At 35.5% G+C, this 121,708-nt stretch overlaps 8 protein-coding genes, 3 long non-coding RNA genes and 3 pseudogenes across 13 annotated transcripts; 5 read left to right on the top strand and 9 right to left on the bottom strand.

The window, feature by feature from the left end:
* Nucleotides 1-9,100: 9,100 nt before the first annotated feature.
* LOC133862087 (5S ribosomal RNA) lies at nt 9,101-9,217 on the top strand (annotated as a pseudogene).
* A 4,931-nt stretch (nt 9,218-14,148) lies between these two features.
* On the bottom strand, nt 14,149-15,920 carry LOC133860803 (transcription factor MYB4-like). Its single transcript, XM_062296426.1, has 3 exons — nt 15,739-15,920; nt 15,168-15,297; nt 14,149-14,928 (listed from the first exon to the last, which is right to left on the bottom strand). Exons 1-3 carry the CDS (start codon nt 15,869-15,871, stop codon nt 14,247-14,249), a joined length of 945 nt encoding a protein of 314 aa, XP_062152410.1. The 5' UTR covers nt 15,872-15,920; the 3' UTR covers nt 14,149-14,246.
* Nucleotides 15,921-35,892: 19,972 nt separating this feature from the next.
* LOC133861303 (uncharacterized protein At5g23160-like) lies at nt 35,893-37,365 on the top strand. The gene is made up of 2 exons (XM_062297055.1): nt 35,893-36,434; nt 36,544-37,365. Exons 1-2 carry the CDS (start codon nt 36,210-36,212, stop codon nt 37,051-37,053), a joined length of 735 nt encoding a protein of 244 aa, XP_062153039.1. The 5' UTR covers nt 35,893-36,209; the 3' UTR covers nt 37,054-37,365.
* A 7,640-nt stretch (nt 37,366-45,005) lies between these two features.
* LOC133860136 (uncharacterized) lies at nt 45,006-55,288 on the top strand. 3 transcript variants are annotated; one of them, XM_062295807.1, is made up of 5 exons: nt 45,006-47,458; nt 47,555-47,583; nt 47,794-47,895; nt 47,994-48,171; nt 54,764-55,288. In XM_062295807.1, the coding sequence occupies exons 1-5, from the start codon at nt 45,071-45,073 to the stop codon at nt 54,968-54,970; spliced, it is 2,904 nt and encodes a 967-aa protein (XP_062151791.1). In that variant the 5' UTR covers nt 45,006-45,070; the 3' UTR covers nt 54,971-55,288. The 3 variants fall into 3 exon arrangements, 2 of the variants coding, with proteins under 2 accessions (XP_062151791.1, XP_062151790.1); XR_009898870.1 differs by lacking the exon at nt 54,764-55,288 and having other exon boundaries at nt 45,006-47,468; nt 47,994-48,032; XM_062295806.1 differs by having other exon boundaries at nt 45,006-47,583.
* Nucleotides 55,289-55,968: 680 nt separating this feature from the next.
* Nucleotides 55,969-58,739, bottom strand: LOC133860911 (G-type lectin S-receptor-like serine/threonine-protein kinase At2g19130). Its single transcript, XM_062296576.1, has one exon. The coding sequence runs from the start codon at nt 58,672-58,674 to the stop codon at nt 56,197-56,199; it is 2,478 nt and encodes an 825-aa protein (XP_062152560.1). The 5' UTR covers nt 58,675-58,739; the 3' UTR covers nt 55,969-56,196.
* Nucleotides 58,740-60,385: 1,646 nt separating this feature from the next.
* LOC133859868 (uncharacterized) lies at nt 60,386-61,892 on the top strand. Its single transcript, XR_009898820.1, has 3 exons — nt 60,386-60,778; nt 61,493-61,696; nt 61,867-61,892. It is a non-coding gene; the product is annotated as an uncharacterized LOC133859868 (long non-coding RNA).
* A 449-nt stretch (nt 61,893-62,341) lies between these two features.
* Nucleotides 62,342-65,110, bottom strand: LOC133859867 (G-type lectin S-receptor-like serine/threonine-protein kinase At2g19130). Its single transcript, XM_062295424.1, has one exon. The coding sequence runs from the start codon at nt 65,031-65,033 to the stop codon at nt 62,625-62,627; it is 2,409 nt and encodes an 802-aa protein (XP_062151408.1). The 5' UTR covers nt 65,034-65,110; the 3' UTR covers nt 62,342-62,624.
* A 5,674-nt stretch (nt 65,111-70,784) lies between these two features.
* Nucleotides 70,785-73,537, bottom strand: LOC133860029 (G-type lectin S-receptor-like serine/threonine-protein kinase At2g19130). The gene has a single exon (XM_062295658.1). It carries the CDS (start codon nt 73,453-73,455, stop codon nt 71,074-71,076), a length of 2,382 nt encoding a protein of 793 aa, XP_062151642.1. The 5' UTR covers nt 73,456-73,537; the 3' UTR covers nt 70,785-71,073.
* Nucleotides 73,538-79,811: 6,274 nt separating this feature from the next.
* LOC133861043 (G-type lectin S-receptor-like serine/threonine-protein kinase At2g19130) lies at nt 79,812-82,468 on the bottom strand (annotated as a pseudogene).
* A 2,200-nt stretch (nt 82,469-84,668) lies between these two features.
* LOC133859253 (uncharacterized) lies at nt 84,669-86,465 on the bottom strand. Its single transcript, XR_009898725.1, has 2 exons — nt 86,278-86,465; nt 84,669-84,954 (listed from the first exon to the last, which is right to left on the bottom strand). It is a non-coding gene; the product is annotated as an uncharacterized LOC133859253 (long non-coding RNA).
* A 3,640-nt stretch (nt 86,466-90,105) lies between these two features.
* Nucleotides 90,106-92,902, bottom strand: LOC133860150 (G-type lectin S-receptor-like serine/threonine-protein kinase At2g19130). Its single transcript, XM_062295815.1, has one exon. The coding sequence runs from the start codon at nt 92,854-92,856 to the stop codon at nt 90,472-90,474; it is 2,385 nt and encodes a 794-aa protein (XP_062151799.1). The 5' UTR covers nt 92,857-92,902; the 3' UTR covers nt 90,106-90,471.
* Nucleotides 92,903-100,612: 7,710 nt separating this feature from the next.
* On the bottom strand, nt 100,613-103,489 carry LOC133860078 (G-type lectin S-receptor-like serine/threonine-protein kinase At2g19130). Its single transcript, XM_062295725.1, has one exon. It carries the CDS (start codon nt 103,412-103,414, stop codon nt 101,027-101,029), a length of 2,388 nt encoding a protein of 795 aa, XP_062151709.1. The 5' UTR covers nt 103,415-103,489; the 3' UTR covers nt 100,613-101,026.
* Nucleotides 103,490-117,254: 13,765 nt separating this feature from the next.
* Nucleotides 117,255-119,779, bottom strand: LOC133860141 (G-type lectin S-receptor-like serine/threonine-protein kinase At2g19130; annotated as a pseudogene).
* Nucleotides 119,780-120,960: 1,181 nt separating this feature from the next.
* LOC133860142 (uncharacterized) lies at nt 120,961-121,513 on the top strand. The gene is made up of 3 exons (XR_009898872.1): nt 120,961-121,005; nt 121,190-121,231; nt 121,337-121,513. It is a non-coding gene; the product is annotated as an uncharacterized LOC133860142 (long non-coding RNA).
* Nucleotides 121,514-121,708: the final 195 nt, after the last annotated feature.

Genomic DNA, 121,708 nt, shown 5'->3' with positions numbered 1-121,708 from the left:
TCCTTAAAAACTAATGTAACTTTTGAAATTATTATTGGATAAAAATTCAATAGATTCAATGGTGATTTTAAAAGTAACATCAATTTTTACTTGACACAAGGGGGGCATGCATAGGGTGATATTTAGAATTACTTGTTTGAATACGTACATTTTAAACTTTAAGGTTTTATTTGTTAATGTCTTTTAGTGTGTGCTTTTTTTCTTTTTCTTTTTCTTTTATTCTGGTTTGAAATAGTATTTTAATGTGACATAAACGTAAAAATTGTTTTTTTTATTTATTTTTAGGAGTGTTTTGTGTTTGGGTTATTTACTAATATTTTTGTTTTAAGAAGTGAAAACAAAAGACAATAAACAAAAACATATAATTTTCACATGCATTTTTAATATGTAAATTAATTTAATAAACTGAATAGAAAATTTTCTTCTAACCCAACTTAAATGAAACTTCGTCATGAGCAACATATATAAGCATTACAATAAATTTAGATTATTGGCAATTAAGGAAGTTAGGTGTTTTGAACTATTTTTTTGTCTCTCTTACAAAAAAAACTAAGACATACTAAAATATAGTTGACTTTGGTGATGACTACAGGTTCAAGTCTATTATTGATTAAGCATACTGCATACACAAACGCGCATAGAGGATCATGTTCCCTGCCATATCGTTATCAATACTTACAGTAATATGATTGAGATTGGCATGAGTGATGGATGAGTTACATAGATGGATCCCATGTGAGATCCATACACACATGGTTGCAATTATGCAATCTCTACATTCAATAAAAACTAAAAGAGACTTTTACTACTGTCCACACTAGGACGATGACTTTGGATTTCCACGTGATCACACATAATGTACAAATTAATCTCTTGGAATTAATGGAACGTTGTCATCATGTGCATGTTCTTCACCATGTTCGGTCATGCTACATTGGACGTATTATATCTTCATCTTACTAATATTTTATTAAATTAAATGTGATAATGTTTATGAAAATTAAATTGATGTGATAGTATTTGTGGGTCTTAAAAAATTAATTCAATAAAATATGATAAATGTGGATATAATACTTAGCCTTACTCATTGGGGGAATACATCATTTGCTCTGTGCTTTTGCCGCGTCAGTTAAGATAGAGGAACATGGTTAATCGTGAATTGGAGAACTTTCAGTCATGATTCCTAGATTTATTTATTTATTTAGTCTGCAACTATTTAGTAAAGTTAGTGAAGCTGACGTATCTTGATGACATGGGCTTTGCATGACGTCCAGGGACGGATGTAATCATTAATTATATCAAGGAACTGAAAGATTCTTTTAATATATATATATATAGATGCTTTAAATAAATTAATCAATTATGACAGTGTCTTACGGAAAGATCATGTGGAAGATTGACAAAACCAACGCGAATTCACACGCAGGTTGAATAGGTCAAATCCCGCGAGGCTGCCGTCAAGAACTTTTTTTCTGCACCGGGACGAAATTAGGAATTCAAATTTAGTGTTGGACTCGATCCATTGAGAACTTTTTTAAGGGAGTTGGGCAAAAGGCTTTTTGTTCGTACACGAAACCCTTGTCTGTTTGTTGACAAAATTGAATTAGGATTCTTCTTTATTTTTTTAAAAATAAATTATATTTTATTTAATTTTTTAAAATTTTTTTAAATTTTATCTCATAAAGTCAATCTTCGAAATTCAAGCAATAAATTAGAATTCAATTCTAATTTTAAAAAATTCAATTCCCAAACTCTAATTAGACAAAGAAAAAGGGTTCCGCTATCCCCTTACATCTCCTATCCAATTACAACATGTTAAAAAAAAATTCAAAATTCTTAATTGTAGAGAATTTCGGTCCTTGACATGATCTAAGTATATTTTGGTTCCTTTAATAAATAATAATCAATACTAATAATCTTAGTTGGATCCCTTCTTTTATGATTCAAAATTTCAGAAATTCTTTACAAAAGTTGGCATGGCTAAGTCAGCATTATATAGAGTTCATTTGGCCAGAAATTTACAAACGTGTATTTTTAAACAAAATTGTAAAAAGTATCCCGTTAAGGGCGTAATTTAAAAATTAATAGTATGAAAACGTGAATATATATATATATATCTCCCTCGTTTGATCATTGCTTAATTCAATAATTAGTACAACTGGAGGAATTTTGTCCGGCCACATTGATGCAAACTTACATACCAAACCCAATGCTCAATACTTACATGGGACTGGGCACAAAAATCACGGCAGGAAGGAGAGATGGGTGGAATTCATTTTGTTGAGATTTGTATAAAAATTTAAAATACGGTAATAAAAGTGGAAGCAAGAGAGAGAAAAAAAAAAATTACAAATGATTCGGTGTTAAATACTTACGTCTATTAATCTAAAAGGATACTATGACTACATTGTGCTCATTAACTTATTTGTCTACAATATAAATGTCTGTGTTTATAGGGTATAGAGTAAATGTAATCAAATCCACATGATTTGGTTACAATCCTAATATGTTATTACAATTAACTCGTAAATAAAAAATATGTTAATATTAACTAAATATGAAATATACAAAAAAACATTAATTATACATTTTTAATATATTCTAACATGTTGAGAAGCTCAAGAAAAATATATGAGTGCGGTTTGAAAATCGAAACCCCAAAAAGCGGTTCAAAACATACAAATAACTACATTAAATTTTAGAATTTACATTTCAGATTTGAGTTGTGTCTACTTTAAAACATGGACAACATTTTAAAAAGCATACAGTTCTAATTAAAAGTCGAACTGCAATTTTACCGCTTGCCGGGTTTCCAAACTCTTGATCAAAGTGTGATATATATGTCAAATCATAACTTAAATTATTAATTTGTAGTATAATGACGTTATTCAATGTGACTAAGAGCAGAATTGAAAAGAAGAAACAAGAGACATGACCAATATATATATATATATATATATATATATTAAAAGCATAAACCCTTAACTTAAAAACAATCCAACACATATTAGAGTGGAACCCGTGTATGGATCTCACCCTAATATGTATTGGATTGTGTTCAAGTTGTGTTAAGAGTTGTGCCACAATCACTACCCTATCACATATAGGGTGCGCGTTTCAATTTTTGATTTTCAGCACTATAAATATGATTTGAAATATTTCCTTTTCATAAAAGAGCTTTGGAAACGTGAACAACGTGTCATTAATTTATTCACTAATCTAGCGTTAATCAACTATGGTGGGCGGTGGCTATAAAATATACATAAGGTCGTTTTCTGCCTTTAGATAATGAATAGTAATTAGTACATTGGAAAAATTTGTTGGAATTTAGTTTTAAGGATCCAAACAAAATGATAAAATATGATCTTCGACAACACATTATGGAATATTAGTGAACGCTACTGATTAAGGGGAAAAATAAAAGGGGTGGAGGGAAAATCTAATTTAATTATGAGAATTATAAGGCCTTAAGTAAAGCCAACAATGCAAGCGCAACCAAGGAAAGTAAAAATAAGTAATTGGGAGAGATGTGAAAAGTAATTCAAAAGGAGATTTATTTTTAAGTGACGGGGTGGGAAATTGATGCATAGGCAAGAAGGAAAAGTTCAGTTTCAACAATATGACGATATTTACGCCCACTATTTTGATGGGTATGATAAATGCCATGTTTTTTAAATAATTGGTTTAAGGTAGTATTTGGTAAAGATTGTTGAGTTGAACCTTTTTTTTTTTTTTTTTTGAGTAATTGTAAGAAATGATTGATGTGATATAAAGTAAAAAGAATTTTTATGAAAAAATGAAAAAGTTTTGTATTGTGGTGAATTTTTTTTTATTTAAATAATAATAAAAAATTATTAATGTGATATAAAAAGTAAAAAAAGTTAGAATGTTCTGAAATTGATTGTTTTTTGGAAAAGTGAAAATAAAGGAGGAGAATATGGTGTTTATTACCAAACACTCCCTAAGTGACGAAATTCGGCACTCCAATTTGTTTGAACGAATTTAATTTTTTTCCTTCAAATAATCATTCAACATGCAGTTGGAATCGAACAAAAATATTTTTAACATTAGACTTACTAGCAATAGGGAAAATTGTAACCCACAAAATTAGGTTGTTGTGTTTACTTAATTGTGAGAGTTATTAGCAGTTCCTCTAGATCAATTAACCGGTAACTGCCTGGTGGAATTACCCATATCAATTTATCAGAGTAAAAATAAAGCAGGAAGCGAAAAATCATAATCTGATATTATATATTTTAATCATCCACATACGTATCATCAATTACAGACTCAAATTTCTCCAATATCATTTCTAGAACAAACTCAAAACAATCAAACCTGATACTACAACCCATTCGCTTGACATCTTTATCCCATCGAATTTCTCGTTCTTAAATACTGGTAACCTGCTAAATCGTAAACACCGAGGTCTTTAACCAGGAAAGGTAAATAAAAACGTTAAGTCTACGACTTAGTAAGTAAATCATTACGAAATTGGTTATCTAATAAGCCTTTAAGTGGCATAAATAATTCTGGAACCACAAACAAGGATTTTCACGAATTGAGGTTTATTGCCTCCATTATTATGCCTAACAAAAATAGTTTAGTTTGAAGAGTTTGTTGATGCATAATTCTGATGACAAATCCTAGTATTTTAATACGAAGGATATATATATATATATATATATATATATATATATATATATATATATATATCAGTCATAGTTGTCTTTCGTATGGCTTACCCAATTTATTAACCACTTTCTGGCAAAGTTGGCGTTGTCCTGAGGGACCTATAATACAACACCGATGTCCCGGATATATACGTGTAACGTCATATACTATAGTCCGACTGAGTCCAAACTCGGGTGGCCCACGCTACTTGCAAAGCTGTAACTGTGATGCTCATTCGTAAATGGTGCATCAATCCCAAAAGCAGTCATTCGATCCAAGGCCCATCATATCATAAAAGTAACTTCTATGACCATAGGGTTAAGCCCGTATAGTAAGCTAATGGTCGTTCTACCGCACGTACCAGTGTACCATGTCATACGATACAAGTAATATAGTTCATTTATTAAAAAATAAGTAATACTCGTCTCGAAACAATTAGAGAACTTTAGCAAGCTTATGACATATCATTAAGGAAAATAAAGTATGCTCAATCCGTTGACATATCACATATTAAAGTAAGACCAGCTTTGTAAATATTTACTTATCGCGTCCGCTCAATCATCCACAAGCTCAGCCCTCTTGAATTCCCCCTACTAAGAAATACATTCTAACATAGTAAAAAACCACTCAAAATCTAACCCAAGCACATAATTATAATTAAAACCATAATTCACTGATTCTGGGCATCTTCAAACATTCGGCCTTTAGCATCAAATGTTCATCCAAGGGCTGTGGAACGTTTAATGGTACCATAATGGATGAAAGACTTAGATCTTCTACCCAAAACTTAACTACGATCTTTAAACATTATGTTAACACATTTCAATGTGATTGGTCATAAAATCCAAGAGTAATTTTGCAATTCTTTGAAAATCAATTTCTTTAAAAGGGACAATTTTCTAAACCCATCATGGCATGCTAAGAAGTAAGAACTTGTAAGAACATGACAAATTGTAAGGACATGGTAATGAAAATGAGCTTAGGACCGAGGCTTACCTCAATGAAGTGAAGTAACCTCAAAAGTCCTTATTCTCTCTCTCTTTCAAGAAATGGGGTGGGTAGGTTGCATGGGGAGAAATGGTGCATGAAAAATGTAGGGGGAGGGGCTATATTTATAGGGGAATGGGTGTGGATAAAATTGGGTGAGTAGGATTTTATACTTCAGACACATTCGAACATTCATGACGTATTTCAAACATTCGCACAAATGACACGTTGAATGTTCGTCAGGAAAGTCGAACATTCCCAAAGAGGTTAAGGATAAGGGTTGCATCAGTTTGGCACCCTTCGAACGTTCATGTGAGGATTATCAAACGTTCGTGCTAGGGTTTCTTCGATCGTTTCAATGAGCATGGCGAACATTCGAAGTGGCTAAATTATTAATTAAATTTTTGGAAAGTAATATATATTGAAGAATTTTGAGTGATAGTAATTGGGGTAATTCTCGTTTATTTTAATTTTGCAATTTTTGGTATTTAATTTATGCGAGGCACTACAAAAATCCATGTGAATCTGCTAAAGTCATCAACAAAGAGACACAATATTTATAACCGCATAATGACATAACTAGGGAATGAGAGAAAATAAAGCCAAGGTGGTGCTTAGATCTAAATGAAGAGCCAGAAAATCATAGTTGATGGCTTTTAGCTTGCTGACATGAATGGCAAAATTAAATTGCCTTATTGCGTGAGACTAAAAGATTACTTTTTGAAATAGTACTAAGAATGATTCAAAGAGATGGGTGATGCCAGTGATCTACATAAGCTTTTTCACCAAAGAGAGCTTGAGGAGAATTGGATCCAAATGGTGAAGAGAACCATTGGTAAAGGCCATGTTTAATCGATCTTTGGAGAAGGGTGTTTACGAAAACACTTCTTTCGTAAACAAATATCATTTTACTGAAATCATAAAGAACAATTTGCTAAAAATCATTCATTTTGTACATGATTTAAACTTTACTGAAAACATAAAAAATTATCTCAATAAAAATTTATTTTTAAGCCTCTTTCATAAACATATTTCGTAGAATCTTTTCGTAAACATAACTTTCGTAAATACAATTTTTACAATATATATATATATATATATATATATATATATATATAGCTTTCATATACGTACTTTTGAAAATGTCACCATCATTTATTACTCTATTGTATACATTCATTTCATAAGCTTTTTCATTTCACTGAAAACATTTCTTGTTACTCTGAGTATGCTTTTGTTCTTTTTTTTACTTTCTTTATCACCACTCTAATTAACCCCTGAGTAATGGTTGTGTGTCATGCACATCCCCTTTCGGCAAGGACGAACCCCGTACATCCCCTTTCTTCAAAACCCTATCGGCCTAGCCACGGAGGCCACAACTTTAATGTATTTGCACAACCTCCCATTCATTATTAATTCATTTATTCCAGAAGATACCGGTGTCATCATTCATGAACATTCATACATAACATAATATGTAATATCTCATAGCCATTTCAGTTCATTTACACATATTACATACTAGTCACACATATCATAACTTCTTCTTCTTTTTTTTTGTGAAAACGTAGTAACAAAATCATTAAAAACATATCATGTATTATTTTAAGTATGCAACTATAATCCATTCACGTTGCATGTTTCATGTTAAAAAATTTCATTCATTTTATCATACATAATGCTAAAAAATGACATGGGCTTTTCTTTGAAAAACTTTGCATAAATTTTAAAAGGGGGAGGGGGGAGAGAGAGACTTCTCTTAACACCCTAAACTTCCATTACTTTTGCAATGTCCCTGCAAAGTTTAAAAAAATTTCAATTTAATATATCGAACTTTCATTTTTTTGCAATGTCACCCTCAGTTAGGGTTTGGGGTTAAATGAGAAGGCAGAATGGTGAAATGACCTTTATACGTCTGAAAATTTTATAAAATTTCATACTTACCCTTAATTAAATTTTATTAAAAAAACAAGTGACCCGCGTTGACCCAACGTGGATTGAAGGGTGACCCATGTTGGGTCACGACCAAACCTACGGGTCACAAAGTCAATTCTTTTTTAAAAGAAAAAAAATAGGGTATTTTGGGAATGTCACACCCCTCGGTTATGATTTAACAGAAAATCATAATGCATGGGTGACATTGCAAAAAATTAGAAGTCTAATACATTAAATTGATAGTTTTTGAACTTTGGAGGGACATTGCAAAAGTGATAGAAATTTAGAGGGGTTAAGTGAAGTTTTTCCAAAAAAAAGCCTCACATTGACGTTTATAAAAATGCTAGCACAAACATAAACTTGCTTAACTCAATCACTTAATTTCTTTTTTGTTTTCACTATTGCATATTGTCCTATCGTTGCAATCAACTCTTTGAATAACCTCTTGAAGTCATTACACCAAAAACCTACAATCACATCATGTAATTTCTTTAATTAGAAAGGTCTTACCAAAGGCCCTATATTTCAAGGACATCTTAATCCCTCACTTTCTTTGACTTGCTCTCCCAATCCATAATTTCCATTTTCATCCTCATGTAGCATTTCTCACTTATTTCAAAACTAAATGGACTAGGGAGTTGCTCAATTTGACCAAAAAGCTACTCCAACTCCCTAACATGGTTGCCCGCAAAACACACACGCATGCGGCAAAATTCAAGCAAGTGAAAAAAAAAATGTTTGCAAAAAAACTCATGATTCACTTCACACACCAATCATGCAAATCAACTGTAACGATCCACCCCAAACGATAAAATATTTTTTGCTTTTGGCTCCCCCGAACCAGACTTCCCAAAGGGTCACCCATCCTGGTACTACTCTCACAAAAGCACGCTTAACTACGGAGTTCTGATAGGTTCATATCCATCACGACTTTAAAACGCGTTGTTTCAAGAAGGGTGCGATCATACCAGCACTAATGCACCAGATCCCATAAGAACTTTGCAATTAAACGTGCTTTGGTGAGAGTAGTATCATGATGGGTGACCTCCTGAGAAGTCTGGTTCGAGTGAGCTAAAAGCAGACAATATTGTGTCATTGAGGGTGAGTCGTTATGCATTGTTTCAAGAAATGTACGAATATACATATAAGCACATATCCATTCTCATACCTAGGTGATGTGAGACGTCACAATCATCTCCTCTTGGGACTCAGAATCCTCACTGGTGATATTCATGGGATCACCACATTCTTGGCATCCCAACGAGTACCAGCTAGCAACCCTCATGCACTTGTGTATGCTCTTTCATCTCAAGCTGGACAATGAATCTGATACCATTTATAACGACCCACCCAAAACGACATAGTATTGTCCGCTTTTGGCTTCCTTGAACCAGAATTTCCAATGGCTCACCCATCCTAGTACTACTCTCATAGAAGCACGCTTAACTGCGGAATTCTAATAAGTTCATGGTCATCACAGCTTTAAAACGTGTTGTTTTACAAATGGTGCGATCATACCAAAACTAATGTACTGGATCCCATCAGAACTCCATAGTTAAGCGTGTTTGAGCGAGAGTAGTACTAGGATAGGTGACTTCCTGTGAAGTTTGATTCGGAGGAGCCAAAAGTTGACAATATTATGTCATTGGGGGTGGGTCGTTACATCAACGCATGCAATCCATCAAGATTATCAAACCTCATGTCAAGAATACACACATAAATCGTACGTGTGATGTCCACTCATAAAAGGCAATTAAGATTTGATACATCATTTCTTGTGCCAATGACGCTATAGCATCCCCAAAACAAACAATTTATTTTCTTTTTTCTCATTTTCCTTTTTGCTCGTTTAAAAACACACACACACACACACAATAAAATTAAAATATGCAAAAAAATGAAAAACTATAATGAAAGAAAAGAAATAAATGCAAATCACACAAAAAAAAAAAAAAAAAAAAAAAAAAAGCAATAAAGCAAAAAAAAAATGTATGAAAGCAAATAAACATGCACGGTCTATGATGCAAATGTCCATGCATGATACTACACTCTAGACATGCTAAGAGACACCTAAACTAGATAAATCTCTTATCACTTTCCCTCAAAGGGCGAGTGACAACCCCTCTTCTAAACATGTTCCAATTCCCTTTAGGAACATCTTGTGAAACCTCTAGCTTGTTCAAGCTAGACATAATATCTATCATCATGATGAAAGGCTTATAAAGATCAGTCCTAGGTAGGGGACTTTGTCTTTTAGGTTGACTAGACCAAAATTGGTAACAATAATGTCGAATATGACCCATTTTACCACAATGCAAACACTTAGGGACAAACCTCTGTTAGGGTTGTCTCCTGGGAGGGTTGGTATGCTCAAACTTAGAATTTAAGGGAACCCTAACATCATTCCCTTTGTCTATCACCTTAGGTCTATCAAACTCTAAGACGTTCTTCCTCTTATCCACATCCCTAAGACTAGGATCATTAACACGTACATAGGGGGCACAAAATTAATCTTCCCTTGATGAATAGGTGTGGTTTTAGAAGAATATGCGTTCTTATCAAAATCATTTGACACTTCATATTTAGAAGCAATCATTTCATCTTCTAGACACTCTACTCGATCCATGAGCACAAGTTTTCATTTCTCAAGGAATCACACACATAATCCAATTCAATCATTTTTTTCATTCAAATATTCATTTTCAATTTCCATATCAATCAAATTTTAAGGAGTAATGTATTCCTTTTTCTTTTTCTTTTTTTTTTTTTTTTTTTTCCTGTTTTGCACACTCCTCATCATAAGACTCCACAAGAATGGGATCAACCTCACTAGGATCACTGGCACTCTTCACAGAGGCGGTGAAAACCATAAAACTCACTTGCTTCCCCTTAGGTCCTCAGAATTGTCAGATTCTGACTCATCACCCATCAACGCTTTAAGGGCTTTTACAATTTGTGTGCAAAGTTAGGACAATCGGTCTAACAGGCCCAAAACCCGAGCACTCGTAGCATTGAATACTATGTGCATTCTTGTCCTTCTTGAGCTTTTCTCTCTACCTTGGGTGGTTACTTGGGAATCACTCTTGGAAACATTCAGCATAGGGTTCTTAATAATACCCTTGTTGAACTTCAAGAACTTTCTGAACTTTTTGGCCAATAAGGTCTCTGCCTCTTTATCAAAAGAATCATCATTGCAAGACTCAAGAACCCTTCTTCTTATAAGTTTGAAAAGACCTAATAAGCTCCAGGTAGTCGGTTACCAGTTAGAAATAACCGAGTACCAAACTGGTTACTCGTTACCAGCCTGTTATTACCGGCCAAATTTTCACCCCTAGGTTGGTTGGATGGATGCCCAAAGGATTGATTGAATAAAGACATTGGAATAGAACTAATGGCCTTGTTTGACAAATGCTTGTACATAATAGAGTAGTGAGTTGTTAATTTTGAAAGTAGTAAAAAGTGATGATTTGATATAAAGTAAAAAGAATTTGTATAGAAAAGTGAAAAGGTTTTGTATTGTAGTGAATTTTTTTTTATTTGAATAATTATAAAAAATTATTGATGTGATATAAAAAGTGAAAAAAAAAAAAAAAAAAAAAAAAAAAAAAAAAAGAGTGAGAATATTTTCATGTAGATTGTTATTGGAAAATGTGAAAAAGTGAGAAAAATAATAGAAGTAGTGTGCTCCACTCTCGTGTAATGGTATGTTGTTTGTCAAACATACCCATGTGTCCAACAACTACTTTTGATGGTACACTCATAAATGTGGGGGGCATATGTGTGGTCACATTCGCAAATGAACTATAAAGAATATTGATACTTTTTTTCTTTTCTTTTTTTGTTAATATTAGTACTTGGTTTGGTAGGGTTACTTTAAAAGTCCAGCAAAAAGTGGGTTTTTTTTTTTACATAATTTGCCAAGTACACCTTAACTACCTTTATCTGTAATTTGCTAGTTGTTATCAGCATATATGGATGCAGATAGCAAAAATCACTATCCGCATGAGCGAATATGGACAACGGCTTTAAATTTTGCGGATAATAGCTACATCCTCGTATCCTTTATATTTAATATATATTTTTTATATTTTTATATATATTTTTTACTTATGAATATGTAATATTTAAATCATTTATATTTTTTATGTTATAAATTTGTAATATTGGAAAAAAAACAATTTAGGCCCCCAAATTACCACTATTTCTTCAAATGGCCCTCCAAACTACCAAAGCTTGCACTCTGACCCCAAAACTACCAAAACCTTTGAAAAATGACCATTCTGGCCAAATATCCCCATAATACCCTTGCCACTTGTCATTTTTCAATTAAAAAAAAATGAAAAAAAAATTTTAAAAAAAAACTCAAAAAAATTAAAAAAAATGAACAAATTAAAAATAAAAAAATAAAAAAACAAATAAACTAAAATTTTATTTCTTATTTCTTATTTCTTTTTAAAAAAATATGGGTGTTTGGGGTGGTGTTATTTTCCAACCGAGACTTGATCTTCCCGACACCCCTCCGGTCACCGTCCGTTTGCAACGTCGTGATGACCGATTTTATAACCCGGCTCGGCGAGTTCCAATTCGCAATCATCAGCTCACTGATCTCGGCCGAGCTCAAGCTCGTCCCGCTCTGGAAAATATCATCCACTTGAGAGAAAAACTTGTGATCCTTGAGCCCCAGGTAGCTATTGATCAACGTTTTGAATGCCAAAAAATCACAGAGAGAATAATGGATATGAACATCAACGAACAAGCTCACGGCCGTTGATTTCTCCATCAGAAATCGATCGAGGTCTTTTACAACGATGATACACTTGCTCTTCGTTTGTAACAAAACAAAATTCAGATTGGAATCATTTATAACCTTCGAAAGATCATATTATAGATATCGAAGGATAGGAAATTAGCCATGTCCGCATTCAGAGAGGCGGGGACAAGTTCGCCGAGCTGCAGGTGTGCATCGTGCCCAACGACGATGCTGGAAAGAAGCAGTACGTCCTTCAGTCGATCGCAATATTTTTTTATAAAAAAATATTAAATTTTAGTTTTTTTAGTTTTTTAAATTTTTAAATTTTTTTTTGAATTTTTAATTTTTTTTTGAATTTTTGAATTTTTTTTTTAATTGAAAAATGAAACATGACTGGGGTATTATGGAGATATTTCGCCAAAATTGGTCTTGCTCAAAGGTTTTGGTAGTTTGGGAGCCAGAGTGCAAGTCTTGGTAGTTTGAGGTCCATCCGAAAAAATGGTGGTAGTTTGAGGGATTAAATTATATATATTTTTTATTTATTTATTTATTTTATGCTAAATTTGTAATTTATGTACAAAATAGCCCAAGCCACAGCCTGCCCTTTTGCCCGGACAAGTGCATCACATCAAATTATAAATGTTACCATTTATAGGAGAACCAGAGCAAAAAGGCTATTAAAAAGATGCTACAGTGAGGACCTGCAACTGTTATCAACTGCCTCAATATACAAATAAAACAGAAAAGTATTGGCAATACATTATTAATCACATCAAACCAAGTGTAAACGGGCAAAATATTCTCTGTATTATTTTTTACGTATATTCTCTTTCTTATTTATCTAGTATAGAGTACGTGTTCTTGTTGAAAGCTATTAATTTGTTTATAAATATCACTTACTGTAATATAATCTTAATTATAATTTACTTTAGAGAAAACTTTATTTACGACCTTTTATTTTTTATCATTTTTGTAATCATATTCATAAATTTTAAAAAGTGTCAATTTACTGTATTTATCTTTCAATTTCTTTTAATTTCACCCGTTCGATAGAATTTTTCATTAAATCCTAACATAGGGGTTTCAAAATTTTTAAAATACCCTTCTCATAAATCAAAATTTCTAAAATACCTCTATCATAAATCAAATGATAATTTTAAAAGTCACGTTATTTTTAGAAGGACAAAAAATATACATGAGTATGACGTCTAAAATTACTCAACTTTTATATATCCTATATATTAATTTCTATAAAAATAACAAAGCCACAAGCAAGTGACAAATATATACTTGGTTCCTTTCTCTCTCTTTTTCTCTTCTATATATATTTCTCTAGATCTTGTGTATGGAAAATAATAAATTTACAACACCACAACAACTGCAGAACACCCCCTCACATGGGGGCGGAGTCCAGTATTTAGGGTTCACCTCCATGTGAAGGAGTGTTGTACAGTTGTTGTGGTGCTCCTTGTGTATATATATAAAGACCATACGAGTGTATATGATCAACTCTTGGTGGACCACTCTTTATTGGACCACATTAATTAGCCCAAGGATCAGTCGTTCTCACATTTTCAAGATTAATGGCATTCAATTCAAGATTATGTGATTTTATATTATTTTCCCAACAAATTAAACCAGGAACAACTAAGAAATATATATATTAATCATCAAATTATAACTTTCTCTTGCAATATTAATGTCTACTTCACAACCATACATATCACTTCATACTAAAAATAGGCTGCCGCTACTGTACAAAATAGCCAGAACAAGCAGAAGCAACATATATATATGGGAAGTGCTAGAATTCCCACCCCCATCCCACCCCAATCCCACTAACCCTAAGGGTAGGGAATTGAACAGATCGATCAACTTCTCCATGCATATATTTGTTTAATCAGTTCAAGCCCTCCTCATATGGGCACAAGACTTCATCAAATACGGGAGATAAATATTCAGTGTCCATAAACGGTTCTAGGAAATCATTTGGAATGAAGGAATTATCTGCAGAAAATGGCTGTGTCCAAAAATTACCACTTGAAGAAGAGAATTCACTTGAAGAAGGTTGTGGGGATGATGGTGAGCCATCAATGATGTTTTGGGTAGGGGAGAGATTGTTTGAGGTTATGATATTTTCCTCGTACAAACCATATGGGCAGAAGATTTCATCAAACACGGGAGATATATATTCAGGGTCCACAAATGGCTGCTCTAGGAAATCACTCGACACAAAGGAACAATCTGTCAGAAATGGCTGTGTCCAAAAACTATCACTTGTTTCTTCATATGCTTCTGTGCTAGTTGCAACTGCAGTGTCTTTGGAGATGGAGGAGGATCCAGTTGAGGATGATGGTGAGCTATCAATGATTTGGGAAGTTGTTGGATTTAGAAGAGAATTGTTTTGCTGTTTTACTCTCTTCTGTCTTTTTTCACGCGGGGCAAGATTGTTTGAGCTGTGTTTTTCTTCATGTGGCACTGAGTTCTGCTGTTCTAGTACTCGTTTCTTGAGGTTCGTGTGCCAATGATTTTTAATCTCGTTGTCTGTTCTTCCCGGCAGCCGCGCAGCAATGACAGACCATCTGCAAGAGACGAGATTTGATGAGCGTTTACAACGGTTAAATCATCAATTATCTTAAAAATATAATGGATAGTAAAAGATAAATTTAACCATTTAATTCATATTTTAATAATATATGACCGTCTCATCAAGATTGGTCTTGGCGGAGTGATCATATGTCATGTAATTGAATATGCCTGATATATATATAACTTATCTTTTCATAACTTTGTTGAGAAGTTGAATGCAATTAGAGCATACCTATTCCCCATTGATTCGTGTAACTCGATGATAGTGTCCTCTTCTTCCTTGCTATAGTTCCCTCTTTTGATGTTTGGCCTCAGATAATTCATCCATCGAAGTCTGCAACTCTTCCCACACCTTGATAGACCTGAAAATTTTGAACTTTTCTGAGGCTGTATTCCACATTGGAGTTTCATTCCAAACATGTTTACACATAAAAAACATCGTGGACTTCCAAGTGCAACGAAAAAAAAGAGTGGATTTACTGGAGTGGAAGAACAAATGGGATGATTCATTCTAGAATTTGAAGCAGATTCTGAGAGAGAGGAAGAAGAAGAAAAACAATAAGATAAAAACCAATCTTGAATAATGAAACGATTATATTCGAGCCACCAGCAATGGAGGCAAAAGATTAGCTTTCTGAGACGGATAAAAATTAAGTCAAGCTGTAAGAGATGACGCAGGATAAAGAAGAACTAAACTCGGAGATCGATTATGAAATCCAAAAGGAAGATTCTTTTTCAATCCACCATTTTTATGAAGTATAAAAAGTAGTAAGCCTTTTCCACTGAATAGCTTAATTAATTACCTGCAAACTTGGGAAGCTGCCGCCAATTCCAGCAGCCGTACCTAGTAACATAAGCTGTTAGCTTTCTGTCTTCCTCTGCTGTCCATGTGCCTTTCTTCAATCCATTTTTATCACAGCTTGGAGTTCTCACCATCTCTTCCTCTCTCTCTCTCTCTCTCTCTCTCTCTCTCTCTCCAGTGAATTTGAAACTATTGGTTCCACTTATTTATACCCATTTCTTTCAGACGAAACGTGTTTCATGGTAGATATAATACTGACAATTTGCAATAAAGGACGGGGGATATTACATAAAAAAAAGAAAAAAAGAAAAAAAAGAAGGGTCCCTCCAAGAAGATTGACCAGATGCTCGTTTTTTATGTTATACTATGTGGTACAATTAAAAGGTAGCAACTACCTAGGCATAACGGCCATCTTCGAGGAAACCTGATACCCGGTTCCTAGAACACATCAACGCGTTATGCATGGATGTCCGTGGACTCAAATATACCCATGTGGATCACTTGCAATCAACATGATTTCCACAGTTTCTTTGGCATCATTTGCTTGGAATCAATTGAATATTATTAAAATAACGATTAAATGCTTAAATTTATCTCATTTTATTAGTTTAAATTTTTTTAGACAAGTAGTGACTTAACATGATATCAGAGCAGAAGTCTTGAGTTCGAACTATGTTTCTATCAATCATTTACTTTTCATTTTCAATTAAATGTTTTACATGCTGGGTCTCATTTATTAAAAAAAAAGTTCTGACCCACACATGAAAGAGTGTTCAAATATTAATTAAATGATTAAATCTACTTCATTCTATTAGCTTAAGCTTTTGATACAAGTGGTTGTCGGTGATTTAATAAATATATATTTATTTGTTGGAATTAACTATATATATATATATATAGAGAGAGAGAGAGAGAGAGAGAGAGAGGTCTCCAGTAATTTGGGCAGTTTAAACTACGAAAAAAACCCACATAGAACCAGGGACGGAAGAATGAGGATTGGTACCGGCCATGGCCTCCCTAAATTCTTAAAATCATTAAAAAACAAAAAAAAAAATAAAAAAATAAAGGCAAAAATAAAATAGCCTACTGAATTTTAACAAGAAAACTTTTTAGCTAGCCCCTGCCCATAATAGTTTTGGGCTCCATCCCTACATAAAAGCTGCCTGCCCACCTATATTTTAAACAGTTTTGTCATCTATTCGGACAGATGTCAGTTGCTGAAGATAGAGATCCTTATCGATCTACAGGTTTAGATCAAGCACCGGCCACAAAATTGGAAGTAGAGTCAACATCTTTGGTTCCATCAAGAGAAAGATCATGAGGCCAAGGATGCTGCTTGTGTAAAATCAAAGACAAATTAGGACAAAATAATTCAGATAGGGACATGCAACGTGGGCGAGTTAACGTTGTTTATAAGTTATAGGATCTTATATATTTGATTATATCCGTTTGAAGTCCTTATTATTTGATCGAACTCAGCCAATGGAAATATTGGGGGAAATATTAATGATCCCAATTCAGGCACAATTTTCCCTATAGAGAATTATTGATGGTCACTAACAAACAAATAAAATTAGAAGTATTAACGCTCCGTTTGTTTCGGCGTAAAATGGTTTTTTGAAAAATGATTTCTGCATTTTTTGGTGTTTCGTGGAGGCGAAAATAATAGTTAACCGGAAAATTATTTTCATTTGACAAAAAATGCTTAGTAAATTTCGAAAAATGATTTACGCTTTTTAAAAGCATAAATTATTTTTTCAAGACGGCAGACGCAGTCAACCCTCTTTTAAATGATGCAATTAACCTTCACATTCAAGCAGTCGACCATCGTCGGAATCCGGCAACCATCTCCGACTTCTGACAAACCAGATTCCGGCACAAGTTGGAATCTGATTAGTGCTAGAATTTGAAAATTTCTGTCGAAATCTAGCAACGTCCGGCCACCGTCACCGAATTTCGACAGTACTGTGTCAGATTCCGACCAGACTAGCTGGAATCTGGCAAGAATGGCCAGATACCAGGCCATTTGGCAGGATCCTACCGAATCTGGCCATTCTTGCCAATTTGGCCATTTTCGGCCATTCTGGCCAGATTCAGGCCTTCTTCACTGGAATCTGACACAAATGGGCAGATTTCAGCCACTTTTGCCTGAATCCGGCCGACCTAGATTCCGTACGTTCCAAATATAAAAAATATGTTTATATTATTTTACATTAATATTTTTATGTTGTAAATAAAAATTGATTTTTGTAAATTAATATGATTGAATGAAAATATAAAAAATATTTGTAATTTTCCATACGCGTCAAACGCTAGAAAATGTTTTAAGCGAAAAACATTTTTCAAAAAAACGACTTCCTTGAAAATATTTTACGATGAAAACCATTTTACGCCGAAACAAACAGAGCATAAGTGTTCATTTGTATTCCAACATTAATTTCTCATATTCTATGTACTTAAAAAATCCTCTTACGCAAAGAATTAATAATGTTAAAAAAAAATATATTCAATTATTTAATTTTTTATTTTCACAATATTTGATATGATATATTAAGTTATTACTTATTTCAAAAATTTAATCAGATAGAAATATGTAAATTTAATTATTTAATTAATACTTTAATAAAATAGAAAGCGGATATCACAACTCAAATTGCATTTCCCAAATCTACTAATTAATCTTTATTCTAGTGGTTTCTCCTTTCACCTCTGTCCCCCAATATATATATAAAGAAATAAAGAAATTCCTCTTCCCTCATTGAGAGGCTTCTTTTGAAAACGAATCCTTTTCGGACAGGAGCCAATTAGCCAAATAAAGCATTGTCCTCTATGCTGGACCATTCAAATTACGTGGAATCTGGGCAAAACATTTTAGGATATCTCAATCCGAGTGATGCATGGTGATCTATAATAGTTTATTTTGACCTAAAATATTTTCGGAATTTTTAACGAAATGATTTCTTTGAAAATATTTTTTGGCACTTGGTCTGTACAGAAAATGGCCGTCAAACTCCAGCGGTTTGAGAATGAGATGCTTAAACTCGAAAAATAGTTTACGAAATTTAAAAACGATAAATTTCTTAAACCATTTGAGTATCATTTCTGGTCGCACAAAACATCGAAAAATATAATATAAATTTTACGTCGAAACAAACCGAGTCCTAATTAGATCTTGCGGATAAATTTGTAATTAATATTTTATGTTAGAAAGAGCACATCAATGCTAAAAGGAGTAGGGCATACAATTTTTAACATTATCTGACCAATTCGATACGACATTAAAGGATTAAAGTTTGTCATAAATGGGTCAACCCACTTGATCCGTTTATGAAATTATATATTCTTTTATATAATAAATACATATTGAAATGGGTCAAACAGGCCAATCGGATGGTGTTTGGGTCGAAACAGGCCGACCCGATTGAACCCATTTATTGATCGAGTCATGTCAGAGTTGAAATATTTAACTAAAAGAGTCTTGTTCGAATTAATCTTTACTGGGCTGTCAGGTAAAACGAGTCCACTCAAACCTGACCGGCCTGCCCAGATTACCCGCTTTACGTAGTTTGAATGTGAACGGACCATGTTCCTACGTAGTTTGAATCACGTGTAGCCGTGTAAGTCTTTGGTCAATAAAGAGTCTCCAAAGACCAAAACTTGGAACGCTGGATGGAAACATATCAAACCAATGTCCAATGGTTCTCAGGAATGGTGGGATCCATCCTACGTCATGGGAACCAAAAAAATGTGTTACTGGTGTTGGTTCTTTGACTGCCCTGGTTTGAAGCTTTGACCAACTGGACACCGTGACAGCAGTGTGGAAAGTTGCAGAGGAGATTTCGAAAAGGCAAAGGGAAAAGACTTTGGAAAAGACTTCAGTATTTGTCGTGGAGTCTTCTTCCAAATTAATATAAACCATTTCTTAAAACATTCAAATGCAATTTAATGAATTCCCATTTTTATGACATGGGAAAAAAGGAAAAAGAACAAAATTTGAAAGGGATTCCCGAATCCTACATATGAATGTATGCGTTCACATATGTATGATGTATGACATCAATATGTCATATTATCATGGGAGTGCCTAAATTAAAGCTGAAACCATCATAATCACTACTCAATAATAAGTCATTGTTTTGTTTTTCAAAAAATTAATAGCTTTCACTGCAACCACAATAATCGGTCAAGGAAAATATATATTTAATTGGGTTTAAGTCGTGAAACATTTATGTGACAGATTTTCACCCTTTTTTATTTTTTTATTTTTTTTTTTGAAAGTTCTTAGGAGACAAGGAACTATATATATATTAAGGATTTTTGGGGTTGTCTTAACCAGTAAATGCTGATCGACACACGTTATTAGTTGAGATTGAAATCATCTAATTGACCTAGTGTTTGAGCGTGGGACAGTTTAATTGCTCAGGTTTAATTTATTTTTGCGTTAATTAATTAGTACAATATATATATGCATTCGGAATTTCTTTTTATTATCTTCAAAAAAAAAAAAAAAAAACCTTTGATATGAAAATAGCATTCACTATGTCTGGCCAAACTGCCAAAGAATTCAAAAGTTTAATTGTTTTCTAGAAGACTTTATCAATTTGTCAAACAGCATAAATTGACCCAAGACCCACTTATTATATATGGATTCATTTTTTTGGAAACTGATAAAGGGACGAAATAGCTAGAAACAGTCATTCCACCTACGAAACCTGTCTAATTAATCTAATTACATCATTGAAACCAGAAACCAATTTGAGCCCATTTTCGACTTCAATTAAAGTCCCTTTATTTTATGTTTCTTGTCAAAAAAAAACTTTTGATATCGGTTCAATCCTATTTCTTATCATGAGATAGAGTTAATGTTTTTTTTTTTTTTTTTTTTTTGAAAAAGAAACTGAAGACTTCATTACTGAATATGAGCCCCAAAAGGGAATACAGTTGACCAAAGGCCAATAAAAATACAATAGGAACTCATACATGCCCGAAGGCAAAAACCACTGCCCGTAGGCCCTAGTGTGACTAGAGATATAGAAACTCCACCCACTAAGTCAGGAAAAACCTGACTTAAAGCAACCTATCAAATAAGATAGACTGTGAGAAAGATCAAGAATATACATAACAGCAGCTACCCAAATAATAAATAAACATTACAAGAAGTAATCTTTAAGCCTTTTTTAACAATAAAGCACAACCGATTATAAAGAAAAGAGGCAGATCTAGCAACAAGCCATCAAACAGTCCCATAATGTCTAAAAATTACAAAGGTAAACCAAAACAGAAGACCCAAGCAGGAAACAACAACGCAGTGCCGGCAGAAGATACAGAGGCGGACTCCGCCGGAGACGACGGCTCGTGGGAAACACGCGCCATCACCAGTACCACCCAGCCGAAGATCAGCCGTCGGAGACTCCATCCCCACCGTGCAAGGCCTGAAAATCGCGGAACGTGGCCGTCACGCGCACCAAAGAGCAAAGGACTCTCTGGCGTGTGCAGGCTACGCGCCGAACTCCGACATACGGCGTGACCTGTGCGACCGGCAGCAGGAGTAGACGGCGACAGAGAACTCGGCTGAGGGGCGCGTGTCTAGCAGAAATCAGCGGACGTGCGTAGATCTGGCATCAAAAAAGTGAATAAAAACAAGAAAAGACCGGCCAAAAACACTCCGACTACGACACACAAACCGGCCACTCCCCCAACCGGAACAACTAGCGTTGAGACTTAATGCCTGAGCCAAACAAAGCACAAACCACCATAGTCCAAGGGCTAGGTGAACAGCAACCCCAACCGGATCAAACCGGGGGAACAAAAACCCTACAGCTCTAAAAGCTGAGAGGAAACTAAACACTATCAAGGAGACACACCACCGGGAGAGGGAGACGTAGAGCCTCCCTCTCCCGCAAAACCAACTTCAAACGATTTTTGCCTTCAGAGGAAAAATCGCCAGGGCCTGAGACACCTAAAAGAAAGTTACGGTTTTAGATAGAGTTAATGTTAAATCATTGTTTATCCTAAAAGCTTAGGCTTTTAAAAAATAATTGATTTAATCATTTAATTAATATTTTAACACTCCATTTTAATTGTAAGCTCAAACTCTCTCAATAAGTAATGTCCATTAACGCATAAAATATTTAATTGAAATTGAAAATTCAAATGCACGATCTCGAAGCAGGAGGAAGTGGAAGCATATCGAAGGAGAAATAGAAAATGACAAAAATAAGATTTGAATTCAGAACTTTTATTCTGATACTATATTAAATTATTATTTTTTTAAAAAACTTAAATTAATAAAAAATAATAATTAATTTAATCATTTAATTAACATTCAATTTTGCAAGCCCACCACAAAACCCATCAATCAATTAAAGTTTCAGTCTATGTTACAGATTCAAAGCAGAGTTAAGGGTTTTTTTTTTTTTTTTTTTTTTTTATGTAAGTAAGCAGAGTTAAGGTTTAGTCATGCATTTACATTCCTTTAATTTCCTCCATCGTCACTTTGCTGCCCTAACAGCCCTCCTCCCCATGAAACCACCAATCATGGTAAAAATATTGAATTGCAAGGGTTAATTCTGATAGGAGCCAAAGATGTTACTTGATAGTGTTCAAGCATTGATATTTAGCTCAGCAAATTTTATTTCCATTTTAACTAAAAAACCTCTTTTCTATTTTAGCAACTCACTTTTTCAAAAGACCTATATTTCACTCTTTATTTATTTTTTTATTTTTTATTATAGATTATTTCACTATTTATTTTAGCTATACACTTTCACTGTTATATTTAAATGTATATTCTTTGTGAAGAATTTCTTTTTTCTTTTTCCAACAATCATAATTTTTAAATTTGTCTTTTTCTGACAGTCATATTTTTTAAAAAATTTGTCTTTTCCTAATAGTCGTATTTTTTTGGGAGTAATTACATTTGTCCCCGTGAACTACTGGTGATTGGCAACATACCACCACGAACTAACACCTCGATCAAAAAAGAGCATGCAACTACTATTTTTGCACATTTACCCCCTTCCGTTAGGAAATCTCGTTAAATTGGACGAAATATTCAATTTTTAAATGTTAAATTTTGTTTAAAGACAGAAATACCCTCAAATAGTAATTTAATAAAAAAAATATTTTTTATAAAAAAAAAAAAAGAAAAATAAAATGGGTGGCTGCCAGGGGAGAGGGTGGCCTGTGACCCACCCCTAGAGGTGGCCGGCGCCAGCCCACCCCCCTCCCCTAATTAAGGGGGTGGCTGCCACTCTCTTTTCCTTTATTCCTTTTTCTTTTTCTTTTTAATTGTTTAATTTTAAGATATTATATGTAAATTTGAAACTTGAGTTAGAGTTTTTGAGTCTTTTCACGAATTTGATTGACAAAATGAGGTAAAGGTACAAAAATTGTAATTGTATGCTCTCTTCTGGTAGAGGTGTCTGTTCATGGTGGCATATTGACAATGATCAGTTGTTCATAAGAGAGAAAATATAATTACCCCTATTTAAAAAAAAAATTAAAAAAAAAAATGTAAAATAGGTAGTGATTGCAGATGATTTTTTCACTCAAATTTGCTAACTAACCCGATGTGAATGTTCTGAATAATTAACTAGGTCAACCTGAGAAGCCTTCTTGGCTTTCATTATATATTCAAAAATAATCTCAAGTGGGATTTTATATTTAGAATGACTCGTAGTACATTCATGCAAGAACAAATAATTGTCAAATTCATGGTTTCGTACGTCCTGATCATGTACTGTCTAAATTTTACAAATATTTTCTTTAGTCAAATGATCGATACAGATGTATTGCATAATTAAAGAGCTAGCTAGATAAAATCTTGTCTTTTTCGATCATCCTCCCCCTGCTGAACCGGCCAACAAATTGTTCTTCTAAATTCTTTATAGAAAAAAATATAGATAATTAAGATATAATATGGCAGATTTTACTGGCCGGGACCCAATTAAGCAACTGTGTATATCTTAATATTAGAGCTAGGTCAAGCACGTTGATGACTCTTATATTAACTTAAGTAATTAATTAATTAATGCAACGAATCAAATCAAGTCCGTGGGAGCAAGGGCATGCAGTGGGAACTCAGACTATGAAACTTGACTCCAGCAATTAATGATCAAAACCAAGGTTTTTTCCACAGGTTATTAATGAAGCATTACAATAGTCGGTAGCCAGTAATATAAACAATACAAATTTATTACGCGTTTCATTCAACTCGATATTTTAATTAAATACGTATGAAAAGTCAATGTTAAAAACGAAAATGAAAAAAAAAAATAAAAAATACATGCAAGGTAATAATTAAGAATGTTACGAAGTTAATTGGAAGAAAAAGTCGAAACAAAGGAGGGCCAAGAAGCAGCTGTATATAATATATAGGGGTGCTCATGCGGGGAGGATATTAACTGTCTGCATTCGCTATTTGTGTATGTAGATACATATGCGGTTAGAAAAAATTATGAATGTGATTATTATCCACATCCGCATGCTTTTTATATATAAACTATATATATTTTATATGTTTTTTATGTATTATATATGTTTAATAAATTTACTACAATTATGTCGTTTTGGTTTTTAATTAATACCAAAATGAAGTCGTTTTGGATAGGTATAGGTTATGTTTACAATAGTTTGGTTAGTTGCGTTGTTTTTTTGTGTAACACTTGAAAAAAAAGACAAAAGTAATGTAAAATTAGTGTATTTTCAAAAGATTAAGGCTTAAAAAAATTAAAACAAACCCAAAACACTAAAAGTCAGTCTAAATTATTTTTAAAATCGTATAAAATAGGCCCTAATAGAGACCTAAAGAAGGCCCATTACCTAATATAGGATAGCGGATAATAACCACAATAATCGCGTAAATACGGTTAGTAAAAACACGATGCGGATGCGAATATCTAAAAGTGATATTCGTACTTTGTAAATACAGTTGCAGATATTGCAAACAACCGTATATGTATGTACATTATTCTATATACTTTAATATTCGAGTTAGGCTTAGAGGCCAACCTCAAAGTCCATGTTGTACTTATTATGTAAATGCAAGACTTGGTTTTTTTATTGGTGCACCTGACATTCAAGAGTCTACATTATATTTTTCAACTTTACGCGTAGGGCTGTAAATGAACTAAATTGTTCTTAAACAACTTCACACGCTTTGTATAAAGTTGACTAAAGTTTAGCTCATTTAATAAATTAATTGAGTTTTAACAGAAATTTAGGCTTGTTTATTGAACGAGCCGAATTTTTATAAACTCAGTTCAAGCTGTATAAGTTTTTATAACTTTAATTTTTATTATTTTTATAGCATTGTTTGAACTTTATAATGAGAACATATTAAGTAAAAAGATAAATGATAATTCTCTTCCTAGTTAATATGATAATTATAACTTGAATTCTTGAGAATATAGGTCTTGATATAAGCATATATGTGTTTATATATGTATATATATTGTAAAACATGCATATAGAGTTGAGATTGGATTGTTTAATATTCTAAATTAGGTTATAAGATATAATATAAATAGAAGATTTCTAATTAAAAAAAATATAGGATTTAGTACAAATATGAGGTTGATGATATTAATTTTTATAAGTTTATAAATAAAACCTAATTTATCTAATTAACTTGAATGATATAATCTTAACAACAATTTTACGAAGTTAATCGGAAGAAAACGTCAAAACAAAGGGAGGGCCAAGCAGATGTATATAATATGTAGGGGTGTAAATGCGGGTGAATATTAACCATCTGCATCTGCTATTCACATATGTGGATACGGATGCGATTAGCAAAAATCGCGAATGCTATTATTATCCGCATACGCATATTCTTTATATATATATAATATTTTATATATTTATTATATATTATATATGTTTAATAAATTCACCAAAACGATGTCGGTTTGGTTTTTAATTAATACCAAAACGTAGTCGTTTTAGATTAGCTATAGGTTATATTTACAATGATTTGGTTGGCTGTGTTGCTTTCTTATGTAACACTTGGGCAAAAAGATAAAAGTAATGTAAAATTAATATATTTCCAACAGATTAAGGCTTAAAAAAAATTAAAACAAGTCTAAAACATTGAAAGTCAAGCTAAATTATTTTCAAAATTATTTAAAATAGGCCTAAATAGAGACCCAAAGATGACCCTTTATCTAATATGGGATAGCAGATAATAACCGCAATAATCGCGTAGATGTGATTAGTAAAAACACAACGTGGATGTGGATATCCAAAAGTGATATCCGTACTTTGCAAATGCAGTTGTCGATATTGCAAATAACCGCATCCGCATGTATACCCTTAATATATATATATATATATATATATATATATATATACTTTAATATTAGAGTTAGACTTAGTGGCCAACTACAGAGTCCACGTTGACTTACTATGTAAATGCAAGACTTGGTTTTTTTATTATTGGTGCATCTCACGTTCAAGAGTCACGTTATAGTTTTCAACTTTGCGCGTAAGCTGTGAATCAGCTAAATTGTTCTTAAACAACTTGACTAGCTTTGTATAAACTTAATTGACTCAAGTTTAGTTCATTTAATAAATTAATTGAGGTTTAACAAAAAATTAGGCATATTTAATAAACGAGCTGAATTTGTATAAACTCAGGTCAGCCCATATAAGTTTGTATAACTTTATTTTTTATTATTTTTACAATATTGTTTTGAACTTTATAATGAGAACATATTAAATAAAAAGATAAACGATAATTCTCTTCCTAGTTAATAAGATAATTATAACTTGAATTCTTGAGAATATAAGTCTTGATATAAACATATAGATATTGTAAAACATGCATATAGAGTTGAGATTGGATTCTTTAATATTCTAAATAATTAGGTTATAAGATATAATATAAATAGAAGATTTATAATAAAAAAAAAAAAAAAGGATTTATTACAAATATAAGGTTGATGATATTAATTTTTATAAGTTTATAAATAAAAACTAATTTATCTAATAACTTGAATGATATAATCTTAACAACAATTAAGTGACTAATTATAATTATGATTTATGAAAAAATCAAACAATGTTGGTATTTACTTTATATAAAAAATGAATAAGTTATTTAAGTCGCTCGAAAACAAGTTCCAATTCATTAAAAAATAAATAAATAAATTGAATCTTAACAAATTATTTAACTCGATGATAAACTCGAATTTTACTTATGCTCAAAATAAAATTAAATGAATCAATCATTTATTTCTTCATTCGACTCAATCACGGCTCTACTTGTATATACATATATACACTGGCTTCCTTGTTTTATTGAGGCCCTGATTGGGTCACTAGTTTAAAGTCTATATCGTAGTGGATTGGGCTGGCAAAGGCCATGCTTTTCACAAGGCCCAGAGGATCCATATTTGCCAAGGCCCAACAGCCAGCAGTACGGTGCATGCTTGCTATTTAGCGTGGTCTTTTTTCTTTTTTTTGAAAGCATACTATAAAGTGTAATTGCTAATTGTGAATTTGTTCAGGTAGAAACCTTCTCGGCAAGGACGGAGTTCGAAGCTCTTATGGGCAGGGATTAGGGCTAAAAACCCGCTCTTTCTCTTTTTTTTCACAAATAAATAGTAAAGTTCCATATCTAAGTTGGATAGAAGAAAGCTTACCATATATAACACAAAATTTCTCCACCAATTCTTTCTAGTCGGGCCTCTCGGTCCGTTATTATACCCTGAGAAGTAGAAAGAATTACAATCCCCATCCCGCCTAAAATTTTAGGAATTCGTTACGCTAAATTTTTATTTTTTCATAATTTTTTTTTCCTTTTTTTTTTTTTTTTTTCCTTTTTTGGGAATTAAGGGGTGCAATGGGGCATGGCCATCGGAGATAGGACACGCTATGCGGAAGGCATAACGTTATTGGAGAAGGTATGGGCAACAGATAGAGAATGCGAAAACTATGCTGCACGGGTTTCAGTCATGACACGTGCGGCATGCAAATAGGGAGACTAAGAAAGAGGCATAATGTTTAGCAAAAGCTGCAATTCACCAATTCTTAGAGCAAGTGGACCAATGAATATCATGTTTTATTTGAAAATATAGGTCTTGTTTGATAAAACCCTCTCCCCTCGGATCCCTCCCCTCTCCTTCTCTCTCTTTTTCACTTTTTTCCAAAAAAAAAATCAACATAAAAACATTCTCCATGGTACTTGGAGAGTAAGTTGTACTTTCTTGATTTCAACGAATGTCATCCAATTTTACCTTAAAAAAAAAAAAAAAAAAAAGAGCCTTCTGGCCCTTCTCGATGTGTGGAAACAACAATATTGTTTGAAATCAACATTGAATTGGCTATTAATAACTTCCCTATATCTAACTACTGCACAACAACATTGAATTTGCTCTTGATTTTTCTAAAAGAGTACAGAAACCCATATTTGAAATCAAATCGTCCTGCAAGAAATTTTTATGATTTTTTGTTTTTTTTAAGACTATAAAACAATTAAGTATGGAATTGGCTACAAATTGGTTGACTAAATTGCAACCTACCGGACTCCTACATAAAAGAGAGTCCTATCGAGCACGTGTTCAAGGCGGTATGAGACCTGTTCGCAGGGGCAAACAAAACATTTTTACAAACCCTTTAAAGTAGGGCTGACAATTTTGACACGACCTAGCAACTTGACACGAATACAATGCGAAATTAGAGGGCTTGAATCATAAATGGGTCGACCCGTTTATTTCAGTCTGACGAGTCATGTCACGGTTCACCCGTGGGTGACCCGCCAGACACGATTATTTTTTTTATTATTATTATTTTAAAGGAAATGGGATAGGAACCAAGAACTACAAGAATCGTCTTTCTGCGTACCTTTTTTTGTATAAGAGCACTCACAGTGGATCATGTATTTCTCACTTTTGGCTAGTTTAGATAAGCCAAAAAAAAAAAAAAAAACTCCATCGGCTAATCTATCCTAAATCTAAAATGGTGTTTTCATCCATTTGTGAATAGTGCAACGCCTCATGTGGCATTGCACAGTTCAAAGATGGGTTTTTTTTTTTATTTATTTTTTTTTATCGTTTCTGCACCACAAAAAAGTGGAAAAGGACGGATGGGTCTCTCTCTCATGCTCGTTACTGTTTTCCTCATATTTTCTTTCGGCTCTACATCTTTTTTCACCCATATGTGAATAGCTCTAGCTTCTTCTTCTTCTTTCTCTCATTACTTGCAATTGAAGCATATTCCTTGTTTTTCAGTTTTTCATTTTAGAGAACTGCCATAAAGTCTTCGGCTCTTTGATTAGACGGGGAACCCAACTAAAGGAAGTGTCCTCCCATTTTGTCCTTTGTTCTATTCTTCAAATCCGTCAACTATACTGTAGATTTGTTGATTACCCACTTGGGATCCCCCGATTTTTCCACCTAGCTAGCTTTTGCTATATTTCATTGACCAAAACCTTGATTCATGGTAGCTGATGAATCGAAGCAACAGGAGGCACAAGTTTCGGTTCATGGGTAATGGGTATCAGCTAACACAAGCCCTGCGTGCTTTCAGTCTCAGTTTGAAGGCTGCAATAGAGGTTTTTGATATTATCCTTTTAATTATTCTCTATGTTCTCAAATGAGTTGGTACAGTTTTTTGCTACTTTGAAAAGATGAACGCTCGTTACTGTTTTCCTCATCTGTTCTGATTTTGTCTAATTTTCGTTGAAGATGAAGGTTGTTAATTTGTTCCGGTTCTGGTTTGGTGATGGCAAGAACGATGGGCTCGCTCTCACTTCGGTGTTGTTGGCACCCTTGCTTGAGTTTCGGGTTTTGGTAAAGAAAGATAAAATAATAATAATAATAATAATAATAATAATATTTAAATAATATAAAGTTAAAAATACATAATTTAATAAAGAATATTTTTAAAACTTGTTAGCTAAACTAGATAAAACGAGTTTGGTTACTTATTTTAGATCGAGAAATAGAGAAGCAATGAGACTGCACTAAGTCATTGAAGGATTTATCAGGACATTCTACAATAACGTGCTTTAGCTGTTCCAACTTGATTCAGACTGAACACTGGGAGTGCTTCGAGGCTGACTTCTGTACTTCTTGGAGTCCAGATCGACTCGTTCAGCTTTTTTGTATAGGAGCTTCTTTGCATTGATCATGCTGGCAATTCTTGGATTATCCTCATCCATTAATCCTCCTTTGAAGTACCCTCTACTCCAAAGACTCCAATTTCTTCATCCTCCTTTGAAATACTTCTATGCTCCAAAGACTTCAATTTCTTCATTGTCTTTCTTTTTCCTTTCCGCGTGGCTTGCTGATCTCCATGAGTGGTGGTCATGATGAAGGGCATGAGGTTTCGACTTGAGTCAGCAAGTTTACGAACAAAGGTTTCTAATGTGTCGATCAAATACGCAGAAAAAGAGGCATCGCAGAGGGTGCTGCTGTCATTTTCAAAGGGCAAAGTTCACGACGGGTCGGTGTTAACAGCAGATGCTAAGGTAACCATAGCCATGGGAGTTTTAGAAACACACAAGGAAGCTAGAGATCAAAAAAAATATCATAAAATTACATAAATGAGTCGTGTTTGGATCTAACTTAAACGGATTGCAGGTTTCCACCAGTCATAAACGAGTCGACTCGCAAACCCGTTTTGTCGGCCCTACTTTAAAGTATGTATTTTTATGATCCAACTTTCTAGTTAATTTTTTGTCCCCGCAAAAAGTTTTTTTTTTTTTTTAAACCTTTGCTTCCAACATGAAAGTAGTTTCATTTACATCTGGTCCCATAGCGTGTTTTGAATGTTGAGTGTTTATAGAACCCTCTCTTAATTGACCGATGGAATTAAATGTGATTCGGACAACCAATTATAAAAGATTTCCTCAATCTTCCTTGCCAATTACAGGAGATCTCAATCCAAACAATCAAACCATGAATAATAATATTTGTACTAACCAAACTCAAAGATGGACAGAAATTGTTTTCAAACCGTTTGTAGGAAATTTTATACAAATTATATTTAAAATTGACACGTATTTTAATGTTTAAAAGACACATATTACTCTTTCCATGTAAATTGTAAATAATTTATTACAAATCAATTTATAAAAAATTTCTCTCCCTGGAACACCTTTAGTCAGCTTGCAGCCCTTAGCCCTAGTTTCACAATTCAGAAGTCTCCAAGGGATAGTTCAATCAGTTGGAGACCGCGCCTCATAAAGCGGAGGTCACTGGTTCGAATCCACTCCCCCTCTTGCGTGGACATGTAAAAAAAAAAAAAAAAAAAATAGTTTCACAATTCAGAACACTAGGACAAGTAAAGCATTTAAGGGCTTGTTGTTGTCGTACATACTAGTTTCAATTATAGCAGGTTGCCTACATTACAAGGAAACACACGCAGTACACTCCCAACCAGGCTTTGAAAAACCTCTCTTTGTTACTTGTGGAAAATTCTCCAGGCAGTGGCGTGGCAATAAGATAGGGTTGGAGAAATTTATTTGTGATGTTACCGTTTAGGGCAATGATAGATAAATACAGAATTAAAAAAAAAAAAAAAAAAAAAAAAAAAAAAAAGTATAAATTTATGTGATCTGACAATATGTCTATGTTTACAGGAGTACGGTTATATTTCATACTTATAAAAAAATTCTAATTGTACGGACTACGTTCACTTTGCTCCGCTCCGAAAACTAGCATCTATATTAGCATTTGGTATTATTCTCTATGCCTAAGAGAATAAGAGTCACTTGTTATAACAATTTGTATCTAATTTATAAATTGATATATATTTCTTAGATCGTAAGAAGCACGTGATTTTTTGCAATGAAAAAATAATGACGACTAAAATCATGTGACTAGAAGAAGAGAAACCGGATACAATTGTACATCCATATGCTCGTGTAACACAAGTCTTTTATTATTATTATTATTATTTGATAATTATATACTTAATGGGTTTTGAATTTCCAACACCTTATTGTTATAGGAGGGAGGTAAAATCCACTTTGTTTGTTAATGTATTTTGAATGGTATTTTTTTAAAAAAAAAAAAAAAATGTTTTGATGTGATATAAAAGTAAAATTATTTTTTTATGTTTTTAAAAGTATATTATATTTGGATTGTTTGTTGATGTTTTTGTTTAAGAAGAGAAAAACAAAATAACATAGGCAAATTGGTTTGTTAATGTTTTTTTATGAGTATTATTATTATTATTTTTTTAAAAAAATGTTTTAATGTTAATAAATGTTTTGCACTTTGAGTGTTAATATTTTTACTTTAATAATAATAATAATATATATATAAAAAAAAAAAACAAATATTTAACAATGATAGCCGACTCTAGAGGATTTCAATAACAGTGAGTTTAAACTCCCCAAAAATTTTACTCTTGAAATTTGAAAATTTCAACAATTGAGTCATAATTTCCATTGCTGCAAGGAATTAAGAAATGGCATCATTTTTTTTTAGCAGAATCTAATGCAGTTGGTGCAATTAATATTGAAGGGATTATGAGACGAATTTTTCTCCACAATTTTCAATCGTCTTTCGTTGTCATGGTCGGACACGTTTAAGAGGATATGACCATATGTCCATATTGAATATAATAAATAAATAAATAAAAGAAAAAAATAAAAGAAGAGAGGATCTGACTGTAATAGCCTACATGGGATTTTCTCCTCCTCCTAAAATATATTTATATATTGTAAGTCTTCGATCGATTGGCTCAGTTTGTGTATCAAAAATAAAATAAAAATAGCCTGGATAGTTCTACCTTTTATAGGGCTGTTGAGAATGATGATTAGGAGACAAGTTTGACTGAGAGGTCCTTTCCTAGCCTACCTTTGCAGTGAGATTGCCGTCAGAATCCTTTGGCCGACTGTCAGAAATGTTGCAGGCCCTAAATATGTATAGATGTCTTAAAAGCCTATAGTTTTCCAAATAAAACGGGGCCTTAGTGATAAACTCGTTTCACCTTATCCTTCTTGAGATATCTTTTTTGTCGTTAGTGATAAACAAAATATCATTCTCAATGCAAAATGAATCACAGAAGATAAAAAAAAATAAAGTTATTATATCATAAGGAGCAAAAATATATTTATTTTTAAAAATAAAATAAAAGAGATTTTCTCTAGTTTGATGGCCATAACACAAGCGCAAAAAAAAAAAAAAAAAAAAAAAAAAAAAAAGATTTTTAATTTTTAGAACTGTTTTTTATCTTTCTTACGTTTATTATTTCATACAAATTTTTTTTTAAGGCCAACCATTAGATGTTTAGAAAATTAGGATCTATATAGATGAAGGTGTAGGTTCTATAAATTTAATGATTGGGATTTAAAAAATTGTATGAAAAAAGAACCAAAAAAAAAATGACGTTTAGACTTTCTCAATCTTCACTAATCCTTATAGATTGATTTTTAGACCATATGTGAATTTAATGGGAAGGTCTCCAGGCTTTAAAGCCCAAGTATAAACTTGACATTCCTGAATCTCTGTATTTGATTTTTAAGATTTCTCCAAGATCCAATTATATGGATCATATTTTACAATAAAAATGGTAGCCTTTCCAAAATTTTTAATACTTCTCCTCTATGTTTGGTCAAGATGCAATTGTAGTGACCATATTTTGTAAGAAAAATGTAAGAAATCTCTTATGCATAGGTATTAAACATGCTTCTACAAGATGACAAAAGTAACTGCCTTCCATGATGTGACATCAAGTATGACATACTAAATATTTATCGGGTCGGTCCATGTTAAGAATGCAAGTTCGGGAGTTCATGGCCAGGGTTAGGATACTGGTGCCCAAACCACACCCCCAATTGGGCCATAAGGTAATTGCCTCACGATATCATTTTAACTGTTTCATTGTTCTCGACGAAGAATTTATAATGTCTTTAGTGTGCCAATAAGTGTGTAATCTTGCACGACACCTGATAATCGTTCTAGCTTACTAGCATGTAAGAATTCACCCGAAAAAGTTCGATTCAGGATGTGTTGAAGTAGGGCATATATCATGTATGTGGGATTTATTAGAGATGCACTGAATGCGTGTGGTGATCCCTACATGAGACACGTACATGTCAAGATAATGGTACATCTTGTTCACGAGAAATGATAGGCAGGGGACATTTGACCGTCCCCTGTCCAGCTTTTAATATTAAAAAAATATTTTTAAAAAGAAAAAAATGAAAAAAATAATAAAGGATAAATACAAAAAAAAAATGCATAATACATTTTTTTATTATTAAAAGCTGGACCGGGAACGGCCAAATGTCTCCTGTCTATCATTTCTCCTTGTTCACATTGGAAGAAGAATAATGTCCACCTAATATTGAAAGTTAATGTATGAAGCATGTTACGATCGATCATTTAATTGCCACATGATGACAAAACTTATTTCATGGCTATGTTGCATGATATGGACTTGAAAGCAAAAGATTAGGAGAAAAAGGCATAGCATTTTGGCTATTTATTAACCCTTTAATTTACTTTATAAGCTTATCCACGTTTTTTTTTCTTTATCCATTTTACCCAAATTGAACAAAATAAAAAGAGTATATGTGATGATGGTTTTGAAAAGTATTTTTTTAATTTTGGTTTGAAAATGTTTTTTTTTTACTATTTTTATGTGGAGTTCACGTTTGAAAAAATGTTTTCTATGAAATCCACTTAAGAAAATTGTTTTATATTTTCAAATAAAAAAAAATGTTAAACATGCTTATTTTAACAAAAACACAAACAAGAGTGATTCGCGCAGCCATCTCAAAAGAAAGGGGTGGCTCACTCTGTCAGTGAAAAGGGTGGCTCACATGGCTGCTTCCAACAGAAGTGGTTCGTGCGACCACACCAAAGGAGTGCCTTGAACAACTATTTGAGAGTGGCCACATAGGCTACCCCCACTGTTTGGGGGTGGCTGTGCAAGCCACCCCATTGAAAGGGGTGCCCCCTCCCCCCTTGGCAAAGGTAGGGGTGGTAATATTTTTGGCTTTTTCTTTCAAATTTTAATATTTTTGTAGTAAAACAAAAAATTATTTTTTTAGCATGTGACATGGCAAATTGCTTACATGGCATTAGTCTTGATAGGCAGCCGCGCGGCCACCCTTTCCCTCTATAGGAGGAGGTCGTGTGACCACCTCTCTTAATTCTTTTAATATTTTTAAAGTAGTAAGTTAATCCCAATATTTGAAAAATTAAGCATATGTTTCTCAAAATATTCATATAAAAAAGTATTGTGTTTTGAAAAGAGTTTTATATTTTAAATTGTTTGTTAATAAATGGTTATGAAAAAAAAAAAAAAATTGTGTTTTGTTATTAAAATGGAAAAGTGTTTTCAAAACTGTTACCATATGAAATCAACATTTCTTAGGATTAATAGAATTGTCTCAAACAACGGCTAAGATACGAAGATGGGTTTAGGAGTGGCAATTCAAGTTCATGAGTTTGAATTTTTTTTTTTTTTTTTTCATGTTAAGTCATGGATATATGACTATATACGTTAACATGAACGCAACCCATTTAATTAATTATTTTAAACCTTTCAATCTTTGGCATGACTTGTTTAACTAAATAGGTGACACGAATACGACTAATTTCAACCTCTTTAATATAAATGGGTTGAGTTGACACAAATACTTAATCTGACTTAATTAGCACAATGCGTAAATTACATCAAATATACTCATTCACAACTAGATTGATGACAAAATTACTTTGATAATCAATATCCATAACCGGTCATTCATTCATAAACAGAATTAATAATCAATTTGTAATTTAATTATGAAATATGCGGGTTAAATGGATTAACACGAATTTAATCAATTTATTAATCATGCATACGTAACTAAATCGACCCATTTTGACCCAAACTGTATTACACTAAACTCTAACTCACTAATTCATATTATATTTAAATCGCGTTCACATGTCATCTTAAACATTGCCAGAAATAGCTAAATGGGTTACAGAAAAGCAACAGCAGAAGAAGATTAGATAAAGGGATAAATTGATTCATATTTTATTACAAAAGGCAATGAAAGGATTATTGCATTTTAATTTTTCATATATATATATATATATATTGATGGATTGAACTGGTCAAATTAATTTTTCTTATATGGTCGTTTCACTTCCTACAGGATCTTTACTTATCTCTTCATTGGACCGTGTCCAAAAAAATTCAACGGACGGCCATTTAAGCCCCCCTCAAATCACAACCTCCCCAACAATGCAATAATACTAATCTCCCCCTTTTCACCAACACCTACCTGTCCCTCACGGGCAGCCCCAGAAGCTGCCCATTCTCCCCTCAAACTGAAAATCCCAACCAATCTGTTTCTTTGGTCAAGAGAGAGAAAAACCCCAACACATACATAAAATCTAACTACAATTGAAACACACACAAAATTGCCGAACCAAAACAAAGCGCTACCGTTTCTTTTGCTCTTCAAGACCGTAATAACATCCTTAACAATCAGTCCCCCTGTCGGTTTTTTTATAGATGCCAATGAAGAACGTTTCAAGAAACAGGTTCTTGCTCTGTTTTCGACCAGTTGTCGACATGGAAGTTGTTCTCGAGACTGAAGGCGTCGGTGATGGTGACCGGTCGGCCACCGAAGGTCTGCCGTATATCAGTGCGGAGAACAAGGAGGAAACGAAGCAAATGTTGACTCCAAAGCGAAACCTCTCTCGGGTGATTAAGGCCGTGATGTTTGAAACCTTATTGGTTAGTCTCTAAAACCCCATCTTTCCTATACAGAGAAATGGTAAAAGTTTGGTAGTTTTTTTTTTTTTTTTTTTGATGATCATCGTCAATATAATCTTTTTGTTTACAGACGAAGAGACTTCGTGACAGAAAGCAGAGTCTTTTGGTGAAACCAGAAAGGTCTCATGATTTGTGTGACGAAAAATCAGTGAATCGGGCGTCGGTGGACACTAATATCGATCAAGAAATTACAACCACTTCTGGGTCATCACATTCATCTTCGTTTCGTTCATCATCGGTGAGTTCCTCCAGGTCTTCGACTGACACAACGAAACAAGATTGTAGCATTAATCATCGAGTTCAAGGCGTTGTGGAGAAGCCAAAGAAGGTGGAAATGGGTTGCTCTGGTTTCAACTCCGGCATACTCTTGCTTGTGATTAGCCTTATTATCACAATCTTGTGGGGAAGGGTTTGTGCTATTATTTTCGCGTCAATTTGTGCATACTTTGTGCCTCGCCGGCGGGTGGGTTATGGCAGACAAGAAAGTGTGATCAAGTTGGAAAAGACAGAGTCCAGAGAGCACAAAAAGAAGGTCATAATGGAAGGCTTCCTTGGAAGGAACCACCACAGAAGGCATTAAATCGGAGACGTAAAAATTCGCCGTTTCGTGCTTGATGCGACTTTCTCTGGGGGTCTCTGGTTTAGCAAATTAAAGGCATTCTCAGGGCCAATAGACAAACACGTCTGTCTTGTGACTTGTGATGTGCCTTTTCACAAGTCATGGGGGGAGAAGAACAGAACATTCTGTTCTTCATTTACTTCCCCTGCTCTGATCTCTCTCGTATTTGTTTACAGATGAAAGATATAGAAACAATTGTACAGAGATTTTGGTTATTAAAGTGTAATTCATCGCTAAAATTATAACTATTGCTACAGTTTTGATTGATTTATACATTAATTCATGATTGTGGTAACGATATTTTATTTATCTTTGATTTAAGAGAGTGATTGACTTTGATTTTTTCTGATTTTGTTCGAGATTGTTAGTATGATAAATAAACTAAATTATTCCAATGATCTTGAAAGTTGTTCGGCAGATTGGGCTATATTATTGTGCTTATTTTTCTTTGTATTATACAAAGAAGAAAAGATAAAGAAAAAGAAAAAGTTAGGCATACTACCAAAGGGATGTAACGTTTGTTATCCATTGCCTTTGGTCTCTTATCAATAATTGTTTTCAATGTTGCTTTATTTGCAGTTTATGGGTTTTTCCACCCCTTCAAAATTTGCCATAATTCCCATTTGATTGAATTTGCTGACTATAAGAACCTATGGTGGAATGAAGGAGATCTAGATTATCTAAAAAACCCAAAATTGCAGCCTCTTGTGGCTTTAATGCATGAAGAGAAGTGGTTTCAACTGAATAGGCAATCTGTGTCTATTAGCTGGGACACACATTAGGCATGCCAATTCGCTTAACACCATGCAAAATTTCAGCATTTTTGGCAAGATATTAGGAAAATGATTTCATTGATTTGAGTACTATAGTTGTTATCATAATTTTCTTACGAAGTAATATGATAGTTCATAATTAGTTAAAAGTGTATAGTTGATAAGTTCGATTTTTTGCTTCATCATTTTCTTAATCATAGACTGTCATGTCAATTTGCAAGAAAATATTTATGATAAAAGTTAAAGGTGTGTTTAGCAACACTATCCTCCCATTATTTTCATTTCTCTAAAAAAAGAAGTCAACGGGTGTGTTTGGTAAAGATTGTTGAAATGATTTTTTTTTTTTTTTTTTTTATTTTGAATAGTAATAAGAAGTGAATAATATAATATAAAGTAGAAAGGATTTGTATAGAAAAATGAATTTTTTTTATTTATTTGAATAGTAATAAAAATGATTAATTTGACGTAAAAAGTGAAAAAAAAAAGTTGAATATTTTGATGTTAACTTTTTCGGGAAGAAGTGAAAATAAGGAGATGGTGGCTACCAAACATAGCAATAACCTTTTTTCTTATTACCAAACAACATTTTCATCTTTCTCTCATAAAAATTTAAATATCTTTTTTACCTTTATATTACATCAATAACTTCTTATATATATTCAAACAAAAAAACTTACCAAAAAATAAAATAAAAAATCTATTTACCACACGGGCCCTATAGTATCCCTAGCATACATGATAAAACAATAATAAATATTTCTCCCAAGCTTGAAGTAGATCAGGAAATTAACTATCTCATAGTTCTAGAAAAGAAGATAATATAATTGTGAGTTGTTTCTCTCTTGGTCATTTTTCCTCTTTGTCTTTGCTTCCCCTTTAAAATTGATTCGACCAACTCCTTCATAGTTTATTGCATAAAAATCTTAGTGTATGTAATTTGAGGGCTTTTGTACCAATTTAAATAAAATTATTACAAAAATATCGTGCAATAATTGTAGGATAATATAACATTATTCATGTAGAAACGTTAAATACTTCACTCACGTACATCTCACCCCCATCTCGTCCGATTTTTATTTTACTTTTAACCATGACTGATTCAAAGGCTAATAAACACTCTTACACCGGTCCAATAAAATAATAGTGGAACCGGAACCGGGTATGTATATTATAGCATTGCTAATTTGCTATTATTTATTTTAACAATTTTGACTTTGGAAAGGCTTTGTGCTTTCTCAGTTTATCCCTTTGATTCACATCTTCTCATTTGGACCATAGTGAGTTGTACTTGTATGGTTAATCTGTGGTCAATTGGCCTGAACAAATATAATTGAAATGTGATAACTTGTACGTTAGGAAAGTTGCCGGCCCTGTGAAAAGGTAGTCACTGGTCCAGTCAGTGGCTTTGCCCAGTTGGAAAGAGCAGACCAAAAATAATAGGCCAATCAAAGAGGGGGAAAAAAGGAGGAGCCTAAAGGAGGAAAATTAAATTAAAAAAAAAATAATGAAAAAGGTTAAGAAAGGATTTTTTTTAATTAATCACCAATTTTAAATTCATTAAAGGAGGAAAATAGTGATTTAATTCCGTAGTGAAGATGGTTGGATTTGGGGGGCGTTAATTTCGGCCTGACACGTGGGATTTGGGGGGACGTGGTCCTTGATGCGAACGGTCACCTCGTGAAGCTCTTTAATGCCAAGCAAATATCAAGTCCTTTATGGGATAAGACAACGTCTTCCCGAGGGATTTGGCTTTGGGAGTCCCTTTAGAAAAGATAATTTATTGTTTATTAATGAGATTAAAGTTTTTCTTAATGGATATAGGTTTCGACGACCGTGACGTTTTGACAAATATGTTACCAATATTATTGTTGTTATGATTTTAGTTTTGGAAAAAATCAAATTTGATTTTTAAAGTTTTTGTTCAATTTTAATTTATTCCATGAATTAGTCATTTTCATTTAAATTGAAAGAATCTTATTTTAAATTCGGATAAATCTCTCCATCATCCCGTTGTCTCATTAATTGATTGCATGCTATATCATACCACTAAGTTGATGACACGTGACTCGCGTTTGATATGTCACGTGTCAACTATATGTTTCTTGTAATCAATTTACGTTAAATTAAAATTTTATTTTAAATAATAAATATATAAAAGAAGCGACAATTGAGAGAGAGAAAATATGAGAGGGTGGCTATCACTCGAGAGGGGGGAGGGGGGAACCCCTTTACCATATGAGGAGTTGTTAGTGCCCCTTTTTGAGAACTGAGAAGAGGTTGCTCTTCACAAAAAAGGGGCGGCCTCCCTCACAGATGAGGGGATAAAGGGTGGTGATCACCCTTCATCTGGAAAGGGGCGACTACCATTCACTAGTGAGGGGTGGTCAAATGGACAGCTTAGTGAATTCAAGAGTGTCGTTTGTTGGACTGTTCACTAAGACGTCTGAGCGGGATGCATCATCAAAGAAACCGAGAGTGTCGTTCACTAAGCCATTTGAACGCCCGTATATTGAAGAAGTTCCATAACTATCCGTTTAATGTGTTTGTTCATAGCTCCGTTAGAATAAACAAATTTCAGAGCTGACCGTTCTTAACGTCGTTCGTTGAGCCTTTTGAACGGCACCATCAAGAATTCATTTTAATCAAGTTTATTCAAATGGCGGGTTGGTATTGTTCGAACGCCGCCTCATATTTTCTTCTGGGTCTTCTAATTGCTCTAGTAAACCTAATTTTCAAAGAGACTATAAATAAGCTTCTCTATGCATGATTTTTGTAAGACTATAAGGCTATATTTTAGCGTGCTAAAAGATACTTCTTTGATCCTAAAGCATTCATGCTAATTATCTAATGGAGTTATTTTGGTTAAACCACACAAACTTTTCATTTACAAAATGCCTTCGGCCAATAAAGTTTTGGGATTGCAATAGGAGATTAAGTAGAAGAATTATCTAAAGGTTTCGCAACACAAACTTAAGGGAAAAAATTAATCATCAGCCCATGTGATTATCCTGTTAAAGCATTTTCAAAATTAATATGTATATATATATATATATATATATATATATATATATATATATATATATTTGTATCTTGGGAATGTTTTAAAATGAAGGTGTTAAAGAGCATTAAATGAAAATAATTCAACATGTAAAAAAGAGAAATTGTAGTTGGTATTTATAAGGCCCAACATACTTTAAGCATTTAAAATAATGCTTGGGAGTATACTTGTACGTGTATACTCTAGTATGGTGCGACGCACTAGACGGACATGCACGTGCGTGGGGCATTGGGTTGTAGGGCGCTAGTGGTGCACTTGGCACTTGGCACTTGGCACGAAGCATCGGAACGATCGAATCATGACCTTTCAATTTTGGATGGTCATGATCAATCGATCTGATGGTTTGATCTAAACCATATGATGCTTTTTAGGTAGATTCAATGGTTTGATTTATTGGACTATCACTAAAATAAACTGTAGGGTCAAATCACATTTGATTTAACGGTTGAGAATAATTAATAACGATCTAATGGTTAATATTAAATAATCATTGACAGTTATTTGATCGCAGTTATGGACGGTTGGATTAACAGTTATTAACATAATACAGAAGTAACTGTTGTCTAAGTTATCAACATAATACATAAGTAACTGTTGTCTAAGTTATCAACAAAATACAGAAGTAACTACTAACCTGTTATTAATAAAAAAGATAACAAAATTTCTTTTTTCTTCAATGCTTTTTCTAATACCTTCTATATTTAAAATTACAAGTCTTTGTATGTCTATGTCTCTTGATATAATAGAAAAATCTAAAAGTGTTTTGGTTTAATTTTCGTTTGTGCAAAATACAATTAAACAAACAGAAGATTCTGGGCTTCATTGTATCCTGAAGAAATATTTGCTGTAACTCTTTGCATACTTTTTTGGTGGGGGCAAATGCTTTTTTAAGGAAAGCGACACTGTAACGTGCCTTATGAGCATTTCATTTTTCTGCTTTTGTTTATTTTTTTTTAATAATCTAATTTCAAAGTTAATTTAGAAGTTTATGTGGTTGGCATAATTTACAAATCGCTCTTTTAAGTCAAATTCAATTAAAAAATTTAATAAATTTCATTAAGCGCCACGTCAGCATTAATAAAATAATAATTAGAGTCACTTTTAATAAAAACAATAAAAATATGTAAAAGGAAAGGGGTGGCACAGCCCCATGAAGGTGGCCGCTCGCAATACCATTTAAGTTCGTAACGTGTCGACAACTCCACTTTTCACTTGCTTTTTTCACCGTTACCCGGTCTGGTTCTTTTCCCGAGCAAAAGTTCGCCTCTTCTAGACTTGTAGCATGCCGGCCGGCCGGCCGACGAGAACAATTATGTTGGATTAGACATTCTGATATCATTTAGGAAAAAACAATTAAAAAAGAGAGAGAAAAAAAAAAGGTTATCTCATTTGAGTTCTAGAAAGCGAAGATCATAAAATAAGAAATTAGAAATCAATTATTATAAATATTAAAATAATCTTTCTGCATGGAACACTTATGACACTGAACTCTGGTTGGCTGTTCGAAACCTTCAAAAAAAACCCACGAAATAAGAAATAAGAAATTAGAAATCAATTATTATTGGAAATTTGGAAAGAACGGCATCGAGGGCGCCAACACGTTTCCAAATTCCAAGGCTTGAATTCTCCGTATAATTAAAAATATTTCTTTTATTTTATTTTATTTCTTTTTATAAAAAAAACTACTAATTTGCCGTACAAGTGGTTTTTGTTAACAAACAAAGAAAAGTACTCATAATTCTTTAAATTATCATCTATTTTTTAGTGTTCTTTCAAATTATTAATTGTGTCAATTTTTCATTTAAACTATTGAAAAATATTAATGTTCCTTAATAATAAAAATACATTTCATAAAATTATTTTTTTTTTAAAAATAAAAAAAGATTAGTTAAAATATCTAAATAACAAAAAGTATTCAAAAATAAAAACAAAAAATTAAAAAATAAAATAAAAACTAAAAACGTTTTTTTTTTCTTTTGTTTTTTTTTTTTTTATATAATTTTCAGTTATTTTTTTGTTTGTTTTTTCTTTTTTAATTTTTCGTTCTTTTTCCTTTTTTTTTTTTTTGAAAGTTACTTTTTTAGTTTTAGTTATTTTTTTTTTCTCTAATTTATAAGGACATTTTTGTCTTATTAAAAAAACTGCATGGTCATTTTTGTCTTTTTGTTAGTCTTAGGATAGAATTCACATGCTTTAACAGTTTAAGAGGGAACATTAACATAATTGATAGTTTGAAAGGACATTAACTATTGAATGCTAGTTTAAGGAGATACATGTACTTTTCTTTTAATAAATTAATATGTAAACTCAAATGAAAAAGAAAAAACTATTTATCAATAAAGTAATATAGAAAAAAAATCTCATGGTCATAGCTACACAAATCATGCAATGCATGTTCAGTGAGAATAAATACTTTTTTTTTTTTTTTTTTTTTTTTTTTTTTTTTTTTAAATTTTTAAATTTTTTATTTTATTTTATTTACATGTATTCTCGGTGCTGAAATTGATGAGTAAGACTTCTTTTCATATCTATTTCACACTATGTTTTAAGTGACTCTCATACTAGTTATTAAAAAAAAAATCACTTAAAATACGTAACACTAATCAATATAAAATAAATAAATATAACAAATAGATGTTAAGAAAACCATTATTCGAATTTCAAATAATTCATTTCAAACTTAGTAGTAAACGTCAAACTTCGACCGGTCCTTAATCCTTTGGAGCTTCGGGGGAGTAAAAGATTTGGCTTAGCTGTTGTAGGTTTTTTAGTAATTCAGATCTAATTTCAAATTTTTTATTAAAAGGAGATAGTAAAATTAAATTTAAAACCGTTAAAAAATTACAACAATTTTATTGTATTTTTTATTTTTATTTTTTATTTTTTACATCATCTAGGTGTCAAATCCATAATAAATGGTTGAGATCCACATCTACTATGCACGTGGCGTACACATAGACCAGACCCAAGCAACTACGGTACACCTCATTCGCACCAAATATCATATAATAATTTTCTGAATATTTTGATGAATTTGCAAGAAAAACCGTTAATTTAGCCGTTAAAAGTAACCGACCCTTAAACCCCATCTAAACAGAAAAAAAGCCCATTATTTGCTTTTCATATTCTCTCTGCGCGCGCTCTGTCTCGTTCTCTCTCTCTCTCTCAGGTACTTTCCCTGCAATTTTTTTGCTTTTCACGCACTTTCGCTAATTTTTTCGTTTATCTGATTCAATGCTATGTGTGGTTGATAGTAACCTCTTGTTTCTACTGTTCTTGTTTCTTCGCTCAACATTTTCTCTTTCTCTTTCTCTTCTTTTCTTTTCTTTCCCATTTTATTGTTTTTCGTCACATGTTATTGAAAACTAATGTTTATTTGTGTATATTGGGACTTCTTTGAATGAAAGTGAGATTCTGGTACGATCTTTTTTGCAATGATATTAATTTCTTTAATTTTGGATTCTTCGGTATCACACGAGCACAAATTTGTAAAATTTTTGTATGTGTTTATGGGTTTGTGTATATGTTATTGTGGTATGGTACTCTAGGGTTTGAGCCAAATTAGGTCAGAAGAAATGTTTTGTGGTGATTTTTTTTTTGGGTTTTTGTTATAGAGGAATATGGACTAGTGTATGATCGCTTTATGAGATGTTTGTTGCTGAAATTCTACTTCATTTGTTTCTTTTTAGTATATGGATAGCATGTTATGTGATTCATAATCAAGCAATTATGCACATCCTTTAGGTTCATCTTAAGTTAGATTTTTGTAGAGCCTAGTAGTCTAATATAGTAATCATGTTGTACCTAACAATCTCTTTTATGCTGATGCTCAAAAGATATAAAATTTAACCATATAAAGTTTTTATTATGGAAATATATGCAGCCCATTTTACATGACTGGAACTTTTTCTTAGTTTTCACACATGTTACATCAAATTTTAAATGGAAAATTTGTCTACATGATATTACGGTAGAATAGAAACACTTTGCTTATTCTGTTTGCTTTACCCTGAACCAATTTGGTGCTTCTTGTTAGAGTTGATGTTCTTTTTTGATGTGAACTTGACGCTGCTTTCCAGTACAAGTTTTCTTGCAGGTTTCTTGTTCTGGAATTAATTATCAATGCCTAATGAAATTTTTTGCATAAATGATTGTCCCAGAAATGGCACTTTCAGGGGAGTTGGTTCAACATATTAAGCAGAAAAAAATCATGGGAGACGGTGGTTCTGGTTCTTCATTTTCTCTAAATCGTTCTGTTCTGGGTGAAATATATTTGTCAGAGGTTTTGGAGCAGCCAGGACATATGGCTTTACCTCATGTCAAGCATACAGAGAACTCCGCGAACTGTGAGGTGATTCTTGCTGATTCTCCAAGGACAGAGATGCTTGCTGTAAAGATTTCCAAGAAGAAGAAGAGGAAGAAGAAGAAGAAAGATAAGTCAACTAAAAGTTTGAATGATAAGACTGTTGATGGCACAGGACTAAGAAAATGTGGTTTAGACAGCGCAATGCCATCTTGTCAGCTGTCGGGGGAGACCGCGAACAATAATGCAACTAACTACGTGAAAGGCCTGAAGAATGATCTCCCATCTGCAGGTGTCAATCCTCAATGTGCACCATGTATGTCTGGAGTTTGTAAAGATCCGAGTGTTCCCATTGGCAAGAATCTCCCTGAATGTTCCAATGTCAGAATTCCTGATCTTACTGGAAATTATTTACCTGCTTCTATGAGGAATCATAGTAACTCTGGGTCCAACATCTGCTGTGCGGGTTATAAATTCAGCAAGCACGAGCCTGAAGAAGTAAGCAATAATTGTTTTCTGGAGAATCTGCAGGAGAACCAGTCTCCCAGGCTTCTATCTCAATGCAAGTCATACAAGATCATTAATTGCAAGTCTTATAAGGTCAAAGATTGCATTGCTTGCAACCGTGGAGTTACCAAAACCTGTGGCCGGTCTCAGACTGCCTGCAATCATCGTGGCATCACCCCAATTAATGATTTTAAATCTAATGACTTGGCTTCTCAAAGTGATGCAGTACGCAAAACTAAGAAGAATGCCAAGGGAGCACAAACCTACGGGAAAAAAAGATCGAATTTTTATTATGTGGACAAGGATGTTTGCCTGCTAGAGAAGAATCATTGGGTCAAGCGTAATTCATTTTCAAGAAGAGGATTGCTACCCAGTCACTTAATTTCCCCTCCAGGCTACAGCAATTCTGCACATGGAACGAAAAAGATGGTAGACAAAGAGTCATTTATGTGTAGGAAAATGCATGGTGGAGTAATAGTTGATTCTTCTCAATGGGCTCCTCAGCAGAGGTTGAATGGGGGATTTAATAAATATGTCTCATGGTCTTGTCAACCGGGTGCCTTGGCAACTGACTCTGGGAAATTAAAATCATATAATTCATTTAAGCATGAGAACTACTACAACAGAAAGAAAGGACAGGGAGGCTATGGAGGAAACTTCTTTAGGCTTCATGATAAGTCTGTTCCACTTCAAAAGGAATCATCACAGGTTCCTTATGAACTTTATCAGTATAAAAATGGTAATGCTGCACAAAGAACCATTTATAATAGCCAGCTCGCTGTATCTTATGGTTCACACTGTTTAAATTCATTTCCTGCCTTTTCGCCTGTCATACCGAAAAATGTACCTCACTTGACAAGTTTGAGTATACCAGGTCAACGTGTGCTAAATGATTTCCATCCATACAATTGCATGAAGATTCCAAGGACGGAAGATGTAGTAAGTCGGTCTTTTTCTGCATCCATAGACAGTGATATGTGCTCACACTCGAAATTTCGTAATGAAGACAAATATAGGCAAAATGGAGCAAGTGGAAAGAAATGGATTCCTGTTGGTACAAAGACATCCAGGCTTCTGAAACAGACTAGTTCTGCTGGTGAGTCCCATATGTCAGAAAATTCCATTGCCGAAGCAGATGGTCAGAAAGTTGAAAGTACTTTAAAGGCTGCTTACCAATTGCAACTAGCATTGGAGGGCATTCACCGTGTGATGGGCAATCCACTAGCAGAATTTGAAAGACTCGTCCATTCATTTGCTCCAGTTATCTCTTCTTCATGTGCGTATGAGAAATGTGCTGTTTGCATAGATGATCAGCTGTCTCATAGTCTCCTCTGCAAGCACCAGATCCCAAATGTATCACTACGTGTTGTTTGGAACTGGTACGAGAAACCTGGGAATTATGGTTTGGAAGTCAAGGCAGAAGATTCTAAGAACTTAAATGGGTTGCATATTGATTCCATAACCTTTCGTGCTCATTTTGTCCCTTTCCTTTCAGCCGTTCAGTTGTTTGGTTACCAACATCTCCCTGAATATTCTGTTAAACGTAGAGAACACACCAACCTTGAAATGCAGGACAAAGGAGAAGTTGAATCACACTTCTCTTTTCTGAAAACAATGTTTGACAAACAATGTTCAAAAGCTGTTGAGGTTAATCGCAATTCGGAAGAGGATATAGAACCAGCGCGGAACTTTGACACAGTTGAGGAACCTCTCAGTACATTAAAGGTTTCCCCATGTAATGAAAGTGATAATTTGAATTTAGATTCTTTACCTACCTTCTTTGATTCTGAGCTTGTATTTGAATTTTTTGAATCTGAGCAGCCACGGCATCGAAAGCCTCTCCACGATAAGTATGTGCTAGCCACTCTATTTTCCTCCTTTTTTTCTGCATAAAATATTGTATTGCTCTCACATCTGCAACTCAACAAGAAAATGCTGATTACTGGTTTAATCAATTGATGGGTTTAAATTTGTGGTCATTACTTATGTTTTTTTATAGGAAATTGTTCTGCAACCTAGTATTAATTCCGCATTAAGGGTTAATTTCTTAATTATTGCAGAATTGCAGAGCTCATTGATGTTGGAACTTCTAGTCATCAAATATATGGCGACCCTTCAAAGCTAGAACTTATGAATCTGCAAGAGCTACACCCTGCATCTTGGTGGGTACCAAAATAATTCTAGTTATTGTAAATATACTTGTTCTTTTTTTCACAACCGATCTTAGCTTATTTGCAAAACTTGGATCAATGGTTCTCAGGTTTTCAGTGGCCTGGTATCCAATATATCGAATTCCAGAAGGGAACTTCCGTGCATCATTTTTGACTTTCCATTCACTAGGACACCTGGTCCAGAGACACATTTCAAATGATTCTCTGAATAAGAACGTATTCTGCATTGCCTCCCCTGTGTTAGGATTGCAAAGCTACAATACACAGGTAAAGAGTTGACACTTATCTTACAGTCTGGAATCTTTACATCAGGATTATCTTTCTTGATATATAAGACTTCAATGATTGAAAAGGATAGATATCTGGCCTGAGCTATTAAAAACCATCAATGATTAAACATGCTAATTTCTCTATATCCTTAGATATTATCTTTGAAGATTGTATGTAGTAGGCGTTAGACTGTTACTAAAGAGTATTATTATCGTCTTAAAGCATTGATTAGAATTTGTGGACAAGAACCAATAGACAAGATTGATGCTAAACCTTTTACTTGATTTTTGGAATCTTGACCATGTTAAAGTTGAAGGCAAGATCTGGAGGATTGGCTTTTTATTTGTAAGTTTTATGTTCTATGGGCATGATATGGCATCCAATAAATTGAACATGGTCAATGGGCCTGGTGCCTTGCGAAGATGAGAAACTAAAATGACGTGAGATATTAGAAAGGTAATAAGCACTTTAAATGGCGGCAACTTATATATTGAAGGTTGTGTGGAACCTGGCTAATTATATTTCCATTATCTGTATTTTTTTTTTTTGGCAAACATTAGCCTCAGATTTGGAAAGGCTAGTGGTCTTTAGACAGGGATTTTTGTGGCTTCCGTGAAAATAATTTTAAAGATGAATCAGCTAGAAAATATATGTTATATGCAGATGTAACGATTCAGGGATAGCGCAAGCTACATTTGCGCAATTTGCAAATATATATCGAAGGTTGCGTGGAACCTTCGCCTGCCTAATTATTTTTCCACTATTTGGTTTTGTTTGCAAACATTAGCCTTGGGGAAAGGTTAGTGGTCTTTAAACGGGGATTTTTTTTGACTTCTGTGAAAATAGTTTTGATGATGAATCAGCCAGAAAATATATGTTAGATGCATGTGTAACGACTCAGGGGAAGCCCAAGCCACATTTGCACAATCTCCAATAGGATTAGTCAATTTTGTATTCTATAGAATCACTAATAAAGTTCAGTCTCACTTAGCAAGGAATTAATGTAGGACCTAATACCCATAAATGTCTTTACATCCGCTCATTTTATGTGGGCTATTCATTTAGTTAATGTGGGACTAGAGCATTGCAATCTCTCTCTCTCTCTCTCTCTTCCCCCCCCCCCCCCCCCCCCCCCCCCCCCCCCTTCCCTTAAATCCTGATGTCACTTATGGAGTTGGTCTCTCTCTTTTTCTTTGCCTTCTTTAGTTTATGTTTTCGATGCATAAGAGTTATCTCTGTTAAGCCAAGAACGAATATTTACAAATGACAGTAACTATGTGTCAAAGATCACATAGATTCATTTTGTTATTAACTTCAATCGGAATGGAGTTGATTTAGGAAGTCAAGGTTCACGAGCAATCATCAATGGATTTTACAATCCTGTATTTTGCTTCCTCCATTTTGCAAGCTGACAAGTACGAAATTGTCTAATAAACTTGGCCACATCATGTTTTAGTGAAGGCCAACAGAAATGATCTTACACCATGGTAATGGTCTTGTCATGCCAAAAAATTCCCAGCAATGCTACCGGACTTGCATGCAACTCTCCTTCCTCAGGGAAGTATTGGGCAAGCATAGTGATGCAATCAAATAATAAAAGAGAAATGCTAGAAATGCACCCCTCATCCCCCCTTTGTCTCCCCCTTTTCTTTAAACAAATTGATTTTAAGGAAAAAGTTGTCTTTGATGTCACATCAGAGACAACTTTTTCCTTAAAACTAATTTTTTTATTATAAATGGAGGATGAGGGGGGGGGGGGGGGGGGGGGGGGGGGGGGGGGGGGGGGGGGGGATGAGGGGTGCATGTGTAGCATGACTCATAATAAAAAGAACAAAAGAAAAATGATATGGGCTACTTTGTGAGAGCCGTGATTTCCAATGGCTACTTCGAGGGAGCCTTAATCTTCAAGATACCGACAAAGGTTCTAGGTCTTCATAATATTCAGCATGCTTCTTTATTGATTAGGGTTACACTTATATAGAAGACGGCTAGGTTATAAAACATGACCATTAGGTCTAGCCGTCATTACATTATGTAGGAAAATAACTAGAAATGAAATAAACTAATAGAAAACACATTCCTTATTAGCTAAAACACTTAGGGAAATAATATAGGGAGATTCTACTCCTTATTCACTGTTGTCTTGGGGATTGCCACGTGTGCTGCCACGTAAGCCCTAAAATTCTGAGTGTATCATCTCTCTCCCCTAACATCTTCCTTGTCCCCAAGGAAGAAATCAGGAACTTGAACTTGGACCATGTCTTGATCTTCCCATGTAGCTTCTATCGGGTCAAATTTCCTGGACACAAGCCTTTGCATAGAGTCGGAAGATTCTTTTTGATATATCTCTATAGCATATGGGCCACAATCTCTAGATATGGCAGTTTGGTATGTGCAATCTCCTTGTTCAGTTTTTGCCCAAAAAGGCGGAACACCACAAAGGAGGATGTAAAGGATTACTCCAGCACTCCAAATATCTATTTCTTGACCATACTTCCGTTTTAGCACCTCAGGAGCCATCATATACGGACTTCCAACTATCTCAGTAAATTTATCACCAGGTTTAAAGAATACTGAAATCCCAAAATCAATTGCCTTTGAAGGTGCTGTCTCCTTTTTTCCCTTCGTCAACCAAGCAAAAATCACGCCCGGCTCTTCCTTCTCCGTATCATTCTGTTTTAGTTATGGTTTTGTAAACATTACTCCATGCTCTTCCAACCTGTGCTTCCTCTCTTCTTTCTTCTTCAGATTCTGCTGTTCCATCCCCTTGATATTTTCAGCCCCTTCTGGATAGAGAGACAGGAACTCTCTTGGCCTGCTGGACCCATTCTTCAGCTTCTTTGGTTTCGGCTCAAACTGGTTGCTGGGTAGAACCCTGCTGTTGATGCCAAACTGCAGTGGATAGCTGCTACAAGAATTCCAGCAACTCCTTCCTTGACCACATGACCATCCGGGCTTGAAATATCCCTAGAAAAATAAGGCGGCATCGTGACGTCCTTGGTAGCCTTGCCATTGATTATATGGGGCATAAAATTCATACCAACAGAACCTGTGTTGGACTCTCTACCATTATGGGCAAAGATTGGCTTGTTGGAGAGGTGCGTGGTGGAGAAAAGCTTTCAATTCTTTTTCTGATTTCTTCCATCTGTTTGCTCGGTTCCTTTTTCCACGCGAGGAATTCTGACCGCAGCTTTTCCCACTTTACTTGTTCTTCTTCATTCCCGAAAAATCGGAAAGACATGGTGATGGTGTGGATCGGAGATTGTTGCAGAAAACAATCAACCTGGCTCTAATACTACTTGATGCAATCAAATAATAAAAAGAACAAAAGAAAAATGATATGGGCTACTTCGAGAGAGCTGTGATCTCCAATGGTTATTTCGTGAGAGTCTTGACCTCCAAGATACTACCAAAGGTTCTAGGTTTTCATAATATCAGCATGTTTCTTTATTGATTAAGGTTACACTTATATAGAAGACGGCTAGGTCATAAGACATAATCATTACGTCTAGCCATCATTACATTTGATGCAATTAAATAATAAAAAGAAACAAAAGAAAAGATATGGGCTACTTCGAGAGAGCCTTGATCTCCAATACAACCAATAAGGTCTATGTTTGATTATAATTCAGCATGTTTATTCATTGAGTAGGATTACACTTAAATAGATGACGGCTAGGTCATAAGACATAACTATTAGGTCTAGCCGTCATAATACAATGCAGGAAAATAAACTAAGAATGAAATAACTAATGGAAAATACATTCATTTTTTGATAAGTAAAGTATATTCAAAAGGCGCAAAGGGGCGCAACCCATAGTACACAGGACGTATACAAGAAACCCCTAATTCAAAGAAAAAAAAGAGCACCTATCTATAAATTCAAAAAAAGAACACTCATGCATAAGCTGAAATTTTTCTCTCCACATAAACATCGTTTTTAACATCATTCTCTTCAAGTTCATCAAATCAATCTCACAATCTTCAAAACAGCGTGCATTTCGTTCCCTCCAAACACACCACATCAAACACAATGGAGCCATGCGCCAAATCGGTATCAGTGTCTGATTACCCTTTTGCCCCCTCCAACTCTCCAATTCCTTATTAAACTAAATACTTAAGGAAATAAAATATGGAGAATTAAACTCCTTATTCTAGCTGGCTTGGGGTTGCTTGGTGGCTATGGTAGTGCCACCTAACCTTAGGAAAATCTGAATGTATCATCCCTCTCCCCTAACATCTTCCTTGTCCCCAAGGAAGAATTCTGGTTTTGCAAAAATCAGCCCTGCCCTTCCACCCTTTTCACTGCAGCTTCATTGATCAAAGGACCCTGGACCACACCCACAGTAAAGCCATTCCAAACTTTTGGACAGCTTTTGAAAAAGCTTTTACTGATTTCTCGTAAATACCTTCTTGCACACGAATTCTATTTGCACAAATGCATGTCTGTCCAGTGTTACGGAACTTCGTTGCAAGAGTTCCTTTTACTCTCTTCTTTACCTCTCTCGCATCACAGTGAACACGAGTGACTCCTAGAGGCATGGAGGCGCGGCGTGAGTTGATGACGGCGCGTTTGGAAGGTTGGGTCTGGTGCCTTCTAAATTTATGGTTGAGGTGGGCTGACTTGCGGCTGATCGACGGTGGTTCGGTGGAACGCCGGTGTGGATGGATTTTTGTTATTTCAACCGCTCTTTTCTTCCTCTTTTTTGTGACGGTGGTAGCCGGTGAGGTAGGTGTTATGTGTGAGGCTTGGCTTGCCGGAGAGGTGCGTGGTGGAGAAAAGCTTTCAATTCTGTTCCTGATCTCCTCCATCCGTTTGCTCGCTTCTTCTTTGTACGCGAGGAATTCTGACCGCAGCTTTTCCCACCTTGCTCGTTCTTCTTCATTCCGAAAAAATGGGGAAGACATGGTGATGGTGTGGATCGGAGATTGTTGTAGAAAACAATCAACCTGGCTCTAATACCACTTGATGCAATCAAATAATAAAAAGAAACAAAAAGAAAAGATATGGGTTACTTCGAGAGAGCCTTGATCTCCAATACAACCAATAAGGTCTATGTTTGATTATAATTCAGCATGTTCATTTATTGAGTAGGATTATACTTAAATAGATGACGGCTAGGTCATAAGACATAACCATTAGGTCTAGCCGTCATAACACAATGCAGGAAAATAAACTAAGAAGGAAATAACTAATGGAAAATACATTCCTTATTAAACTAAATACTTAAGGAAATAAAATATGGAGAATTAAACTCCTTATTCCAGCTGGCTTGGGGTTGCTTGGTGGCTATGGTAGTGCTACCTAGCCCTAGGAAAATCTGAACGTATCAATATTATGTAGGAAAATAATTATAAAGGAAATAAACTAATGAAAAATACATTCCTTATTAGTTAAAATACTTAGGGAAATAATATAGGGAGATTCTACTCCTTACTCACTGTTGTCTTGGGGATTCGGTACTGCCACGTGTGCTGCCACCTAAGCCCTAAAATTATGAACGTATCACATAGACGAGTCCCCTAAAAAGAAACCCATCTTGAATGACAAAAGGAAGGTGCCTGTTTTGCTGTCCAGCCATGATTTCTTCATAAATAATTCCAAAATCTTAATCAGAAACATACTCATTCTTCAAATGTTCAAAGCCTACACAACCTGTACTACCCGTCTGCCAAAGAATATTGTAAATGTGTCTTCCAGGTCAATGCATCGGCTGCTTTGTTATCGTACTGTTATGGTATTTAAGAACAAAATTGAATTCTTCCAAGTATGCAATGCACCTTTTATTAGCCTCCAAGCCTGCAAACCATACATGCCACAGTTCCTGAATTACCGTTCACAGCCCAGAACAGCCATTGAGGGACTTGATTTCTCTTCCTTGTTTCACCTCCAAACCAAATCTCTTTCCTTACCCTATTTGAAACCCTAAATTTCCTACTATTTTACAGCCTTTCCTACCACAAACCTAACTCCAGCTATACCAAAACCCTACAATAAACATGCTGTCTTACATTAATTTGGTATCAAAGCTTTTTTCTTGCATCAGAAATATATTTGATGGTTACATAATGTGACAGTGAAAATGAATCTGGATTCTTCAAAAGTTGGGATCAAGAAGTGAATGAAGCAAGTTCACCATTATCAATCCTACTAGTTTCTAGCTAAAGAAGCTATCATGGATAGGCCATCATATTTAGCGTTGCTAGGAGAAAGAAATGACGTATCTCATGGAAGAGAAGCCGCTTCCACGGGGGTAGCATGCTGAATCGAGGGGAGGAAAGATCATTCGTAGACCATTAGTATTTGGTTATTGACATTTTTATTTTGTATCTACTCTAAATTACCCCATATTTTCCTTTTGAATCTAACTGCTTTTGTTGTCGGTATTTAAATTCCATATATGGAAGTTGGTGCATCTCTCAGTTTATCATATCTGACTAAAACATTTTAGTGTACGTGTTCCTGTGAAGAATGTGAAATTGTTCAGAGCTTCTCTTCTCAGCTAATTCCTATGCTTATATTTTCTTCTGGCAAAGTATATTTGCAAATGATGTGTTGGTATAAAGCCTGACAAGCTTCTTTTTGCAGGGCGAATGTTGGTTTAATCCCAAAATTCCTGTTGAAACTACTTTGAAAGAATCAACACCTTTCAACATTTCTGAAATTCTCAAGGAACGACTTCGAATACTAGAGGAAAACGCATTACGTTTTGCTAGAGGTTGTGTTTGCAAAAATAATGTGATGGCATTCAACCGGCAGCCAGATTATGAGTTCTTTATTTCTCGGAAAAACTGAGGTAGTTTTGTCTTGTACTATCTTCTGATGAGCACATTCTTATCTGCATTTTCTATGGTAGAATTGCGTCACTTTCACTGCAGATATATTTGTAAAGTGTGGTAGGAAATAAGGCAAGTTACACCTGTTAGGGCAGTCTCACTATTGTATGTTAGTTTTTGTTGATAATTGGAAACTTGAAGTAGTTGTTGAAAGCTGCAGAAGTTTAGTTTCAGTTTTGTATAGCCAGATGGCTTGATGCAGCTGTTGAATTTCATTACAGTTCAATCTAATAGGGTTATCCATTTCTGAATTCAGATATAGATAAAGAATACTCTGCACAAATCATTAGTAGATATAGGGTTATCTCACTTTTTTGTTAAATCGGAGATTTCATTGTAATATTGGATTTTGTGAAGGTTCTACAGTTGCCCCATCTTTCTCTTGCAAAATTGTTTTTTTTTTTTTGGGTCACCAGAAAATCACCAGGCTGCCGTTATTATATAATGATTAATTACAAACTCAAAGTTTCACCAGACAAGCCTCCATTGTCTAGTTAAGAGAACTGTTATTATTCAAACCATGATCTTTTTAGGGGCGAAGAGAATTATCCCCGGAAAATATGGTGATTTTCTTAATGAAAGAAAACAAGATTATAGTAACTATTTTGAAAACTGTCAACAAAAAGGCTACCTTTTGAAGTTTTTAGTGGATCATTCAATGGAAGTTGCAGATCGAGAATGCAGAATCATATAGGAACAGTGTTTATTATTGGGAAAGCCAATCAGGCATGCTTATCCACACCAAGAAAAGACGGACTAATCATACACATTAACCCGTCGAGTTATTATTCTATAATGCTGAAATTTCAATTTCAATTAATTCTTGGATTAATCATTGTTTAAAATAAAAACTAAGAGTTGATTGAGACTGGCACGTCTTGTAAGATAATTATAGGATAAAAAAATGACATATAACATTTCTCTAACAATTAACAAAGCGATAAAGATGATCAGATAATAAACTGAATAGCCGCTAATAGCTACTACAGTAGCCATAGCCAATTACATTATTTGAGATTTTGAAGCAATGGTTCCATCGAATACACAATCACTCCTACCAGAAAAATAAAAGCCATATATAGAAGTTATTTGACATAAATTTAAAAGAACAAAAATTGAGAAAATACTTTCTTAACTTGTTAACCAAACATATAAGAGGCTCAGGATGTCTTCATTTGATTGCTCTCAAGACTTTGAACTCGTTGATGACACGCCACTCTTCGACTGAGATGATGCAGTTGAAGCGTTGCTCTGTGCCTGTAAACTTTGGCTTGCGGATGAATCAGTGAAGAAAACTATGTTCTCCTGGTTATCAGCAAACACTTGGAGAGATCTAGGAATCGGGGCCAGGTTCACATCTAAAAGTCCCTCAAGGATTTGAACCACCTGACCCATCGGCGGCCTCCTAGTTTCATCATCTTGGATGCACCAACAAGCAACTTTACAAACTCTTGTGAGCTCTTCTACATCAGTGTTTCCCTCCAACCTGGGATCTAATAGGCTAAGGACATCACCCCCTTCAGCTATGAGGTTTGCAGCCCGAGATGGGAAGAATCCGGTTTTGCCATCTGCAGATGGCTCAGAGTTTCTCCTTCCTGAGACAAATTCGAAAAGCATCATTCCATAGCTGTAAACGTCGGCCTTGGCTGTAATGGCCACCCCTGAAATCCACTCTGGAGCAAGATAACCTCTTGTGCCTCTCATGGTTGTTAGGACTCGGCTGAACTCCCGCCCAACAAGCTTTGCCAGGCCAAAATCTGCCACTTTTGGACACAAATAAGCATCTAGAAGAATGTTTTCTGGTTTTATGTCACAGTGTATGACGCACTCTCTGCACTTCTCATGGAGATAATACAAGCCTCTAGCTGTTCCTATAGCAATCTGGTACCTTGTCTTCCAGTCCAAAAACTTTTCATGGAAAAGATGAGATTCTAAAGAGCCATTTGGCATGTAATCATACACCAGCAACTTTCTAGCACCTTCAGAGCAGAACCCACGAAGCCGAACAAGATTTACATGTTGGATTGTCCCGATTGTACTGACTTCTGTGCGGAATTGCTTCTCTCCTTGGCTGATGCTTTCAAGTTTCTTGACTGCTATGACTGTTGAATCAGATAATGTCCCTTTGAAAACAGAACCAAAGCCTCCTCCCCCCAACTTGTCCGAGAAATTCTTGGTCGCATTTTGTAAGTCTCTGTACCCAAATGCCACCAATGAACCCTCTACTGCTTTTCCAGTTCCAACAGCTCTCTTTCTTCGCATAAGGATTATAAAAAGGCCTAGCAGAATTGCTACCCCTGCAACTGAGCCCGCAACAGCACCAACAATCATCCCCTTATTATTCTTCTTACTTGAGAACTCAGAAGCTGCAAGTTTGAGATATAGAGTTCGCCCTGTAGGATCATCTCCTGATAGTTGTTCCAGATTCAAGAGATCTCCAACCCAAAATGAACAATTATTGATTTCATAAGCAAAAGCAGTGCAGGAGCAGCTATTCAAGCAGGTGGATTCACATTCTGTAACACTTCCAACCCCAACAGATTGTCGTTGGACAGGCAATGCCATGCTGGGCATTTGTAAAAACCTGTCTTCGTGCCCATTACTAAGATTGGTATTGTTACACTGTAAAGGAGTTCTCCTCATGCACCCACCAGCATAATCTGACAAATTCCAATCGTTCTGCGACTGAGGAACAAAACCTTTCAAGCAGCTACAAAAAGGCTTTGATTGTTCGTTGCAGGTACCAAAAGCCCCGCAAAAATCATAAACCTCGCATTGTGTTTTCGGTTGAGACCAAAACAAATTCCACAGATTGGTATTGTTTAACCATGTTGTTTGCTGAATCTGCCCAGAAACTTCCATCACGAATCGAGAAATTATGGAAGGATCGTAAAGAGAATAGGTGAAATAACTCTCATTTGTGTTGTTAACATAAGTGAAGTTGTAGATATAATTGGCTGTCATTTCAGGAACTAAGCTAAAAATCTTCGTAATGGGATCCCAAGGTCCACTAGTCCAATACCGAATGGACCTATTCCACAGAATAATATACTCGCTGGTATTTGCCTGTAACTCAAGATTGAAGAGTCCTGGTGCAGGATCGTCCGCATTCTTCCAAGAAATGAGGCGTTGGTTTTCATTGGTAATTTTGTTCAATCCAATCTTACTACCAGGAAGCCATGTATGAGATGGGTGATCAAAACTTTGCCATAAATGTTGGGATGAATTAGACCCATCATTCAGAACAAGATTTCCTTCATCTAGAAGAACAGCTTGTACAGGACTTGATGAAGTGGTGGAGGTCAAATTTGTGGACCAAACTGGGATTTGGGACTCATTGAAGAGAACCAAATTACCATCAGAGATTCTTAATACAGAAGAACTCTTATCAGAGACAGGTTTATCTCTGTTTGCGACCCAAACTATGGTTTGGGTTGAGACTTTACCAGTACCGTACCACATGCCTATATAGTAGTTAGAAGAGCTACCTGGTTTGAAGAAACCCAGCACAAAGTTGCCACCTGAAGAGACAATGGTTTGATCACCAGAGAGAGATTGGTTGGCAGAGATGGTGTGATCAGCTCCGAGGGAAAGATGGTTGTTGACAGATAAGCCGAGGAAGAGAAGAGAAAGCATGAGCCATGGATTCTTCTTCGTATCCATGGCTGCAAATAATTTTTGCAGAGTAGCGAGAGAATCGAGGAACGGGTCTCAATACTGGTATGGCTTACGTGTGGAAGAGCAAGTTGATAGAATCGTCAACTGACTACTCCGCCGAGGAAAGTTTGGTTGTCGTGTCTTGCCTGATTTTGTGGGGGCCAAACTATTCGTTGGGAAAGTCAATTGCTTGGTTTAAACTATTATCTCCATATTAATATAGTCAACTTTTAACTGCGATAATATAATATTCTTCAATGACAAAAACCTTTATAATAGAAAAAAAAAAATGTTAAAAACTTAACGCAATCCATTGCTGGAGATCGTCTACAACCATTAATATCAACAGTATTCAGCCATCCGATTAGAAGAATAGTCTGAGTCTCTCAGATTCATCAGATTTTATAGTAAATTTCAGATTTGGTAATTTAATAATTATATTAGTGTCACAATAATTTCGAAAATTCCCAGCAATATTCTAAAAATGAATTCCTCATCCAAATTGTAAGTAGAAAAAAAAAACAATAAGCAACAGAAATTAAGCAATCTTGGAATTCGGAGTAATTCTATTAATACATTAAGTGTCCATAAAAAAATAAGATGGCTTTTAAAATCATCATTTGATTAATCACACATCTAATGGTGATTTTAAAAGCCACCTCATTTATTAATGGACACTTAATGTACTAATAGAGTTACTCATATTGGAAGCCTTCTTATTGAAGTCGGTCTGAATTTTGCAACCACGGATCATTGTTCCTCCGACTTTGACGAAAATGATTTCTTATGCTGCTCGGCTATACTTTGGAACTCCATTGCCCAATCTTGGAATGACGATTGTTCTGATTTGACATGCTCTTTGCTAACCCTATCTTAAAATTAAAATTGTATAATAACATAATCACCTAAAATCATTTTTCGATTTGCCCAGAGGTGGCTCAACCACCCTTCTCTTTTCTTTTTCTTTTTTCAATTTTTTTAAAAAAGTTTTTAATACTTTTTTTTTTTCAATTTTTTATTAATTTTTAATGCTTTTTATTTTCAGTTTTTATTTTTATTTTTTAATGCATATGATACGTGTCAACACTAAAAAGTAGATATGTGGAATACTGTTAGTTTTTGGATGAAGGTACTATCTATGTATTTTTCCATAGCCTATGTACTATCTACGATACAAAATAAAGCACAAGGGCAAAGAATAAAAAATTCAAACCACAAGAGATAAAAAAAAGGTGTTAAATCGGATCAAGATTCTCTCAAATTCTCTGCCTGAATTTGAGAGAATTTGGGCAGGTGATTGTGAGAGAGTACTTATGGGACCTATCTGATCAAATACAAATTAGGCAGTCCAACTACTTATCCGGTCAGGTGTGTCCCATAAGTACTTTCTCATAATCATTTAGTCGAATTCTCTAAAATTCGGGCATAAAATATCGATTTTAAATCTTAATTATAAGATAGATAATATCCATTTTATTTGAAACAGAAAGAATCCTATTCTCTAAAAATATTCCAAGTCCGAATCTTATATATTCCATCGTAACTTAACTTAATAGATAAATATTACTAATAATAATCAAATAGTATTAGTGAAGTTTAATTTTATACAAATATTAATATTCCTTATTATATAAAAAGATTTACTAAAATTTGTCGCTTGTTTACTGATATTAAAAAAGTCGTCACCTTCATGGTTCCCACAAAGGTCCCACCACAATGAGGAAAGTTCTGCACCCCAGAAAGTTAGAAACCACATTGGCTGTGGTAAAGAAGGTCGGTCTGAGCATGAGAGGAGAGGCCAAGAACATGAAGAAACACATCAACGGCACCGGAGGCAGCTGGATCAATCCAACAACGGAGGCCCACATCAGAAAGTGCCCCGACGAAGTTCTGGATCGCCCCCGCCAGGTGGACCACCCATGGCCCACCCAAACTCGAGTAATTACTACTGTTAGCGTTACCGAGTGCTAGGGCGGAGTATTAAGACGCCAGCTACGACCCCGGTGTTGCTGACTTGCCGCCGCCGATGTCCTTGAACACGGACGCGGTGTTGAGCGTTGATTGGTCGTAGCGTTGGCTAGATTTCCACACCGAGGAGTAGATACCGAAGGTAATGCTATATTAGGATTTTTTTTTTTTTTTTAAATTATCATTAGAGTTAAGATAAATTATTATTAAATTTTTACCCATTTTAAAAATTAGTGACTTTATAAAGAATCTTACATATCGCAGTACTGTCATTTCTCCATTTGGCCAAAATTAGTTTTAATTTTTTTTTTCTCTCGAATTTTTAGAGATAAATCTTTTGGTAGATATATATATATAAACCGTATACACAATCCCGTCTAACTTTATTTACGTGGCAGTTTATTTTTGTTTTTCAAGAAAATGGCCTAACATTTTTTTCTTTAGTGGTTTCATTGTTTTTTTTAAAAATAAAAAATAAACTGCTCCGTAAGTAAAGTTAGACTGGTTGTGTTTACAGTTATACAACAACTATTTTTCTATAAAAAAGTGAATTAAAAAAAAAAATTAAAAAGTTATCGATTTGATATAAAAAGTGGAATATTTTGAAATTGACTCTTTTTTAGAGGAAAAATGGGAAGGGATGGGGGTGTTTTGCCAAACAAGGCCAGAAAGTTTTTGCAATCTTAAAGTGCAATACAACCTTGGAACAATAACTCAAATTTTGGAGTTGCTGCATTATTTCACTACTTTTACTACAATCTCTTTCTCAGGAAATTCCTATGCTTATTTTTTCTTCCGGCAAAGTATACTTGCAAATGATGTATTGGTATAATGCCTGACAAGCTTCTTTTAACAGGGCGAATGCTGGTTTAATCCCAAAATTCCTGTTGAAACTGCTTTGAAAGAATCAACATCTTTCAACGGTTCTGAAATTCTCAAGGAAAGACTCGGAACACCAGAGGAAAACGCTTACCTTTTAGCGAGAGGTTGCATGTGTTCACAAAAATAATGTGATGGCATTCACCACATTATGAGTTCTTTGCTTCTCGGAAAAACTGAGGTAGTTTTGTCTTGTACTATCTTCTGATTAGCACATTCTTATTTGCCTTTTCTGTGGTAGAATTATTATTATTGAATCACCTGGCTGCAACTTGATTGGTTATTATATTATGACTAATTACAAACTCAAAGCTTCACAACTGAGGATAATTGTCTATTCTTTTGGGCTAGGGAGTATTTGCTGCACCTATTGATCATCCCCACCTGGATCTGTAAATCAAAATATCAAAGACTTCTCTGAATAAAACAGGCAAGCCTCCACTGTCTAGTTAAGAGAACTGTTATTATTCAACTGGGTAACCATGCTCTTTTGAGGGTTGAAGAGAATTATCCAAGGAAAATTGGTGATTTTCTTAATGAAAGAAAATAAGATCATAGCACCTATTTTGAAAACTGTCACCAAAAAGGCTACTTTTTGAAGTTTTTAGTGGATCATTCAATGGAAGTTGCAGATCGAGCATGCAGATCCATATAGGAACAGTGTTTATTACTGATTTCTTTTGCTTGAGAAAGCCAGTCAACCATGCTTATCTACACCAAGAAAAGACAGACTAATCATACACATTTAGGTACATCCTAATTCAAACTCAACCTTAACCCCATCAAGTTACTCTTGACTTGATTGATTTGGTCACGTTAGTTTAACTAAAATGATATAGCTAATTGCATTATTTGAGATTTTGAAGCAATGCTTCCATATGGAATACACAAACACTCCTTCCAGAAGAATATAAGCCATATATAACAGTTATTATTAGGACATAAATTTAAAAGAACAAAAATGAGAAAATGCATTCGTTACCAAACATATAACAGCTCAAGATGTCATCATTTGATTGCTCTCAATACTTTAAACTTGTTGATGACACGGGACTCTTCGACTGATAGGAAGCAGTTGAAGCATTGCTCCGTGCCTGTGAACTTTGGCTTTAGAAGGACTCCGTGAAGAAAACTATGTGCTCCTGATCTTCATCAAACACTTGGAGAGATATTGGAATTGGGGCCAGGTTCACATCTAAAACTCCCTTGAGGATATGAACTATTTGACCCATCCGCGGCCTGTTAGTTTCATCGTCTTGGATGCACCAACAAGCAACTTTACAAACTCTTGTGAGCTCTTCTACATCAGCATTTCCCTCCAACCTGGGATCCAATAGGCTAAGGACATCGCCCCCTTCAGCGATGAGGCTTGCAGCCTGAATTGGGAAGAATCTAGTTTTGCCATCTGCAGATGGCTCAGAGTTTCTCTTTCCCGAGACAAATTCGAAAAGCATCATTCCATAGCTGTAAACATCGGCTTTGGCTGTAATGGACACCCCCGAAAGCCACTCCGGAGCAAGATAACCTCTTGTGCCTCTCATGGTTGTCAGGACTCGGCTGAATTCCCGCCCAACAAGCTTTGCCAGGCCAAAATCTGCCACTTTTGGACACAAATAAGCATCAAGAAGAATGTTTTCTGGTTTTATGTCACAGTGTATGATGCATTCTTTGCACTTCTCATGGAGATAATCCAACCCTCTAGCTGTCCCTATAGCAATCTGGTATCTTGTTTTCCAGTCCAAAAACTTTTCATGGAAAAGATGATACTCTAACGAGCCATTTGGCATGTAATCATAGACCAGCAACTTTCTTGTACCTTCAGAGCAGAACCCATGAAGCCGAACAAGATTTACGTGGTTGACTGTCCCGATTGTACTGACTTCTGTGCGGAATTGCTTCTCTCCTTGGCTGATACTTTCAAGTTTCTTGACTGCTATGACTGTTGAATCAGATAACGTCCCTTTGAAAACAGAACCAAAGCCTCCTCCGCCCAACTTGTCCGAGAAATTCTTGGTCGCATTTTGCAAGTCTCTGTACCCAAATGCCACCAATGAACCTTCTACTGCTTTTCCAGTTCCAACAGCTCTCTTTCTTCGCATAAGGATTATAAAAAGGCCTAGCAGAACTGCTACCCCTACAACTGAGCCCGCAACAGCACCAAGAATCATCCCCTCAGTATTCTTTTTACTTGAGAACTCAGAAGCTGCAAGTTTGAGATATAGAGTTCTCCCTTTAGGATCATTTCCTGAGAGTTGTTCCATATTCAAGAGATCTTCAAACCACAATGAACAATTATTTTTTTTTTTGTATGAATCACAATTATTGCTTTCAAAAGCATAAGCAGTGCAGGAGCAGCTATTCAAGCACCTGGATTCACATTCTGTAGCACTTCCAACCCCAACAAATTGTGGTTGGACAGGCAATGCCATGCTGGGTATTGGTAAAAACCTGTCTTCGTGCCCACTAGTAAGATTGGTATTCTTACATTGTAAAGGGGTTCTCCTCATGCACCCACCAGCATAATCTGGCAAATTCCTATCGTTCTGCGACTTTGCAACAAAACCTTTCAAGCAGCTACAATAAGACATTGATTCTTCGTTGCAGGTCCCAAAAGCCCCGCAAAAATCATAAACCTCGCATTGTGTTTTCGGTAGAGTCCATATCAAATTCCACTCGTTGGTATTCGATAACCATGTCTTTTGCTGAATCTGCCCAGAAACATCCATCACGAATTGAGAAAAGATGGAAGGATCGTAAAGAGAATAGGTGAAATAACTCTCATTTGTGTTGTTAAAATAACTGAAGTTGTAGATATAATTGGCTGTCATTTCAGGAACTAATTTAAAAATCTTCCCATCCCAAGCTGAACTAGTCCAATACGGAATGGACCTATTCCACAGAATAATATACTCACTGGTATTTGCCTGTAGCTCAAGATTGAAGAGTCCTGGTGCAGGATCGTTCTCATTCTTCCAAGAAATGAGGCGTTGGTTTTCATTGGTAATTTTGTTCAATCCAATCTTACTACCAGGAAGCCATGTATGAGCTGGGTGATCAAAACTTTGCCATAAATGTTGTGACGAAGTAGACCCATCTTTCAGAACAAGATTTCCATCATCTAGAAGAACAGCTTGTACAGGACTTGATGAAGTGGTGGAGGCCAAATTTGTGGACCAAACTGGGATTTGGGACTCATTGAAGAGAACCAAATTACCATCAGAGATTCTTAACACAGAAGAACTCTTATCAGAGACCGGTTTATCTCTGTTTGCGACCCAAACTATGGTTTGGGTTGAGACTTTACCAGTACCGTACCACATGCCTATGTAGTAGTTAGAAGATTTACCTGGTTTGAAGAAACCCAGTACAAAGTTCCCTCCTGAAGAGACAATGGTTTGATCACCAGAGAGAGGTTGGTTGGCAGAGATGGTGTCAGCTCCAAGGGAAAGATGGTTGTTGACAGATAAGCCGAGGAAGAGAAGAGGAAGCATGAGCCATGGATTCTTCTTGGTATCCATGGTTGCAACTGATGGAGTCAACTGACGCTACTACGCCCTTCAGCATCTAGTTTTTGTTGCCGTGTTTTGTGAGCCATATATACTAATATGCATGAAGTGGACCACAAAGTGGTCGTTAGTTTCCACAAAGGACTTACCTACCAATTATAGTGAAGTTTCCTTATGAAGTCTGATTTGTCTTTCCTGTTTCCCCTTCAAATCGGTTAATTTGTAGCAATTAGTTACAAGTTAGTCAATAAATTGACAAGTGTTCATTAGCACGTAAAAAATACTTATTTTTTTTTTTAATATTATTAATAAAAAATATATGCTTCTCCCATGATTTAGGAATACGTGTCACTTTATTAGATTGTTTTGTAACTAATTTTTGTCGGGAGGGACACCCATTTGTCTTTGAGAAAATTGAGACATGGTTTAAACTATGGATAGAAATTTCCTACAAACCCGCTTGTAGGAAATTTTTTACAACCCACATATAAGATTGACATGCTATTTAAATAGCATGTGCTTCTGACATACTTTTTTAATAGCATTAATAAAAGAACATGTGCTTCTCTCATATTTAAAGAACGTGTATTATTTTTATACGTGGGTCGTAAAAAATTTCTTACAAACCAATTTTTCTATCCTTAAACTATTTGTTGGAAAAGTCAATTACTTGGTTTAAACTATTCTCCAAATGAGATTCTTAATTATGGAAAATGTTACTTTTACACCGGCCACACAACACCCCCTCAATGGCAAAAATATTACTGCAATAATATAATATGGTCAACTTTTAACTGCGATAATATAATATTATTCAATGGCAAAAATCTTAATAAAAAAAAAAAATGTTAAAAAGTCAAAAAAGAAAGATGAAATCCATTGTTGGGGATCATCCTCTACAACCATTAATATCAACAGTATTCAACCATCCGATCAGAAGAATAGTCTCAGTCTCTCAAATTCATCAGATTTTATAGTAAATTTCAGATCTGGTAATTTTTAATAATTATATTAGAATCACAATAATTTCGAAAATTCCCAGCATTATTCTAAAATTGAATTCCTCATCCAAATTGTACGTAGAAAAAAACAATAAGCAATAGAAATTAACCGATCTTGGAAGCCCTCCTACTGAAGTCGGACTGAATTGTAACCGTGAATTGTTGTTCTTCCAACTTTGACGAAAATGACTTCTTACGTTGCTCGATCGGCTATACTCTGAAACTTCGTTGTCCGATCCCAGAATGACGATTGTGCCGGTTTGATATGCTTTTTCCTAACCCTACCCTAAATTGAAATTGTACAATAACATAACCACATGTAATCACATAAATTCATTTAGATTTTTCGATTTGGACTCCATAAACCTTTAGATACTGATAAAATATATTTCAAGTCTGAATCTTATATATTTCATCCTAACTTAACTTAAAGTGCATTTGTGATTGAGATTTTATAGACAACAAATGTGATTTTAAACAAAATCACAGAACATAAATCGTTTAGAAATTGCGTTTTTAAAAAAAATGCGATTTAAAAATTCAGAAAATCTGTTTTTTCAAATCGCATGCAAGATGGTTTTTTTTTTTTTTTTTTTTTTTTTTTTTTTTTTTAAAAAAAAAAAAAAACACAAAATTTTAAAGGCTAATTTAGCATTTTAAATGTTAAAATGCGATTTTGCTAAGCGTTTAGAGCATCCCTAATGAGCTTTACAAATTTTCTTCAAATTTTAGCTAAACAATCTACTTTTGTTATTTTATTTATCACTTTTAACAAACTTTATACACCAAACTCTCCAAATATTTCTCTATTTCAATTAAATATTAATTTTTTATTGGTTTTAAGCAACCACTCCTAAACAAATGAGGATAGAGGAAAAGTGAAAAGTGAAATGAAATGAGAGAAAAATAATAAATATTCAATAGCTCATGAAATTTGTGAGCTAAATTTAGAGTAAATTTTGACCGGAGATAAAATAGAGAAATTATAAAGAGTTTGTTTGTTTTTTTTAATTTTAAAATATTTGTTTTTTTAATTTTTTTTTAAAAAAACCTTTAGAAAATAAGATTTCAACACTGAGGAGTAGATGCCGAAGATAATGCTATATTAGAAATTTTATTTTATTTATTTATTTCTTTTACATCGCATTTAAAGTTATCATTAGATTTAAAGTAAATTATTATTAAATTTTGATTCCATAATTTTAAAAACTAATGACTTTTTAAAGATAAAAGACGGTAGTGTCATTCTTCATTTGGCCAAAATTAGTTTTTAATTTTTTTTGTCTCGAATTTTAGGGATTTTTTTTTTATCTTATTAAAAAAAATTTAGGATTTTTAATCTCCCCCCTAAACTATCAAAAAATGTCAATGTCTCCCTTAATGACAAAAATACCATTCATAAAATTATTAAAATTAAAAAAAAAAACTAAAAAAATTATTTTAAAAAATATGAAATATTAGAAAGTTATACAAAATAAAAAAAACAAAAATGAAAAAAAAAATTAAAAGCAGGTTTTTTTTCTTCATTTTTAATTTTTTTTTTTTATATATAATTTTTGGTTATTTTTTCCTTTTTTTTTTTTTATAAAAAAAAATAATAAAATTCGTTCTTTTTCGTTTTTTTTTTATTTTAATTTTTTCCTTAATTTTTTTTTAATTTGTTTTTTTTTTTAAATTATTATTTTAGTTTTTATTTATTATTTATTATTTTAGTTTTTTTTTTTTTTCCAAATTATATAAGGACATTTTTGCCAAACAAAGCCGGAAAGTTTTTGCAATCTTAAAGTGCAAGACAACCTTGGAACAAAAAATAAAATTTTGGAGTTGCTGCATTATTTCACCACTTTGATTACAATCTCTTTCTCAGCAAAATCCTATGCTTATTTTTTCTTCCTGCAAAGTATACTTGCAAATGATGTGTTGGTATAATGCCTGACAAGCTTCTTTTTGCAGGGAGAATGCTGGTTTAATCCCAAAAATTCATGTTGAAACTAATTTGAAAGAATCAATATCTTTCAACGATTCTGAAATTCTCAAGGAAAGACTCAAAACACTAGAGGAAAACGCATACCTTTTAGCGAGAGGTTGCATGTGTTCACAAAAATAATGTGATGGCATTCACCACATTATGAGTTCTTTGCTTCTCGGAAAAACTGCGGTAGTTTTGTCTTGTACTATCTTCTGATTAGCACATTCTTATCTGCCTTTTCTGTGGTAGAATTATTATTATTGAATCACCAGGCTGCAACTTGATTGGTTATTATATATTATGATTAATTACAAACTCAAAGCTTCACAACTGAGGATAGTTGTCTATTCTTTTGGGCTAGGGAGTATTTGCTGCACCTATTGATCATCCCCACCTGGATCTGTAAATCAAAATATCAAAGACTTAAATGAATAAAACAAGCAAGCCTCCACTGTCTAGTTAAGAGAACTGTTATTATTCAACTGGGTAACCATACTTTTTTTAGGGTTGAAGAGAATTATCCAAGGAAAATTGGTGATTTTCTTAATGAAAGAAAATAAGATCATAGCAACTATTATGAAAACTGTCACCAAAAAGGCTACTTTTTGAAGCTTTTAGTGGATCATTCAATGGAAGTTGCAGATCGAGCATGCAGATCCATATAGGAACAGTGTTTATTACTGATAAGCCGAGGAAAGATGGTTGTTGACAGATAAGCCAAGGGAAAGATGGTTGTTGACAGATAAGCCGAGGAAGAGAATAGAAAGCATGAGCCATGGATTCTTCTTCGTATCCATGGCTGCAAAGAATTTTTGCTGAGTAGCGAGAGAATCGAGGAACGGGTCTCAATACCGGTATGCCTTCCGCGTGGAAGAGGAAGTTGATAGATTTGTCAACTGACTATTACGCCGTGGAAAGTTTTGTTGTCGTGTTTTGCCTGATTTTGTGCGGGCCAAACTATTTGTTCGAAAAGTCGAGCGGTAAATACAATTCCCTCGCCGAAGTCATTTTCAATTTCGCTATTAAAGACTGAAAATTTGTGATGTACTTTTCAAACTCTTAAAAAATTTTAATTCTAAGCATTTCGTCAGATTTGACAGTCAAATTAGACGAAATTTTAAGCACGTGCATGTCACGAGACTTTTTTTAGACAAATTTATCTGTTTTACCCTCGCTCCAAAATGACATTGTTTTGCTCTTTAGGGAATGAATTAAAAATTTTAAAAAATTTATGAGGTAAATTACAAATTTTTAAAAATATTATTATTATTATTATTATTATTATTATTATTATTTTTTTTTTTTGTTTTAAAAAAAAACCTTTAGGGGAATATGCAACCACCCCCAAAGGTGTGGCTACCGTTGGGCAGCCACCCTTTAGTATTTTCTTTCCTTTTTAATTTTTAATTTTTTTTTAAATAACAAATGTTTTTGTTTTATTTATTTTTATTAGGTTTTATAATTTTTTATTTTTAATGAACATGTGTCGGCTTCTTATTAAGTGTCCCCAAAAGGGCAAAATGATGTCGTTTTGGAGTGGTCAAAATTCCGTCTGGTTTGACAGTCAAATCAGACAGAATGCCTGAATTGAAAATTTTTAGGGGATATTCACACAATTAATAGTTTGGAGGGACATTGACAATTAAATGGTAGTTTGAGGCCGGGGATAAGTGTAGTTTTCGATAACTTTTTTAGGAGAAAATGGGAAGGGATGGGGGTGTTTTGCCAAACAAAGCCGGAAAGATTTTGCAATCTTAAAGTGCAAGACAACCTTAGGAACAAAAAATAAAATTTTGGAGTTGCAGCATTATTTCACCACTTTTATTACAATCTCTTTTTCAGCAAAATCATATGCTTATTTTTTCTTCCGGCAAAGTATACTTGCAAATGATGTGTTGGTATAATGCCTGACAAGCTTCTTTTCGTAGGATGAATGCTGGTTTAATTCCAAAATTCCTGTTGAAACTACTTTAAAAGAATCAACATCTTTCAACGGTTCTGAAATTCTCAAGGAAAGACTAACACTAGAGGAAAACGCATACCTTTAGCGAGAGGTTGCATGTGTTCACAAAAATAATGTGATGGGCCTGATGGCATTCACCACATTATGAGTTCTTTGTTTCTCGGAAAAACTGAGGTAGTTTTGTATTGTACTATCTTCTGATGAGCACATTCTAATCTGCATTCTCTGTGGTAGAATTATTATTATTATTATTATTATTATTGAATCACCAGGCTGCAACTTGATTGGTTATTATATATTATGATTAATTACAAACTCAAAGCTTCACAACTGAGGATAATTGTCGATTCTTTTGGGCTAGGGAGTATTTGCTGCACCTATTGATCATCCCCACCTGGATCTACAAATCAAAATATCAAAGACTTCTCTGAATAAAACAGGCAAGCCTTCACTGTCTAGTTAAGAGAACTGTTATTATTCAACTGGGTAACCATGCTTTTTTGAGGGTTGAAGAGAATTATCCACGGAAAATTGGTGTTTTTCTTAATGAAAGAAAATAAGATCATAGCAACTATTTTGAAAACTGTCACCAAAAAGGCTACTTTTTGAAGTTTTTAGTGGATCATTCAATGGAAGTTGCCGATCGAGCATGCAGATCCATATAGGAACAGTGTTTATTACTGATTTCTTTTGCTTGAGAAAGCCAATCAGCCATGCTTATCTACACCAAGAAAAGACAGACTAATCATACACATTTAGGTACATCCGAATTCAAACTCAACCTTAACCCCATCAAGTTACTCTTGACTTGATTGATGTGGTCACGTTAGTTTAACTAAAATGATATAGCTAATTGCATTATTTGAGATTTTGAAGCAATGCTTCCATATGGAATACACAAACACTCCTTCCAGGAGAATATAAGCCATATATAACAGTTATTATTAGGACATAAATTTAAAAGAACAAAAATGAGAAAATGCATTCGTTACCAAACATATAACAGCTGAAGATGTCATCATTTGATTGCTCTCAAGACTTTAAACTTGTTGATGACATGGGACTCTTCGACTGATAGGAAGCAGTTGAAGCGTTGCTCCGTGCCTGTGAACTTTGGCTTTAGAAGGACTCGGTGAAGAAAACTATTTGCTCCTGATCGTCAGCAAACACTTGGAGAGATTTTGGAATTGGGGCCAGGTTCACATCTAAAACTCCCTCGAGGATATGAACTATCTGACCCATCGTTGGCCTGTCAGTTTCATCGTCTTGGATGCACCAACAAGCAACTTTACAAACTCTTGTGAGCTCTTCTACGTCAGCATTTCCCTCCAACCTGGGATCTAATAGGCTAAGTACATCGCCCCCTTTAGCGATGAGGCTTGCAGCTTGAATTGGGAAGAATGTAGTTTTGCCATCTGCAGATGGCTCAGAGTTTCTCCTTCCCGAGACAAATTCGAAAAGCATCATTCCATAGCTGTAAACATCGGCTTTGGCTGTAATGGACACCCCCGAAAGCCACTCCGGAGCAAGATAACCTCTTGTGCCTCTCATGGTTGTCAGGACTCGGCTGAATTTCCGCCCAACAAGCTTTGCCAGGCCAAAATCTGCCACTTTTGGACACAAATAAGCATCTAGAAGAATGTTTTCTGGTTTTATGTCACAGTGTATGATGCACTCTCTGCACTTCTCATGGAGATAATCCAACCCTCTAGCTGTCCCTATAACAATCTGGTATCTTGTTTTCCAGTCCAAAATCTTTTCATGGAAAAGATAAGACTCTAACGAGCCATTTGGCATATAATCATAGACCAGCAACTTTCTCGTACCTTCAGAGCAAAACCCGCGAAGCCTAACAAGATTTACGTGGTTGACTGTCCCGATTGTACAGACTTCTGTGCGGAATTGCTTCTCTCCTTGGCTGATGCTTTCAAGTTTCTTGACTGCTATGACTGTTGAATCAGATAACGTCCCTTTGAAGACAGAACCAAAGCCTCCTCTGCCCAACTTGTCCGAGAAATTCTTGGTCGCATTTTGCAAGTCTCTGTACCCAAATGCCACCAATGAACCCTCTACTGCTTTTCCAGTTCCAACAGCTCTCTTTCTTCGCATAAGGATTATAAAAAGGCCTAGCAGAATTGCTACCCCTGCAACTGAGCCCGCAACAGCGCCAACAATTATCCCCTTACTATTCTTTTTATTTGAGAACTCAGAAGCTGCAAGTTTGAGATATAAAGTTCTCCCTTTAGGATCATCTCCTGAGAGTTGTTCCAGATTCAAGAGATCTCCAACCCAAAATGAACAATTATTGCTTTCATAAGCAAAAGCACTGCAGGAGCAGCTATTCAAGCAGGTGGATTCACATTCTGTAACACTTCCAACCCCAACAGATTGTGGTTGGACAGGCAATGCCATGCTGGGAATCTGTAAAAACCTGTCTTCGTGCCAATTAGTAAGATTGGTATTCTTACACTGTAAAGGAGTTCTCCTCATGCACCCAACAGCATAATCTGACAAATTCCAATCGTTCTGCGACTTAGGAACAAACCCTGTCAAGCAGCTACAAAAAGGCATTGATTCTTCGTTGCAGGTACCAAAAGCCCCGCAAGAAGCATAAACCTCGCATTGTGTTTTCGGTCGAGACCAAATCAAATTCCTCTCATTGGTATTCGATAACCATATCTTTTGCTGAATATGCCCAGAAACATCCATCACTAATTGAGAAAAGATGGAAGGATCGTGAAGAGAATAGGTGAAATAACTCTCATTCGTGTTGTTAAAATAATTGAAGTTGTAGATATATTTGGCTGTCATTTCAGGAGCAAATTTAAAAATCTTCCCATCCCAAGCTCCACTAGTCCAATACGGAATGGACCTATTCCACATAATAATATACTCATTGGTATTTGCCTGTAGCTCAAGATTGAAGAGTCCTGGTGCAGGATCGTCCTCATTCTTCCAAGAAATGAGGCGTTGGTTTTCATTGGTAATTTTGTTCAATCCAATCTTACTACCGGGAAGCAATGTATGAGCTGGGTGATCAAAACTTTGCCATAAATGTTGTGATGAATTAGACCCATCTCTCAGAACAAGATTTCCTTCATCTAGAAGAACAGCTTGTACAGAACTTGATGAAGTGGTGGAGGTCAAATTTGTGGACCAAACTGGGATTTGGGACTCATTGAAGAGAACCAAATTACCATCAGAGATTCTTAATACAGAAGAACTCTTATCAGAGACAGGTTTATCTCTGTTTGCGACCCAAACTATGGTTTGGGTTGAGACTTTACCAGTACCGTACCACATGCCTATGTAGTAGTTAGAAGAGCTACCTGGTTTGAAGAAACCCAGCACAAAGTTGCCACCTGAAGAGACAATGGTTTGATCACCAGAGAGAGATTGGTTGGCAGAGATGGTGTTAGCTCCAAGGGAAAGATGGTTGTTGACAGATAAGCCGAGGAAGAGAATAGAAAGCATGAGCCATGGATTCTTCTTCGTATCCATGGCTGCAAAGAATTTTTGCTGAGTAGCGAGAGAATCGAGGAACGGGTCTCAATACTGGTATGGCTTCCATGTTGAATTGGAAGTTGATAGAATTGTCAACTGACGTTAGGAAGTTAGATATGTGTCCCTATGCCACATTTAATAGTTGTAACGGTAACAACTTTTAATTACTGTAACGGTAATTATAATAATTACATTCAATATGATTTAAACAGATTTTTATATTTCACATTATTGTTCATAATAATAACGGTTTTTATATTTATGTTTCTGATTTAATTCCTTGATGGGAGGAATAAAATCAGCTAACCATTAAATATGAGGGTTCCTGGCATACCTATATAAAGAGCCCTATGTATCTATCTATTGGCACCTGTAGGCATAGGTCAGAAGATCTTCAATCTAATTCTATTTTGCAAAATTTCTGTTTATCAATAAGGCTTCTTCATATGTTTTAACAAAAATGACTGGATGTATTTATATTTAATTCCGCTGCTTATTTTATTTAATTAATATTATGCTTACACGTGGTATCAGAGCCGTCCTCAATGCCAATTTGTTCAGCAATAAGTTTGTTTAATTTTACGATGGTTAAATTGAATAGATTTCTGTGAATATAGTTCGTTGTTTATTGTTCATGTACAGTTGATATGGGTATTTACATTGTCAGTTTATTTTATATTGTAAAGTTTGCCGTGAATTCATCCTAACCATGAAAGAGATGCGGAAGGATCCAGCAGTCATTTATCACTGCATAAGGGAGGATCTGGAATCATCTACTGAATAATGATAATACCCATTACAGATTTGAGAAAAACTTATGATTTGTTGTTCTATTTTCGGGTATGGATTTGTGTTCTGTTTTTGTGCCTAAAATAGATTTGAAAATCATGAACCCAAAAGCATGAATCCGTTGCTTTGCCGTGAAACTTTCTAGAGAAACATTTTGTTTCTTCATTCATGAGGCCTTAACAGTAAATTATCAAAATTAGGCACTGACCCGAAAACTTGCAGCACCAAAAAAAAAAAAATAAAATAAAAAACTCATCACATGTTCAAGGATTCAGCAATGATCTATCACTGCATAAGGAAGAATCAGAACTGGGTTCATCATCTCTGCCATAAAACACATCTTCGTAAAACCTCCGGACAACCTTCTCTTCATGAGTTATCGGGTAGCTGCCACAAGCGGAGACGCCATTGCGCACAGTGGGGTCGTTGCCACACGCCTGCGGCCTCTCCCTGTCACTGCACTAGGCGGCCCGCAAGGACCACCAGTTGCAGTAGCAGCGGCCTTATTTAGGCCGCTGCTGTCATGGAAGACAGCGACCCATAGGGGTCGCCGTTGGTCGCCGAGCGGTGGCCTCTTTTGGCTGCCGCATAAAGTTCCGGCTAAGGAAGGTGGCCGGCCATGGTGAAGGAAGGAAGGAAGGAGAAGACTAGGGAAGAAGAAAGAAGAGAAAACGGCACAGGTTCAAATTTTTCTGGGTCAACAGAGGAATTTTCGGGTTAGGGTTAATATGGGTTTCGGATATGGGTTTTCAACATGGGTTTCGGATAAGGGTATGGGTTTATTTTAACCTAAACCTAATCTGTTTTTTAAAAGGGTTAACCCGGTTGATGTCAAACCGATCCGATTAAGTAAACCGACCCGAATGGTCTGGCCCAATGAAGAAAAAATAAAGCAACAAGCCCGATCCAATTTATATAAAAAAAAAACTTGGATCATTAAGTGGGTTGACCCAAAATTCCAACCCATTTCTAGCAGCCCATTCAGAGTTAAAAACATTTGAGTTATTATAGGGTTTAAAACTTGGGCTGGCAAAGTGTAAAGAGCCTAAAGCCACTAACTAAACCATTGAGACATATATTTTATTATGTCTTGTTATTGCAAATATTTTTTTTTTTTTTTTTTTTTAGATTTGTATGGATCTGTATTAAAATTATTATTTCTTTAATACATGAATTGAGGAATATATTTTAATTGTTGGATTTTAATTGTTTAAATATAAATTGCTTGATGTCTAGACCTAAGAATAATTAACAATACCATATATGCTGGTGTGTTTACAGTAATATCCAAAAATGCAATGTCTAAAAAAGTTCTGGCTAGGAAAGGCTTGGAATTTAAGTGTGTCCAAGTGACCCTCCTCACTTTCCTGGGAACTCACCTGGTTGCACCTTGGAAAATGCTGTTTACCCCATTTAGGTATTGATTTGTTATATTCTTGGGGCCATTTGTGGGCATCTATAAAGTTGTTAGATGTTAATGAAGTCGCAATTATTATGATAATTTTGGGAGAGCCAAAACATCCCAATTTTTGAATAATAATTGTATCAATATTACACACACGTAATTATCATAATAATTTTGGGAAAGCCACAGCATCTCATTTTTATTGATAATTACATCAGGATTACACGTATGAACATCGTAAAGAATTTTATTAGATGTTCATGAATTGCAGCGTAATTATTATGATTTTGGGAGAGCCACAACATCCTAATTTTATAATAATTACATAAAGTTCGTACACAATTGAACTTCATATAGAAAAATTAACATCATGTTTTAATTAATTCATAAATTTAATTGCTTATCCCTACATGGAATTTTTTATTTTTATGACTTAATTAGAATAAGATAACAAATTTAGCATTAAAAGTAAAGTTTCTCTTAGGCCCACAGGTACAGAGAATTTTATTTATTAATGTTTAAATTTATTAGTCTTATTAATAAAAGGGTAAATTTCATGCGTGATGCAACCTTTGCCCACAGGTAGGTTGAAATTTACTATTAAATTGGCATTGACTAATTTAAAATAAAGATAAAGTTACTTCATAGCATTCTTTTATTGGTTATTGCAACTATTCCTATCACTTTACTTTTTGGTAGTTTTATATTCCAATACTTTATGAGAATATTTTTCTGACTAGAAAAAGATTAATATGCTTTTTCATGTGAGTGTTTCTAATCCCATTATGGGAATGAAGGATATTATAGCTTAGCTTAAGTCCCTAAAGGTTGAGATTATGTAAGTCATTCTTAGTATATTTCATTATGAATTCTCTATTCTGATTATGATATTTTATCTTGTAGCATACATAAGGATAATTGGTTAGTTAAAAGAACTTTTAACCATGTGTGTTTAAGAAGATGAGAGAATCTATAAAGTGTTCACATGGTTACTCATATTAAAGAAAATACCTATAAATGCAATCATGCCCAACAGTTAAAGTATGAGAATAAGGTACCAATAAAGTATTATGGCAATCAAGATACCTATTTCTCCTACAATAAAGAAAATTAAGGGCATATAAAGAAAGATTGCATGAAGTATGAAAAATGACTTAAAATAAAGATAATCTCATATATCTAGTATGTCGTGAATCTCTTTTAGTGACTCCTTTAAATATGTTGCGGATTGATTCTGGTTAACAATCCACGTTGTCAACACAATGCAAAGTTTTCTTAAAATGAAAAAACATATTTTTACAATTGAAGGTTATTGGGATTTATAGATTCAGTTATTTTTGGACCTCAATACTGTTTTAAATATTCCAGAATTTTCAAGAAAATTTTAATTTATATTTTAGCCTGTTAAATAAAATTTCAATTTTTAACTTGAAATTTTTATTTAGGGTGGAATACTAGTTGATGGTTTATTAAAATTTATCAATATCCCAATTTTAAAGCAATTATATTGTTAATTTTTGCATATTAAGGATGACATAAAGTGGAGTCTTGTGAATTAAAAATGCTCTTGTTATGGCATTGGAAATTGAAATATATCTCCATAAAGAAAATAAAAGTCAATAAATCCTAAAGTTAACACCAAAACGACGTCGTTTTATATATAAATTTTTTTAAAAAAATATATATATAATAGGAAAGGCTGTTAGCGGTTATAACCACTAATCGCCTTTCTAAAAACCGCTAACCGCCTTTTTAGGGTGGTTACCGGTTATCGGTTTTTAGGCGGTTTTAACAGTTTTGCGGTTATACGGTTAACGGTTATAGATGGTTAGCGGTTATTGCGGGCGGTTATTTTCACCCCTAGCAGTGCCCCTTCGTTTCATTTTTAGGAGCCACAGAGAGGCTCTTCTTAATTTTTCCTCTTTTGAATTTTTATAGAAAAATTACAATATACGAAGATCCAACATTTCGTGCTTGCCAATAGGCGGATTCCTTATGGGTTGTAAGCCGAAGGAGGAGGGACCATTGCAGGATTGGGAGATGTTTGGGGGCGACTAGAAGGGACACCGGTGGCAGCTTCATTGATATTAGGTTGCTGCACTGACAAGCTGTAAGCTTGGGCTTGCCTTGCGGGCCAGAATCCTGCACCGACAAATTGATGTTGCAACACAACCAGAATCCTGAGCCTGTGATTGCATCTGGATCCGGGTGTTGGGGTCAGAGACATTAACTTTTGGATCAACAGGGTTGCTAGGAACCCTTGTGGTTCCAGAGGGGATTTGAAAAACTGGGTCTTGTTGATAACTGACTGGTTTTGTGCGAGACAATGGATTGGTAATACTACTACTATTAATGTGGAATTAAAACAAACACCAAATACCTAATTCAGAATTTGATCATCCCTTCACAAAGAAAAACTAAAAAACAGTCCAATCAAATTACAGAAATTTGGAAGTAAAACGAATCAAAAGAGTACCTTGAAACTGAATCTGGGAAAGACAAATCAAATCCACCACTTGACTTCGTTTGGTGCAGTGGTCTGATCTTTCATCATCCGAAAACACCCAATTGGGGTACTCATCGGCGACCACCTCAGAACTCACCGGCCCTAGGGGGTAGCCACGAGCCACCCTAGAGGTGGCACCACCCCTTCCCCCCCCCCCAAAGGGGGTGGCAATTCCTAAAATTGAAGTTTTTAAATTTATAATATAATAAAATATAATATTTTAAGATGATGTGGAGAAATGCTGAAGTGGCACTAACGGAGGTTGCGAAAATGGACGGACAAATCATGGAAGGACCTATTTCAAATTCGAAAAAAAGTTAAGCACCGAATACTGATTTTAAAAAAGCGAGAGATTGAATTCAAACGACGCTTCGACTTAGGGATTTATTAGACATTTACCCTAAAAAGTTATTGGTGTGATATAAAAAGTGGAATATTTTGAAATTGACTTTTGGGAAAAGTATATATAACCTTCTTAAACTACCACCTCATTGTCAACGTCCCTCCAAACTACTAATTGTGTCAATTCCCCCTCAAAAAAACTACCGAAAAACGTCAATGTTCCCTCTAATGACAAAAATACCCTTTATAAAATTATTAAAATTAAAAAAAAACTAAAAAAATTATTTTAAAAAAAATATAAAATATCAAAAAGTTATAAAAAAAAAGTAAAACAAAAAACAAAAAATAAAAACGGGTTTTTCTTTTTTGTTTTCTTGTTTTTATTTATTTTTATATATATTTTTCAGATATTTTTTTTCCTTTTTTTTTAAAAAAATAGTAAAATTCGTTCTTTTTCGTTTTTTTATTTTTATTTTTCGAATTTATAAGGACATTTTTGTCTTATAAAAAAAAGTACGGTCGTTTTTGTCTTTTTGTTGATATTAGAGCATTCCTAGTAGCCTCACAAAAATAGTTTTTTAGCTATTTTGATTAGTCAATTTGATGAAAACATTAAAAAATCACTCTCAGCAGCCTCACCACTTTAACTAAAAAGTTTTGGTGAGTGAAATATGACAATTAGGAAAAGACAAATACTCAAAAAAGATTAAATAAAGAAAGAATAAAGAAATCTGAAAAAGTATTATTTAAATGGAATAGCGATAGTGAATAGTTAAAACGGTGAGGCTGCTGGAGAATTTTAAAAAAGTGGATCACTAGAATAAAAAAAAATGGTTTTTAGTTATTTTGGCAAGACTACTAGAAATGCTCTTAGGGAGACATCAACATGCTTTGGAAGTTTGTGGAGGTACATTGACACAATTGATAGTTTGTGGGACATTGACAATTGAATGGTAGATTTAGAGAGATGTGTAGTTTTCCATTAACTTTTTTAGAAGAAAAATGGGAAGGAATGGGGTGTTTTGCCAAACAAAGCCGGAAAGTTTTTGCAATCTTAAAGTGCAAGACAACCTTGGAACAAATAAAAATAAAATTTTGGAGTTGCTGCATTATTTCACCACTTTTATTACAATCTCTTTCTCAGCAAATTCCTATGCTTATTTTTTCTTCCGCCAAAGTATACTTGAAAATGATGTGTTGGTATAATGCCTGCCAAGCTTCTTTTCGCAGGGGGTTCCTGTTGAAACCACTTTGAGATTTTGAAGCATTAATGCTTCCATGGAATACACAAACATTCCTTCCAGAAGAATATAAGCCATATATAACAGTCATTATTAGGACATAAATTTAAAAGAACAAAAATGAGAAAATGCATTCGTTACCAAACATATAACAGCTCAAGATGTCATCCTTTGATTGCTCTCAAGACTTTAAACTTGTTGATGACACGGGACACTTCGACTGATAGGAAGCAGTTGAAGCGTTGCTCCGTGCCTGTGAACTTTGGCATTAGGAGGACTCGGTGAAGAAAACTATTTGCTCCTGATCGTCAGCAAACACTTGGAGAGATTTTGGAATTGGGGCCAGGTTCACATCTAAAACTCCCTCGAGGAATGAACTATCTGACCCACCGTCGGCCTGTCAGTTTCATCGTCTTGGATGCACCAACAAGCAACTTTACAAACTCTTGTGAGCTCTTCTACATCAACGTTTCCCTCTAACCTGGGATCTAATAGGCTAAGGACATCACCCCCTTCAGCTACGAGGCTTGCAGCCTGAGTTGGGAAGAATCTAATTTTGCCATCTGCAGATGGCTCAGAGTTTCTCCTTCCCGAAACAAATTCGAAAAGCATCATTCCATAGCTGTAAACATCGACCTTGGTTGTGATGGCCACCCCCGAAATCCACTCCGGAGCAAGATAACCTCTTGTGCCTCTCATGGTTGTCAGGACTCGGCTGAACTCCCGCCCAACAAGCTTTGCCAGGGCAAAATCTGCCACTTTTGGACACAAATAAGCATCTAGAAGAATGTTTTCTGGTTTTATGTCACAGTGTATGATGCACTCTCTGCACTTCTCATGGAGATAATACAACCCTCTAGCTGTTCCGATAGCAATCTGGTATCTTGTTTTCCAGTCCAAAAACTTTTCATGGAAAAGATGAGATTCTAGAGAGCCATTTGGCATGTAATCATACACCAGCAACTTTCTAGCACCTTCAGAGCAGAACCCACGAAGCCGAACAAGATTTACATGTTGGATTGTCCCGATTGTACTGACTTCTGTGCGGAATTGCTTCTCTCCTTGGCTGATGCTTTCAAGTTTCTTGACTGCTATGACTGTTGAATCAGATAACGTCCCTTTGAAAACAGAACCAAAGCCTCCTCCGCCCAACTTGTCCGAGAAATTCTTGGTCGCATTTTGCAAGTCTCTATACCCAAATGCCACCAATGAACCCTCTACTGCTTTTCCCGTTCCAACAGCTCTCTTTCTTCGCAGAAGGAGTATAAAAAGGCCTAGCAGAATTGCTACCCCTGCAACTGTGCCCACAACAGCACCAACAATCATCCCCTTATTATTCTTTTTACTTGAGAAATCATAAACTGCAAGTTTGAGATATAGAGTTCTCCCATTAGGATCATCTCCTGAGAGTTGTTGCAGATTCAAGAGATCTCCAAACCAAACCGAACAATAATTGCTTGCATTAGCATACGCATAAGCAGTGCAAGAGCAGTTATTCAAGCAGGTGGATTCACATTCTGCAGCACTTCCAACCCCAATAGATTGTGGTTGGGCAGGCAATACCATGCCGGGAATTGGTAAAAACCTGTCTTCGTGCCCATTAGAAAGATTGGTATTCTTACACTGTAAAGGAGTTCTCCTCATGCACCCACCAGCATAATCTGGCAAATTCCTATCGTTCTGCGACTTTGCATCAAAACCTTTCAAGCAGCTACAATAAGACATTGATTCTTCGTTGCAGGTACCAAAAGCCCCGCAAAAATCATAAACCTCGCATTGTGTTTTCGGTAGAGTCCAAATCAAATTCCACTCATTGGTATTCGATAACCATGTCTTTTGCTGAATCTTCCCAGAAACATCCATCACCAATTGAGAAATGATGGAAGGATCGTAAAGAGAATAGGTGAAATAACTCTCATTTGTGTTGTTAACATAACTGATGTTAAATGAGTTGTAGATATAATTGGCTATCATATCAGGAACTAAGCTAAACATCTTCCCATCCCAAGCTCCAGTAGTCCAATACAGAATGGACCTTTTCCACAGAATAATAAACTCACTGGTATCTGCCTGTAGCTCAAGAGAGAAGAGTCCTGATGCAGGATCCTCCTCATTCTTCCATGAAATGAGTCGTTGGTTTCGATTGGAAATTTTGTTCAATCCAAGCTTACTACCAGGAAGCCATGTATGAGACGGGTGATCAAAACTTTGCCATAAATGTTGTGATGAATTAGACCTATCTTTCAGAACAAGATTTCCATCATCTACAAGAACAGCTTGTACAGGACTTGATGAAGTGGTGGAGGTCAAATTTGTGGACCAAACTGGGATTTGGGACTCATTGAAGAGAACCAAATTACCATCAGAGATTCTTAACACAGAAGAACTCTTATCAGAGACAGGTTTATCTCTGTTTGCGACCCAAACTATGGTTTGGGTTGAGACTTTACCTGTACCGTACCACATGCCTATGTAGTAGTTAGAAGAGCTACCTGGTTTGAAGAAACCCAGCACAAAGTTGCCACCTGAAGAGACAATGGTTTGATCACCAGAGAGAGATTGGTTGGCAGAGATGGTGTCAGCTCCAAGGGAAAGATGGTTGTTGACAGATAAGCCGAGGAAGAGAAGAGAAAGCAGGAGCCATGGATTCTTCTTCGTATCCATGGCTGCAAAGAATTTTTGCTGAGTAGCGAGAGAATCGAGGAACGGGTCTCAATACTGGTATGGCTTCCGCGTGGAAGAGGAAGTTGATAGAGTCGTCAACTGACTATTACGCCGTGGAAAGTTTTGTTGTCGTGTTTTGTCTGATTTTGTGCGGGCCAAACTATTTGTTCGAAAAGTCGAGCGGTAAATACAATTCACTCGCCGAAGTCATTTTCAATTTCGCTATTAAACATTGAAAATTTGTGATGTACTTTTCAAACTTCTAAAAATTTTTAATTCAAAGAATTTCGTCTGATTTGACAGATAAATTAGACGAAATTTTAACCACATGTTGTCATTGTCTGTTTTACCTTCGCTTCAAAATGACAACGTTTTGCTCTTTAGAGAATGAAATAAAAATTTTAAAAATTTTAAGAGGTAAATTAAAAAATTTTAAAAATATTAATTTTTTATTTTTATTTTTTTTTAAAAAAACCTTTAGAGGAATCTGCAGCCACCCCTTTGGGGTGGCCGCGTGCCACTCCCAGGGGCTGGGAAAGGCCGTGGCCACCCCCAAAGGTGTGGCTATCGTTGGGCAGCCACCCTTTAGTATTTTCTTTCTTTTTTAATTTTTAATTTTTTTTAAATAAAAAATTTTTTTATTTTATTTATTTTTATTAGGTTTTATAATTTTTTATTTTTAATGAACATGCGTCGGCTTATAATCAAATAGATATTAGTGAAATTTAATTTTAACAAATATTAGTATTCCTTGTTATATAAAAACATTTACTAAAATAGTAAAATTTGTCGCTTGTTTACTGATATTAAAAAGTCGTCACTCGTCACCTTCATGGTTCCCACAAGGGTCCCACCACAGTGAGGGAAGTTCTGCACCCTAGAAAGTTAGAAACCACATTGGCTATGGTAAAGAAGGTCGGTCTGAGCATGAGAGGCTAAGAACATAAAGAAACATATCAACGGCACCGGAAGCCGCTGGATCAATCCAACGACGAAGTCACACACCAGAAAGTGCCCCGACGAAGTTCTGGATTGCCCCCGCCAGGTGGACCACCCATGGCCCACCCAAACTCGACTTGTTACTATTGTTAGCGTTACCGAGTGCAGGGGCAGAGTACTAAGACGCCAACTACGACCTCGGCGTTGCTGACTTGCCGCCGATGTCGTTGAACACAGACACGGTGTCGAGCATTGATTGGTCGTAGCGTTGCGAGGAGTAGATGCCGAAGGTAATGCTATATTGAGATTTTTTATTTATTTATTTTCCTTTTACGTTGCTTTTAAAGTTATCATTAGATTTAAGATAAATTATTATTAAATTTTGATTCGGTGATTTTAAAAATTAATGACTTTTTAAAGATAAAAGTCTTAGCAGTAGTGTCATTCTCCATTTGGCCAAAATTAGTTTTTAATTTTTTTTGTTCTTTCGAATTTTATATATATATATATATATATATATATATATATATATATATATATATATATATATCTTATTAAAAGAAATTTAGGATATTTTTTGTTTTTTTTTTCATAGGCCAGGGGACATTGAAGGTGTGTTTGGTAAACCTTTTAATAAATGTTTCTCTTTAATATTAAAAAAAAGTGGTTGATATGGTATAAAATAAAAAAAAGTTTTGAATGTTGTTAAAAAGTAATTGATGTGATATAAAAAAGAGAAATGATTGTGTACAACTGTACACGTAATCCCGTCCAACTTTGCCTGGCAATTTATTTTTATTTTTCAAGAAAATGACAAAATTTTCTCCTACAGTGGTTTTATCATTTTTTGAAAAAATAAAAAATAAAATATCACTGAGGCAAAGTTGGATAGGGTTGTGTTTACGGTTGTACAACAATTATTTCTCTATAAAAGGTGAAAAAAAAAGTTGTTAAAAAGTTGTTGGTGTGATATAAAAGAAAAGTGACTAGTATACAACAGTTGTGCATGGTACACAACAACAATTGTGTAATAATATTTTCCAGATATAAAAAGTTGAATATTTTAAAATTGACTTTTGGAAAAAGTACATATAACCCCCTCAAACTACCATCTTATTGTCAACGTCTCTCCAAACTACTAATTGTGTCAATCTCCCCCCCCCCTGTGACGACCCCTTTTTTTTTTTTTTTTTTAAATACAAACATAAAACGAGTCCCCACAGTGGCACGACGATATGTCGCAAAGCCAACATATGTCACATGCCCCATAACATGTACCTGATAATCAGAGTATAACATACATCTATCTATGCAGCGGAAAACATAAATCTGAATAGCGGAAATTACAACTTATACATCTATCACAAATTAATTACAACAAAGAGCCATTTAACATCTATCTGTTTGAGTCTTATTAACACTATAAAAATAATGGCTTAACAATTAATAAGTGACACAAACGTCACAAGCCATACCAAACCTATAAAATAGTGGACAACCCGTGGTCCGACAATTATAACCGTCGCGGTGAGCTTCAGTCATAATATCCCATGCACACTGCTACCGACCCATCGACTATACCGAAGTACCTGCAGCCAAAGAAACATCATCTACACGGTTGTGGTGGTATCCACATCCGCATAGGTGAAAGAATGAGTTCACCGCCTTAGTATACCTCATACTCAGACCTCAGTGGTATAAGACTAACTGAGTTTTCACAAAGAACCAACCTCTATTTATTTTTTAGTCGTGCGAGCACTATATTAGCCACAATTTACCAACAGCTAATGCAGCAAACACCGACTATTCAGAAAACATTTAAAACATACTATATAGCTGTGAACATATGTAGAAGTTCCAGACATCCCTCCTTGGAAGTTTCTACATATAGACCCCTCTATAATAATACTTTTCACCGGTCGCTTGGACATATGTGCACACGATCACTCCATCACAGATATCACGTATACACATAAGTCTTAAGCAAAGAACATGGCATCTTACTTTTCCGTACTAGGATAACATCCTTCAACAAAACACTCGCAACACCATCTCTAATCGTATTCCAGCTTCGTGCCTTGACGTCAGTAGATCATGAGAGCACTAGAGTTAAACTCAATCATGCTAACACGTCTTTCCTGAAGAACAAGAACAGTCAACCTTCTTACTCATAGACATGCCATTACTCGCACCTGGGTAGTCATGTATCCATGTACTTTCAAGTTCAATGTATGATATTAATACATGACTATCCGTTAGAAATATACATAAGATCTTTTTCATGAAGACTCTTATGCATACCAATACGTCTAGTAAAACTACTCATAACATAAAAACATCTCTCACAAAACAATGCTATAATGCTATGCATGAACTGGGGCTGATACTGTTATGCTGCTGATACTGATACTGCTGATACTGATACTGTTATGCTGCTGATACTGATACGGCTGATACTGTTATGCTGCTGATATACTGATACTGCTGGTATGTATGCTCTATACTACATGCTCAATGTTCCGTGCTTGACTAGTATATATTGCACTACTGTGTCACGCTGAAATCATGCAGTTGTTAAATCACGCCCTTTTAAAACTAAACAAATCCAGCATTTTACCCAACACTTTGAAATCATTCAAAACTTAGTTTCTTTATCAAATCTACGCAGTTTCAACATGACATGTTCTCAAACAATTTGCATAATTTAAATCTCAACCACAGAACTTAACACTTTAAATCTAGTCAATACTTTTCACTCATACACTATCTCTTTAACATCATTGAATAGTTTAAACATAATCGAAACTAAACAAATCATCTCAAAGCATATACATTTCATCATATGGTTGGTTCGGTTTCATAAACAATATATATATTTTTATAAATCCAATACATATAAAAATATATATTTTCTCAGTGAGTGGAATACCCACCTTGGCTGCATTGGACTCCAACTTGAACACTCCTTGGACTCTAGTCACTTGGACTCTACATTGGAGAACCAATTAAAGTCTCCAATCCGAACATGATCCTGCAAACATTGGTAGCATTAGACTATGCTATTGAATCACATACTCTATGACATCCTAACTACCCGCGTGCTCACGCGTTACGTCACTCGCTTCTAAAGCTAGCTAGGTACCTTAAACTATTATTAGATTAGTCGTTGGTTATAGGTTAATTCCATTTAAATCTTTAAAACACGTTTACTATTTTATTTGTCTCCTTATTATACTTACAACATATTGTCTTTATTGTTAATCTTTTTATAACTTATTGCTTATTTACTAACTTATCATTATTTACCGAATTCATATTCATGTATATGACTATATATATATATATATATATATATATATATATATATATATATATATATATATATATATATATATATATATATATATATATATATAATGCTTAACAAGCTTAAACCCAATCTAAAGACACACTTAAACACTTGGTGTACGTAGATAGGTAAATTGGGTATCAAGTTACCCTATTCTCATTTTTAACTACAAGTTTTATAATTGTTTATCCATTTGAGTTAAGTGTATTCGGTCCATACACATATATATATATACATATGTGTATAGAATGCTTATTAAGCTAAGCACAACCTCCTAACGCACTTATGTATTTTATAATACTCACGTACGCACATTAATACTAAATTACATTACCCAAATGAATCCAGAGCGTATCTCCATAACCTTACTAACTTATATTTATCGACTTAGGGTTATTTAGATAATTTACAACTCTTATTACCTTCTAATCTTGACAATTGTATTTAATACTTTACTCTTTATTAAACCTATAGGCACAAATGTGTTTTAGAATTTATTTTAGCTATATTTTATTTATTCATTTGTTATCCGCATCAAGCCCTATACTTACATACTTTTTATCATTCTTCCATTAGCGCCAATATTAAAACTATACTAATTACAACCACAATCTAACACAATCTCATAGTCAACATACCTATAATACCAATAGGAGGAATTTAACCATTAATTAACAACACATCCCTAATTAATTCAATTTCATCAATACCTAAAATATCTAACATCATAAACATATCATGGAATACATATTAGCCCTCATCAACCAACTACACATCAAAAACCCATACCAAATATCAATTCCACTATATTCCTACAATTCATCACATCATCATAATCACTCCAAATCTCATCAAAACTCATCAATTTTTCTCCCCATAATCTTATAACAATAATCGTCCTCTAATAACACAAGTCCAAATGATAACCAAACATTACCTAAACAGAAAATCCACAATTAAAACCCTAGATTTCACAACAACACCCAAACACCAAACCATCATCTATAAACATTAATCTCCACCCTTAACAATTAATCATTAGCCAAATATCACTAAACTGCCAATCCAACTCCTAATTTCCCACTGCCCTTCACAGGTATCAACTATCAAAAATTAACTCATAACATCCATAGGCAACTTAACCCAAAAATCAAAGATACCAACTCCCACATCAACAACTCATTCATCAAAATCAACCCATAAATTCACCATACACCCTAGATTCAGCCAAGATCCACAAAATCCTAGAAATTCCATACCAAAGCCACAACTAAAATCACTCCACTGCCAACACACCAAAAACAAGGGTTTTCATGCTTTAACCAAAACACAAAACCAACACAGATCCATCAACCAATTTCAGATTTCAATTAATTAAAACAAATGATCTAAGAACCCCAAATACTCAAACCCTAATTCAATAATAATCAAATCAATCCCCAAATAAATCATCATAGGTTATAAGAAATTACCCCAAGGATTTTCATAGCAAATCCACCGAAAAACGCCACTAATTCCGCCGGAAAAGTCGCCGGAATCACTTTGAAGAATCGGGTCTTCTTCTCGGGTCAGGCGGGTCACGGGTCGCACAGGTCACGGTCACGGGTCCTCGGATTTTCTGGGCTCACGGGTTGCGGGTTCAAGCCCCTGGGTTCCGCCGAAGCTCCTCCATCGCCGGATTTCAGTCCCGGCCACCGATCATGGAGGATCGGGTCCTCACGGGTCTCGGGTCACTTGGCCATGGGTTGCACGGGTTTGAGCTCACGGGTCGCGGGTCTTCGTGGTTCCGCTCCTGGGTTCCATCGGAAATCGCCATCAAACCGTCGGATTTCGGCTTTGGTTCGCCGGAATCGCCACTGGACCGCCGTTCGTCGGCTCTGTGCACTTCACGACGGGTCGCGGGTTTCGGCTCCCGGCTCTCTCTCAATCTCTCAGTCTCTCTTTCCCTCTCAATCTCCCTGAATCTCACTCCCACTGTCTCAACTCTCTCATTCGGTGAAGAGAAGAAGAAATGAAGAACAGAGAAGAAGAAGTAGAAAGAAGAAGAAAGAAGAAGAACAAGCAGTCGTGGACTGCTGTCCACCGAGGAGAAAAAGAAAAGAAAGAAAAATAAAAGGAAAAGAAAATGGATAAGGGAGAAAAAGAGGAAAATTACTAAAATGCCCCTCAACTTTAATTCTTTTATTTGTTAATTGCTATTTAACCTCCACATTTAATTTTATCAACACATTGGTTAATGTGCTTAATTATTTACTCAAATGAGACCTACTATAATTTATTCATCTTAACACCATGGTATTTTATTTCCATCATACAAATATCGAGCACATCAATTTAATAAATATAATCTTATTAGTCGTTAAACTCCCTATTTAATTTCTCGGTCTTCACACCCCCTCCAACCCCCCAAAAAAACTACCCAAAAATGTGAATATCCTCCTTAAAGACAAAAATACCCTTCATAAAATTTTAAAATTAAAAAAAAAATATTTTAAAAAATATAAAATATCAAAAATTTATACAAAACAAAAAAACTAAAAAGAAAAAAAAAATTAAAAACAGGTTTTTTTTTTAAAAAAACAAAAAACAATAAAATTCGTTATTTTTTCGTTTTCTTTTTATTTTTTTTCCTTAATTTTTAATTTATTTTTTATTTTCTAGTTTTTATTTTTTATTTTTTATTTTTTTCAAATTTATAAGGACATTTTGGTCTTATCAACATCTTTCAACAGTTCTGAAATTCTCAAAGAAAGACTCGGAACACCAGAGGAAAACGCATACCTTTTAGCGAGAGGTTACATGTGTTCACAAAAATAATGCGATGGCATTAACCACATTATGAGTTCTTTGCTTATCGGAAAAACTGAGGTAGTTTTGTCTTGTACTATCTTCTGATTAGCACATTCTTATCTGCCTTTTCTGTGGTAGAATTATTATTATTGAATCACCTGGCTGCAACTTGATTGGTTATTATATTATGACTAATTACAAACTCAAAGCTTCACAACTGAGGATAATTGTCTATTATTTTGGGCTAGGGAGTATTTGCTGCACCTATTGATCATCCCCACCAGGATCTGCAAATCAAAATATCAAAGACTTCTCCGAATAAAACAGGCAAGCCTCCACTGTCTAGTTAAGAGAACTGTTATTATTCAACTGGGTAAGCATGCTTTTTTGAGGGTTGAAGAGAATTATCCAAGGGAACTGGTGATTTTCTTAACGAAAGAAAATAAGATCATAGCAACTATTTTGAAAACTGTCACCAAAAAGGCTACTTTTTGAAGTTTTTAGTGGATCATTCAATGGAAGTTGCAGATCCATATAGGAACAGTGTTTATTACTGATTTCTTTTGCTTGAGAAAGCCAGTCAACCATGCTTATCTACACCAAGAAAAGACAGACTAATCATACACATTTAGGTACATCCTAATTCAAACTCAACCTTAACCCCATCAAGAGTTGACTTGATTGATGTGGTCACGTTAGTTTAACTAAAATGATATAGCCAATTGCATTATTTGAGATTTTGAAGCAATGCTTCCATATGGAATACACAAACACTCCTTCCAGAAGAATATAAGCCATATATAACAGTTATTATTAGGACATAAATTTAAAAGAACAAAAATGAGAAAATGCATTCGTTACCAAACATATAACAGCTCAAGATGTCATCCTTTGATTGATCTCAAGACTTTAAACTTGTTGATGACACGGGACTCTTCGACTGATAGGAAGCAATTGAAGCGTTGCTCCGTGCCTGTGAACTTTGGCTTTAGAAGGACTCAATGAAGAAAACTATGTGCTCATGATCGTCAGCAAACACTTGGAGAGATATTGGAATCGGGGCCAGGTTCACATCTAAAACTCCCTCGAGAATATGAACTATCTGACCCATCTGCGGCCTGTCAGTTTCATCATCTTGGATGCACCAACAAGCAACTTTACAAACTCTTGTGAGCTCTTCTACATCAGCATTTCCCTCCAACCTGGGATCTAATAGGCTAAGGACATCGCCCCCTTCGGCGATGAGGCTTGCAGCCTGAATTGGGAAGAATCCAGTTTTGCAGTCTGCAGATGGCTCAGAGTTTCTCCTTCCCGAGACAAATTCGAAAAGCATCATTCCATAGCTGTAAACATCGGCCTTGGTTGTAATGGCCACCCCCGAAAGCCACTCCGGAGCAAGATAACCTCTTGTGCCTCTCATGGTTGTCAGGACTCGGCTGAATTCCCGCCCGGCAAGCTTTGCCAGGCCAAAATCTGCCACTTTTGGACACAAATAAGCATCTAGAAGAATGTTTTCTGGTTTTATGTCACAGTGTATGATGCACTCTCTGCACTTCTCATGGAGATAATCCAACCCTCTAGCTGTCCCTATAGCAATTTGGTATCTTGTTTTCCAGTCCAAAAACTTTTCATGGAAAAGATAAGACTCTAACGAGCCATTTGGCATATAATCATAGACCAGCAACTTTCTCGAACCTTCAGAGCAGAACCCACGAAGCCTAACAAGATTTACGTGGTTGACTATCCCGATTGTACTGACTTCTGTGCGGAATTGCTTCTCTCCTTGGCTGATGCTTTCAAGTTTCTTGACTGCTATGACTGTTGAATCAGATAACGTCCCTTTGAAAACAGAACCAAAGCCTCCTCCACCCAACTTGTCCGAGAAATTCTTGGTCGCATTTTGCAAGTCTCTGTACCCAAATGCCACCAATGAACCCTCTACTGCTTTTCCAGTTCCAACAGCTCTCTTTCTTCGCATAAGGATTATAAAAAGGCCTAGCAGAAGTGCTACCCCTGAAACTAAGCCCGCAACAGCACCAACAATCATCCCCTTATTATTTTTTTTTTTTGAGAACTCAGAAGCTGCAAGTTTGAGATATAGAGTTCTCCCTTTACGATCATCTCCTGAGAGTTGTGCCAGATTAATGAGATATCCAACCCAAAATGAACAGTTATTGCTTTCATAAGCATAAGCACAGCAGGAGCAGTTATTCAAGCAGGTGGATTTACATTCTGTAGCACTTCCAACCCCAACAGATTGTGGTTCGACAGGCAATCTCATGCTGGGAATCTGTAAAAACCTGTGTTCTTGCCAATTAGTAAGATCGTTATTCTTACACTGTAAAGGAGTTCTCCTCATGCACCCACCAGCATAATCTGACAAATTCCAATCGTTCTGCGACCGAGGAACAAAACCTGTCAAGCACCTACAAAAAGGCTTTGATTCTTCGTTGCAGGTACCAAAAGCCCCGCAAAAATGAGAAAGCTCGCATTGTGTTTTCGGTTGAGACCAAGACAAATTCCACAGATTGGTATTGTTTAACCATGTCGTTTGCTGAATCTGCCCAGAAACATCCATCACGAATCGAGAAATGATGGAAGGATCGTAAAGAGAATAGGTGAAATAAGTCTCATTTGTGTTGTTAACATAAGTGAAGTTGTAGATATAATTGGCTGTCATTTCAGGAACTAAGCTAAAAATCGTCCCATCCCAAGCTCCACTAGTCCAATAATAATTGGGCGAGTTACCCCACAGATAAAAATAGGGACTGGGATATCCCTGTAGATCAAGATTGAAGAGTCCTGGTGCAGGATCGTTCTCATTCTTCCAAGAAATGAGGCGTTGGTATTCATAGGTAATTTTGTTGAATCCAATCTTACTACCAGGAAGCCATGTATGAGATGGGTGATCAAAACTTTGCCATATATGTTGGGATGAATTAGACCCATCATTCAGAACAAGATTTCCTTCATCTAGAAGAACAGCTTGTACAAGACTTGATGAAGTGGTGGAGGCCAAATTTGTGGACCAAACTGGGATTTGGGACTCATTGAAGAGAACCAAATTACCATCAGAGATTCTTAACACAGAAGAACTCTTATCAGAGACAGGTTTATCTCTGTTTGCGACCCAAACTATGGTTTGGGTTGAGACTTTACCAGTACCGTACCACATGCCTATGTAGTAGTTAGAAGAGCTACCTGGTTTGAAGAAACCCAGCACAAAGTTGCCACCTGAAGAGACAATGGTTTGATCACCAGAGAGAGATTGGTTGGCAGAGATGGTGTCAGCTCCAAGGGAAAGATGGTTGTTGACAGATAAGCTGAGGAAGAGAAGAGAAAGCAGGAGCCATGGATTCTTCTTCGTATCCATGGCTGCAAAGAATTTTTGCTGAGTAGCGAGAGAATGGAGGAACGGGTCTCAATACCGGTATGGCTTCCGCGTGGAAGAGGAAGTTGATAGAGTCGTCAACTGACTATTACGCCGTGGAAAGTTTTGTTGTCGTGTTTTGTCTGATTTTGTGCGGGGCAAACTATTTGTTCGAAAAGTCGAGCGGTAAATACAATTCACTCGCCGAAGTTATTTTCAATTTCGCTATTAAACATTGAAAATTTGTGATGTACTTCTAAAAATTTTTAATTCATGAATTTCGCAGTCAAATTAGACGAAATTTTAATCACGTGCATGTTTATTATTATTTTTATTTTTTATTTTATTTTTTATTTTTTATTTTTTCTGTTTTACCTTCACTTCAAAATGACATCGATCTGCTCTTTAGGAAATGAATTAAAAATTTTAAAAATTTTATGAGGTAAATTAAATTTTTTTTTAAATATTTATTTTTTTTTTTTTAAAAAAAAACCTTTACGAGAATCTGTGGCCACCCCTTTCGGGTGGCCGCGTGCCACTCCCAGGGGCTGGGGGAGGCCGTGGCCACCCCCAACGGTGTGGCCATCGTTGGGCAGCTACCCTTTAGTATTTTCTTTCCTTTTTAATTTTAATTTTTAATTTTTTAAATAACAAATGTTTTTGTTTTATTTATTTTTATTAGGTTTTATAATTTTTTATTCTTAATAAACACGTGTCAGCTTCTTATTGAGTGTCCCCAAAAGGGCAAAATGATGTCGTTTTGGAGTGGTCAAAATTCCGTTTGGTTTGACAGTCAAACCAGACAGAATGCCTGAATTGAAAATTTTTGAAACTGTGAAATGATAAATTACAAACTTTTAAAGTTTGGTAATCAAATTGAAAATGTCTAATAACTTCGGAAGGCGAATTGTATTTAACCCCAAAGTCAATTACTTGGTTTAAACTATTCTCCAAATGAGATTCTCAATTATCTCCATATTACAAAAACCTTAATAAAAAACCAAAAAAAAAAAAGAAAAAAGAAAAAAGAAAAAAGAAAAAAGAAAAAAGAAATCCATTGCTGGAGATCGTCTACAACCATTAATATCAACAGTATTCAACCATCCGATTAGAAGAATAGTCTCAGTCTCTCAGATTCATCAGATTTTATAGTAAATTTCAGATCTGGTAATTTAATAATTATATTAGAGTCACAATAATTTCGAAAATTCCCAGCAATATTCTAAAAATGAATTCCTCATCCAAATTGTACGTAGAAAAAAAACAATAAGTAACAGAAATTAACCAATCTTGGAAGCCCTGGTGTTAAAGTCGGATTGAATTTTGCAATCGCAGATCGTTGTTCTTCTGACTTTGACAAAAATAACTTCTTACACTGCTCGACTATACTCTGAAACTCCATTGTCCGATCTCGGAGCGGCGATTGTGCCAAATTTGACATGCTTTTTCCTAACCCTACCCTAAATTGAAATTGTACAATAACATAAACACATGCAATTATGTAAATTCATTTAGATTTTTCGACTTGAACTCCAGAAACCCTTAGAATAAAAGAAAATATATTCCAAGTCCGAATCTTATATATTAATTTCATTCTAACTTAACTTAGGGTGCATTTGAGATTGCGATTTCGTAGACAATAAGTGTGATTTTAAACCAAATCGCAAAATATGAGTCGTTTGGAAACTATGGTTTTAAAAAATGCGATTTGAAAAAGCAAAAAATCGTAGGTAAGATGGTGTTTTCAAAAAAACACAACATTTTAAAAGCTAATTTGCCATTTTAAATGTTAAATTGCGATTTTGTCAAACGCTTAGAGTATCCTTAATGAGTTTTTCAAATTTTAGCTAAACAATCTACTTTTGTTATTTTATTCATCACTTTTAACAAACTTCATACACCAAACTCTCCAAATATTTCTCTATTTCAACTAAATATTAATTTTTTATTGGTTTTAAGGAACCACTCTTAAACAAATGAGGAGAGAGGAAAAGTGAAAAATGAAGTGAAATGAGAAAAAAATGATAAAATATTCAATAGCTCATGAAATCTGTGAGCCAACTTTTGAGTAAAATTCTGACAAGAGACAAAATAAAGAAATTATAGAGAGTTTGTTGAAGTGGATTCTTTTGAGTTTTTTCACTAAATTTTTGTGAAAATTTTTCACTAGGGATGCTCTAGCTTAACTATGTTTTGAAAATCACTTTTTCAAATGATATATTTTAAAATCGTTATTTTAAATTACAAATCCAAACAGACCAGATAAATATTACTAATAATAATCAAATAGATATTAGTGAAATTTAATTTTAACAAATATTAGTATTCGTTATTATATAAAAAATCATTTACTAAAATTTGTCGCTTGTTTACTGATATTAAAAAGGACGTCACTCGTCACCTTGATCCCCTCCCCTTTCACCTGGATTGCTCATTAAAAACAAAAAAATAAAAACAAAGTCGTCACTCCTCACCTTCATGGTTCCCACAAGGGTCCCACCACAATGAGGGAAGTTCTGCACCCCAGAAAGTTAGAAACCGCATTGGCTGTGGTAAAAAAGGTCAGTTTGAGCATGAGAGGCCAAGAACATGAAGAAACATATCAACGGCACCGGAGGCCGCTGGATCAATCCAACGATGGAGGCGCACATCAGAAAGTGGCCCGACGAAGTTCTGGATTGCCCCCGCCAGGTCATGGCCCACCCAAACTCGAGTAGTTACTACTGTTAGCGTTACCGAATGCTAGGGCGGAGTACTAAGACACCAGCTACGACCCCGGCGTTGCTGACTTGCTGCCGATGTCCTTGAACACAGACGCGGTGTCGAGCGTTGATTGGTCGTAGCGTTGGCTAGATTTCAACACCGAGGAGTAGATGCCGAAGGTAATGCTATATTGGGATTTTTTATTTATTTATTTTTCTTTTACGTTGCTTTTAAAGTTATCATTAGATTTAAGATAAATTCTTATTAAATTTTGATTCGGTGATTTTAAAAATTAATGACTTTTTAAAGATAAAAGTCTTAGCAGTAGTGTCATTCTCCATTTGGCCAAAATTAGTTTTTAATTTTTTTTGTTCTTTCGAATTATATATATATATATATATTATCTTATTAAAAGAAATTTAGGATATTTTTTTTTTTTTTTTCATAAGGGACATTGAAGGTGAGTTTGGTAAACCTTTTAATAAATGTTTCCCTTTAATATTAAAAAAAAGTGATTGGTATGATATAAAATAAAAAAAAGTTTTGAATGTTGTTAAAAAGTAATTGATGTGATATAAAAAGGAGAAATGAACTAATAGCATGTACTATTATAAGTACTAAAAGCCCACAGGCTTACATCTTGAGAAATGAGGGACATACCCCTACACTCTTAAGCCAGAAGAATCTGACTTAAAAAACAGTTACCTATGCAGAATCTCAAATTCTACTAAAATTACAAATAAGCCTCCCTAACAAAGAAAATTCCAGTAAAATTTGAGCCACACATAAGTAAAACTGTACATAGCAACTGGAGAATACACAAACACATCTAACAGAAAATCAACCCAAGTCGTCGGAAGGGGGCACTGTCATCGCCGGAGACCGGCGCGTGTACAACACGCGCCTCCCCCGGAGCTGCCAAACAACAGATCAGCCACCTTGTGCTCGGGCACCGCCTTTGCACGGCGAAAAACGGCGGAGTGAGACCTCCACGCGCTGCTCAAAGAGAAGACTTCCCTGGCGCGTGACGATCACGTGCTGGTCACCGATGACCCCTATGGCCGAAGTAAACGACGGCAGAACCAGAAAACACCGGTGGACCCATCTGAGTGGCGTGTGTCTCTCAGAAGCCGATGGATAAGCGTAGATCTAACATCAAAATAGCGAAACAGATTAAGCCCAAAAACGCTCCACCGGCGACACGAACGTTAACAAAACTCCCACCGGACGCCTTAAGATGAACCTCCTGTCAGAGAAAACGAGAAGAAGAAGAAGAAAAACCACCAAAACCAACACAAACTCCAGAGCCTAGAAAAGACTCGGAGAACTAAAGCTCCACAACCCTAATGGCTAGGAGAAAAACTACCCCTCCAATGGTACACACCATGGAGGAACAAAAAACTCCATAGCCTAAAAGGCTAGGAGGCACCACCACCGGGGAAGGGAGGCGGGGAACATCAAACTGGTAAAGAACTTTCTCTCTCTAGGAAATAAGAGCTTCTCTCTCTGTACACGTAATCCGGTCCAACTTTGCCTGGCAATTTATTTTTATTTTTCAAGAAAATGACAAAATTTTCTCCTACAGTGGTTTTATCATTTTTTGAAAAAATAAAAAATAAAATGTCACTAAGGCAAAGTTGGATAGGGCTGTGTTTACGGTTGTACAACAATTATTTATCTATAAAAAGTGAAAAAAAAAGTTGTTAAAAAGTTATTGGTGTGATATAAAAGAAAAGTAACTGATACACAACAGTTGTGCATGGTACACAACGACAGTTGTGTAAGAATATTTTCAAGATATAAAAAGTGGAATATTTTAAAATTAACTTTTGAAAAAAGTACACATAACCCCCTCAAACTACCATCTCATTGTCAATGTCCCTCCAAACAACTAATTGTGTCAATCTCCCCCCCCTCCAAACTACCGAAAAATGTCAATATCCTCCTTAAAGACAAAAATACCCTTCATAAAATTATTAAAATTAAAAAAAAAATTATTTTAAAAAATATAAAATATCAAAAATTTATACAAAACAAAAAAACTAAAAAGAAAAAAAAAATTAAAAACAGGTTTTTTTCTTTTTTAAAAAAATAAAAATAAAATTCGTTCTTTTTTCAATTTCTTTTTATTCTTTTTCCATTAATTTTTAATTTATTTTTTAAAAATTTATTTTTTAGTTTTTATTTATTTATTTTTTTTCGAATTTATAAGGACATTTTGGCCTTATAAATTAAAATTTATGGTCATTTTTGTCTTTTTGTTGGTATTAGGAGGACATTGACATATTTTTAGTAGTTTGAGAGGGGACATTGACACAATTGATAGTTTGGAGGGACATTGACAATTAAATGGTAGTATGAGGAGATAAGTGTAGTTTTCGTTAACTTTTTTAGGAGAAAAATGGGAAGGGATGGGGGTGTTTTGCCGAACAAAGCCGGAAAGTTTTTGCAATCTTAAAGTGCAAGACAACCCTGGAACAATAAAAATAAAATTTTGTAGTTGCAGCGTTATTTCACCACTTTTATTACAATCTCTTTCTCAGCAAAATCCTATGCTTATTTTTTCTTCCGGCAAAGTATACTTGCAAATGATGTCTTGGTATACACTACAAAAAAAACCACAATTCGCCACGTGTCTACAGTACCAGTTACTGGAGACACGTGGCCAGATGGCCACGTGTCTCAATATACACGTGGCTATTTGGGGCGTGGAAACAATTGGCCGCGTGTATTAAATACACGCGGCCAATTGGCCACGTGTATTTTATCAAGTGGCCAACTGGCCACGTGTATTTATTACACGTGGCCAATTGGCCGCGTGTATTAAATGTGAGTAGCTAAAATATTTATTTTTTTTATAATTTTTTTTATATTTATATTTGCAATTGGCCACGTGTATTTTATACACGTGGCCAACTGTTTTTATCAAATACATATATATTTAATCAAGTATATATAAAAAAATATAATTTAAAATATAAATAAGGGATTTGGCCACGTGGCTGTAGGCCACGTGGCCAAAATTTGTGCAGTAGGCGCGCGGGACAATTCCCGCGCCCACCTACACATTGGCTTAATTATTTCAAGTTTCAAATAAGGAAAAAAAAATTTGTTATATATCTCACGGTTTTTTCTCTTTCTCTCTCACGCAGTACGCGTCTTCTTCTTCCTCACGATCGTACGGCACGCGTCTTCTTCTTCCTCACGGTACTGTTCTTCTTCTTCCTCACGGTTCTTTCTCGCTCTCGCTCTCTCTAACCTATCTCTCTCTCTCTCTGTTTCTGTTTCTGTATCTCTCTCTCTCTCTTTGTCTCTCTCTCTCTCTATATCTCTCTTTCTCTCCAAGCTCCGACCGGCCGGCCAGTACATCACCGGCGGGTAAGAAAATTGTACCCTCTCACTCTGTCTCTCTCTCACTCTCTGTTTCTGTATCTCTCTCTCTCTCTGTATCTCTGTCTCTCTCTCTCTCTATATCTCTCTTTCTCTCTCTATCTCTCCAAACACCGACCGGCCGGCCAGTACATCACCGGCGGGCCAGTACATCACTCCCTCTCTCTCTAATACCTCTGTCTCTCTCACTCTCTGTATCTCTCTCTCACTCTCTGTTTCTGAATCTCTCTGTATATCTCTCTTTCTCTCTCTATCTCTCCAAACACCGACCGGCCGGCCAGTACATCACTCTCTCTCTCTCTCTCTCTAATACCTCTGTCTCTCTCACTCTCGGTATCTCTCTCTGTCTCAGTATCTCTCTCTATCTCTTCAAACTCCGGCCAGCCAGTAGCTAAGTCTCCGACGAGTTGCCGAAGTTGGTTCTGCATGTGTTTCGTATAGGTATATCGTACGTATACGTATTAGGAAGGAAAAAAACTAAAACAAAAAAATAAGAAGAAGAAAAGAACATGCAGATCTGTTCTTTTCTTCTTCTTTTTTTTAAAGCAGTAATTTTGATTTTGGCAACGTGTATTCTTAACACGTATCAGAAAAAATATATAATTTTTCATTTTTTTTATTAATAAAATAAAAAAAAAAAACATTTTGCCACGTGTATTTAAATACACGCGGCCAACTGTTAGCCGCGTGTATTTAAATACACGCGTCCAAGTGGCCACGTGTATTAAAATACACGCGGCAAAATGTGCATTTAGTGATATTCGCATCTACCACGTGCGCGCACGTGATTATTTGCACGTGGCCAACAGTTCACCACGTGTACAGTGACCGTACACGTGGCGAAATGCAAGTGGCAAAAAACATTTTCTTTTGTAGTGATAATGCCTGACAAGCTTCTTTTTGCAGGGTGAATGCTGGTTTAATTCCAAAATTCCTGTTGAAACTACTTTGAAAGAATCAACATCTTTCAACGGTTCTGAAATTCTCAAGGAAAGACTCAGAACAGTGAGGAAAATGCATACCTTTTAACAAGAGGTTGCATGTGTTCACAAAAATAATGTGATGGCATTCACCACATTATGAGTTCTTTGTTTCTTGGAAAAACTGAGGAAGTTTTGTCGTGTACTATCTTCTGATCAGCACATTCTTATCTGCATTTTCTGTGGTAGAATTATTATTATTATTGAATCACCAGGCTGCAACTTGATTGGTTATTATATTATGACTAATACAAACTCAAAGCTTCACAACTGAAGATAATTGTTTATTATTTTGGGCTAGGGAGTATTTGCTGCACCTATTCATCCCCACCTGGATCTGCAAATCAAAATACCACAGACTTCTGTGAATAAAACAGGCAAGCCCCCACTCTCTAGTGAAGAGAACAGTTATTATTCAACTGGGTAACCATGCTTTTTTGAGGGTTGAGGAGAATTATCCAAGGAAAATTGGTGATTTTCTTAATGAAAGAAAATAAGATCATAGCAAGTATTTTGAAAACTGTCACCAAAATGGCTACTTTTTGAAGTTTTTAGTGGATCATTCAATGGAAGTTGCAGATCGTGCATGCAGATCCATATAGGAACAGTGTTTATTATTGATTTCTTTTGCTTGGGAAAGCCAATCAGCCATGCTTATCTACAACAAGAAAAGACAGACCAATCATACACATTTAGGTACATCCTAATTCAAACTAAACCTTAACCCCATCAAGTTACTCTTGACTTGATTGATGTGGTCACGTTAGTTTAACTAAAATGATATAGCTAATTGCATTATTTGAGATTTTGAAGCAATGCTTCCATATGGAATACACAAACACTCCTTCCAGAAGAATATAAGCCATATGTAACAGTTATTATTAGGACATAAATTTAAAAGAACAAAAATGAGAAAATGCCTTCGTTACCAAACATATAACAGCTCAAGATGTCATCCTTTGATTGCTCTCAAGATATAACAGCTCAAGATGTCATTCGTTACCAAACATATAACAGCTCAAGATGTCATAAAATGACACGGGACTCTTCGACTGATAGGAAGCAGTTGAAGCGTTGCTCCGTGCCTGTGAACTTTGGCATTAGAAGGACTCGGTGAAGAAAACTATTTGCTCCTGATCGTCAGCAAACACTTGGAGAGATTTTGGAATTGGGGCCAGGTTCACATCTAAAACTCCCTCGAGGATATGAACTATCTGACCCATCGTTGGCCTGTCAGTTTCATCGTCTTGAATGCACCAACAAGCAACTTTACAAACTCTTGTGAGCTCTTCTACGTCAGCATTTCCCTCCAACCTGGGATCTAATAGGCTAAGTACATCGCCCCCTTTAGCGATGAGGCTTGCAGCCTGAATTGGGAAGAATGTAGTTTTGCCATCTGCAGATGGCTCAGAGTTTCTCCTTCCCAAGACAAATTCGAAAAGCATCATTCCATAGCTGTAAACATCGGCCTTGGCTGTAATGGCCACCCCCGAAAGCCACTCCGGAGCAAGATAACCTCTTGTGCCTCTCATGGTTGTCAGGACTCGGCTGAATTCCCGCCCGACAAGCTTTGCCAGGCCAAAATCTGCCACTTTTGGACACAAATAAGCATCTAGAAGAATGTTTTCTGGTTTTATGTCACAGTGTATGATGCACTCTCTGCACTTCTCATGGAGATAATCCAACCCTTTTGCTGTCCCTATAGCAATCTGGTATCTTGTTTTCCAGTCCAAAAACTTTTCATGGAAAAGATAAGACTCTAACGAGCCATTTGGCATATAATCATAGACCAGCAACTTTCTCGAACCTTCAGAGCAGAACCCACGAAGCCTAACAAGATTTACGTGGTTGATTGTCCCGATTGTACTGACTTCTGTGCGGAATTGCTTCTCTCCTTGGCTGATGCTTTCAAGTTTCTTGACTGCTATGACTGTTGAATCAGATAACGTCCCTTTGAAAACAGAACCAAAGCCTCCTCTGCCCAACTTGTCCGAGAAATTCTTGGTCGCATTTTGCAAGTCTCTGTACCCAAATGCCACCAATGAACCCTCTACTTCTTTTCCAGTTTCAATACCTCTCTTTCTTCGCATACGGATTATAAAAAGGCCTAGCAGAATTGATACCCATGCAACTGAGCCGGCAACAGCACCAACAATCATCCCCTTATTATTCTTTTTACTTGAGAAATCATAAACTGCATGTTTGAGATATAGAGTTCTCCCAATAGGATCATCTCCTGAGAGTTGTTGAAGATTCAAGAGATCTCCAAACCAAACCGAACAATAATTACTTGCATTAGCATACGCATAAGCAGTGCAAGAGCAGTTATTCAAGCAGGCGGATTCACATTCTGCAGCACTTCCAATCCCAAAAGATTGTGGTTGGGCAGGCAATACCTTGCTGGTAATTGGTAAAAACCTGTCTTCGTACCCATTAGTAAGATTGGTATTGTTACACTGTAAAGGAGTTATCCTCATGCACCCACCAGCATAATCTGACAAATTCCAATCGTTCTGCGACTGAGGAACAAAACCTTTCAAGCAGCTACAAAAAGGCATTGATTCTTTGTTGCAGCTACCAAAAGCCCCACAAAAACTATAAACCTCACATTGTGATCTCGGTTGAGACCAAAACAAATTCCACTGATTGGTATTTTCTAACCATGTCATTTGCTGGATCTGCCCAGAAACTTCCATCACGAATCGAGAAATGATGGAAGGATCGTAAAGAGAATAGGTGAAATAACTCTCATTTGTGTTGTTAACATAACTGAAGTTGTAGATATAATTGGGTTGCAGATCAGAAATCATGCTAAAAATCGACCCATCCGAAGCTCCACTAGTCCAATACTGAATGGACCTATTCGACCGAATAAAATAGTCACTGGTATATCCGTGTATATCAAGATTGAAGGGTCCTGGTGCAGGATCGTTCTCATTCTTCCAAGAAATGAGGCGTTGGTTTTCATTGGTAATTTTGTTCAATCCAATCTTACTACCAGGAAGCCATGTATGAGCTGGGTGATCAAAACTTTGCCATAAATGTTGTGATGAATTAGACCCATCATTCAGAACAAGATTTCCATCATCTAGAAGAACAGCTTCTACAGGACTTGATGAAGTGGTGGAGGTCAAATTTGTGTACCAAACTGGGATTTGGGACTCATTGAAGAGAACCAAATTACCATCCGAGATTCTTAACACAGAAGAACTCTTATCAGAGATTGGTTTATCTCTGTTTGCGACCCAAACAATGGTTTGGGTTGAGACTATACTAGTACTGTACCACATGCCTATGTAGTATTTAGAAGAGTTACCTGGTTTGAAGAAACCCAGAACGAAGTTCCCACGTGCAGACACAATGCTTTTGTCACCAGAGAGAGATTGGTTGGCAGAGATGGTGTCAGCTCCAAGGGAAATACGGCTGTTGACAGATAAGCCGAGGAAGAGAAGAGAAAGCATGAGCCATGGATTCTTCTTGGTATCCATGGTTGCAAAGAATTTTTGCTGATAGAGTCAACTGACGCCCTTCAGCATTTAGTTTTTGTTGCCGTGTTTTGTGGACGTTAGTTTCCACAAAGGACTTGCCCATCAATTATAGTGAAGTTTCCTTGTTAAGACCGATTTGTCTTTCCTGTTTTCCCTTCAAACTGGTGGGGGAGATACGTAAAAAAATTAGCTACAAATCAGTTTTTAGCAATCTAATAAATTGACATATATTTCTTAACATGTTAAAAGACTTGTAACTAATTTTTGTCGGAGAAGACACCCGTTTGTCTTTGAGAAAATTTAGACATGGTTTAAACTGTCTGTCTTTGGGGCAAACTATTTGTTGGAAAAGTCAATTACTTGGTTTAAACTATTCTCCAAATGAGATTCTTAAATATCTCCATATTAATATAGTCAACTTTTAACTGCGATAATATAATATTCTTCAATGACAAAAACCTTTATAAAAAAAAAAAAAAATGTTAAAAACTGAAAAAAGAAAGACAAAATCCATTGCTGGAGATCATCCTCTACAACCATTAATATCAACAATATTCACTATTTAACCATCCGATTAGAAGAAGGTCTGAGTCTCTCAGATTCATCAGATTTATAGTCAATTTCAGATCTGGTAATTTAATAATTATATTAGAGTCACAATAATTTTGAAAATTCCCAGCAATATTCTAAAAATGAATTCCTCATCCAAATTGTACTTAGAAAAAAACAATAAGCAACAGAAATTAACCAATCTTGAAAGGAGTAATTTTATTAGTACATTAAGTATCTATTAAGTGTCCATAAAAAAATGATATGACTTTTAAAATTACCATTTGATCAAAATCATCATTTGATTAATCACACGCCTAATGGTGATTTTAAAAGTCACCTCATTTTTTTTTTATGGACACTTAATATTAATAGAGTTACTCATCTTGGAAGCCCTCCTGTTGAAGTTGGACTGAATTTTGCAAAAGCGGACTGTTGTTCCTCCGACTTTGACGAAAATGACTTCTTACGCTGCTCAGCTATACTCCGGAACTCCATTGTCCGATCTTGGAATGACGATTGTTCCAATTTAACATGCTTTTTCCTAACCCTACCTTAAACTGAAATTGTACAATAACATAACCACCTAAAATCACATAAATTCATTCAGATTTTTCAATTTGCCCCTATAGGTGGCTCTGCCACCCTCCTTTTTCTTTTCTTTTTTCCTTTTTTTTTTTTTTTCATTTTTTTTTTAAAAAAAGTTTTATTATTTTCAATTTTTCATTAATTTTTAATGCTTTTTATTTTCAGTTTTTTAATTTATTTAATGCATTTGACACGTGTTATCACCAGAAAGTAAATATGTGGGCTACTGTTAGTTTTTGGACGAAGGTACTATCTCCGTATTTTTTCATAGCCCAAGTATCATCCGCGACACAAAATAAAGCACAGGGACAAAAAAAAAAAAAAAAGTCAAACCACAAGGGATAAAAATGTGTTAAATTAGATCAGGATCCTCTCAAATTCTCAGCTTGAATTTGAAAGAATTTGGGCAGGTGATTGTGAGAGAGCACTTATAGGACCCACTTGACCAAAAAAAAATTAGGCTGCCCAACTACTTATCCGGTCAGGTGAGTGACATAAGTACTCTCTCACAATCACTTAACTGAATTCTTTCAAATTCGGGCAGAAAATTTGACGGGATCTTAATCCGTTTAACTCAACAGTATATATGAAGTAAATTTTGACATATCTTTTAAAATTTTAAATAATGTAAAATCATGTACACCATTAGATGCATCGATTTTAAATCTTAACCATAAAATAGATAATATCTATTTTATTTGAAACGGAAAGAATCCTATTTTCTAAAAATATTCCAAGTCCGAATCTTATATATTCCATCATAACTTAACTTAATAGATAAATATTACTAATAATAATCAAATAGGGGTCCGGCTTCTATGTGGTACTAAAAAATTACCGCAAATTTGCTGTGATTTTTCTACGGCTGAGATGCAAACAACAAACATATGAAGGAAAAAACAAAACTCTGTCACTTCTCCGTTATAGCCAGCTTTTTTTTTTTTTTTTTTTTTTTTTTTCCTTATTGCACAGCACTTCCTGAGCAACCACACAAAAAGGAATCCACAAGTCCTGGCGATACTCCTCTGTAATTTTGATCCCTTCCTACCTCATTGCATCGCACATTTGCCACTGGAACTGAAGAAGCGACAACAAAGGCGTAGGCGAAAGAAAAAGCACATTGTTGTCACTGGGAAGGCTCCCAATTGGAGAAGAGGGTGATATCACCGATTGTGGTCGAGATTCGATTTCAATAAGTTGGGTGCAGATTTGGCAACGAGCGAGCACGTCCTAGGCCTTCAAGACCTGGTTTTCGAGGGCGAGATTGAAGTAAAGCTCTATAGCATAGCCCTGTGACATTGCTTCTGGAATTGAAATTCAGATAGGAAAACAGTTTATCAAAGGGAATGGAGTACAACCCGAGACTCAGAATTGAGATCTCAGAGTAGCGACCGACAAAGGAAATTGGACAATCAAATTAGCCCACAAAGTTAAAATCAAAACGCTGGACGTTTTAGCACAAATCTGCGAAAAGAAAGAAATACCCAGATGAGATTGAAGGCAAATGAGACCTAAGAAGTGAACAATATGTGAGATTCAAAGTAGCCAACGAAGGTAAAAATCAAAACCCTAGATATATTGTGCGAGAACACAAAGAAGAAGAAACCCAAATGAAATTAAAGGTAAAAGAAGCCAAAGAAGCAGGAAAATTTGAGGAGTAAAATGGAGGTGAGATGAGAAATGGAAGAAACAATCATGTGAAACGGTGGGAGTAAAGTTTCAATCAGAAAACAGACAGAGGGAATAAAGGGAAAGAAATCAAAAGGCTTTTGCCTGGTATTGTGTTTTTGCGAGGTTTCCCAACAAAATTGCCGTCAATCATCACGGCATTGATAGAGAGAGAGAGAGAGAGAGAGAGAGAGACTTTGCTACGTTGGACACCCCAAGAAGGATTCGGCTTCTATGTTTGCTGTTTGTAACGGAGAGGTGACGGAGTATTATTTTTTGTTTCATACGTTTGTTGTTTGCATCCCAACCATGGGAAAAAATCACAACAGATATGCGGTACTTTTTAGTACTGCATAGAAGCTGGATCCCTTTATTAGATTGTTTTGTAGCTAATTTTTGTCCAGGGAGACACCAGTTTGTCTTTGAGGAAATTGAGACATGTAGACGAGTCCTTTGGTGAAAATATCTATCACTTGATTAACAGTAGATATAAATTTCAAACAAACATCATTGTTGGCAACCTTTTTCCGAATGAAGTGCACATCAACCTCAATGTTTTTGGTACGAGCATGAGACATTGGATTGGAAATCAAAGCTAATGCCTCAATGTTATCACCCCAGACAACGGGACGAGACAATAGGGGGACAGTGGGCTACTTTTTCTCACATCAAGAAATAAGACACGGTCCCAATAAAACACCATACCCTGTGGTAGAGTTATGATCATCCAGGTTGCCACCCCAATCAGAATCACTGCAGGCATGAAAATCAAGTGAGCCAAGAGTGAAGTAGAGGCAATGGCCCACGATCCGTGTGAGATATCTAAGGACACATTTGGCTGAGGTCCAATGAGTAGTAGTTGGAGTGTGAAGATGCTGACAGAGTTGATTTACAGAGTAGGCAATCTTTAGTCTTGTGAGACTGCAGTATTGCAAGGCACCAAACACTATGGTATTCACTAACATCATAGAGGGGTTCACCAGAATGTGAAGATAACTTCCCATTAGAAACCCAGTGAGCAGAATATGGCTTAGTGCCTACCATACGTGCACGGTGAAGGAGATGCAAGACATATTTGCTCTAGCGATGGTGGAGGCCATAGCCCATAGGCTATCTGTGTAACCTGCATACCAAGGAAATACCCAAGGGGGCCAAGATCTTTCTAGGCAAATTCATCTTGAAGCCTTCGAATTAGAGAGAAGCCAACAAAGAGCTATGAGTTCTTGGCAAGACTATATCGTCAACATAGACAAGCAAAAATATGTGAACACTAGATTTATGAAAAGTGAACAAAGAGCTATTCACAGAAGATGCTGTAAAACCCAATTCAAGGAGACATTGAGATAACCTATTAAACCAGGCACTCAACGCTTGTTTAAGGCCATATAAAGATTTGTGTAGTCGACAAACATGGTTTGGAAGCAAGGGATTAAAAAGGCCCTCGGGCTACTCCATGTATACTTCTTCAAACAGAGTACCATGAAGAAATGCATTGGAGACGTCTAGTTTGAGGAAGGGCCAGCCAAAATAAACCGCAAGAGTAAGAATTACACGCACAGTTGCAGGCTTTATGACAGGAATGAAGGTCTCTAAAAAATCAACTCCACAAACTTGATCCAAACTTTTGGCAACCAATCAGGCTTTATACCGATCAATGGTGCCATCGGTTCGCTGCTTCAATTTGTAGACCCATTTGTTATGAATGACATTTTGAGTGGTAGGCCGTGGAACCAAAATCCATGTTTTGTTGGCCAACAAAGCATCAAATTAATGAATCATAGCTTGACGCCACTCAACAGAGGTAACAACTTAAGAGTAACATGTGTTAAAGAATTTTAAAAATTAATATGTATATATTTATTTTGTGATTTGAGATTTTTTTAAAATTAAAGGTATTAAAGAGTATTGAATGAAGAGAGTCACACATAGAAAAAAGAGAAAGTCAATTTGACATTTAAAAGGCCTAACCCACTTCAAGTATTTGCTTTAAAGTAATGTTTAGGTGTATGCATTTGTGTGTATACTCTAATACGGTATGAAGCATCGCACGCGCGCACACATGTGGGCTGTAGGTCGCTAGTGGCGCATTTATAACACACTTGGCACTTGGCATGAAGCATCAGAGCTCTGAGGGATCTGATCATGATCATCCTATTTTTGACGTCATGATCATTCAATCTGGTGGTTTGATTTAGACCATAGGATGCTTCTTAGGTATATTCGGTGGTTGGATTTACTTGACTATCACTAAAGTAAACTGTAAGGTCAAATCAATTTTGATCTAACAGTTAAGATTAAATAATTATGATCTAATGGTTATTATTAAATAATCATTGATAATTATTTGATTTGATGGTTTGAATTAATTGTCTATTAAATTAGCAGTTTATTACTTTTTAATTAGCAGTTTATAATTGTTGCAGATTGTTACTGCTAGAACAGCAGTTAATGATTGTTGGATTAATAGTTAATTTCGAAACTAAGTGACTGTTGGTAAACAAAAATAATAATTGCTATTTATAACACTATATATAGGCTACTACAGCCGAGTTTTAATATACAGAAAATTCTCTCTTTTTCTTTTTTTCTCTAACACTTTCTGTACTTTAAATTTCAAGTCTATGTCTCTTGCTAGAATAGAAAAATTTGAGGATATTCGGATTTAGTTTTGTTTGTGCAAAATGCAACTAAACAACATAGGATTTTTGAGCTCCATTATATCCTGGAAATATATTTGTTGTAACCCTTTGCATACCATTTCTGGTGGAGGCAATTAATAATTTCTTAAGGAAAGCGACATTTCGTTTTTCTGCTCTATTACTTTTATCTACCAATACATGAGTTCTTGAGAAAGAAGAACACTATTTGAGGGGATGAAGAGAATGTCTTGAGGAGTAGAAAAGCTTGAAGTCAAGAAATTCCTTGGGTTTGAGTGAACTCATTTGGGCTCGTGTGATCATACAGCTAGGAGGGGTAGGAGATCAAATTAGAGGAGTAGGTTCCGTGAGAGAAGAATCATAAGGAGAAATTGGAGGGATTAGTGTGGCCCGCGTGGGAGAGAAGGCCAAGTTTTCTGGAGTAGAGTTAAAGGAGCACGAGTCAAGAGAGAGCTGTCGGCAAGTGTGGTAGTTGGAAGGGACATAATAGACGGCTCGGGAAAACTAAGAGGGGAAGGAGACGTGGGTTGAGTGGGTTGAATTTGTGAGACCAGGAATATTTTTCTCATCAAACACTATGTTGCATGATAGATAAATCTTTTTAGTGACGGGGTCGTAGTAACGATAGCCTTTGTGATGAGAAGACCAACCAAGGAAGAGGCATATTTTGCTTTGAAAGGAAAGTTTGTGAGGAGTAAGGATGAAGAAGATAATAATTAACACATCCAAAGCTCCTTAACTGAGAATAATCAAGTGACTACTGAAATAATTTACTCGAAGGAGAGTCATTATTTTTAATAGGTGTAAGGAGACGATTGATAAGAAAAATTGTAGTGAGAAAAAGGTCAACCCAAAAGGAGGAAGGAAGGCGAGATTGGTCAAGAAGTGACAATCCAATGTCCATAACTTATCTATGTTTTCTTTCAGCAACGCCGTTTTGTTGAGAGGTGTAAAGACACGTTAAACGATGCAAAATTCCATTGGATTTGAAAAAATAAATAATTTGTTTGGACACATATTCGCCACCATTATCATATTGAAATTGCTTAATATGGCAAGAGTAAAAAAAAAAAAAAAAAAGTAGTTGTTTGCTCTTGCTAAGTTGACAATGGGAGAAAATGTGATCAAGACTTGAAGATCCAGCTAGTGAAAGTTGGAAAGAAGAGAGATGACACGCTTGGTTGTTTGAGAAGAAGGATGACCCAACCTTGCATGCCAAACATCCAAAAATGTTTTGACACCAAAAAGGGTGACATGTGCACGACACTTATTGACGAAAGTTTTTTTGATGTGGATGCGATAAAGCGCACCCTTACTAAGACTCTCCAGAAGTGTTGTGCTAGTTTTGTTGTCCTTGACAAAGTAATGAGAATTGGTTAGAATAAAAAAACAATCATTATCCAAGCAAAATTGATTAATGGAAAGCAAATTGGCCATAGCCGTGGGATAGTGAAGAACACGATTTAAATTGAAGGGGGATAAAGGTGTGTGGAGAATAAGAGAACCTGTGTTTTGAATAGGCAACCCAGAGTTATTACCAGTAGCTACTGATTCCTCACCACCATAGGGTTCATGAAGAGACAAGTTGGCAACATCATTTATGATGTGATTGTTTGCGCCACTGTCGGCATACCATAAGTAGTCCTCGTGCATGACATTAGTTTGGGCTACCATAGCTACAAGTTGAGCATGAGGATTGCACTGTTGAAAGCTGTAGTCCATGTGGTGAAAGCAATCAAGAGTCTCGATGACTAAGTTTTCCACAAATCTTACACGAGTTGTGTGGAGCATTGTTAAAATTGTTGGGAGAAAGAGACTCTTGTTGGGGCGTGGAGGAGCTACTGGGCAACATGATTTTTGCTCTCTAGTGATTTGGGCAGGCAACAAATTGTTGTTGAGGACCGGGGGAAATTATGATTTGGGTGTGGAGCAAATTTTTGCAATGAGGAAAAATTCTGCTTTGTCTTCCTTGGACCAGGGAGTGTGGGCTTCCTAGTAATCATGGTAGAGTTGCGCAGTGCAAACAAGCAGGTCGTGATAAAGGCTGTACAAGAGGCATTTAGGCCACCAATTACATAGGAGATGAAGTCATCCTCCTCAACTAGTTTGCCAACACCCTTGAGTTGATCAACCCAAAGCTTGGCATCATGAAGATATTCAGTACAACTTTTACCATCCTGATGAAGGTTCTGCAATTGCTGCTTGAGATGATGAACTTGGGAGAGAGATTGAAAGGCATAATGGTTGGATAAAGCCAACTAGACCTACTGGGTAGAGTTCAAGTTGTATGGATAACACCATTTCAGCTAGAGTGGCATTAAGCCAACTCAACACAAACTGATCTTTTGTGAGCCACTGTACATACTCAAGATTAAGATTAGTGGTATCCTTGCCTTGCCATTAGTTCAAGGCATGAATTGTGCTGGGCACAGTTCTGTACCATCAACAAACCCAGCAAATCATGACTTTGTAACACAAGGAGGCATTGGAAGATCCAAGTCAGGTAGCTTGTTCCATCCATTCGCACACCAATCAGCTGTGCAATATTGGGTGGGTTGAAGACAATAGATTTAATAGTGAAATAAGAACTCTAATACCATGAAAATGTATGTATTAAAAATAAATATTTCTTCAATAATTTACACTAAGAGGCACTCAGCCATTTATACACAAAATGGACGTTCAGAGGACTGAGCTATTAATTACAAGATTACATGTTGAATTATAGTAGAGTTTCCTTGTTAAGTCTGATATGCCTTTCTTGTTTTGCACGCATGCCTTTGTTATAATTTTTTCCTTCTTGGTGCATGATATTTCCTTGAATGGAGAGTCATAATAGCCATTATATTTCCTTCTTGACGCAGCACCGTATCATCTTGATCTGTAGGAGATCCTTCAACAGCTGGTTGGTTAACACTTGCAATGCTGGGAAAAGAGAAAGCAAGTGTGTTTGGCAAGAAGAATGGGGATTTATAGTGTTTCACACGCATAATCGATTGAGTGAAAGGTTTAGGGCTAATAGAATTTATTATGTGGCCCCCATTCTCTTAGCTCACACTTCCATCATTTTCTAGTTGTAATAGAATGCTACTAATCCATGTGGCAATGGCTAGAATATTGTGGACGTAGCTTTTCTTTACGCCCCATGCACCTACTAATGTATGATAAATTTGGTAAGGCCAACCTAATCGAGTTAGGTCCGGTCGGCCTAGATTAGCTCAAGCTTAGTCGACCTAACATGAATGACATATGATCGACTTGTAGGCTTTGTTGCCAGTGGCCTGGCTTAAGTTCATATTGAAGGTGGGCCAGTTTAGTAACCAGCGAAGGCCTATTCTTAAGGGGGTTTATTATATGGTATGCCATGTTAGATTAATAGATTAATGGTGTGTTTGAGATTGCGATTTCATAGACAATAAGTGCGATTTTAAACCAAATCGCAGAACATAAATCGTTTAGAAATTGTTGATAAGTGTTGAATGTAACACATTCGAGCTCCTTAATTTACGTATGTTAAGCTCTTAGTTTTGTATAGTTTGATGTTTTGTATTATTTTTGTGTTTTCTTGTATTTTACAGGTTTTAGAAGAAAATTTGTCGATTCCAAGATAATAATGAAGTCAAATCCGTCAATTCCAAGATAATAACGAAGTCGGCCCGCTCACTTTCGGAAAGAATAAAAAAGCCAAATCAAACTTGACTTTAAGAAAAAGAGAAGCCGGCAAAATCTTTTATTTTTGGAGAGAATCCAGAATGAGGATGTCTCAGTGTTTTGGTCATAACTCTCTGGTCAGGAATCGGATTGCGATGAAATTTATGGAGTTGGAAAGCTGATAAAAAATGAAACAAATATGTCAGAAATAGCTTTTTCCTAATTCAGACTTTTACCATGCCAAAATCACCCCGCAATAAATGACCGCAAATCTGGACAATTCTTATTCCGATTTGTACTAGGATTACTTCCTTATTTGACAAGAAAACTCAAGGAACGATTTTCTGGAATTCCAAGGGTTCTAGGGCTTGTTTGCTCCCTATAAATAGACCCCCAAGCTTCAAGAGAATGTATGCTTATGCTTATGCTTGTGCTTACGCTCATGCTTGTATTTAGTTTTAAACAGATAAACTTCTTGAAGGCTTGAAGAGTTGAAGAGAAGTAATCATGGCAGGAGGCCATTGCAACAGTGTCATGAGCAGCTACAAACCTTTGTGGGGTATTGATGTAGCCCTATCCAAGCACAATGGTTTGATGTATTTTAATTTAGAAAATTTCAGTTTATGCATGTTGGTTGTATAATCATGAGAATTGCTACAATTTGATATTGTTCTTCATCTTTCAATGCAATTGTTCTTCAGTTCATAATCAATATTGGTAGAATTCTTCTCTTGTCTTAGAAAGTTTTTTTTTACCCTTATTGAACTCAAATCATTCTTATTTTTTGTGATTATAAGAATGATGATTATACAACGGGTTTAATTGACATATGATCAAGAGGATTAGATAAGCCATGCCTAGGGAAGACGGATCATACTACACCCTAGTTTAGTGTAATTTAGGTAGACGATCTGTGCCAACCGAAGATGGGTTATACTGTTCCATTGATTGTATGTATCCTATTAAAGACATAACTAATCCATACCTAAAGAAGACGAGTCGTACCGTACCGCATCTTAGTGGTTAGGTGGACGGTTCGTGCCAACCGAAGATGGGTTATACTTATTCTTTAATATGGTAATTTCTTGTTTATTTATAGAATGAATTTTTCTAATTAATTATGATTAACCATTGATGTGCGGATAGTGGTGAAGTCAATACTCTACTCTGTCTTTCTCTCTTATAATTCAATTCTCTTTTACGTTTATTTTATGCACTTTAGTTAATCACAAAATCAACAACATTTTCTTTAGTTATTTTTAACTTTTATAAAATTGATAACAATACCCCTACAGTCTTTGAGGTTCGACACCCTCTCCATAGCCTTATCTTACAAAGATTCGTTCTATTGCGAGTGGTTATTTTATTATTGATATATTTCGGTAAACAAAAGACTGCATCAACTGTGTTTTTAAAGATTGTGATTTGAAAACGTAGAAAATCTGTGTTTTCAAATCGCTGGTAAGATGACGTTTTTTGAAAACGCAAAATTTTAAAGGGTAATTTGCGATTTTAAAGGCTAAACTGCAATTTTGCCAAACACTTAACTGCATTTTTAAAATTCACTTTTTCAAATCGCACTTTTTGAAATTGCAAACCCAAACGGACCATAAATTAGAAACAATTCTTCTAACTCAATTTAAAGAAAAACTTTGTCCATTTCTCTTCTCACAAAAAATAGAAACTACAAAGAAAATAAGACTTTTTTTTCATGTTACAGTTATTATTTTTTCTTTTTAAAGTAATTATAAGAAGTAGAAGAAGAATGGATGACATCCATAAAGGAACTTTAAGAAATACTCTTACTTTAAGGATAGTTAAAACACTTGATCCGGCCAAACAGAAAACCCAAAAAAAAAAAAAAAAAAAAAAAATGAGATGAAGAAAATAGAACTTACAAAATGCTTGGGTAACTTTGAAGAAAATGCTTGAGTAACTTTGACAAGAGGTTTTTATTGTAGCTCAAGCTTAGTCGACCTACAATAAAAACCTCTCGTCAAAGTTACCCAAGCATTCTCTCATATTTTATTAATTACCCATACTTTTGTATCTTTGCAAAGAGAACTTACAAATATACTCATATCTAAAATTTTGAGAAATGTTAGAATATTACAAGTCTGTTTATGTTTTTTTTTTCTTCGAAAGAAGTGGGGATCTCTCTCTCTCTCTCTCTCTTTTTCTCACTATGTTTCTGATGTGTAAGAGTTATCTCTGTTACGTCAAGAACGAATATTTACAAATGTCGATAGTTCATGTTAGAGTGAGTAATCCATCTCCTGCCTTATCCCATGATACGTGTGAAGATAACTCACCATCTATGTGCTCATTTGGTGCAACAGCTCCTCCTAATAAACATGATAAGATTGGATGAGCTCTACGTTTGGATTGTAATTTATCTTGAGTAATTGTTAATAGATAGGTCTCTAATTATTCCTTTGTATCTATCTGTTTGTTATAACAAACCTAATGTATCTTCTATTTATACTATTGAATACAAGGAATGAAATATTCCAGCCAAAGCTTTTCTTATTTTGCAGATAGTACCTATGTGTGTCAAAGATGACCTAGATTCATTATGTTATTAACTTCCATAGGAATGGAGTTGATGCAGGAAGTCCAGATTCATGAGCAATCAACAATGGATTTTATAAATACTGTATTTTGCTTCCTCCCTTTGGCAAGCGAACAAGTACGAAATTGTCTAATAAACTTGGCCACATCATGTTTTAATGAAGGCCAACATAAATGATCTTATAGCATCCCTATAGCTTAGTCATTTTATACTTTTAGCTAAAATAGCTAATGAAAAGACTAAAAACCACCTCCATCCGATTATGCGAAAAACACCACATGTGGTGTAATACCGTTCATAAATTCATCCACGATCGTAAGATTGACCACTTGAGAAAGTACTTGACCTTCTCGGTGGCAAAGAGTGCATAATTATTTTAACATTTCTCTCTTTTCTAATTTTTAATATTTTTCTCACACAACATGGCAGTGCTGCCTTGGCTGAGCAATGATGGCTGAGCTGCTCGCAGTGCTCCTAAAGGAGAATCGGTGGAGCTTTCCGGCTGCGACGGTGATGTGGGACCCACAAGGGCTAAAGGCCACAGCTTTCATGGCGTTCTTGAAGGAGATTCGGTGGAGGACCACATGCCGATGGAGGTTGACAAGGAGACACCGCGTTTTTTCGTCAATGATGGTTGAGCGACGAGAGAGATATTTGTTGCATGAGGAGTGAGGCGATTTGTGATTTATTTGTCTGATTTTCAATTTGCAATTTGTGATTTCATCTAATTTGCGATTATTTGTCTTACTAAAAAAATTTAAAAACAATTATTTATAAAAATATATATAACAAATTTAAATAAACGGTTGAAAGCAAGTTTTGAAAAGTGATGAGTTAAACTAAAAAAAATAAATTTTGATTAATCATTTTGTATATAAATATAAAAAAACCACTGAAATTGTGAATGCTCTTACACATATATAGTAATGGTCTTGTCATGCCCAAAATTTCCAGCAGTGCCACCTGCATGCAGCATGCAACTCTCCTCCCTCGAGAAAGTATTAGGCAAGCGTTGCCAAGTCCCTTAAAAAGAAAGAAACCCATCTTGAATGACAAAAGGAAGGTGACTGATTCTCTGTCCAGCGATGATTTCTTCATAAATAATTCCAAATTCTTAAGCTTGTACTGCCAAAGAATGTTGTAAACGTGTTTTTCAGGGCACAAAATCATGAAGGTTATATAGGTCCCGTCTAGGAAGGATGAACTGCTATTGCAACCTAGTTAGTTTAATTTAGGTAAAACAATTTATGTCTTGCCGAAAAATGAATTATGCTTATCCCTTGATTACGTGTATGCTAATTACGAAATTTGATAATTCATAAATAGAGAAGACGGATCGTACCGCATCTTAGTAGTTAGGTGGACGATCCATACCAACTGAAGTTGGGTTACACTTATTTCTTAATAAAAGAAATTTCTTGCAACATCGTTGGGTGCTTAACAAACACACACGAGTTACATCATTTATATAAGTGGAATTCCCATGTTAAATGCAATTTACCATTATTATAAGGTTAGTGGTGAAATTAGTCCCCTATAACTTTTTCATACTATCTCATTTTTATGTTTTTAGTTAGTTCAAATTAAAAAATCAAAATCGAATATATTTTCTGAATTAAATTAAAGTTAATCTTAGTTACTTAACAACCAAACTAGCCGTTCTTGAGGTTCGTCACCCCACATAGACCCTATCCTACAAAAGGTTCATTCTATTGCGAGTAGTTTATTTATTATTGACTCCACACCACATCACGCCTCCAAACCAATCCTCTTGCCTTACCCTATTTGAAACCCTAAATTCCCTACTATTTTCCAGCCTTTCCTACCACAAACCTAGCTCCGGCTATACCAAAATCTTATAATAAACATGCTCTCCTACAATTTGCTTGTGTAAACCATAACAACTAACAAAGTAATAGAGATGATCAAATGATAAACTGAATAACTGCTAATGGCTATACCAGTAGCCATACACAATTGCATTATTTGAGATTTTGAAGCAATGCTTCCAAAGAATACACAAACGTACACTCCTACCAGAAAAATATAAGCCATATATAACATTTATTAGCACACAAATTTAAAAGAAAAAAAATTAGAAACTGCATTCTTTACTAAAAATATAAGAGCTCGAGATGCCTTCATTCGATTGCTCTCAAGTCTTTGCACTCGTTGATGACACGCCACTCTTGGGCTGAGAGGAAGCAAATGAAGTGTTGCTCCGTGCCTGTGAACTTTGGCTTGAAGATGACTCGGTGAAGAAAACTATGTGCTCCTGATTGTCAGCAAACAGTTCGAGAGATCGTGGAATCGGGGCCAAGTTCACATCTAGAACACCCTCAAGGATTTGAACCACCTGACCCATCGGCAGCCTTCTAGTTTCATCATCTTGGATGCACCAACAAGCAACTTTACAAACTCTTGTGAGCTCCTCTACATCAGCGTTTCCCTCCAACCAGGGATCTAATAGGCTAAGGACATCGCCCTCTTCAGCCATGAGGCTTGCAGCCCGGGATGGGAAGAATCCAATTTTGCCATCTGCAGATGGCTCAGAGTTTCTCCTTCCCGAGACAAATTCGAAAAGCATCATTCCATAGCTGTAAACATCGGCCTTGGCTGTAATGGCCCCCCCTGAAATCCACTCTGGAGCAAGATAACCTCTTGTGCCTCTCATGGTTGTCAGGACTCGGCAGAACTCCCGCCCAACAAGCTTTGCCAGGCCAAAATCTGCCACTTTTGGACACAAATAAGCATCTAGAAGAATGTTTTCTGGTTTTATGTCACAGTGTATGATGCACTCTCGGCACTTCTCATGGAGATAATTCAACCCTCTAGCTGATCCTATAGCAATCTGGTATCTTTGTTTCCAGTCCAAAAACTTTTCATGGAAGAGATGAGATTCTAAAGAGCCATTTGGCATGTAATCATACACCAGCAACTTTCTAGCACCTTCAGAGCAGAACCCACGAAGCCGAACAAGATTTACATGTTGGATTGTCCCGATTGTACTGACTTCTGTGCGGAATTGCTTCTCTCCTTGGCTGATGCTTGCAAGTTTCTTGACTGCTATGAATGTTGAATCAGATAACTTCCCTTTGAAAACAGAACCAAAGCCTCCTCCGCCCAACTTGTCCGAGAAATTCTTGGTCGCGTTTTGCAAGTCTCTGTACCTAAATGCCACCAATGAACCCTCTACTGCTTTTCCAGTTCCAACAGCTCTCTTTCTTCGCATAAGGATTATAAAAAGGCCTAGCAGAATTGCTACCCCTGCAACTGAGCCCGCAATGGCACCAACAATCATCCCCTTATTATTCTTTTTAGTTGAGAACTCAGAAGCTGCAAGTTTGAGATATAGAGTTCTCCCTTTAGGATCATCTCCTGAGAGTTGTTCCAGATTCAAGAGATCTCCAACCCAAAATGAACAGTTATTGCTTTCATAAGCATAAGCATTGCAGGAGCAACTATTCAAGCAGGTGGATTCACATTCTATAGCACTTCCAACCCCAGCAGATTGTGGTTGGACAGGCAATACCATGCTGGGCATTGGTAAAAACCTGTCTTCGTGCCCATTAGTAAGATTGGTATTCTTACACTGTAAAGGAGTTCTCCTCATGCACCCACCAGAATAATCTGACAAATTCCAATCGTTCTGCGACTGAGGAATAAAACCTGTCAAGCAGCTACAAAAAGGCTTTGATTGTTCGTTGCAGGTACCAAAAGCCCCGCAAAAATCATAAACCTCGCATTGTGTTTGCGGTTGAGACCAAAACAAATTCCACATATTGTTATTGTTTAACCATGTCTTTTGCTGAATCTGCCCAGAAATTTCAATCACGAATAGAGAAATGATGGAAGGATCGTCAATAGAATAGGTGAAATAACTCTCATTTGTGTTGTTAACATAACTGAAGTTGTAGATATAATTGGCTGCCATTTCAGGAACTAAGCTAAAAATCTTCCCATCCCAAGCTCCACCAGTCCAATACTGAATGGACCTATTCCACAGAATAATATACTCACTGGTATTTACCTTTAGCTCAAGAGAAAAGAGTCCTGGTGCAGGATCCTCCTCATTCTTCCATGAAATGAGGCGTTGGTTTTGATTGGAACTTTTGTTCAATCCAAACTTAGCACCAGGAAGCCATGTATGAGCTGGGTGATCAAAACTTTGCCATAAATGTTGTCATGAATTAGACCCATCTTTCAGAACAAGATTTCCTTCATCTAGAAGAACAGCTTGTACAGGACTTGATGAAGTGGTGGAGGTCAAATTTGTGGACCAAACTGGGATTTGGGACTCATTGAAGAGAACCAAATTACCATCCGAGATTCTTAACACAGAAGAACTCTTATCAGAGACAGGTTTATCTCTGTTTGCGACCCAAACTATGGTTTGGGTTGAGACTTTACCAGTACCGTACCACATGCCGATGTAGTAGTTAGAAGAGTTACCTGGTTTGAAGAAACCCAGTACAAAATTGCCACCTGAAGAGGCAATGGTTTGATCACCAGAGAGAGATTGGTTGGCAGAGATGGTGTCAGCTCCAAGGGAAGGATGGTTGTTGACAGATAAGCCGAGGAAGAGAAGAGAAAGCATGGGCCATGGATTCTTCTTCCTATCCATGGCTGCATAGAATTTTTACAGAGTAGCGGGAGGATGGAGGAACGGGTCTAAATACTCGTATCGCTTCGGTGTGGAAGAGGAAGTTTATAGAGTCAGGTAGCAACTGACTAACACGCCGAGGAAATTTTTGTCGTCGTGTTTTGTCTGATTTTGTGGGGGGAAAACTATTTTTTGGAAAAGTCGATTACTTCGTTCAAAGTTCAAACTATTTCACAAAATAGGCCAAAAAACAATTCAAACCAAGGGATTCGTGAATCTTCTGAAAACCGGTCCCCTCCTCTCTCTATCTCGCCAGAAAAGTCGCCATTTTTACTGAAAAAGTCTCCATTTTCCAGCTGGACTCCCTCTCGCCGGCCTCTCTCTCACTTTTCCCCGGAAAAGGTCCCATTTTCGCCGGACTCTTTCTCACTTTTCGCCGGAAAAGGTCTCTATCTTCGCCGGGAATTGTCTCCCTTGCCGGAGACGCTCCTCTCTCAAATTTCAGTTTTCCAAATTTCCTCCCTTTTCCCCCACCGATGACCGACCACCGTCCCCCTCCACCACCGCCGAACGCTGCCCACTAAACGGCCGACCGACCGAGCGCCGTCCACCGACCGACATCGTCCCTCTCAGACCACCTCTCTCTCTCGGACTCATTTCACAAATTTACACTGTCCCCCTCCCCCACCGACCGAGCGCCGGCCACCAAGACAAACGGCCCACCGACCGTGTGCAGACCACTTTAAAGTTAGATTTTTTATTTTTTATTATTATTTTTTTTCTGGGTTTTTTTTTTTCTTTGTAGAAACAACAGATTTTTTCCTTGGATTGGTGTTATTTGATCTTTGCTCTTTCACTGCTTTGATCTTTGCAAGTTCGGTTTGAATTCTTCATATTCCTGAGATACATGTTCTATTCATTTGTGTTTTGGTGTAATAAATTTCATTCATCCAAAAAAGAAAAGAAAAGAAAAAAAAGCCAGTGACAATTTTACAGCAGAATTGAGCACTGCATGCCTTCATTACCATTGATTTATGCCTGTGACTTTTAATAGTATGGCTTTTATTCTGTTAGTTAATATGGATGTTCAATAATTCTTTCATAAGGTACTTAATCCAATTCTTTCCTGCTTACTGACATAAAGGTGTTTCAAAATGCACATATTCATCAATTTGTTTTCTCGGTTCCTCTTAAATTAATCCTCTGTAGTTTTGGACGATAAGCAGGCTGCATGTCAATGGATCTGGGGAGTATGAACCTAAAAGAAACTGGTAGTCAGTGTTCTTCTGCTCTACAAGATGAGGTATTTCTACTATTCAAGATGATATCATTTGTGCTTTAAGGTCTGTGGTCAGTAATTATTTTGGATTGGAATGCCTGAAGTTGCTAATAAGCTTAATCTTTTACTTAGCTTTGGCAACTGGGATCATTGCGAAAACTTTTATCTTTATTGAGAATCTACTAATGAGGTGTGAATATCATTGCAGCTTGATATGCTACAGGAAGAAAATGAAAGTCTACTCGAAAAGGTGATGCCAATATAATTTTGCACTTCATTTTTTGCCTATATTGTATAAATGTTTGACACTGGCTTGTAGTAACAATGCTCTATTTTAAGAAGAATCATATTTTAGCTGTGCAAGTCAAGACGGTTTTCTTCAGCTTTTGAAGCACTGAGTTAATGCTTGGGAGTGCTGCAATAGTAATCTCCAAACAATCAATGTGGTCAAATTGAGTGCTTGTCATGCGGATATTGCTGTTGCAACACATTCATTCAACAGAGAAGACGTTATTCTAGGGAGAAAATGTAATTTTAGGTGTTTTGTCTCTATTGATGTGATCAAAATGTAATTTTGTTAGTACTGGGCGAAGTGGTTTGTTTTGGTTGGCCAATCTGGCATAATGAATTTTACAAAATTGTATGTTAAATTTGAACTCAAAGCAAGTACAATCGTACATGAAAGAATAGTGTGTATGCACAATTGCAGGTGCATACAGACAACCAT

The sequence above is a fragment of the Alnus glutinosa genome, chromosome 2 (assembly GCF_958979055.1).
Source record: "Alnus glutinosa chromosome 2, dhAlnGlut1.1, whole genome shotgun sequence".
NCBI lineage: Eukaryota > Viridiplantae > Streptophyta > Magnoliopsida > Fagales > Betulaceae > Alnus > Alnus glutinosa.
This window is presented reverse-complemented; position numbering and strand designations above follow the sequence as displayed.

Coding starts and splice junctions, on each gene's coding strand:
- LOC133859867 (XM_062295424.1), bottom strand. CDS start 65,033: ATGGATACCAAGAAGAATCCATGGCTCATGCTTCCTCTTCTCTTCCTC.
- LOC133860078 (XM_062295725.1), bottom strand. CDS start 103,414: ATGGATACCAAGAAGAATCCATGGCTCATGCTTTCTCTTCTCTTCCTC.
- LOC133861303 (XM_062297055.1), top strand. CDS start 36,210: ATGCCAATGAAGAACGTTTCAAGAAACAGGTTCTTGCTCTGTTTTCGA. Junction 36,435..36,543: donor TGATGTTTGAAACCTTATTG/GTTAGTCTCTAA, acceptor TTTTGTTTACAG/ACGAAGAGACTTCGTGACAG.
- LOC133860029 (XM_062295658.1), bottom strand. CDS start 73,455: ATGGATACGAAGAAGAATCCATGGCTCATGCTTTCTATTCTCTTCCTC.
- LOC133860150 (XM_062295815.1), bottom strand. CDS start 92,856: ATGGATACGAAGAAGAATCCATGGCTCCTGCTTTCTCTTCTCTTCCTC.
- LOC133860911 (XM_062296576.1), bottom strand. CDS start 58,674: ATGGATACGAAGAAGAATCCATGGCTCATGCTTTCTCTTCTCTTCCTC.
- LOC133860136 (XM_062295806.1), top strand. CDS start 45,071: ATGATTGTCCCAGAAATGGCACTTTCAGGGGAGTTGGTTCAACATATT. Junction 47,896..47,993: donor GAGCTACACCCTGCATCTTG/GTGGGTACCAAA, acceptor AATGGTTCTCAG/GTTTTCAGTGGCCTGGTATC. Junction 48,172..54,763: donor TGCAAAGCTACAATACACAG/GTAAAGAGTTGA, acceptor TTCTTTTTGCAG/GGCGAATGTTGGTTTAATCC.
- LOC133860803 (XM_062296426.1), bottom strand. CDS start 15,871: ATGGTGAGAACTCCAAGCTGTGATAAAAATGGATTGAAGAAAGGCACA. Junction 15,298..15,738: donor GCAGCTTCCCAAGTTTGCAG/GTAATTAATTAA, acceptor CAAAATTTTCAG/GTCTATCAAGGTGTGGGAAG. Junction 14,929..15,167: donor CACGAATCAATGGGGAATAG/GTATGCTCTAAT, acceptor CGTCTCTTGCAG/ATGGTCTGTCATTGCTGCGC.